The 144179-nt window shown below is 40.4% G+C and overlaps 4 protein-coding genes and 1 non-coding gene across 12 annotated transcripts in view; 4 read left to right on the top strand and 1 right to left on the bottom strand.

Annotated features, from left to right (window-relative positions):
• LHX8 (LIM homeobox 8) overlaps positions 1-7421 on the top strand; it is an 11021-nt gene extending 3600 nt beyond the window's left edge. The window contains exons 4-8 of the mRNA XM_053985136.1: positions 1181-1401; positions 2113-2216; positions 4745-4840; positions 5924-6107; positions 6838-7421. Of these exons, the coding sequence (XP_053841111.1) occupies positions 1181-1401; positions 2113-2216; positions 4745-4840; positions 5924-6107; positions 6838-6914 (682 nt within the window). The 3' untranslated portion in view covers positions 6915-7421. The remainder of the gene's footprint in view (positions 1-1180; positions 1402-2112; positions 2217-4744; positions 4841-5923; positions 6108-6837) is intronic.
• A 10393-nt stretch (positions 7422-17814) lies between these two features.
• Positions 17815-79444, bottom strand: SLC44A5 (solute carrier family 44 member 5). Of its 4 annotated transcripts, none has more exons than XM_053985012.1 (23): positions 79318-79444; positions 79020-79097; positions 51485-51533; positions 50003-50076; positions 48044-48128; positions 44053-44137; positions 41256-41384; positions 40415-40475; positions 38662-38785; positions 37692-37775; positions 35065-35177; positions 34508-34639; positions 31661-31760; positions 28766-28858; positions 27745-27832; positions 25838-26100; positions 24667-24761; positions 24187-24290; positions 22888-22961; positions 21464-21534; positions 20289-20377; positions 19588-19672; positions 17815-18011 (listed from the first exon to the last, which is right to left on the bottom strand). In XM_053985012.1, exons 2-23 carry the CDS (start codon positions 79036-79038, stop codon positions 17899-17901), a joined length of 2130 nt encoding a protein of 709 aa, XP_053840987.1. In that variant the 5' UTR covers positions 79039-79097; positions 79318-79444; the 3' UTR covers positions 17815-17898. The 4 variants fall into 4 exon arrangements, with proteins under 4 accessions (XP_053840987.1, XP_053840986.1, XP_053840985.1 ...); XM_053985011.1 differs by having other exon boundaries at positions 79326-79430; XM_053985010.1 differs by lacking the exon at positions 79318-79444 and having other exon boundaries at positions 79020-79307.
• A 7705-nt stretch (positions 79445-87149) lies between these two features.
• On the top strand, positions 87150-102260 carry ACADM (acyl-CoA dehydrogenase medium chain). Its single transcript, XM_053984581.1, has 12 exons — positions 87150-87439; positions 90683-90782; positions 91590-91687; positions 91809-91878; positions 93818-93918; positions 94005-94085; positions 94904-95034; positions 96100-96208; positions 97055-97195; positions 97273-97368; positions 98058-98306; positions 101960-102260. Exons 1-12 carry the CDS (start codon positions 87416-87418, stop codon positions 102029-102031), a joined length of 1272 nt encoding a protein of 423 aa, XP_053840556.1. The 5' UTR covers positions 87150-87415; the 3' UTR covers positions 102032-102260.
• A 2137-nt stretch (positions 102261-104397) lies between these two features.
• RABGGTB (Rab geranylgeranyltransferase subunit beta) lies at positions 104398-117317 on the top strand. 5 transcript variants are annotated; one of them, XM_053984582.1, is made up of 9 exons: positions 104398-104497; positions 104980-105087; positions 106088-106285; positions 108523-108628; positions 110045-110097; positions 110225-110335; positions 113366-113491; positions 114272-114421; positions 116322-117317. In XM_053984582.1, the coding sequence occupies exons 1-9, from the start codon at positions 104495-104497 to the stop codon at positions 116460-116462; spliced, it is 996 nt and encodes a 331-aa protein (XP_053840557.1). In that variant the 5' UTR covers positions 104398-104494; the 3' UTR covers positions 116463-117317. The 5 variants fall into 5 exon arrangements, with proteins under 5 accessions (XP_053840557.1, XP_053840559.1, XP_053840561.1 ...); XM_053984586.1 differs by lacking the exon at positions 104398-104497 and adding an exon at positions 104644-104734; XM_053984584.1 differs by lacking the exon at positions 104980-105087 and having other exon boundaries at positions 104409-104497.
• LOC128811864 (small nucleolar RNA SNORD45) lies at positions 105247-105329 on the top strand. The gene has a single exon (XR_008438509.1). It is a non-coding gene; the product is annotated as a small nucleolar RNA SNORD45 (small nucleolar RNA).
• Positions 117318-144179: the final 26862 nt, after the last annotated feature.

Genomic DNA, 144179 nt, shown 5'->3' on the forward strand with positions numbered 1-144179 from the left:
ATCACTTATTTGTGTATGCACCGAGGGGGGAAAAAATGTCAGAGTCCCTGCCACAGTGTGGTTGTAAAGAACCATCCTTGGATAATGCTGGCTGAGAATGTAATGCAAAATTGAGTTTATCTGTTTGGAGTAGTGCTTTACTGATGTGGGGCTTAAGGCATCACAAGGAGCTACATAATCAACCCAGAATAAATCCCATTATATTTAAAAGAAGCTTTCAGCAGTTATACCTTTCTGTGATCAGTTTGATTTAGAATGTGATTATTTCAAAATTATGGCTAATCTTGCAAGGGAGAATATTATTTGTGTTGGCAATGCAGTATTCAGGATGCAAAGTCCTTGATTCAGAAAGCAGTAAAAATTGCTGCTGTTAATTTTGATGCGATTGCTAGTACTTCTCTAGTTAGATTGCTAGACTAAACTGTTTCTGGGATTCTCATCTGTGCAGTGAATAGATTGCATACAGCTAGTCAAGTTTGACACAGAGTGGGAGGGGGCAAGCTGAATGCTGTAAACTTCTGAAAAAGCTAAATTTTGTGAGACTTGAAAAAAATTTTAGTCTGCAAAGACCTTTGGGACAAATTCTCATCTAAATAATCAACATACTTTCCTCTTCAAAGAGAAATTCTCTAGTGTAATAAGGCAGATTTTTTTTAGTGAATTGAGGAAATAACTATGAAGATGCAGGTTTTCCCCTGTCTGCTGAAGATGCCGAAAGATTAGTAAAGGGGTAATCTAGCTAAATATGTTAGTTCAGACTACCGCTAGAGTAATGTGAAATACATTTGAAAAATTGGAAGAATTTTCTACAGTCTGCTTTTTCCATCTTTCAGCTTTTGAAAAACAGGAAGAATTTTGAACAGTCTGCTGTTTCCATCTTTCAGCGTTTAAGAGTAATTATCTTTATCAAAGGAATGATGAGAAGCTATGAATTCATGTAGCAGTTAAAATGCTTCGGTTTTGCTCTTTGACTTCTGAAAATACCAACGTTTGTATTTCAGTATTGTCTTGCCTTAAGCTATCATATAGAAACTTGCTGATTTTCATTTTCTGCAATGCCAACACAGTCATGCCGTGGGCTTTAGCTGCGCTGCCACAACCCGGTCACCTCTAATCCTGCCGGAGCTTGGCTTTGCCCAAATTGGTGTCTAAGTTTCCCCAGTTGCCGTTCTCATTGCAGGCGCTACGGCACCCGCTGCTCCCGCTGCGGGCGGCACATCCACTCCACCGACTGGGTGCGGCGGGCCAAAGGGAACGTGTACCACCTGGCGTGCTTCGCGTGCTTCTCCTGCAAAAGACAGCTCTCGACTGGAGAGGAGTTCGCTTTGGTCGAGGAGAAAGTCCTTTGCAGAGTACATTACGACTGCATGTTGGACAATTTGAAAAGAGAAGTTGAAAATGGTAACATACTGCTTGTGTTAAGAACTATGTTTATGGTTCACATTTAATGAAATTGTTGGGATTGACTTCATTTTCCATACTCAGAGATAATTGACTGTTTTACTAAGACTGGAAGCACAGGTACTTGAATCAAAGTAATGGTAAATTATTTCATGTTCAGGGCATTTTATTTGTTTGTTTTGGTTTTGCTGTTTTGGTTTAGGTTGGTGGGGTTTTTTTGTTTTTTGGAGTTTTTTTGGGGGTTGTTTGTTTGGTTTTGGGTTTTTTGGTTTTTTTGTTTGTTTTTGTTTGTTTTGTTTTTTGGGTTTTTTGGTTTTTTTTTTGGTTTTTGGTTTTTTTTTTTTGGTTTTTGGTTTTTTTTTGGTTTTTGGTTTTTTTTTGGTTTTTTTTTTTTGGTTTTTTTTTTTTTTTGTTGTTGTTGTTGTTTTTTTAGTCTGTAGAACTTGTTTTGTACCCTAAGGAAAAAAAAATAACAGCATCTCCTCTTGATAAAATAACATCTTAGATTTATTTCTTCCCTCACTTGCAAGGGAGTTGTTTAGGGCATAATGTGTTATGATGCTAGATCAATTGAATGTTGAATAGATTATGTTTTTTTTAAGCTGAAATTCAGCTGGCCAACTGCTGCTGGTTATTGTTGGAGAGCAGTCTGACTTACAACATCATTGTGAATGTTTAGAAGGCATTGTTGTTTTCTTTTTAATGTTCCAGGTAATGGGATTAGTGTGGAAGGAGCATTACTAACAGAACAAGATGTTAATCATCCAAAACCAGCAAAAAGAGCTCGGACCAGCTTCACAGCAGATCAACTCCAGGTAGAGACAGTGCTAAAACCTTGTGTAGCTCAGGTTAATTCAGCGTATGGGTGCTGAACCAATATAAAGTTTTATTCATACAGGGGGAAAGAAAAGCTTGAATGCTTTAAACTATTTCATAAACTATCAAGACACAGCATGTTTGTGGAAGTTTAACATGAAATAGTACTCTTCAAGCTCTTTATTTCCCTGGGGGAAGGTCATAATTCTGAAGAGTGGAAACAAAAAAGGTGCTTCTATTTAATTGAGCAATTAAATCTAATTAATCAGCCATTTAAACCACTAAGCATAATGACAACAGATTATTTTTTTAGATTATATAATGTGAAAAGTACTAAAGATGGATACTGTATGTGATTTCAAGACATTAATAGGATTGAAGTGGGAATTGTTGTAGTGCCATTATCTCCCCTGCTTTCCAGGTTTCTTGTCTTTTTGTTGCCTTGACAAGAGTTAACTCCTATTGAGACAGTCCAGAGCTATTTCAAACTCTAGATAACCACTTAAATTAGCTTTCAAGGGAAAAACTCTAAGATAGCCCCACCCCAATGAAAGAGGGGATGGTGAGACAAGATTTAGCGGTTTTAACCTGTAGTGAGAAAGAAGCTGCGACTTTTTACCTAATCCTGGCTGTACATCCTTGCCTTCAGTTTAACAGGTCTGTTGAATTTCTGGTCACAATGTGAGTTGTTTTGTTGGCCTGTCCTCTTATAGTGAAAGCAGTTGAGAAACTCATCTTGAGATGTAATAACATGTGAGGTGTTAAAGTGGTGCTATAAAAATGGGCATGGAGCTGTTCAAAGCTTGGGTTCCTATTGTAGTCATGACTGGAGACAGGAAGTGGTGTTAATACAAAACAAGCACATAAGCAATAATCCAGCCAGGTGCACAGGGCAAGGGCTCTAGACACTGAGCTTGAACTTCAGCAAAAGGGAACTTTTTTCCCCGGCAGAAGCTGAAAGGGAGATAAGACCAGCCATTAGGATGGGAACTGTATTCAGGACTTCTTCCCAGCTGCAGTCATTGAAACGTCCATGTTCCCTTCTTTTCCTGTTTGAAATAGATTGTAACATTTTAAGATTGTAACATTTTAAAGTAGATTGTAACATACTTTAGCGGGTGTTTGAGGTGTTGTGGCATCCTGTTATTTAATGATACTTTCTATCTGCTTGCTGCACTTCTGTACCTATCCTTGGGGCTGCTGTAAGACTTTACTTCCAACAAGAGAAGCATTGGTGTAAGTGTGCTGTCAGAGTGGCAGCATGTAATTACCTCGCAAAGTACTTGTAGAAAAGAATGTTTCTTGATGGTTTTGTTCTTTAGCGCCTTCCAGGACCTAAAAGGGCTCCAAGAGAGCTGGAGAGGCAGTTTGGACAAGGGCCTGGAGTGAAAGGACAAGGGGGAATGACTTCCACTGCCAGAGGGCAGGGCTGGATGGGATACTGGGCAGGAATTGTTCCCTGGCAGGGTGGACAGGCCCTGGCACAGGGTGCCCAGAGCAGCTGTGGCTGCCCCTGGATCCCTGGCAGTGCCCAAGGCCAGGCTGGACACTGGGGCTGGGAGCAGCCTGGGACAGTGGGAGGTGTCCCTGCCCATGGCATAGGGTTGGAACAAGGTGAGCTCTTAAGGTTCTTTCCAACCCAAACCAGTCTGTGAGTCTACGAAAAATGACAAAAGTAAACTGTTTCTGAATGTGGAAAGAGGTAGTTTGAATCTTCAAAGATGAAGCAAGGCAAAGTTTGATGGGCCAAAAATCCAAAAACCAAAATAATGCTTTGAAATTGCTGAAGATACCCTGCAGAAATCCATTAAGCCCTACTTTCATAAACAGGGCAAATCCTTAAAACCTGTGAAAAGTCTTCAGGATGAAGGCCAAATTGACATTTACTTCCTCAAAAAAGGTGTAATTTATATCCTTAAGACAAGTGCTGACTTCAGTTTTCTGCGAAAAGATGAGTAACCAAACCACCAGAAAGGCCAGGTCAGCCACGGTGGAGCCTCTCTTTCTTGGTGAAAGGCAAAGGAAATACAGAGCATTCCTGCATCCTCCATGGAGATGACAAGATCAATTGCTCCATATAACATAGGATGCAGATAGTGATTGACAAGTTCAGAGTGGTGGATCATGGCTCATGCCTTTTTTATGCTGTGGTCTGCTGCTATAGGTGTTTGTTGAGCATATTTGAGTTGCTTTGCAGTGAATTTTCTCCTACAGTTCTTGTAATGCAATCTTGCAGAGGACTTCTACTGCCAAGCAGAACGGATTTCTCTAATTTCTGGTAACTGTCGCAGCTCACTCAAGCATAGCAAGGACTTGTACTTTGGCATTTTGTGGTTGGTTGGTTTCATTTTTGTTTGGTTGGTTTTGTTTTGTTTGTTTCAATGTGTTGGGTACTCTTTAGAGGCTAGTGACCACAAAAAAAAAAAAGTTTCCTGAAGACAGGCGAGTAGTAGTACCTTAGTCTGAGAAGACTGTCTAATGTGGCTTTCAACACAAATGCTCCTGAAATCTCATCTTGCCTTTTCAGGTTATGCAAGCACAGTTTGCTCAGGACAACAATCCAGATGCACAAACACTTCAGAAACTGGCAGAAAGAACAGGCTTGAGCAGGCGTGTTATACAGGTAACAGTGTGAAGTTCCTTGACTCACAGTCTGGTACTCATCCATTGGAAATGCTCAGCCACAATTTTCTTTGAGGTTATTCTAACACAGAAAAAGAACCTAATCTCTTTTAATTTCGGACAACATCCTTAGTCAGGAATAGGTCTAGAACAAGCATCGTAATGTGGAAAACTTGCTGTATTCCTCTTGCACTTTGTGTTGAGGGATTAAGTCTTCTAAGAAGAAACTTCTCAGCCTAAACAGTATAGAAATTGGCATTAAGTTATTCCAAATACCTATTTGACTGCAGTAGTCTGTTCTTAAGACCCGCACTCTTTTGGAAAGTGTCTGGTATGACATTAGAAGCAAGTGGATATCTGGTCATTTATTCTAGAGAGCAGAGTTAAAATATATACCCATGACAACCAAAACTGAAACACAAACTTGGAATCCTTGCTTGAAGATGTCTCTCAGCAAACATATGGATGCATTTTTATATGTAAATGTGATTTTAAAATATAATACAAATTATATATTTATATGTTAATATAAATAAAAATAAATTTTGACCTGCCTTGGCTCATTCTAGCCTGGAAGATTGACAGAGTGTTTCTATAGAAGTGAGGAATCTAGCTGCTGCAATCAATCCTTAAAAAAAAAAAAAAAAAAAAAAAAAAAAGAAAAAGGAATCTTGTGTTCTTTTCCATGTGAAAAGGCCAAGTGGGTATTGTATGTGAAAGATGCTTTGCTGTCAGTAGTTCCAGGCAGGGAGAAGACTCTGTCTGGGATGTGCTGGGTGGTGTGGCCCAAGTAGAGCAGGGCTGCAGGTGATGTTGCTTGGCCTGGGGGCACACTGGCCCTGGGAGGTCCCAGCCCCTCACTGTGCCAGTCCTTGTCCTTGCTGGGCTGCTGGGTACTGAAGACTCATTCCTGACTTGACCACACTTGTATGTTTAGAATGGGTATTTCTCCATTTGGACTGTCAGCATTGTATCAAAGGCCAAATTAACTATGCAAACTCAGCTTAAGATAAGCTCCAAGGTTGTTGTTGTGCTAGTATTGAATGCAATCTATCAATGTGATGTACATTTCCCTCTTTTTCAGGTATGGTTTCAGAATTGCAGAGCACGCCATAAGAAACATGTTAGTCCTAATCATTCATCTACTGCTCCTGTCACAGCAGTTCAGCCCTCCAGGTTGTCCCCACCCATGTTAGAAGAAATGGCATACTCTGCATATGTACCCCAGGATGGGACTATGCTCACTGCTCTGCACAGCTACATGGATGGTAGGTATAACAGCTTTTCTGTTTTTCTCCTCATAAAAACATTATCAACTATAGCAAGAACAGTTTACCAAGTTCTAATTAAAGAAAGCTAATGGATATACCAGTACTGTACTTGCTATCTGCACCTCATTAAGAAAGCAGTAGCCCTTCACTGCAGTAGCATGGCTGAAGATCTGAGTATGAAGACCACTATTTGTGCTTCTTCTAGACTATTAAAACAAGAATAAGAAATTAAATACTTATTTAAACATCTACTTCACATATTTTAATAATACTTACTTTTAATGAAAACTGTTTGCCACCTGCTCCCTGGCTTTTGTCTTATGGACTGTGAGTACGCTCAATCCAGCAAATTCTGAGAGCTTCAGCTTTCCTCTCAGTAAAGCACAACGGGAGGGAGGGGGAGAGCCTGGTGGTCAGAAGTGCTTCAGTCTTTGTTTGTCTTATAACCCAGCAAGTCAACAACTTTGGCTCCTATTTGTGATTAGGAGGGACTGTGAAGGTTTTGGGAGAACCATGCTGAGCCGCATTTGTGGCCTGAGCTTGTTTTCCTCCAGAGCAGTGGTATTAAGGGTGGCCTGTGGGTGGAGGAAGGTAGATGCTGGGTTAGAAAAAACACAACATGCTGCAGGGTCGGGACAGTGAACTGTTGTTACCCAGTGGATTTACTGACTTTTAATCTTTTGCTACTTTCAATGAAGTTGACTGGTAAATGTTTCTGTTTTTGTAGCTCATTCACCTACAGCTCTTGGACTTCAGCCTTTGCTACCCCATTCAATGACACAACTGCCACTAAGTCATACCTAATTCCTTTTCATCAGGGATCGAAACTATTAAAGATGTAACCTTAAGTCATAGTGTATTGAAAATATCATTGGAAAGATATTAATGTTAACTTTCTATTTAACACCCAGAGCATTTTCAAGAAAAATTTTTGCCCAGGTATGTACATCTATTTAGCCTGCAAGACACTTTTATGGATTCTGCATAAGTAACTATTACATTGTTTACAAGCCTTATTAAAACCTTTTTGTATTGTCTGGAAGTAGTCCGCTCTAGTTGTGTGTGTTAATTTATTTGTCATCAAAAGAGCACTTTGCCTAAAAGAAAGGACTGACAATTGTGCAAAATGTTTACAATTCTTTGTGAAATTGTAGTTTATCATTAGTTTGTATTTGTAAGTTATTGCTAAAAGTATTACCTGTATTTGAGTTGTATACAGCCTATATGTTAAAGCTTATTTCTGTGAGTTTACAAAAATAAATTTTGGTTGCAAATATTTTCAAAAATAACTGAATAAAGTTTCTGCTGTAGCATGCCAAGCAAAAATGTTGCTGTGTCTATGGCTGAACTGTGATCATTTGTCAAGTGCTAAAATTGAATCTTCAATTTTAAGAGAAGGTCCCTGGTATATTGAGGAACATTACACTGAAGTCCTTCAGGAGGGCTCATATCTATTTCCATTGATAGTAAAAATCATTTAATGGACTTATATGGGTCTTGAAACACTCCAAATATGTGCTATACAAGTGGGTACATGCAAAGCAATGCTTTTCTGAGGATGCACACCTGGCGGAGAGGGAAACTGGGGACGTGTAGGACAGATTTTAAACTGTGTGCTTTGGCAAGTGGAAGACCTGAAGTCACATGTGCTTTAACATTTTGAATCTTTCTTACTTCAGCTTTTGTTTTCTTCCATGTTTTTATCTTGTGATTTTGTTAAGCAGGGCAATAAATAAGAGGCAATACTTGAACAGGCTGCTTTTTAAAAGTAAAATCTAGTTTGGCATTTTAACTGACCAATATCAAACTGCATATGAACAATGACTGGAATTCAGTCAAATGCACTAAAGTCTACTGTGTTTAGAGCTGTTAATGTGCTAAGACTTACTAGTAGAGCATGTTTAGGTACACTAATTTGATGCACAAAGGTTACTACAAATTCAACAGGTTTTTATTTTCAAAGACTAGCTTCCTTTAATGACTTAAGACAGTTAGATTCCCCCTTGCTCACTTAAACTTTATTTGCATCAGAGGAAACCATACTTTGGAATGGTCTATGTGTCCATATCCCTTTTTTTCCCTCTCCTAACTATGCATTAGTGTCTAGTCTGTGAAATTCCTTAATGGTGCTGGTCAAACCATTTAAATTTGGAAAAGGTAGTGTTCTCTGTTGATGACTTTTGTGAGTAGAACTTTGATGGCAAGCTCTGAATTAATAAAGTTCTGTAAGTTACATGCTGGCACTGTTTTAAGTGCTGCTCATAGATGTCTGAGTTAATCTGAGTAGGCAAAGCATCTCCAGCGATTTAAGACTTTTATTAGCCTGCCTTTTAAAAATATTTTTTTCAAAAAACACTCAAGATGGAGGCTGTAGTGGAACTTGACTGACCTTACATTTTATTTGAGCATATATAACTTCTAAGTTGAATGCCCTGGGGAGAATACTGAATTCCAGATGCCATTTTCAGTACCTAAGCTAGCTCCATGTATCTGCATGCTACCAAAGTACATGTGTAGCAGTAGACAAACTACTTTTTGTTCATTTGTCTGATATGCTGAAGTTTTAGCAGTTAAATGCTAAATAATGTTAATTTAGATGTTAACATAAATTGGTAATTTGAAATGCAACTTGGGCTTTTGCACTGAACCCCTTTAAGGAAAAGTAACTATTCGGTCTTATTTGAAGACCTGAGTAGCTTCAGGTTGCCTGAAACAAAAGCAAGTTCAAGCTTATTTATGAAACACCTCTTTCTGTTCAGTTCCAAAGTCAGAACATGATTAAAATACATGGGGGAGCAGTTTTCCTGTTTCCCTATGAAAATGGGAAGCAGGAGCATTGATGTTTTGCTACTGTTGAGTGCATGAGCAGATATTTGCTTATTAAAAAACATGTGAGATATTTGTGGGTGGGGGTGGGAAAATGCAGACTGCATTGAAAACAGGAGACTGCAGCAGAGAATCTGGGCTTTGAGTCTTCCTTTGCCAGTGCCAGAGCTGTCAGCAGCTGGTGTTGGGCTGACGCAGTTTCTTTAAAACTCTGCCATACTGCAACAGAAACCAATCCCCTTTCTGAATGATGTAACAGCTGCCATCACAAACTGCACCAATGTTATTTCCCAAGTTAATCTCATGGAAGAAAGATGTCTCCTGCTCCAAGTCTCCCAAAACCAAAGGTTATTACTAAAATAGGGAAAACTTAGGACAAGTAACAGTATACTAGTATATTAAAAAATTACACATTTTCTTATTTTAAAATTAGGCCATTGCATGTTTAAGATAGCTACTCCATTAAAAAAAAATCACACAGGGAAGAGTTTGAATTTTGTTTAATATAAGTTAGCAGGTCATTCAAGTAAATTAATCATAAAAATATCATTTAAATACTATGTAAGCTGCAATACGCTGAACACAGGAATCAGTAACAGCCACTTTTTTTTTACTATTTTCAGAAACAATCAGCAGAAATACTAGCATTCCTGTAATATGGATACAGGCATTTAGCCAAAATATGATATTAAGATCAAAGAAGTGTATATCTATGTTATGCCTAGTTAAATGCATAAAAATGTTACCTTTCAACACGCACTTTGATCTTCAGTGTTTCTGCAGGAATTTGTACAGGTGACTGGGAGGGCTGGCATGCTCAGAAACACACTCCGCTGATACATTCAAATATGCCAGTGCAGGTTTATCATAACATCAGTTTAGAAAGAGTTGCCCCTGCAATACAAGAGCCACTAATATAAAACTCACAAAGACTTTAACAACATTTTTTTAAACTCTGGTGACCCAGAACCACTACAGCTGACTGTTATACTTTGATTTGTTAATCTATTTTGGGCCATTGTTAGTGTTCTCAAAAAAGCAGCCCACTTGGGACTTTAAACATACCAATGTCATGACTGTTCAAATTGTTAGTATTTCTGCAAGAAAGTGGAACTTTGTAAACTAAAACAAACAAACAAACAAACAATAAGTAAAATAAAAATTACAAAACCCTTATGACATTATCATGTGGAGCAAAATAAGTACAGACCCTTCTCCTGGGAGGACTGAGTCTTTTCCAAACTTAGCCTCTTTCATTAAAAGGCTAAAATTTAACTCTAAAATTAAAACAGATTGCCCAGAGAGCCCAGCCAAACCAACAGAAATGAGAACCTGGGACTTAATGAAATGAAAGTTGATTCACGACAGGAAATTGAGTTGGTCAGATGTGTTGAAAATGATGGCAACCAGAAACTACATTACGAAGCTTCATATAAAACAATCCTTCCCGTCTTTAAGCCATCTGCAGATGTGCGGATTTGCAAAGGAACATGCCAGGTTATTGCAGAAAATGCACCAAAAGCAACATTCATCTGCAAAGTCAAACCACAAAGATGGTACATATCAGACGCTGGCTGAGACAAAACCAGAAATATTTTCATCCCATATTTATGACCAGGGTTGACTGTAACAGGCCAGTTACATTCCCATTTCCTTCTTTAGCAGAAATTTCAGTCAGACCATACCACTGCTGCACTGTTACTGTGGCCCAGAGTAACTGCAGCACAATGACAACTCGTGCTGCTAGAGCAGAGTGAGGCAGCCTCTTTTCCCCTCTTCCTGAGCAGCTGGCATCAGAGCCAGAGAGGGCACCTCCATGAGCAAGATGCTCAGAACATAGGTGCTTCCCAAAAGAAGCCTACTGACTGAAAATGAGTAGCCATGCTGCATTCCATCAAGTGGTGACATGGGTCACTGGTCCACATTCCAGGGCTGCTGGGGAGACTTGCACCATATGACATTCCTCTTGGCTAACCAAAAAGAACAAACTGGGCAAAAGTAGGATCCCTAGAAAAGACTGGAGAGCAGACTGCTGGTGGATGAGAAAAAGCTCCAGGTAGGCTTTGAATTAATCTGGATGTGGATTAAAGTTTCTATGGCATGCGGCCAACATCAGATTTAAATGTAATGTGAATAGCAAGAAAACCCATAAAGAGATAAAAAAACCCATCAGTCTGAAAACAAATTTTAAAAGAGGCAAGAAAGCAATTTTGTTATTAAACCTGACATTTTCTGAAGGAAGACAACATAACAAATAGCTGCAGTGAGTTCCAACAGGCTGCATGTGTTTACAGGAGATACTGATGTTAGTTCAAAAAATAAAAACGTCCAGATTTTAATCAAGATAACAACATACATATGAGACACACAGTAAAGGTCCTCTACGCTCCAGAATCCCCTTAAAATAACTTCAATATTACAATCGTACCTTCCAGTGTCTGGGTACACTATGTTAGATTCTGCAAGGCTATACATGATCACTTGAACTCAATATTCTTTAACCTACACAATGCTTTACTGCCATTGTTACTTTCTAGCATGAAAAAAAATTGAGCTTTACATCAATGCTTTACAGAACAAAATGCATGTAGGTTTTGTTTGCCAAATTTGCATTGTATTAAATGTTAAAAAGAAAAAAAAACCCAAAACAAACAAAAGGGAAACGAAAGTAAATGTGCTTCCATGGAGATTTACCATAGAACAATAGTGTCTTTTACCTCTTCCAAGCAACTGTAATGTACCTCTTCCCATGTGGCATGGCCTCCGTCAGTCTAGCTGCTAACCTGGGCTAAGGGAACACCAATATTCCTCTAAAGATCACTTGTTCACCTTTCACTATCTAGTTTGGACTGAACTGGCCCACATCTAAACCTCCTAGGCTGTGTCATTCTCCTCTCCATCACAGAATATTCTGAGTTGGAAGGGATCTTCAAAGATCATCAAATCCAACTCTTAGGTGAAGAGCTCATACAGGGATCAAATCCACAACTTTGTCACAAGTTCCCTTTTCCAGCAGCTGCCTACCACCCCTTGTGGTACAGACTTGGGCTGAACAAGTACTGCTATTCATGGCCAGTGACTGGACAGCACAAACCAACCAGTGTCCCCACCAACTCTGATAGCATTGAACCCTTGTTAAAAAATAGCATCATACAATATAAGCCTCATACACACTCATTTTCCCTTAAATGAGATAGGCTGCAACTATGCGTGCACACAGTCTGTATGTGCATCTATTTGCTATTCAGCCACTGAATCCCAAATGTACAGCCATACCAGCTTTCTTTGCTAACTCAAAAACTTGCTTTGCTAATTCAAGTTCTCATTGCAGGGAATGCTGAATGCCAGAAGCAACTTCAGACAAGGCTCCCCACATATGGAATGACTTACAAGGCATACCTTAACCTTGAATCCAAATTCTTCCTTTTTCCCGACTCCAAATAATTGCTTCACTGCTATGTCTGCTGAAATCCATCCCCATCCCTGAAAAGCTTTTGCACAGGGTTTGGTGGTGGCCTTTTTCTTTTCCTGTCCTCCAGAAAAACATATGCAACAAGCCCTTGACCAGACTGGGAGCCATCTGCCACAGGTCATCTGCCTGTGATGCTCAGCCAACTCCTAGTGTACAATAAAGGTTTCTTCACTTGTCACAAAGACAGGGGGAAATACGACCCTGAGCCTCCTAAACTCCAAAAAAGATTTCTGCTGAGTTCTATGGTATCATTTCAGCCATTCACCTTGCTTCATATAAGATCTCAATTCAGCTAAAACCCAGTATGGTTTATTATTACACTGTTTAAAAAAAATTAAATTAAAAAATGTAACAATCAGTCCTCCATCCTTTATAAATAAACCCCAGAATTCCCCTCCAACTAGGAGCAGCGGCAGTGGCCCCTGCCGGGGCCTCCTCTGCTCCCGCATGCCCTCAGCACCAAACGCGCCCCGCACCCTGCGCCCCGCGGCACCAAACGCGCCCCGCGTCCCGCTCCGCCCCAGCGCAGCCGGAGCCGCCCCCGGCCCGCCCCGCACAGCCCCGCGTACAGCCCGGCGCGGTGCAGAAGCACTCCGGCTTGTATCGAAATCTTTATTAGAACAATCCCCAAGAACTGTAAAACGGTGAAGTAACAATAGAATTAAGCACTTCCGTTATCAAAGATGTTTAAACAACAGGATTCTATTTCTGCATAGCAGAAGCAACAGGATTTAGAGCTCAAATCATTGTGCTCGTGTTAATTCGGTTTTGACAAAACAATACAATCTTAAGAATCATATTAATGAAACCTACCTTTGATTTCTTAAACCTCAAAGAGCCATTTTTATGCCTTTAAAACTCATTATTTGGGACAAACGCATGTGGACATTTTGTAGCATAGAGTAACAGACAATTTTAATACTAATAGCACTAGTGTTACTTGAACATGAAGAAACACTCATTTTCTAATTGTTTACAGTGCAGTACAAATTACAAATTACCCCAAAAATCATTGCCTGTATCAAAAGTTTAAAAATTTAGAACAATTTATAAAACAGTTCCAGAATAGGAAATTATCAGTCTTGAAATGGAGAAGGAACTTTATGCTTATAAACACACAAATAGGTGTATTACAGTAATATATATGTAATTTTTAGGTTTATTCCTTCTGTTGTAAGTAGCAAGAGCCCAGTTCTACCCACAGTTACACAGGTACAATACACATGATCATTGTAAACAGAAAGCAGAATAGGCCCTACTCAGAAGTCCACTATACCACAAATTAAAGCTATTTTAAAAATCTACTGTATAAAAATGGAACAGTCTTGCATTATTTTCATTTATTTGCAACACTATTGTCACGTTTTCTTCCAGACCACACCATCAACTTTCATAAACTGTCAACAGCAGCAGGGTGCTGCATCACACAGTGCAAACACATCTGACATCCTTACTACAGTTGATTTTTTGTTAGTCAGTTTGAAATAAAGTGTTGGTTTTCCTCTCTAGCCTTTTCTGTTTTGTAGCCTACATGGTATAAATGAATTTCAAAATGTAAGTCAGGTAAAGCAACAGCCAGTAAGGCACTTTGTCTGCAAGGATACAGCTGTCCAGGCTGAGCAACTGGTCAAAGGGAGACATTCTGGGTTACTCAAAAACAGTCCGTTTATTCTTCATAACCACTTCTCTGACAGCCCATTTGTGGAAGAACACTTACTGACAATTGAAGAATCAGCCTGACATTGCATCCACCAAAATATTTTTCCCGTTCTACAGCAGAACATGCAACAGTAAAATATTTCATTAAATACTAACATTTAAAAGAATATTCAGCATCCTTGGATCACCCAAGAATCATCTGCTGAATACTGTTTGGATAAAAAAACCCTCATCAGAAGAAATGATTCAATCTTCTTGTTTGTGTTTTGTTTCCTTTTTTTTTTTTTTTTTGTTTGGTTTGGTTTGTTTTGATGGTTTTGTATGTAAGTGTGTGTGTGTGGTGGTTTTTTGTGGTTTTTTTTTTTTTTTTTTTTTTTTTTTTTTTTACAAAATTTGAAGGCTTGACATTAAAACTTTGGTATAAAACATGCAAATGAAAGCCATTCAGTAATATGCTTTAGGGAGATACAATGAATCCAAACCAAACTAAACAAACGTAATCACATGGATGTGATAGCAGGTATTTTCTACTGTCTTGGTTTCTACATTCTGCTTGTTTGTGATCTTGAGAATGTTTTTTTTTCTACTCATGTAAAAGGGCCTTTCTCCCTTTTAAAGAAAGCTTTTCCCAGGGAAAAGGTGCCTGGCATGACCCTGACTCACACCCCTGACCCTGGCAGGCCCTGGGCAGCTCAGAAGCCTGCTGGTTCTGGGCTCTCCCACACCCTGCCTCCATCAGCAGCGCCAGCACAGCCCCAGTGCCACTGGCGGCACTGTGGGCACTGCATCATCAGCCCCAGTGGGCTCAGCAGCAAAGCACGTGGCAAATTTCATCGTGTTCCACTCTCTAAAGTAAAAAAAGGAATTTTTAATTTTATACTAAAGCAAGCAACAAAGTAAAAGTCCAAATCCAGAAATGTCAATATTAGTACCTCCTCTGTGGTGCACATCTGCAGACTCTGGCCCACAGGATTAATTAGGAACCATTATAACAAGATAGTCTTGAAACATCTTAGGTGAACCTTTCCCAAGTAAATATTTGCATTAATTTTGACTAATTATTAGCAATTTATTTCTAAAAAGCCAATTTTAATACTTAATAACTACTACTTACTGAATTTATTGATTACAAAATCTACGTGGTATTGCTTTGTATTTTCACAGTTCTCATAATTACATTGTAAGAAAATGGCTTTTAAATTTTCTTCTCAGAAATGATGATCAGTTACATTCTGAATACTTCCACAAAATAGTGAGAGGAGCAAATTTATACATATATATAATTTTTACTGTATATAAATAATAATACAATTTAAAACTTTCACTTTTAGAAATTCCTTTAGTAAATGCATAGGTTTGTTACAAAAGTTTTCTAATCAAATAACTGTATATTATTTCTATTATGTTTTATTCTTAGTAAACTCTGTGGTTACATTCATATGATAAAAAAGCAAGCTATATTCAGAAATATGTTTTTTCAATTGAGCTCCCAGTAAGACACTCAAGTCCAGTAGAAATATAGATTACGTAATACAGTTTCTTCAGCTGAAAATTAATCAGTAGTACTAAAAGAAAAAAAAAAAAGCTTTAGAACATGGATTGTAGTAAGACCAACAGCTTCTTTAATCACAGAATGGTTACACATACCCCCAAAAGTTACTGACTTAATTCTCAAAAAATATTAGAATCGGGGGGGGGGGGGGTTGTGTAATCCATACCATGCACGTAATGAGAAAGGAATGATGATGATGATGATGATGATGATGAAGAAGAAGAAAAACTTCATCTCTCAGGAGTCCTTTTTCTCCCCAAAGGTGGGTTTCTTAGTCCTTTCTAAAAGTCAAGTTTCCTCTAGAGTATCTCAGGGGGGGTTACCAAAATCTAAAGGTGCCTATAATCAGTAGCTACATTTGAAATCATATGCCTTTATTTTACATTATTTGAGTCCTAAACTGAACCCCTCATTTTTGCTTCAGGGAAAAGGGCTCCAGCACACATTGGACCAAAGAGAAAGCTTACAGTGATACTCCCACCTGCACCTCAGGTCACTGAATTTCAAGATCTTACCATGCCCACGACTGCAAGGGTGTGGATGGTGGTCGCTTGTGCATCAACATGAGCCTAGACCCATGGCATGAAGGACAGAATTACTGCCTTTACAGTGATCACAGACATCACAAACCAGAGCCGTAAGTTAGAGAGCAAAATCCCATTGGGATGTAGATGTTCAGTAAACTTTCCCCAGAAACTTGACTTCAAATCATCTGGAAAATAATTTGCACTTCTTTTTGTGACACCAATGGACATCTAGGGTTAGAAAAGTATTTCCAGGTGCTAAACTCCTGTCATAGAACTGGTAAATGTATGGCACATGCCACTCCTGGAAAGTGCTGGAATGACTTCTTCAGTGCACTGGAATCCATGAAAACTAGGGGCAAGCCTCCGTATGGCTGGGTCCTTGGCTCCCCCAGGAGACTAATAAATTAAAGTCTTTTTAGCTCCATCTTGGCAGTAAAAGACTTGATAAACTCTCCAGTGTTAAGACTTATTCCATCAGCAGAGCTGTTACTTAATGGCAGTGACAGTTCCACTACTGGGAGGGTCATAAACCACACCAAATGTTAATGTGCTTTGTACTAACGACTGGGCAAATTTAATAATCAAAAAGAAAACTAAATCTTTCAGAGCATCTCTCAGTAGTTGAATAATTAATCCTGTACCATGAGAAGATTTGAGTTCAATGTCCTAGTACCTTACTGTGTGAGCCACTGGGAGCACGGAGACTTGGCAAAAGTGCAGCCCTGGCCCTCTGCACCTGCACAGTCATTCCAATGGCTTGGCAGGAGCCCTTCTAAGCTGGGAGGAGGCAATGGAACTCCTTGTGCACACACACAGAGCTTTCATTCAAGAAGACTTTCATTCAATGAAAAAAAGGACTGCATTTAGTTTCCCTTTCAGCGGAGCTCAACTTCCTCGTAATACAGAATGCAATCAGAGACTTGTCAGGGATAGGGGGATATTAACACGTGCATCTCTCTTAGACATCAGCTAAAAATTATACATTCACCATCTTGTACCAGATGAAACCTCATTTGTGTGAACCACAAATCACTTCAGCTGCAGTGGGACCATCTCTCAGTTATATAATCTTTTAAGCATAACTCCCAGAAAACTTCACTTTAAGCAGCATCAACTTAAGTATTTTCTGACTACCTTCTTTGGGATCTGCAGGGTACCATCATGTCTTAAAAGATGCAGTTGTGGATGTGATTAAAATATCACTACATTTTTCAGTGTAGGTAATCATTAATGCATGTATAATCACAGTTTAAATAGCTGTGAACCAGCTTGTACAAAAAAATACAATCATAGCACCATATTTACAAATTTAGTACCATCTCCTCATTTAACTAGAGTCTCAAACTATCTTTTTTATGGCTAATTAGGTTATACGTTAGTGCTTTCAAAAAATTGCCTGAATTTCTTTTACAAATATACACTTATAAGAAACATTACCAAAACTGCTGTCATCTAATGCAGCAACATGTATTACAAAAGTTATTAAAACATCATTATACACTTATAAAAGTTTCAAATTTACATTTTCCGTTTCATAGGCACTCTATAAACTAAAATGTGGCCTTGTTTTCACAGCAGTTTAAGCATTTAAACTAGTTAAATGTTACCAATGTTGCTCTTTTTTTTTATATAAGCAAAAGGAAAAAAGAACCACCCATTAACCAGAAGCATAATTTACAGTTTTTACTTTTGCCTGCTTTATACACGTTTTGCTTAAAAGTGACACTTTTTGATGTTGAGGTTTAGCGTTCATTATCCTGCTGCCTTCTTAGGGCTTAGTTTCTTCTTCCCTAGAATTCGGTGGAGGCTAGCTGACATGAAGTAGGGTTTTGCTGTAGATCCATCATTTCTTTCCAGGTCTTCACCTGAATTTATACAGCAAAACCAGTCAAAAAAGGAAACAGCAGTACAACCATACACAAGAAACACAAACAGAATTGAAAAAAGGAGAGATCAATAGACCCAACATTAAAAGAAACCAAATCAAGATAATTTAGCTTTATTATTAAGTTGATGAAAGACATTATAAAATTTCTATTTTCTTAGACCACAAGACGTTTTACATCATGCAGAGACACAAACATCTTGCCATTTTTTAATGATAGCTATATATCCCTTTTATTCTCCAGATCTTTTTTTGGCAGTATAGGCAGAAATTTTCAGAAACTCTCATTCCTTTACTAACCCTGGAATTTTGGAAATCTCTTGCTAGAAAATGTGTCACAAAGACAGCCATGGAGTTAAGCACTTTCTAAAACTGGACCATTTTTCACTGCCTAAGATAAAGTTCATTTGAAAACCTGTTGCCATGAATTAATAATATTCTATCTGATCTATTGTTCATTACTTCATGGAAGCATGGGAAGCAGAACAGAATATGAATTTAAAACAACAAGGCATACATTACTTTTTTCCCTACAGAAATGTAGGAGTTGAGTGTTATTAGTGCTGTGTCTGCCTGTGATCATGTTTGCTTAGAACCAAAGTCCACAAAATGAGATAAATAGGATGCAGCTCTCAACTAAATACCAATTTTGAGGTTTCTAACTGATCTTGTTCCTGTGATTCTTTGGCAACCCAGTTTTTCAGAATCCCTGCTAACCTTAGTTTCTGTGGAAGTGAGGTTAAAGTGAGTGTTTAAAGAATCGGTATTATCATGTTTACCTCACTTCAGTAATCCATAGTGCATATTTATGAAAGATCAAGCCTATGACTATTTCCCGTAGTATTATCAAATAATTTTCAAATTGCAAGAACAATCACTACCATGTAACTAACTTCTACTTGTGTCCTGCCACATGGCAACATACTTGGACCTACCAGAATGGCTTTCATTATAGAAAAATACAGCACATGGAAGGTACATGCTAAGGACATCTGCTTCTTATAATCATATCCTAATTCAAGAACAGATTTCTTTTGTGATTTTAGTATTCTCTGATTGGACAGCCTGAACAGTAGTCCCTTTGACAGGGCCTATGATTGTGTGCCATTGGCAGTCCAAGGGACAGTTAGCTTCAAGTGGTATTTCATAGAATCTTTGAGGTAATTCAGCATAATACTTTGTTCAGGGTTATTACACTGAAAACAAAGTACCACCTATATACCAAAGAATATATTTGTTACTGTCAAGATGCTTAAGCAAATCAATGCTGTACAGGGCTCTTCACAAAGCACCCAGAAGCAAACCTAATAAAATCTAAGGAACATCTGAAAAACAAAAGCCAGATATTTCCATAAACCATAAAGCTACCTTACACTTCTTAAAGTAATTAAATTTGAATACTAAAGCATGGAAGACTGTATCACAGAACCAATATGAAAAGAGGAAGCTGCTAATTTTTCATACAGTTTGCTAGTATGTCACCAGACTTCTGTAAGGAATAGATCAGGTGACTTTCTACTCCTCTTTCCATGACTTGCAGGTATTACTGTACTTACAAAAGCAGAGGAAAAGCGTGTCGACACACATTGCATAGACGCTGAAGAACCCGTGTGCAACTAGGTAGGAGCCAATGATGACCGTCTACAAAAAACAAACCACAAAAAAACCTCAAATTCCTTTCAGCATCACTGTGGTAGTATTAACACAGGTCAGAAGCCTAGTCTGAAGTCTGAATTTAGAAGAATTTAACGTCAGGTCTTTATTTCTACCGAAGGTTGCTACTGCTGTGGACGGGGATCACAAGTTCAAAACACTGCATCCTAACACGTAGTAGCTTCTAGTTTTCCAGCTGGAAATAGCTCCAAACTGGAGCTGTTATTTTAACCTCTGAGGAGAATATATGCCAAGAATATTCTGAACTCCCTCAAGAACCACTCAGCCTAGAGATGTTCTGAAGTTTAAGGGGGGGGCTACAGAAGGAGAGAGAGATGCATTGCAAGTCCCTTCCATTAGAAGCCATATTGTCATCAGTGTCTTGCTGTCTGGGAAGTCTAATTTTTCTGAAAATTCAGAGTCACTGCAGTGCCACTTCTGCCTGAAGGATCTCAAGGACTGGAGTGCAGCAGCTCAGTCCTCACTTGAGTGGATACTATGCCACTGAGATGCTGACCAAAGAAGCTGTCACCAGACCATGGCCTGAGTAGTCTGAGCACCTCGAACTGCCCCAGGCATTCAGGAAATTAAATGGTTGCCTTACCAACAATGGTACCCAGTAGTAATTTAGCATTGGCACTTCCTGTGCAAAGACTGGTATTCTCTGTGTGAAGAAAAAGAATGCAAGAACACCTGCAAGAAGTACATGCAATTAGTGATTCCCATGCTAGCTCTGATTTCCCAGGATCTAAAGAATGGATAAGACAGACAACAGATTTAAGGCTGGTTTCGATAAAAGTTTGTAAACAATACATTCTTCAATACTAATTATCTAACAGAAGAGATATGTAAATTATCAATTACCATAAAGATATTAATGGGCCCAGAAAGACTTTAATGAGTTGTTTTGTTTCACCTTTCTACTGAATTTAACAGCAAAATTAATAAATTATGTAATTCTACAGTGATGACAAAATACTTTATATCAGCTCTTGGTACTAGTTTTACTTTTGATTAAAATGTAATTAATTAGTTAACTTTGAAAGTATACAGAATGCAAAATATGGTTATTTGTAAAATATTATTTTGAAACTGCTGCAACAATTTGGAAAAAACCACAACAGAACACGGCCAACCTGAATTTCTGAAAGTGCTTCATTTAAAAAATAGAAAAACGCTTTTCTGTCACAGAAAACCATGAATAGTCTACTTGATAAATACTCTACTGAATAATCTACTTGATATCTACTGATAACAAAGAAAATCCTATAAGGATGCTAGAAATACCCTATTTCTTTTACTATAGCTTATAGATATAAGGGGCTCAAATACAGCAGAGCTTCAGGTCCATTCCTGCAGACCTGTACCGCCACATTTGTAGGCAATTGTCTGTTACCAGGTGAATCTCTTTTGCAATTTTGTTCAGTTCTTACAAAAGGAGAACTGACTGCGTCTGACTTATTGGACATGAATTTGGTTTGATTCAGCTGTGATGCTATGGCTGCAGAAGTCCTTGCACCAGCCACACATTCAAGAGCTGTAAAAGCAATTATGGAAAAGATATTGTCAAGACAAACCAGGTGCTGGGCAGGGGGGAGAAAGGAAAAAAAAAAAAAAGGTTTTAGATCAATCTAGCAAATCCTAGAAACACAGAAACAGATTTCCAAATAGTCAGACCAATGAGAACCTCCAGCTGCTAACAAAGCACAAATATGGCAGGTATGCTTGTGGGTACCAGAAAATAGAGCATATAATTTAGAAAACAACCAACCATCTTACCTACACCACCAGCAACAAGGATTTTCCCCAAAAATAGAAGGAAGTCTGTAACTTTGTCCAGAACTGCAACCCTGTTTAGCAAAGGACAAATGAGACATAATCATCACAAACCAGACATTTGTATTCTTTCTCCTTAAATCTGTGGATAATTGTAAAACATGACCAGAAGCTGTCTTCTGCTGTTTTTACAGGCTGACAACACAGCACCACAGACGAGCAGTGCTGAGATGAGTGTTGCTAGAGTGTAATCTCAGCAGGGAAAAAAGCACTGAGCCTTTGTTGGGCAAGGCCTTAATGTAGCAATGCTGCTACAGGACTGACATGAAGACTATTTATTCCTCAAGCTGGTTTTAAAAAAATTCAACCAGCCCAAAACTTCAAAATATTTTTATTTCAGCCTTACTTCTAGGGGCACAGATAAGCCAGGCCAGAACAGGAGAAGTACACATCAAAACAAAAAGCCGTATTTATGTAGATTGCTGGTAGGCCTCCTTTTCATTTGGTCCTATCTGGCTATTTTTCATGACTCTTTTCTATTGCACAGGCATTACTCAGTATGGACATCACTGTCCTCATATTAGTGCAGGGTAACACAGTGAAGATATTCCATCTCCCAACTCCAGTCCTTTCCTCTTCTTTCTTAAGCGTCATTTCCACTTTCCTCTTTCAGTCTTCGTCTCCATTTCCCTCCTCCTCCAGTCCTTCACTTAATGTTTTAAACCACCTAACCAGTTTTACTGAGTCTCTTGCTTGGTGATTGGATTGTGTCCTATTGCATCAATATGGTCTGCTCCTAAGTTATTCTCCCATTATGTTTTGATGTTACAGTAGCAAAGGAGGAGCCAGGAGCAATGAAGGAAAGTACTGATGAGAACAGGGAGTTTGGCGACATGCTTGGTAGTGGAGAAAAGGGCCAGGAAGTTTCCAAGCATCAGAGGACATCTGGTTATGTTAAAGACAATCTTTTTGAAAGTATTCCATCTTTTTTACTTCCACTCTCTGACACCTCATAAGATTTCTGAATGAATCTGAAGACTTAGGTTTTTCTGCTTTCCCTTTCTCAGACGAAGTGGACCAAAGCTCAAAAAACAAACATATGGCAGATGATGAGCACCCCATTCCCATGTATCTGCAGATCTCCTCTCAGGGGCTCCACTTGTTTCTTGAGGCATTATTACAATGTACTGAGTACTTAGGAATTTAAAGGACCAATCACAACAAAACCATGTGATTGCATCAACCCTGCACAGGTTACTATACTGGCCAGCCTGCTGTTACACAGAGTGTAAGAAATGAGGGCCACGTTTGAGGACAGAAGCAGCACTCAGTATTTGGAGAAGATATGGGAGAGGAAGGAATTGTGCCCACAGAGTGCAATAGTAAGAATTCCTGACATTTCCAAGGACTGGGAGATAGTCCCTTACCTCACCACATTCCGCATGAGCAAAAAGAATGCTTCCTTTGCCGAGGTGCAGAAGTTTTTACCATATATGGCAATCTGTAAAAATAATAGTGGCTGTTAAGTAATTTAAATAATTAGGATACCTTCTCATATGCCAGGATCTATCTGCATGTAATGCATAGTTCTCCCTGATATATGGCCTTGAAACTCAGATGAACATAAAATACTTTCCTCAGTCACGTCCTACTTCTCAATGTTTCCCATCAGCTGGGACATAATATTATCCATCTTTCCCCTTCAAATCACCTGGTGATGAGCATGCCACCACTTGTGATCTCACAGGTAGTAGACTAAGTACTTCATTTGCCAAGCAGAGCAAAAAAGGTACTTGTTGAGGGGTTCTTCTCCCTTTGCTAGTTACCTAAACTAGATTTATAGTCAGTGGAAAAGAATAGGCACTTGTAGAGCTGAAGTGAGCTGACCCCTGTGGTTACCTCCTTGGACGTAATGCTGTTTTCCCTGAAGAAGAAATCTGCATAAAGTAAAGCAGCTACAGTTATTCAGGAACAAAACTACTTCTTCCTGGAATACCAGGGTAAGATATACTAGAACAGCTCTCAGCTCAGACAGTTTATGAATGTAAAGAAGATTGTCAAAAACGCTTCCTCTGGCAAAAATTTGAAACATCAACTGCATCAACACAGGTTGTAATGGACCCACTACAGCCACCTCCTTTGAGACAAGAAGTGTGACTGTACCATTCAATCACTGAAATTGTTTCAAGCCAGAACAAGCTAGGCTGAAATCTGTGTATGTTAATTTATGTGAAGATTTCAAACTTCTCTTATCTGGAAGCTAAGAAGGTTTATTTGAGAGAAATATCACAACTTCTGCTAGTAGAATTTGTGCTTTTAACTTCCAGGTGGAAATACAATCATCACATGCCTTCTGACCTCCTTATTCAAATATTGCCTCCAAACAGAAATGTCATCAACATGCAATATGAAATAAGCTAATATTCCTGTTGAAATCAGGATATCAATTACTGACTTACAGGGGAAGTTAACCAGTTATTCCATCCCTTCCCACTTATTTTGGGGGTGAGTGTGTTGGACAAAGACAGGAAAAAAAAAGAGGTTGAAATTAGAAGGAAAAAAAAATCTTACTTTTTCATAGTAGAACCACATGCATGTACTGAAAACGCCCATAAATCACATAATTATCAGCAGATTCAAGTCCTGCTGGCTTCTGATGAACTAGTAGTGTCTACAATATTTTAATGTCCTAGATAGGGGAGACAACATGGAGATATGGCACATACCATGATGTAGGCATTTCTGTTTATAAATTTTAAGAATTTTTCCAAACACCAGAAACAGCACTTGAGGCAGCAGAGTAGGAATCTAGTGAAGGAGTTCTGAGTACCTGAAAAGAACAAGAGAGAGTACATCATACATAGAACTCACAAACAGTCTTCAGAATGTAGAAAGCTATTCAGAAGAAGACTTTAAATTGTGACATTATTTTTTTTATTTCTAGGTATGGACTCTTTCTCTCAACCAAATTTAACTCACTAGCTTTCAATTAGATCAGACTCATATCCCATCTGAACTTTGCAATAGGTTCCCAAGAACATAGACTCAGCTTGAGTAAATAAACACAAATTTACTGGCTTCAAAAGAAACTACAAGGGATAATGTGGAATTAGTCTCTTTTCCTTGCTAAAGAACAGCTTGGGAAAGTAAGGAAGTAATTTAGCAAGGAAGGTCTTAACAACTTAGGGCAAATTAATAAATCTCACCTTTTAGTTTGTGATCCAGGTACTCCAGTATTACTCTAATAAGCTGGACAATTGCAAGAATTAAGGCTCCAAATGCCAGCGAACCTGTATGGTATCTAAAAACAAAATATATGACTGTTACGTCACATGTGTGCCTATGTACATGGATATATGTATGCATATATGTATATATGTATACAAATAAAATCAGAAGGGAAGGAAGGTCCATTACTGGGAATTACATAAAACGAATGGACCTTCATCCCAGTCCACCATAGATGAACAGGATGGAGCCATTGGCGCTGTTGGTGTTTGTGAGTGCTGTGCCTGTCTCTTAATCTGTGTACACGTGTTCTGTACATGCATTTCATGTGTGTGTCTACTGGGAGTACCTGCTCAGCATTACAATTGGCTGGACCTAGGGGCAGGGAGCTGCAGCAGCCCTGGTGCTGTAGGGCTACAGGATACAGCCTTCCCCTAATAACTATATCTTCCCAGTTGTGCTGGTTGGATGGACTAGAGTTAGTTTTTTTCTTAGTAGCTTGTGCTATGCTATGTTTTGGATTTCTGACCAGGACAATTGTGATAACACACCCATGTTTTTTAGCCATTGTTGAGCAGCACTTGCACAGCACCAAGACCTGCTCTGCTTCTCACGCTGCCCCACTGATAAGCAGGTTGGGGGTGCATGAGGAGGTGGGAGGAAACATGGGCAGGACAACTGACGCCAAATGACCCCAGGTATACTTCACTCCATATTGTGCTGTGCTCGGCAGTAACAGCCAAGGTGGAAGGAGGGGTAAGAGGGGAGCATTTGGAGTTTGTCTTTCCAAGACACTGTTATACAGGAAGAAGCCCTGATATACTGGGGATGGCTGAACACGTGCCTGCCTGTGGGAAATGGGGAATTAATACCTTGCTTTGCTTTGCTTGTGCATGCAGCTTTCTTTTACCTATTAAACTGTCTTCATCTAAACCCATGTGCTTTTGCATTTTCACCCTTCAGATTCTCTCCTCCACCCCACTGTGGGGAAGCAAGCAGGCGGCTGTGGCGGGGACTTGACTGCCACCGAGATTAAACCATAATGCTGACTAATCATTTTCTTATGATATTCTAAGATTGGCTTCCCTAGATGGAAAAAGAGCACTTGTCAGATACATCACACGGCTCACATCCAGCTCGCAGTCTTACCGTATTGCTCGTCCAAATGAAGAGAAGAGCGGCCACAGTGGAATATCAGCTGGTTTTCGATAGGCCCAGTAATAAGAGGCAAAGGCACCAGCAAGGGTACACTGACCCAGTGCAATTGCAAAGTTCACCAGCCAGAGAAAGACAAAGGCATTGGCTAACTGGAAGATGAAGATGTACTTATGGTACAGGCTTTCTCCTCCATAAAAAGCAAAAGTACACTGAGCACCTGGGCACAATTTAGTCACATTGGTTGTGTTAAAAGTCTAAATAGAAAGAAAAATAAACAACACAATCATAAGCAATGAATTCTATATACATAGCCTCTGAAGTTTAGCAGGTTAATACTAATAACATAACTCTGCTTGATGTTCCATTACCTCATTCAAAACTGCAGCACTACGTAACCTGTTTTTATATTTAAGGATTCATATCAAGGATTTATGCAGTCTTCTGCAAAGACTTAACTTCAAACTAGTTTGACTTAACTTCAAACAGGGCTGTTCACCACCTCCCTGAAATTTGAATAAATGAAATTTGAATTTCAGGAATCTACTTTTAAGATATATAAATGCTTTGTTAAAGAAAATATGTTCAAATAAAACAAAAAAAAAAAAGAATTACTTGGAAACTAGAGGCCAAATCAGATGTTCAGGTAAATTGCCATGGTTGAAACAAAAAATGGAGCTATACAATTTAACAGAAACTGTGGATGTGGTCACAGCTTATGTATTTCAGACTATTAAAAAAGGGAGCAATCTTAACACTGAATTACTTTTCCCTATTTCTAGTATTCGCATCATGTATTTGCTTGGTTTGGACATGAAATGAAACCAGATCAGGTCTAATTCCTTTATTTTGTAGTGTTTAGACATCAGCAGGGTATGCATCAGCACTATAATACAATGAAATTTAATGCATCAGTCTCTGCTCATTGCCTCTTGTCCCACTGCTGTGCCCCCAGAGCAGAGCCTGGCTCATGCTCTGACGCTCCCTGCACACAGGGACAGCCAGGGCTGAGGGCCCCTCTCAGCTGGGGCTCCTCTTCAGGCTGAGCAGCCCCAGCTCCCTCAGCCCTTCCTGGACACCAAGATGCTCCAGGCCCTTGCTCAGCTCCAGGAGCTCGTGTCCCTGCTGTGCTGAGGATCCAGAGCTGGACACAGCACCAAGTGGTGCCTCCACGGCTGGGTGCAGGGGCAGGATCACCCCCTGACCTGCTGGGAATGCTCTTCCTGAAGCACCTCTTGCCCCCCAGGACAAACTGCTGGCTCAGGGACAGCTTGTTGCCCACCAGAATCCCCAGGTCCTTCTCCACAGAGCTGCCCTCCAGCAGGTCACCTGCAGCCTGTGTTGGTATAAAGGGTTATTCTTCCTCTGGTGCACAACATTTCATAAATATTTCTAGCTTTTTAAAAATCCTTAAATTCAAACCCACAGCCAAGTAAAACATTTTGACTGAAGGCAAAATTAAAAAAAAAGCAAGACAAATATTTTTGGAGCTTCATAAAGGTAATTACTGTGCCAGAAGAAACTAAGCTTCTTCTTCAAATCATGGCTAATCCCTGAGCAACTTTGAGGAGCAGCTTTCAAAGTTTACCACTACCTTTGGAAGACCAAAAAACAGACTCCTCACAAATTCAAGAACATCTTTCCTATAAAATTTTATTTTTGTCTCTTCCTTTCTCACCCTGTAAATTTGAATGCTAACATTTACAGGATAGTTTAGCAGAAAAACTAGTTTATATCTGTAAAATAAAAGGTGTTACATGAACATTAGGTAATATTTTCAGATTTAACATGGGGACTCATTACTTAAAATATGCACATTTTTTACTAGAAGTGCATATAATAGTGATTAAGAAATGCAGTTAGTATAGCTTTCAGGATAGGTAAATATTTGTTACACTTACCTCTGGGTCACAAGTCAGGTTTGCATACTTGCACAGTGTTTGATTAGCCATTACTTTATACACAGGTTCTCCTGATGTGGCCAGAAAACTGAATGAAATATTTTAAGGAGGAATCACAGAACTGTGGTTTCTGAGCAACTTAGGATTCTGCAGTGGGTAACCACTAGCTCTAAAGAACTTGTGTAGGTAACAGAAAAACTGCTCTTGCTCTGCAGAGATATAGCTGAAGGGTTGACAGACAAAACCAAGTACTCTCACTACTTAGAGAACTACTGCAAACTCATACCTGGAGCTGTAATAACCCCTGACCAGAATGGGCAGGGGGCGTGACATTGAAAAGCATCCCCATCTCTCCTCCATATCTATCTTTGACAAGGAAGATTATGCAATAGTTCTTGTATTTTGGCAAAAATAGATACAGAGCATAAGGATGAATTAACACTGCCCTGAAAGCAACAACTGACCCTCTTTGCATATGAAATAACAGCTGTCTTTTGATCAGCACTTTTCCCCTTTTTTAATCCTTACCAAACCTTTGCTGTTGAGGAACAAACAGTGATTGCTGATAGGCAATTCAGAAGAGATAGTGTGCTGTATATTCTCTCACTCCTTTCTCATATTTTTCTGAACAAAACACATACAGAACCCATTCCACCTCCAGTTAACTAAGAAACCATTAACACCAGGCCTATGGAGCACAGAGCACATTAAAGACCATATTCACTCTTTGCTGAGGGCCCTTTTCACCCCCTAGAGTCAACCTTATGCAGCACACAAGGCTTTGTATGATCCCCTTGCCTTGGCCTGAATTTTAGTCCAGATTTTTTTAAATTCTAATAAAATCACTGTCTGGTTTGTGCATCACATATAGATGTGCAGTGTGGAAGACCACATCAGAAGAATAAGTGCTAAGTGACCAAATAGCCCTCTTAATATTGGTTTAATTAATGTGAAATAGAAAACTATCTAGCCTTGCAGGCCAGAAGACTTGCTCCAGATAGGTACACAGACAGAAGGATACACAGCTGTCACAGCCCAGTAGGAAATACAAATTGCAATGAGTAAGAAGGTGATGATTGGGTAGAACAGTGTAGACATTATATAGCCGATTGCCCTATAAAAGAAACAAAATATATCAATAAGCTGTAACAATTCCAGAAACTAGCTTTTTATCAGTCCTCTTCTAGCAATTTTACTTTGACAACCTTGCTGACACTCACAGCATAACCTAGTACTGGGATCTCAGAATACTGCAGGAATTTTTTTCTTATGTTTTCAAACCTTGATTTTATAATTTCTACCACTCCACTTTTATCAATGGTACTAGAGTGAACTTTATCCATTTGCCATGTTCCAGCCTGTCTTCTACTTTCTCCTTCTTCATGACTGCTTCAGAGATCTATCTCTTTCCAGGCCATTAACTGATTTCCATTACATCTTCTTGCCGACTGCTGCAGACATTACCATTTACGTCCTTATCCCACTCTGCTCATCCTGTGTTCTTCCTTCACTCCTACAAACCTGAAACTACCTTATTCTATTTTGCATTTTACAACTCTGTTCCCAGCAACTTTCCTGCATTAAGTGCTAGCTATGTAGGGGCAGAGACAGTCAACTTGTCTTTGCAATGCCAGGACAGACTGACACCTTCCTGCCACTATGTGACTTTCCTTGCACGTGTTGTATGTAAGTGGTGCTCACCTATGACTAATGGAAGGCAAAACAAATAATTGCCTTTTCCTGTTGACAGCTTAGAGAGCTTCTTTTAATATCAAGGCATATGTAGACTGATATTCTTCTGCTAATTCCAGTGACTAGAATGTGACTAGTGGCAGGAACTTGAGCATGCTAGCTCCCACCCTGCCAGGGACTCATTCTGTGGAAGTGGGAGTTGATACCAACCCTCTTGGTAAACCTGGTGCTATCCCAGAAGTGAACATCTCCAGATGGGTATCTCACTGGATGTGAATTCAGCAAGCATGTGCTTTGTTCACTGAAACTTAAATCTTTATCACAAGCCTTTTTGTCTAGCACTATTTCCTACAGTATTTCTCCTATGATTTAGGGCACCTCTGATGCTATTTGTTTTATAGGATGCAGTTTCCAGACAGCAAAAGGAGAAAAATGTACTCAGTTTCTAAAGGTAAAGTACTAAATGCTGGGGAGAATGCAAGGAAACTGTCATGTGCAATCCAGAGGTTTTGAGCCAAACATCAATTTCTGTCTGAGCCCGGAGACAAAAAAGTCCATTGTGAGTCACACAGGAGGACACAGCCTTATAGTGTCTGAGAAATAATCACAACAAATTAGCTATGTTCAGCAGTTATTGGTAGGCCTCCCAGTTACCATTAAGACCATGCCCTATTATTCCAAAACACTGAATAACAACTGTTGTTTCTAATTATGTATTTCAAGTCAATTATTGGCACTATAACTGTAATATTTTTGAAAATGTAGCTAAAAGGTATTGAAAAAGATAATTTGATTTCCAATCATTAGCACCTTATTTTTTATCTTCCTAAATACATGACCTGGTCTGTTAGGTTTATAGAAATTACTACAGTGTTTCATCTCACCTATTATGCATGACAGCAAAAAGTGCACCTTCAAGTGACTTTTCCATGCTGCTGGAAAACTACAGAATGTTATTACTAATCAGCAAGAAGTTTATGAATTTTCTAAAATCCTTCCACCTGTCAAAGTTGTGAACAAAGGTTTTGAAGAATGTTAAAAGTGTTCCTGGATTTTAATGAATGGGAATTAAAGAGCATCATTTAGTGCTGCCTAAATTAATTGCTATGCTCTAATTACACAGTGGCATAAGACAGGAAACAGATACCTGGCTAAATGCAGAACTTCAGAATTTCTTAATCTCATGATACAAATCCCAAATTGTGATTCCTGGGAACCACAGTGGCAATAAAGATGGCAGGAAACCACAAGCAAGTGCATATAGATGAACTCAGAGCTAACACTATGTGCTCTGAGAACACAGGCTTGCTTTCAGGACCTATGAGACCATAGCCTATTTGCAATGAAACCCAAGGGCCTGACATTTTAAGTCCATTTAGCCTTTATAATATTCCCAATTTAAAAAATCCAAACTCCAAAACAAAACAAAAAACAAACAAACAAACAAACAAACAAAAAACCCCAACAACAGCAAAAAAAAACCAAACCAAAAAACCAAAAACAACAAAAAAAACCCCACAAAAACCCAAACAAAACCAAAAAAATACCACTAAGTGTTCGAAATGTGTAAAACTGGAAGCACTGTGAACAAAGCTTATGTAGACTCTCATATCCTGCTTTACTTTATTCTTTACTCAGAGCTAAAAAGACACATCTTAGACTGCACCCTCTTACAATGTCTGGTCACAGAAATCTCTTTTTCTCTCTGCAGATTTATGCCTGTCCACACAGAAGTTTGATTGGACCCAGCAGAATCTCCTAGTCTATCCTAAATAGAACCCATAGCCAAAACAACACCAATCCTCTACTACTAGTATATGACTCCAGGGACAATCCAATGACAGAGAAAAGTTGGCACTTACAGGTCCCAGGCTCCTATGAACACTAGACCACACTTAGGTTTTCTGCTGAGACACCTTCTTTGCACTAAAGGTATGTGGTAACATTAACAGTGTATGTATTCTTAAGGCAAGAAGCAGAAAGATAAGAAATACCTTACTTTAAAACAGAAAACTGTATTAAGCACAATCTCATCAAAAGGTAACTGATATTCCTTGAATGCATCCTATTAATTCCTTGTTGAACCTGTTTCGTTCAACAAATGCAATGTTGCATTTTAAACCCCAATTTTCTGCCCTTGGTAGTGCAAGATGGAGTTCAAGAAGAGTGTACTCTAGAGATCATTTAATAAAATTCAACATATATTAAAATCAGACAACCATACCTACTACCTTCCTTCAACAGTGCAATAGCAATCCGAATCCGATTTCTTAGGAAGATCAGCATCAGTATGATTATGACCTCAACACCACAAAGTATTATCACTGTAAATAAGCAAATAAAGAAATTAGATTTATCAAGAACCAAACCAATATGCTGCTTCTGTAATTTTTTCCTTGTAATTTGAACTAATGCTCATGAACTCTGTAAAATTCTCTGCTTGAGCAGTTCTTTCTCCAACTGCACCTGCCAAACTTCAATCCCATTTCATAGATTTTTAAGTCCCATTGAAAAATTCTATATGCAGCGAGTTAGTCAGAATGTGTATGACCCTGATATTTATATTTTTAACAGAAAAATGGAACATATAATTCTCAGAAAAAGGTAAAAATTTAATTCAGTGTGACTGCAGTATCTAGCCTTAGATACAGCTCATCCTTTACAAATTGTACTTTCTATAAACAAGAATTTTGCTCATAATACAAGCATTTGTTCATGCTATACTGTTGCTCATTTGTAGTACTTAGATAATAAAAAATAAGAGATTAAGAGTCAAGTTTTTCATGGAGAGTGCATTTTTCTGATCGACATTGTTCTAAAATGTTGATGTACTAAAATCAAAAGATTTGTTTGAGTATTAACCTGGCATGAGCTCCTTTTACCTCATTTGAGTTAAAAGGAAAAAAAAAAAAGAGAGACACTAAGCACCATCCTGGTCAAATTACTTTCCCCTTCCAGCTGTGTTGCTGGAATCATGCTCTGATATTAGAGAGCTGAGAGCTCTTAGTTATAAGCAATATTTGAATCATAACTCTGATTTCAGTAGAGTCTCCATCGGTCTGCTTTCTATTTGTGTTGGTTCAAAACCTACTTCTGCAGTAGAAAGTAAGAAAATTCTGGGAACTTCACCTAGAGAAGACCGAGTCTTTAATGCCTGAAGCACACATCCTCCAACTATGAGACATATCCATATATTTTTGGTGCTTCAGATCATTAGACAACACTTAAACCAGCCCAATAGGGGACAGGTTGTTGTACGCAGCAGGACCTGTGTCCTCCAGATGAAACCAAGAAATTCTGTGGAGGGACAGGAAGACAGAAGGGACAGTACCCTTAAGTATCTGATAACTTATATGAAGGTTTGCAAAGGAAGATGAGTTTTGGCTTTGGGTCCCACAGCTTAGACATAGTCTCAGAATGTCAGACCCAATAGTCACAGATGATGTTGAATTGCAATCCCAAATATTACCTCTGGCAACAGAACTGCAGGTGGCAAGTGACTGCTGTGGTGCTAAGAGCCACAGACCTTGTCCAGAACAAAGTTTTTGTTAAATACATTTCAATGCCATTCTTCCATGAATGAATATATAAACAGGTTTCTTTAAAGTTGGTCTCATTCCAATTTGACTCTGTTATATTAATGTACTTGTTCAAAACATTGTGAAAAAGGCAAGTGATGTAAGTACATGATGAGTTCTAGACTAGGACTCTGACTATGATGTCTTCAAGGATATGTAACTATTTACTTTGCTGGGTGATTTTGGAAAAGCAATTTAATTCCTGAGTACCACAATTTACTCTTGTGAAAGTGACATCAAACTCTAGGTAAACTATACACTGGCTGCTAAGAATCAGGCAGGGGAAGCGCCTGAAGAGTTACAGGAAAAAAACGCATAATGAAGTCCTAATATTCTCTAGGGATAGCACACTAAAAAGCTCTGATTCAACAATATATATAGAAGATGCCTCATAAGCTCAGTGATTCAACACAGAAGTAAATGAAGACATAAAGAAGAGATAGGAGATTTAAGCAGTAAGCTACTCTTCTATTAATTTAGCTACCAATAGGGAGAGGCAGTGTTTTTGGTTATGACCCATTCATCATCAGTTAAAAGTCTGTGTGTCTTCCAACAGGGCAGTAAGGAGTGCAAGTAATATTCGACAGTTGTTTCTTCTCTCTTCTGCTCCTCCTTTCTTGGGGGGGAACGTGTATGCTGCAGGTGGTCTTGTTCCAGTAGGATTTTGTTTAAAATGGTTCATTCCACAGTCTTAGATCATACTCCAAGAAAATTCAGTGACATAAGTGTAAACTGACAGGAGACCTCACTGTGGTCTAAAACATCCTCACAAGGGCAACTAGAAGGGCAGGTACCGATCCCTTCATTCTCATGACCAGTGACAGGACTTGAGGGAACAGCTGGAGCTGGGTTGGGGGATTTAGGTGGGAGATCAGGAAAAGGTTCTTCCCCAAGAGTCAGGCACTGAACAGGCTCCCCAGGGAATAGTCATGGCACCAAGGCTACCAGAGCTCAAGGAACATTTGGCCAATACTCTCAGGCAGAGGTGGGATTGATGGAGTGTCCTGTGCAGGGCCAGGAGCTGGACTTGATCATAGGTCTCTTCCAACTCAGCATATTTTATGATTCTAAGACACAAAGCAGTGTAGCTATTAATATGACTTATTAATCTCATTTCTGGGGCTCTCAAAGAGGGAGAAAAAATAATCTGAGAGACAAAAGTACCCTTCCTCATGCAACTTCATCATGATGAACTTAATTATTGCCTTCTGCTTTCCCCATGATGAAGACTGAACATACAGGAAGTAGAATGCTCATAACGAAAGATTTTTTCATTCTTATCACTAGTATGATTGCATTATCTCCCCTTACAAATATACTAGTCTCCTTAAAAAAAAGCATATTTTTACACAGTACAGAGAAAGGGAATTCTGCTTTCTTCTCTGAGCAACATGTGTAGAGGAGGAGATTTAACAAGGCAGAAAGTGTATTAAGACACTGACTGATTTTCCTGAATATCCATTAACAGATACCAAATGTAAAAGGGCACTTACTAAATGCTAACCATGTTTGCCTCAGTTGCAGGTACACTTTGAAGTCTGTCTGGAATCCAATATCATAAACAGTGAGGTCAGATCCAGGTATTCCTTTAAGATGATCATACTCCCAGTAACAATGCCAGATGCCTTTTAAAAAACAATCAATAAAATAGGAGTGTGTCTGAAGAGTGCAAAGACAAATTAAAAAAAAAATCTTACAAGCCAAATGTTTTGCTTTTGTATAAGCCTGTCAGGTAAGCAAAACCCAAAAATGCGTCACTGTGAGACTAGCCAATTATGATATTATATATATGGGAAAGAAATATCAGTACAAGCGATTACAGACTAAGCATACTGTGCATAGGTAATGCAGGTTACTACATCTGCTGTTAAGTATTAGCACAGCTGGATTCTTAACTGCATTTTGCTGCCATTTATGTCCTTCTCACTTAATTGTGTCTAAAACTAGGCATTAATTCACTCAATTGTACCATTTAATTGAAGTAACTACTGATTTTCCAGACTTAAGCAGTAAGAAAAAATAGTCTCAGAGGCTGGAAAATTACACCTACCATAACCTATAATTCCAATCACACCAAAGATGAAAATCCAGAAGAGAACACCAGCTGTGAACCTCAGTAACACAAGGAACAGCAGACTCAGCAACATTGCAATGAACAGTCCACTAGAAAATGAAGAAAGAGAAATACAGGGAAAATGAGTGTAAGAATCTATTCACTTTCTTACATTCCTGTTACTCCAAATAAGGGTCGCTTTATCTCATTATGAAATCTTCGTTATGAAATACACTCTCATGGCTGTTATCTGCCATTACAAACAAACAGCTTATATATGATGATCTCACAGGGCAGAGCCTGAAATGTTTATGTGTACTATGTTCTCAGGCTGGTTGAATGGGATTAATATAATGCCTTTTTTATCACGTACACCAGCTGATAAACTCACCACCTTTTTCAGGCCACAGTCTAATCTACGGTACAGAAAGTTAAACTGGAGGAATACCTATGTGTGGGGAAGTTGCTGGTTTATGTCCTCCATAGAAAATCCCTGCTTGCAAAGAAACAATGTTAGTAAACAACATTCTAGGAGCTTCCTAGGAAAAAAAAAAGAATTAAATTTAGGAGGAAAACCATCAGGAAGTTAGGAGGACATAATTTCTACTCATCACTGCTTCTACTAATCAGAAGAGGAAATGATCAGGGCACTATGATGCATAGAAAGAAACTGTTAAGAGCCTTTCTATGGAGTCCCTAGGAAAGACATCTACAGTGCCTTCTCTTCATCAAGACAATAATGTAATGTCATGTAATGTTTGTTTTCATTTCACTCCTAGAAAGCAAGTCAGAAAGGAAAAAAATATTGCAAAATGCTTTTTCACTCCGCAAGGCTTTCTAAACAATTATGAAGAAAGCAATATGAATATTAATCCCATCAAACAAATATCCACTTCAGGTACTTCAAAGAACATTTCATGTTTCATTATTTTTAGTAGGTGTTACATGCAAATTTTGTATTAGTACAGACTCAAAAAATTTAAACCCCCTTTTTGCCTGTGTTCAGTAACTTGCCTTCTGAATGTTTCCAGCGTATTTAGCCAATAACCAAAGCTAAATAATGGGGCAGCCTGATCATAACAAAATCACATCAGCTCATTTAGTTAAACCTTCGTAAGTTTGCCTTAAGTCCTACCTATTTAATGGCTTCCTAGCCTGATGTACTTTCCCTTTCTGAATGATTTACTGAAATTTGGAATGTATTCCTCAAGAAAAGTTGTAGTTTTGGAGCTCCATCTTGAAAGCAGTAAATTACCTTTATCTAAAGTTATCTTTAGTTATACATGAGTCCTAGTAACACCAAAACTGAGTACACAGTAGCAACTGTCTTCAACAGACTAGTTCCCTTATACTGAGGCTTGAAGCAGTAGTTCTTCTGGGGTATGCTAAAAAGACTACAGCAATTCCATATTTAAATTTTAATCCAGCCTCCCTTCAGTGTCAAGCCTTCACTGTCAAAAACTTCACCCAAACTCTGACACTTAAATATATTTGTCCAGAAATCATTTGATCTATGCTATCATTTGGTGAAAAGTGTGAAGACTTCCTTACAAAAAAATACCATAGCTGAAATGTGGAACCTTGCTTCAATAGTTAAAATTTCTGTTCTTTAGAACAGAATGGTCAGCTCTCTGTCCAGTGTGTTCAACAGTATCTTCTTTGAAAGAATCTGTACCACAAGCATGATTTCAATAAGAGATAGAGAGACCCAAGCTTGCTGAATATCTGTGAGTTTCCTGCTACTAAATATTTTGAGTATCAGACTACGAGAAAGCTGTCTTTCCACCAGTGACTGAACACCTTTAAAAGCTGACAACTTGTGTTTCTGAACTGACTAAATCTCCACATTATTATCTAAAGTATGTATTAAATGCCATGGATTTGCATTCAGGATTGACTAATGTATGCTTAATATGTGCATGTTAAAGGTTCTCACCTGGCGACGACTACTGTTCCTGTTTAAATAGATCAACACACTGGTCCATCAAAACCAATATTAATGGGCTAGGAATTCACAAATACTTACATATTTGCTTCAGCAAAGTAGCTACTTCTCTTGTTTCAGTGCTGCATTATAATTAATTGGTGATTAATTAATACTAATTGCAAGATCAAGTTAATACTGTTCAATAATTTTTGTTCTTGATGTTGCTTTACCCGCTGCACTGGATTAAAGAATTTATATTAAACTTAGGGATTATAATGGGTTTAACTGTATATTGCTTGTAGAAATTTAGAAACTATCTGTTTTATATATGTACTAGTGACACTTGGCAACTGCAACTGATTTAAAAGTCACTTAATTAAGATTTTTCAGTTTTGGAATTGCTACACACATGGGTGCTGCAACAGAACACTGCTCCTCCTGATTTTCTGACTGGCAGGACATTAAAAAGCTATTCCAGATCAACTGACACTCTATGTATGTATGCTGTACTATCTTTACCTCATCCACAGAACCATAACAACCTTATTATCATGTGTGATGAAAGGAAATTACAGTTCCTCCTGGAGTTTTAAAGTAGAATATGTACCAAATACATACACAATCTAATTTTTTTTTAATTTCCTGCACATTCCAAAATGAGTTTGGAAACACTAAAAGTACCAAAAAACCACCTTACATTAAAATCCAATACCAAGAAATGGCATAGTCTTCAAAAATTTTCATTCCAACTGATCTTGCATCCAGGACATTATTGATGCCACTAAGAAAAGAAAAATCAAAGAAACGGTTGCTTCAGGTAGAAAAAGAGAATTTATTTAAACAACAAATATGATCAGTGAAAGAATTTGAAATATCTTTGGCAATGATAAGAGTATACTACAATTTTTCAGCCCCAGTTCTGTCACCAAGTCAACATCAATCACAGTTACAGCAAAGAAAAAATCTGCATAAGAATGTCTCTGCAAGTCCTGAAAAAAAATTAATTAAAAGGCTTTATTGTCAGAATTGCTTATTATGTCACAAGACAAGTGTATACTATCAATATCTGCAATGTACCAAGGGACAAACAGTAGTGACTCTAGAACTGCTAATAGCATAGAACCAGAAAACAGGCCAGTGAAGCAACTTCGTGGAACTGTTTTTCTATCCTGCAGAATGCTTGCCCATATAATTGTTTCCTGAAGACTAGCCCAATACATTTTTACCAGGAGCACCTGCTCAGATGAGGTGAGATGCCCAAAGTACTAGGCCAGCCCATGGTAGTGGGAAGGTCATCACAGAACAGCATAGCCGAGGCCATTCCTGGCTGGCCAGAGTCCTGCAGCACGAGGATTGCAGTTTGAACCTCATGTAACTTTCCTCGCAAAACTTATTTTTGCTAAAAACAAGAATTATTTCAGCAAACTATTGAGACCATCAGACTTAAGCTTTTTGCACTTTTTGCTCCTTTCTGCACACCACAGTGTTGGATTTCTTTAATGGAACTTGGGAAGTGCTCAGTGCTCAGGCACAGAGAGACCATTTACTACCAAGTCTTGCTTAGGTACCCTCAGTCATTTGCTACAACAGATTCTGATTTTTTTCCATTACTAAATTATTGTGAAATCTCAGAATCCAACAAACACTGAAAAAAGGGTAAAACCTACTTTGCAGCTTCCCTGAGATCAGTTACATTTCTTGTTTTCCCTCTTCCATCTTTGAATGTAGTCTGATTTGCCACAGTCAATACACCATTCTTCGTAGAGAAGTCTGGGAAGCATCTCTTCAGAACTATTCAAAATATCAAAACAAAGCCTGCATATTACATTTCATGTCAAGCTCTGCTTTTATCATGTTTGTTTTGCAAGATATTTAAATAATTTCAGATTCACAGTCCACTGTATTTCAACTGATTATCTAGCAATATGTTGACTTTGACAAATCTTGGAAGAGCCATTGCATTCAAGATTATGATTTTTATGCTCTGAGGCTTTTTGTCTAAGCTCAGGCAGGGTGGGATCATAGATTTCAACTGGAGATTCTAGGTCCTACCAAATAACAACAGTACTATATGTAGGAGTTTAAGAATTTGTAATAAATGAGGAACTTACTCTCTGTCAGTATCTGGGCAGCTTATAAAAACTGCAGCTTCTCAAATATGCCGTTTTATGGTAATAATCAGACCAGCCCCCAGGGACAGATTCAACTTTACTGGTCATGAATCATATTAGCCCCAAAACAATATATAACAACAAGTGTCATTTTCCTTATATGTCAGATGAGCTCCAGTACCAGCCACTATCACTAGATATTCTTGGAGATTAAGCAATGGAAAAAAGACAGAAACAACTGGTTAGAGAGAGGGGAGAGGAGATTATAAAAAAGTGAGAAAAGGAGACGTCTGCATACTCATTTACTCTGCCCAGTTCTTTGCTGCAAAACATCCTTGGTTTCATTCCAAAGAGAAGAGCATGTGAGTCCTTCAGAGGTGTACTTCTCATAACCATTTAGTGTTTTCCTTACCAGACTCCAACAAATGCTGATGCAAGGGCTCAATATTCAGTCTGATGTATCTCCCCCAGCAATTACTCTGACTAAATGATTAAGCAACATATCTTAACATATCTTTTTCTCCCCCTGTAATCTTTGCCCGTTGATGTAGTCTAAAACAATATAAGAGCTTCATTGCAAATTATTTTATGTCTTTTGGGTCAGTACTTCAGTTTTCATATAAATTCAAATTATGTTTTAAAAATTTAATCCATATCTTCTCCTTTTAATGACCTGCTCCTGGTTTACATGATCCCTACTTTAAAGTATGGCAAAAATAAACAGCAATTTCTTATTCCGTAAGATTCTGGGTCAATCCTACACATAGCAGTTGAGATGAGCAGCTGAGATGAGCTCTGATGATCAGTTGGTTATCTACTCAGAAACACCTGATGACCATAGTTTTTGCCCCTGAATTCCTCCGTATGTCCTGCATAACCAGCATTGCACTGAAAAGAGAGGTGCATTGTAACTGGGCTGAAGTATCATTTGAACTTCAACACCTGGCCCTATGATCCTTCCAACATTAGTAGAATTTTCTTTATGCCAATGGCATCGTTCCCTCTTGTTTTGGAAGGCACAATTTCAGTTGAAGAGCTTTTGCTATCAGTGATGATTCAAGAGCAAGAAAGAGCTCAGCTTGACCTGATCACATGCTGAATATTCCTGGATGACTGTTAGAAAAAATATCAATAAATATTTGTATTTTTAAATTGAATTGATTTACACTTTAAAACTGAATGGATGTGAATGTCAGATAACAAACAGCTCCTAGTGATGATGCTGCAAAACACATTTTGGACTGGAGTTGTGCTTTAATATGAATGGTCACAATCTACTAAGATGTGTATAAGAAGTAGAACCACTCACAAGGCCTGCTTGGAATGATCATCGAAGGACAATCTTCATCACGTAGGACTTGAGCAACAGACTAAAAAGGGGAAAAATAGAAATGCTGAATAATGGTATAACAGTGTAACAAGTGTTGCTGTTTTTCACCCAGTCTGAGGGAATGCTCCAAACTGGGCTTTGTAGCCTCCTCCCCAGATTTCACTGGTGGAGCTGCAAGATACATGTATATCTAAGTGAGAATCCAAACTGTCATTGTGATTTGGAAAAAGACTATTCTTTTATTTTCTTGTGGCATAAAAGAAAAGACCTTTGGATCAGCATCTAAGCCAGAACTGACTGGACAATTGTTCCTTGCCTACCCTTCGCCTTTTCTCTTAAAGAAAAGTAAGAATTTAACCCAATCAATACAGCTGAGTTGCAAGATGTTTTAAAGATGGGAGAAGTAATGCAGTACATTTGAGTGCAAAATCAGTTACATGAAGGATAGATTAATTTTCTCAGCTAACTTTCCAAGTAGCTATAGATGACTTAGGAGCCTTAAGAATTGATTTGAGACACTCCACTCTACTGCTGTGCAGTACTTAAGTCCTAAAGGACACTGCTTGTCACAGTACTGCAACTATATGAGTAGCTGCAGGTAGTCTTTTAAGCTAACAGCAATCATTTGAAGAGTGGCGGTTTAGTGTGCATTCAAGACCTTCAGCCTGGATTAAACAACTTTCAAATCACATAAATGGGACATCTCCTTATATGCTGAAATCAGAATAATTAAAATCTTTGATGCAGCTCAGTAAAATCATGCATATTAAATACTGCTTGAAGAAAAAAAGTACTTTATCATCTACAGATACATACACACCTTGCGAGGATTGTTAAAACCAGGTTTGCAGAATTGTCTGAAGTAATTCCACTGATCTGGTCTATATCTGTAGGAAGCCTGAACATCAATGTAGGTTGCAAACCTGTCTGGGCACTTTGAGACACAAAGCTGCAAGAAAAGAAAAAAGTCAGTAAAGACACACTCTGGGTGGGGAAGAGTAAGGAAAGTCGGTGTAATGAAACAGCAATAAAAATGCCACTGCCTTCACTAATGTTTACTGCAGGATTCAGAAAAGATATGTTGTCCTTTTGTTTCCCTAAATGAATACTTCTAGAATTCTTTGATAGAAAACACTTTCAAAGTGTGCTTTCCTCATATCTGGCATATCAAGCCCCTCTCTGTATCTTCTTAGGTACTACACATTCTGATAGGCAAGAAGAGCTTTCAGTCTTTTGAAAAGAGTATTTTTTTGGGTGGCAAGAGAAAACCGCTCAGGTCCTCCTCTACATCTATCAGCAGCAGTATATATGAGCAAGGTAGTGTGACAGTTACTTCCACAGGATATATGCAATTTCTTTCTACTACCTGTATAAGGAGAACTTTATTTAAAGAAAGTTTCACTAAAATCCAAAGTCTCAGGTACTGTTGTTCCATCCTTCTACACAACCTCTTCAGTCGATTACATCTCTACAAATATTGTCAAGTTAGGTGTAAATCACTCAAAAGTGACTTTTAACTGTAGACTAAGAATAGAGTTACAAATCCAGGGGATGCCTATGTCAAGAATGATGCCCACATGACTCAAGGTACAGCCGTTATAAGCTGGATTTATATGAGAAATCGGGTGAGGACTAGGGTTTATTGAAAGCATCCATTGAGAAGTTGTGATTTAGATTTAAGATACGGGGAAGTGGCTGCCCCATAAACAGACTCTGAAGGTTCTGCTGGTCCCTGGAATCACTAAGGACAGACATTCTGACTCCTCAGCGTTAAGACAGTGAGGTAGTTTGAATTCCATCTTTATAGCAAGTTCAGCCTTTTCTAGAAGGCAGTTTGTTTGCAAAGCTGTGCTATCTAAACACCCTTTGCAAAGCTCTGCTGTCCAAGTACCAGAGAAACATCATGCACAAAAACTGTCTTTCATGTCAAGGGCATTCCATCATAAATAATGCAATGAAAAGAGTTTTGGGAAGAGGCCTTGTACTAATCCTTAGAACGCAGCAGATACTGCAATAGGGTCTTTCTATATGAGTATTTCAGTCCTACAGACTACTCACAGGCGAAGGAAGGGAAGGGAAAAAGGAAGGAAGTTGCGGAAGGAAGGAAGGAAGTTGCAGAAGGAAGGAAGTGGCGGAATGAAGTTGCAGAAGGAAGGAAGTAAGTGGCGGAAGGGAGAAAAGGAGAAAGGGAGAAAGAGAGAGAGAGAAGAAAGAAAAGAAAGAAAAGAAAGAAAAGAAAGAAAAGAAAGAAAAGAAAGAAAAGAAAGAAAAGAAAGAAAAGAAAGAAAAGAAAGAAAGAAAGAAAGAAAGAAAGAAAGAAAGAAAGAAAGAAAGAAAGAAAGAAAGAAAGAAAGAAAGAAAGAAAAGTTTTGTCCTTGCTGGGGCAACAGGGGACTAACAGGTACACACTTTATTATAAACTGTTTGCTTTCTATGAAACAGGCAGTGAAATGTGCTGTCTATGGATCCAATGGACTGTAATAACAGCTTTCAAATCCTGTCTTAGTCAAGAACTGAAGCTCTGCTCATGTTAGTTCTTGGGGGTTCTTTCTCCTGCCATTTATATGTACAGGTCAGGAATGAAGGACCCTGTTTGCAGTTCAAAAGAGGAATGATAAAAAAAAAAACTTTCTTCTCATTTTTCAAAAAGACCAGTAATTTAATCATCCGCAGTAACAAACAGCATTCAAAAAACAGCATTCTTAGTTTTGGAGTTGTTGCATATTTGAAAATGAAATAACTACTCTGCTCCCAAAAACTTTCCTTCAACAACTATTTCACCCTATTTGATTCATGGCCATTGCCAACTTGACCACAGCACCAGTCAAATCCCACACAATGACTTCATATTTCGGAACAGACTGAACTGTTCTAGCAAAAGAGTCTAAAGACTGCAGGGTAACAGAGTCAATGTCTGCCTGTGGACAGATGGGGATTCCTGAAGCAAATCTGCAGCTGATGGAGCAAGTTTTCATTCTGACAGCAATTAGTCAATGTTAAGAGGGTTCTTGCTCTTTCTTGTTGGAGATTTCCATGATTTATGCTCAGGAAAATTGTCTTGTAAGAAAGATCAGGAGGTTAATCTTAACCCAAACAAATGCAGTGACTGGGTTTATTTCACAACTTCCTGAGGAGCCACAGCACAACAAACGGAGTAAAAATTGTGACATAAGGCAAGAACAAGCTTTCAAAATCTTTGGTTTTCAAAGAGCCATAGGCTCTAATCACACCCAGATACTCCTGTCACTGGCAATATGCACATTTTCTTGAACATGTCCAGCTTTGAAAACTTTAGGTCTAAATCAATATTTTCTACATGCACTGAATACTACTGGATAGCTGCCTGTGATGAATTCATAAATAAAAAATTGTTGTATTCAAGTCAGTGGACTTTTTTTGTCTACTCTTATCCAAAATATACAATCTCGTCCATTTCCATTTCATTTTTTCCAACTGTCATACACTACAGAGAGTGTGCTTGCTACAAGTCATTTATAGAACAACCATGTTGTATTTTAAAGTGAATGAATAATAATTTCTAAATCCAAACATGTATCATTTTTAATCATCATGACTAAGATGCAGGGAAAATATTTTATCTCTACATTTTCACTCACCTGTGTTGTAGGGCACTGTAGGTTTATTAACACTACGGGGCTGGCACATTTCAGAATATTGAAGTAAAACAAAATGGTCTTGTTCCTGTGGAAATGGATATAAGATAACTATCATCATAAATATAGGTGCTTATACATTCTACCATTCCAAAATTTGTAGCACACATTGATATTTAAATTATTACTATTATTACTATTACTGTGAACATCCATACTGCAAACACAAGACAAAAAAATATCCCAAACAGACCTTGAATGTTCCACATCAAGACATCTATGAAACCAGAAGTATTTTCTCTAAAGAATGATAATTTTGACAAGCTTTTCTCTGCAGCATGATTTTAAGCTGAAACAATCCATGTAGCTGTAGTCCTGCCTCGAGAGGGTGAGGTTTGTAAAATAACCCTGCAAAAATATCATAGTCTCTGTGCCACCAACATCCTGTGTATGAAGTGCATGCAAACTCACCACCAGCAAATGCTTCACTGTAAAAGCTGCCTAGTTTTTGTTGATCAGAAGGTGGCACCAAAATCAATCTGAAGCTTTTTATGGTTGGAAACCAAAAGCAGTTGTCCAGAAAACAGAATATAATAGCATTTACTAATAACACTGACAAGATTCCCCTTGATATAAATAAGGGTCAGTCTGTCCATCCCATATATTTGACATTTACTGGAATTTGGAGCTTTCTGGCAGCTGTCACTTAAGTCTGGATTTGTTGGAAACTTAGGACCCCAAGGTCTCTTGATTTTAAGACTTGGATTTTGAAGACAGCAACACGTGCTATTAGTTTTCACTATGTCAGAAAACTATCAGATAGCTCTAGTGAAGAGAATACGGCAGTAGACCTGCCCTTTTTAAACAAGACTTCAAAGCCAGCTAGTCAGGGTTATGCCGTGTCCCTGCATATGCACCCCAAGAAATGGTGCATATGCCCCACTGTGGACTATGGGGCTACCAAGGGCTACCAAGTTGATCAGAGAGATGGAGCACCTCTCCCATGAGGAATGGCTGAGAGAATTGGGATTGTTCAGTCTGGAGAAGAGAAGACTTCAGGGGTGTCCTAACTGTGGCTTTCCCTGAAGGGAGCCTACAAAATCTTTAACCTGAAGGGAGTCTACAAAAAATATAGAGTTGCTAATTACAAGGGCCTTGAGAGATAGGACAACAGGGAATGCTTCCCACTGACAGAGAGTAGGTTCATATGGAATATTGGAAAGAAATTCTTGGCTGTGAGGGTGGTGAGGCCCTGCACAAGTTGCCCAGAGCAGCTATGGCTGCTCCATCCCTGGAAGTCTTCAAGGTCAGGCTGAACAGGGCAACCTGGTCTAGTGGAAGGTGTCCCTGGCCATGGATTGAGGGTTGGAATGAGATGAGCTTTAAAGTCCCTTCCAACTCAGGTTATTCCATGCTTCTGTGATGTGCAAGAGACTCCACAAAGCAGTATTTGAGCCCCCACGGACCTTCACCATGGCAATGCAGCACAGTGGGATCTCTGTCTTGTGAGCAGGATGGCAGTATTAACATTGAAGGGTGCTTGGGCTAACAAGGCTGCCCCTCTTCTATCTGTCCTGCTTCTACATCTCATTGTATCCCCCAGTCTGGAACATATCCTCTGTTCTCCCACCAGCATGTGACTCCCACCAATTGCTGAATAGGGCTATGCCATCAAGGCCATTATATAGCACCACTGCACATTCAAACTCCATTTAAGACTGGGATTAACTCAACTGTCTAACATTTTTTACAAGGTTAACTTTTTTTTCATTGAGGTATATTCTACTACGCACTGTTTAAGAAAAGATGCATCCTGGCAAAACTAATTCACCACCATTAGTTACTCTTTCTTTAAATTAGTAGAATACCATTTTGGACTGAAATGTCATCATTCTTCAACAGTTTCTTGATGGTATTTATGATCTGTGAGCTGCTCAAAACCACTAATGAATTCATTTTTTATTCTTAGCCCACTTCCTGGTATTGACAACAGAAAAGAAATTTTAAATATATACGTAACACATGAAAACACCCACTGAGAATTAGGTCTGTATTCTGTATAATGAAACTGTGTTGTATTCCATTAGTACATTATGCTCTGTAGAATGCAAAACAAATTCAGAGATTACACATCAACTAATGGACAGATTAAAAAAAGACATTAAGAGGTATAACAGAGACTTTCATGATGATACAAAAAGAATTTATTTGACTGCACGGCATTCATTGGAGTTCAAATGGGTTTTTGCACAAGCTGTGAGTGTTGGCTTTGTTTCTAACATGCCTTTTCTACTCCTCAGTGAGATTGCTGAAAATACTTGTTACAAGGACAAGATTCAAAACATGAAGACTGTGATTACTTTCCAAGAAAAATGTCTCAGACTAAACCCTTGGGGACTTCAGAACACCACAGCTCTGGGTTAGTCTTTCACACTGCTTACTTTCAGAGAATCTGAAAAACAATGGTATTGACAACTGCCTCACAAGCACATCCTCAGCCCCACTCCAGGGACTAGAGGGACTCTTTCAGAGGGGTATCCTGGCCTTCTGCCATAAACACTCTTGCTTTTCTAGTACGTTGTATTATGTGTCTTCTGATTTATATTTTTATAAGAATCTCCTCAATGTACCAAATAAATGCCAAAATGCAGTCTCAGCAGCTGTATTATTTTCCAGCAATCCTATATTGGGAGGGTCATTTGTAAATACAAACTGAAAGCCACAGTTTAAGAAATAACTAAAGGAAAGACTCAAGTAAGAAAAATAAAATGGAATAGGAGTGAATGGTAAGAATCAGAGAGAAACATGTGACTCCACATCATACAGGATACTGAAGCTGTGTGTCTGAGACTCCCATAGTCATTTGTCCACTACTTCCTACTGGCAACAGAGGGGGCAAGGACAAATTGACAGCGAGGCGGGGAGCAGAGAAGTGGTGCAGTGAGGGAAACGCACACATCACTACAACTTTCTCCTCCTTGTTTTTCCTCTTCAGGAAGTTTGACTCTCCAACAATTGCTGTGAAGAATAGTCTGAGGGAGGAACAGGTTTTCTTTCACTAGCCTGTTTCCCCTGTAAAAAAAAACTTGGGAGGATATATAGCCCTAGCTCTACTTCTGTTCCAGTCTCTTATTTCCTGCTCCTCCCCTTCTGAACTGCCCTTTGGACAGTGGCTTCCTCATTTTTTTTTCCACAGAAAACTAAATGGAGAAAAAAAGAAACAGCAAAGAGTTGTTATCAAACACTATCATAGCATCCACATTCTTGACAGTGACAAAGGCATAAAGCATGCCTAAAACTTACCTTTCGAAAGGAAGACGGTGAGTGAAAAAGAAAACATAGATGCGACATCTTTCTTCCCTGAGCGACTATTTTCATGTGTAAGTACTCTGTTGGTATCAACTAACTAATTTAACTCTTACAATTCAAAATCTAAAATGACTGAAAACCAGAGACAAGTAAATAGAGCCATTTGGCTCTATTTACCTCCTTTTTATGCAAAGAGGATGTGGTTACAACTGCCAGTCTCCCGGACTACTCACTCTCCTCTCTTCTGGCACAGGAAAAAAAACCAAGAGCCTTTCACTACAGACTTTTCTGTTATTTGGTGCATGTTGAGAAAAACTATAGACCAGGCTACAATGCCTTAAGACTTCTCTTATCCCAAGGTGGATGAAGAATTACTCAACAGGTTATGAATTACCCAAACTTTGGCAGCTAGAAGATGTGCCAGCTAGTCACTCTCTATGCAACTGCTGACACAATCTTTAAGTTATATTGATACCTTACGAAAAATATTCTCTAAATGACACAAACAAGTGCATTACAGTAATAATTCGGATCTAGATTTGAACTGGGGAACTAATACATTTCTGAACTTTATTTGGAATAAATACAGTAAGAGTGTTACCGTCTCTTAGACAGAGATTTGAAACCTCAAGTCTTATTCACAGTGCATGAGTAAAAAAGGTACGTGAATGGATTTAGTACTCACTCATTGAGGGTATCTCTCTGACCACAGAACTGCCCATAGCTGTCAGTTGGATAAATCACTTTCCTGGGGTCCCCGTGCACCCAAGCTGCAAAATACACAATACTACTTAAGATATTAGTCAAGTGTTCACAGTTAACGATTAAAATCAGCTAGCATGAAAATGTATAACTTCTAAAGTACCATTTTATACTTTGTAGATCAACACTGAAGAGTACTGATTAGTAGATTTCCTAATGAAATACTAAATTGCAAAGCACAGTTAGTTGTACTAAGATATGGATTAAACTGTAAGAAAGCAATCCAATGCTCCAAGTCCCTTCCAGCCCGACCTTGAACACTTCCAGGGATGGGGCAGCCACAGCTTCTCTGGGCAACCAGGGCCAGGGCCTCACCACCCTCACAGGAAAAAATTTCTTCCTTATCTCTAACCTATCTCTGCCCTCTGTCAGTTTAGAAGCCATTTCCCCATGTCCCGTCACTCCTGTCCTTGTGCAAAGTCCCTCTCCATCTCTCTTGGAGACCATTTAGGCACTGGAAGGAGCTCTAAAGTCTCTCGGAGCCTTCCCTTCTCCACACTGAGCAACCCCAACTTGTCAGCCTGCCTCCATAGCAGAGGTGCTCCAGTCTTCAGAGCACTTCTCTGTTGCATCCCAGGTTTGGGTTCAGGCAGAGCCGCACTTCTCTGGACTCGCTCCAAAATGTCAATGTCCTTCCTGTGCTGGGGGCCACAGAGCTGGATGCAGGAGTGCAGATGGGGTCTGACAAGTGCAGAGCAGAGCGGCAGAATCCCCTCCTTTGACCTGCTGACCACACTTCTTTCAACACAGCCCAGGATACATTTGGCTTTCTGGGCTGCAAGTGTACATGGCTGGCTCATGCCCAAACCTCATCAATCCATGTTGCCAATTCCTTCTCCTCAGGGCTGCTCTCAACTCAAATTGTTTTTCTCTAACTTCTGCTGCCTGAAATTTTCCATCACATTTACTTTATGATCACGAACTTATCAAACTGTGCCATTTTTTTGAACACACTTAATTCTGAGGGTTTTTTTTAATCAGTAAACACATGGCTTTGAACTTCTCCCTAATTACCTGCAGAAAAGCAGCTCTTCAGAGAAAGACCTTGGGGCCCTGGGGGACAACAAGCTTTCCCTGAGCCAGCAGTTTATCCTCAGGGCCAAGAGGCCGATGGGATCCTGGGGTGATTCAGGAAGAGCATTTCCAGCAGGTCAGGGAGGGATCCTGCCCCTCTTCTTAGTCCTGTGAGGCACCTCTGGAGTGCTGTGTCCCACTCTGGGCTCACCAGGACAAGAGGAACATGGAGCTCTTGGAGCAGGGTCAGCGGAGGCTGTGGAGCTGATCAAGGACCTGGAGCATCTCTGTGCCCAGGAAAGGCTGAGGGAACTGAGGATGTTCAGCCTGGAGAGGAGCTCCAGCTGAGAGGGGTCCTCAGCCCTGTCTGTCAGCATCTGTCTGTCAGGGAGGGGGCAGAGCATGAACCAGGCTCTGCTCCAGAGCCCAGCAATGGCATCAGAGCAATGGGCAGGGACTGAGCCCAGGAAGTTCCACCTGAACACGAGGAAGAATTTCTTCCCTGTGCAGTGATTGTGCACCTGAACAGATTGCCCAGACAGGGTGTGGAGTCTCCTTCACAGGGGATATTCCAGAACCATCTGGACACAATCCTGTGCCATATGATCTGAGATGACCCTTCTGAGCAAGGATGTTGGACCAGATGACCCACTGCGGTCACTTCCAGCCTTACCCAGTCTGTGATTCTGTGAATTACAACAGATACCGAATGTTAATTAATTATTTGCTTCTATGAAAGGCATTACTTACTGATTGGAAAGCTTTGCACTAATATGAGCAAAAAGGACATTTCAGTCTAAAATTCTAACATTCACAAAGCTGCTTCCCCTCTATATGAAAAGGCATTACTATACCTCTATTTACTTACCCACAACTCCTAATGCAATGTAACCCAGAATGACAACTATGAAGATCACACAGCAAATAATGTCTGTGCAGTGCCTAGGGGCAAGAAGAAACACTTTTTAAAAATAAGGTGTTTAATATGACCCTTCAAAACCACTGATTGTCATATGGTATTTTAACATCTAAGTAAGATATCTGCACCAGCACTTTGCAGAAGTTTTAGTCACAAACTCATGTTTGAGGTGTACAGTCCTGTTTTTGCAGCAAGACCAGCAAATAAATGTGTATGCTTTTTTCACTGTAGACAATGGAACATATTGAGGAACAGATTTAAATATTGTTGAAACAAGTAATACCTTACAACACTGAACCCATGAGATCGTTTATCATACAAGCGATCATATAAGTGGCAAGACATACTACAGGACATCTGCCTCAGAATTCATTTTTAGCATCTGCCATTCTTTTGTTTTCCAATCTATGTTTCCTCTTACAGAGAAACATTTTTAACATAAAAGAGATAAAGGGAGCAGATTTTTTAAAGAGCTGGAGAACTTGAAGTGTGTTTCCAAGTGTGGACACTTTTATAGAGGAGAACAGCTTTATCATCTCACTGAAATAAACTTTTGGTGAGGCCAAGGTGGTACAGGATCCAGGGTCAATATGACAGTAACCTAAGATAGGACAACTACTCAAAATGCTAAAACAATTTTCCCAGCCTCCACTCAGAAGCAGTTCTGACACCATTCAAGCTTGGCTTGATACACTGGCAATATCATAAAGATACTTCACAAATTAGGATGAACTCCCTAAACAAGTATTTCTATTTATTTCTAAAATTATTAGCTTTCAGAACGGAAGAACCACATCTTGCATAGACAAGGATGTGTGTGTGTTCAAATGATGTAGTATGACAAGTCTGCAGTGTTCTTCTCTGTCATAAATTTTCTCCTGAGAAAGGTAAAACTGAAATAACTCATGATTCTCTAATTTGTTCTTCTCAGTAAGAGCAGCAAATGCTGGTTTAGAACTTAGCTCTCTACATCTGGAAAAACACTAAAAAATTGCCCATTATTAAAAGTTGGACTTGATGATCTTGGAGGTATTTTTCAACCTTAATGATTCTATGATTTCCTTAGATGCTTTCTGAGCAATTTCACTCTGCTTGTAAACTAATGAACCTTCTAAGTGGTAACATGTTTTCATCTGCATTTCATAAAACTAAGTGAAGTCAAGCCAGATTGTTCTGGTAGGAGGCTCTGTCACAAAGAGGTGTATCAGAATCACTACACGTTAGACGGCGAACACTAGCCACTGCAAGGCACACACAATTGGCATTCAAACTAAAAGGACTTAAGAGAACACAGCTTAATGCTCCCTAGTAATCATCTATCCTCAAGGGTAGTAAAGACAGTGGTCTGGTTTTAGAAGACTTGCAGAATCAAATTTACAAGTTTTGCTAACAAAAGAATTTTTAAGACTTTAACAGAGTTAGGATATTTACCTGTTATGAATAGGTCCTCTGAACTTCGGGTCAAACTTCCTTGGTTCACCTGCATTTAAAATAAAACAGTATAAAAGCATGCCCTTATTTAAAATAAAACCTGTCCAGAGGGGGGTGTTAACACCAACCTTTGAAAAGCATCTTCCATGTATTAATATTTAATCAGTTTTGTTAAAATCATTTCATATGGGCAATACCAGTAATTCACCAATAAAATTACCTAGGTTTTGTATATAAGAGATTAAAGCTTTTTCCCTTCTAACTTAAAAATATTGAGGGCCTCACATTTACAATGCAATAAATTAACTTTAATGTACATCCTATGACTACGTCTATGCACAGGTTTATGATGTATTTGAGAGACAAGGATTATGCCTCCCAGTCACAGGCTAAGTGTGTCTGACAGCGAGTAAATGAATCAACCTTTCTGCAGTTACAGGTTATGCACTTCTGATTTTTCTTCCGAATCACAGACTGCTAAAGGGTTACAAGGGACCTTAAATATAATCTAGTCCCAACACCTCCTGCCATGTGCAGAGACACCTGACACCTCCTCCCAGACCAGGCTGCTCAGAGCCCCATCCAACCTGCCCTTGAACACTGCAAGGGTTGGGGCATCCACAGCCTCCATGGGCAATCTGTTTTTCATGTGGCTATCCTGGTTAGCGCAGTTCCAACTGATTTACTCTACACATAAAAAAACCGATATTAAAAACCTAACAAATACTAACCCACCAACCTGTGCTTCTAGTGGACCTGAATAAGAGAAATTAAAGTATGCTCTCACTTGGTAAAGAGTAATAAAAAAATATGGTCCAATTAAAATTTTTAAGTTTCTGTTACTGTATGAAGAGAAACAAGCAGCTTTTCATTCAGCAGACCAGAATTTGGATTTTTCCTTTTGAAGTTAGCTATTCAGCTTTAGGGGACTTTTTCTTTACAAAATTCAGTGATTATGAAGATTTACTGAACAAAACTCTGTGCAATGAAAAATTACTCCTTCATTCAAATGCCAAAGCTACAATACAAATTACTCCTTCAGAGTGCTTTTCCACTGCTTTCTTAAGGATCTCCTCCTATGAATATCCCTAGTATTACATGGTACTACCAGCCAAAATTTCCTCCCCTGGGAGGCCCAAAGAAAAATACTTATTTTTGTAAATTAGAGAACAATTCAGCAACTTCTCAGAAGCAGATTTTGCTTATTAACTACATGCCAGACTTTGTTCTTGGTTTGTATCAGAAAAACCTTATCAAAATACACATACACACACCAGTACAATAAACACAGCAGTTAATAAAATCCTATTTGCCCTTCATCTGAGGTATTCAGATCCACCTTAGCAAGCTCCAACAAAATTATCTTAATACAGAAAAGACCAAAAAATTAAAACTTTAGAGAAGAGATGTATGACAGCAATGCTGGCAAGTGGAAGAAACTATACTCTGATACATGGTCAGGAAAGCAAATGTACCATACACAATACCTAATGTTGGGCCAACACCTGTACATTGAATGAACCTTTTTGAACAGAAATTTCTACTACAAAGTAATTTTTCACCAGAGCAAAACCATATGTAACATCACACCCTATAGAGAAGTTCTAGCCTTAAGGCACACTGAAGTTGAACTTCTGTTCTTTGCTCATACAGGACCTGTTGAGCACATGAGGACAGCCACACCAGATCACACAAAAAAATCCACCGAACCCACACCCCGAATCTTATAAGGCGCCATATGTGAGGAGGAATGCCACACCAAGCCAAACACTGTAGTATTTCCCCAACACTGATGTTACAGACACTTGCAACTGCATTTTTCTTAACTAGAAGTACTGACTTTGCATTTAATAGCTGTGAGTGAACTTCTTTTTCATTCATTGAAAAATTGAGATTCAAGGAATCTCTATTTACCTTACATATACTTTAACAATTTGCAATGCTCTACATCACAGAGTATTACAAGTTAATCACAAACATTGAAGTGCTACCTCCTTTTATCTATTTTAAGCTTGCAATCAATCAGTTTATTACTATACTGTGTAACATGGCAGCATGTTATGCTAACAAAAATGTTACAAATTATTATACTCAAATGTACTAGTCTGCTCAAATGTTTCTTGTACATAAGCTTATATTCCTTTTCTTACCCTTTACAGTGCTACTACAGATCACTAGAAAAGGAGGGACCAGAATGGCACAGGATATTCACCACGTATATTGGACATGATTTATATAATCCTATAATGACTCTTTCTATCTGACTTCAGTCCATTCCTAACAATTCTAACAGTCTACTTGCTTTTATGGGCAAACATTTTTACTGAGTCACCCATTAAGGTACCAAGTTCTCACTCTTGAATTTTAGTAGTTAGCTCAATCCCACTACTGGAGGAGTCTATTCTCCAAAGCTATTCAATGTTCGCCTTAAAAATTAGAGCAATCAAGTAGAATGAACACTTTGAAACTGTGCAGGCGACAAGTATTAAAATACTTCTGGAGATAGAAGTATTTATCAAAAAGGATTTTGATAAACAACACTTCAAAGTGATTTTTGTAAAGTAACAAAAGTTGTAAAGACAAACTCTATTCAGGAATCCATACAGAACAACTGATTTCAAAAACACTGTTGAGAAGAATCCTAAAGGATTACAGCACACTACAAAGAGAGAATGAATCAGTCAAGCAATGTCTCCAAAAAAAGCACCACTCTTTCAAGACGTACGAGCATGATTGAAAAAGTCACTGTTCCTTGTGCTTGGGAACACGTGAGGCCTCAAATGAATAACTATTTTTAGATCATGGCACTAGAATTTCAGAAGATACAAATAAACTGGAGAGAGTAGAGGGACTTATTAAAAAGAAGATACTAGGAGGTTTACAGAAAGCAATAAATGAATGCAACTTCAATGCCTGTGATTAAGCAAAGGAGCACAAAATAACAGTCTTCAATCACCATACAAAATTTACAACAATCAGTAGTTCTGTTTCCTCTACCAGTTAGATAAACTAACCTCATTTGCAGCAAGGATGGTTTAGAGTAGGCATTAGGAAATCTTTCACGACACAATTATATACTGAAACACACACTGGAATTTTCATCACAGTTTTTAAGAAAGGTTTATACAAATATCATTTGGGAAGAGAACAGGAATACGTAACATCTCAGCACACAGACAGCCAAATGGATCTAATAAATAAGAGGATAAAAACAAAGCACTACAGAAAGGGAGCTCTAATTCAAATGGAGACTCTCATCTCCAACAAGCCAGAAGACAGATGCTGTGAAATAGAAGTAACTGCCACTAACAGCTGTAAAATTATTGCAGTACTGCAAACTCCTTCCAAGAACATGGCTCAAACTACCTCCTCTGACACTGAGCTCTTGGTATAAATTCATTACAGAATATGGTAAGAAACAGTAACAACATTTGAAGTTCAAAATACACTAGAATTCACTGTCAGTAGTAGTCTGGATCCCTGGAACACTCATTACAGCTGATCACAACTCGTTAAAGCTGATCAGTTTCATGGAACAACAGAAAAAAAATGCCATTTGTTTAATCTAATTTTTCTAACTTACTTCTAAACTAAATTCAAATTCTCTACTTTATTACTACTATTCTTTAAAAATTCAGAAGATTTTTTGGGGGATGAGGTGGGAATTATTTATGTTTCTAGTATCTACATTGCTCCTGGTAAAAGCAAACCACTTCCCCAGCTATAAAAGTCCAAATATATTTAGAAAGCAAATTCCAAGCTTTAGGAGTTTGGTAGGCATAAGGAAGAAAGCAGTGGTGAGGGGGGACTTACACCTTTCGCTAAGATTAAAAACTGGTATTATATTTGTTCTTTGCAGATGAGACAGATCTATTTTACAGGCTGCCTTATAATACAAAACTTACCAGAAAAACTCACAAGGTATTTACAAATTCTGACTCCAAACAGCATATGAAGTTAATTGTTACACTTTATCACTGTAATAATTTTAAAAAGCAACTCTAAATTACTTACCTAAATTAAAAATCGACAATATACACATATAAAACTTACCTTTGATGTGCAATTTAAATATAGTAGCAAATGACATGCAGGAAAAAATCAGAATATTGCTAATAATTGAAGAAGTTACAGGAAACCATTTGAGTCTGCATTCAAGCTCATTTAAGTCAATTGAAATAACACAGTTGAAATACGTGAGATTTAGATCAGGTGTTTTGAATTGTTCTAAGAAAGCAAGTAAATTACCATGTTTTCCATAGTAGTTTTCTTCATCTTTATCCATGTTACTATACTGGATCAGTTGAGTAAGCTGTTTGTGCAAGATACCAACTGTGTACTTCTGTGTTGCTAGCTAGCACACTTTCCCCAGCAAGCAAAGATACACAAAAATACTATTTACTATTTAAATAAATTTTAAAAATAAAGCTGATTGTCAAGGACTTCTCCAACCAGAACAGAAATTCACAAAGTAGGCAGTCCTTTCTCTGAATAGAAAGTTATCACTCAGTGCCTTGTCCACCTACCCAAGCCAGTCTGTACAAAGAGGAATGACTCTTATCAGCTTGTATTAACCTACACTGCACATGCAGAAAAGGAAACAGCTGCACCTGAATACCATTAGTAAAATAAGCATATGGAAGTCAATATAACCGAAAAAAAATCCTGATGATTTGCTAACTGAAAATAAGGTAAAACACTCTTGGCTACATTTCTGTAGCTTGTACTACTGTGACAGTAAATAGTCTTTACATGCAACAGATGGCCACATCTTTCCTCCTCTATACATATGACTAGCACCCCAAAGTTCAAGTCATGTAAGTCTAAAATGTAAACTGTTTGCTGTATACTGCATTTCCAATCTTGTCAAGTGGAAATCTATCTGTAGAAGTAGTCATCATTTACTAAATTATTTCTTACTAGAATGTACTTTTTGTATTTCTGTACAGCACAAAACTGCAGAACAGAAGAGGTAACACTAGAAGGTCTCAGCATTTTTACATTGATACTGCAATGTTTTTATAGTGAAACGAAGTACAAAGCATTACACTCAGTATGTGAATCTGAAAGCCTGAGGCAATCTGTCCTTTGAAGCCACAAAGGAACAGAATCTACAAGTGGTGATCCTGACCAGAATGAAATTTCCATTCTCTGTGGAATATGATTAAAACACCAATTGTAGAAATTTGCAATGGGAAATGTGTACACTTGTATATGCACTCCTACGATAATGTACAAGACACAGCTGAACTACAGGCTGGAACGACAAAAACAACACTTTTAAGTCAGCCCTGTCACTGCATAGTACACAATGACAAATAAGAATAATCTCATATGACATTTAACCAATGATGCCCGTGATATGAAGCCAAAGCCCATTTTGTTATTACAGAACTTAGCAGCAATGTTCTAATGTATACCAAAATAGATATTTAGTATAACTAGCATCAGGCAACCAAAGTAAAAGTAACACATTGAAGATGTAGACTGATCTGCAAAATATTAACTGTTGACTGAACCCTGGTACTTAACTACCTCCCAAGACCTCCTGTCAATCTTAGGCACATAGGAAAAAAAAAGAAATGCAGTGAGGCAAATGACTGATTTTACTGTGCTCCCATTCAACTTTGCACCTCTGTGAAAGGCTGCTTCACTAAATCTCAATATCGTAAAGGAACAAAAGGCACTGAACAGAGTGCTAAGCAAAAATGCACACTAACTAATATGCATTTGGTCAGCAATATATTACTCAACTCCAATAAAAGGCTACTTCTGGTTTGATAACTATTCGTTTCTTCAGGTTTCTTCCCTGGTGTTTGGTCAACAATTACACATGCCAGTGACTAGAATAGGTACAGCTTTTTAAGATAATAATGTCTTTATTAGCAAGCCGTTGGATCTGCATGTGTAGGCGCTGCTCCCCTCTACTGGAGCACATCAGTCAGTTCAAGTAATTCAAAATATTGCTAGAAAAGGCCTCAGCAACAGTAAGGCCTCCGTGTACTCAAGCTGCTAATTGAACGCTCAAAGATGCAAGTGCACAAGACAACAAATTAGGCTGCTAACAAATGCACGGGATGTAGTAGAATTGAAAGAGGTTCATCCCAATTATGTTTCTCTAAAAAAATCACATTAAGATTTTGATGCTTCTCCCATCGGTTCTCAGTAGGATTATAAAAAAATCCCAACACAAGTTCCTGCAAAACTGACCTATCCCTTTCAAGAAGCAGAAACTTCTTGAACGTATATAAAAGCCTAGAATTTTCAAGGTTTACAGTCTCAATTTTGCAAAGAATCCAAATTAATATTTGAAATGTACTGCTGTTTAGTGGTAGTCAATTTAATTATACTTAGAAGATTTTTTAAGGCAAACTTAAGGTACATTTTAAGCTGCATGCAATATTCCTTATGCAGACATAGCCTAATAATCCTAGTAATGTAAAATAATACATTATTACTGTAAGACACACATGTGTTGAAGCAGTCTAATAAGTCACAAGGTTGACATTAATACAAAAACAACTCTTTCAGTAAATCTTGTACCTGGTTTACTGGCATACTGGGGCTTTTTTCCTCTTTGAAAGATTCAGGTATAACATTTCTTATAATATTATGTGTTGCATATAGGTAAAACCTTATAAAATAAGGGCCTTGTTACCCTTGTAAAATCATGGCTCAGGCCTGCTACTTCAGCTAAGAAAAAAAGGACTATGGGAAAGTGACTCAGCTGAATTGGAGGTAGAAAAACAAGTTCTACAACCATTATGTGTTCACGTCATGGTTAATAGTGATTGGTTGGATTATGTTTGTTATGTTTTAAAACCATGTAACTGATAATGGGCTAAGTGCTTAAAAAGGCCTGTTTTTTGCAATAAAGCGACTCTCCTTTGCACCTGCCTGGAGACTCTGCATTGCTTTGCTTCATACAATCATGCACACATAAATTGCAACTATCATAAAAACACACATATGATCCCTCTCCTGTGTATTAAATCATACTAAATAGTAGCTGCCTTTGAAATATCTTTTAGGTGCCAGTATAAGTTTCTGGAGTGCCATTATACTACTGATACTGACTCATGACTTGCAAAAAATGGAAGGGTGAGGAGGGAAAAGGAGTGGTAGATGAGATAAACAAGTCACCTCATCACTTATGTGTCCTTTTCTTTACAAAGCTGCAAAGACAGAGATCTCAACATGCAATTCAGTTTCCACCTACACTTAGTCCAAATTTCAAAAGTGACTGTCGCTGACTTACAGGGAAGCTGAGGGCATTCAGCACTGCTCACAAACTAAGTGCCACTGCTGCAAGTCTTACCAAAGGACAGAATAAAGGAATAGGGGGTAAAAAACACAACACAGTGAAAGGCAAGGGTTTAAGGTTTCAAGCAGACCAAACTACTATGTACTATTTAGTTTTACCCATCATTCAGACTCCTTTGTTTCCAAGAAGTCCAGCGCATGTGCACAACATAAAGAGAATTGTCCAGGAATCCTGAGGTCAGTGACAGTTCAGTGGAGGAGGCTGACCATTTTTCTACTGTGGTTAAAAAACAAAGCACTAAATCAAACTCTAAGAATAAAATTATTATCATTGCAGTCTCCTAATTAGCCATGTAGCTGAAAAAGTATGATGTATTCCATGTCATAGCCACACAACAAAGTGAATGACAACACATCATACTCCCAGATGACTATCTGTCCAAAGATTGTGCAATACTTTTTCCTTATGGTGACTGTACAATTAATATGCTGTCCATGTTCACTGAACATTAGGAAAAAACATCACCAGCATGATATAATCTCATGCCGAAGGTCCACATCTAACATTCTCCTAATATTAGTGACAGCACAGGCTATTAGGCTGGTATTGAAATATACCAGTTGTCAAACAATTACGCTCAGAAAGGGAACTGAAAATGTATGCAGTTAATGTATTACAAGCAAATTATTAATGAACTGCAATTCTGCCGTGCGATCAAAAACACCAATAGCTAGTGGAAGTCTTACAGTTTTCTGAACAACAAACAAAATATTCCCAGCAGTTTGGGTCACATATTATGGTGGGTCACATATTATGGGTCACTTCATTATGGTCGCCATTTCAATGTGCTTATCAGCTGTTCCCCCAGTTTCTTCTTTGGAGCTGAAATTGTTCTTTTTTTCCCCAGCTTCCATTTCTTATTCTTGTTCTGGGGCTAATGCAGCAACAAGTTTCATGGAATATCCAAGCAAAGACACAGCTACCAAGATACTTCTGAAATGGTATGACATGTGGGAAGAGTAGTTCTCTGCAAACTCAACTATTCTGCAAGACTTTTTTTTTTCTAAGTGAGGTTGGGCCCAGGAGACTGGATGAACTCTAGAACAAAGCAAGTTCTGTCTGTTAGTTATGTTTGATGTAACTGTTTTGTTAAATATTTCCTTTTCCCCACGCTTTGATGAATTAATCCAGCTAGAAAGGACTCTTGGTCTTGGAACACACTCTCATGCTTTAGAAAAAATAGCACCTAAAATACAGTCTTGACGATGCTTTACCCAGAAAAAGGAGTGTTTTGAAATAATCAGATGCTTCCTACCAAGGATCAGAAAATGCCAGTTTTCTGTTTCTAGTCTGCTTTACTCCAGCTGATCTAGAATGACAGATGACAGCTAACAATATTTTCTCCTAGCAGAGTCTCTAACCCCAAATGCTTTATACCACCACACATCATTGCAACCTTTTCTAGTTATTCTTATGCAATAAAATGCTGCATGCAGATACCATACCAAGATCTTTTCTATAAATCATTGAAATAGCACTGTTATAATCTCAGAGGGAGGGTGTTAACTCCAGCATCTACCATTTATAATCACAACACAGCACTGTTGCTACTAGGAAAAGAAGTGCAACTATACACATTTTTTTACATATAAAAATGCCAGGTGGATGAAACAAGAGCTGGATTATTCTGGACTTTGTGTACACCATCTATCTGCCACTATTTTATTTGTACAAATGCATTCAATTACTTTGGAAGCAAGAGAACAGTCAGACTCACAACCTTATGAATAAACTAGTGTCTAATTCACAAAAGCCACGTTGAAACTGCAGTAATCAGAGCCTTGACCGCAATGCATAATTTTGAAGATGTCTTTCTCTGTATACCAGGCCTTTTCTAATAGCTGTGTATTTAACCAAGAACAGTCAATGGTTGCCTGTTGCCTGTATTTGTTTAATGAGCTTTTATTCGTTTTCTTTATTGTTTTTATTTGTTTAATAAACCTAAAAAAAATTTTTTTTGAAAGCTAGATATCAAAATCCTAATATAACGTTAGTAAAATGTCCAATATAAAATGAACATAGCTATCACGTCTCAAATTGTTCCATAATTCCAAAATTTTCCAGTCCGTATTACTGACACAATTCTCAGAATGCTAAGATAAGGTTCTATCCCCTCCTCCCTGCACAGCCTTTTTAAACATTTAAAAATGCAGCTTGTGTCTTGAAGACAATGAATTGTCAGGTGTCCAAATTTTGAAGACAATTACCTTTGTTTTATCTCCCCTTATGGTTCTTCATGTCTTGGGGACTCTCTGCCAGTGTGCACTACCCTGTTACTGATGTAGTACGGATGTATGACACTTCCACTTCAGCAGGAAGTGCCTGCTGAGCACATTCAGAAACTGGCAAATTCACTTTTACAATTAGGACTTTTAAGAAGAACTGTATTCCTGTAGGTAAACATAGGAATTTGAACATAATTTTTACACAATTACAGAATGTACTGAGTTGGAAGGGACCCTCAAAGATCGTCGAGTCCAACACCCCGTCCTACATAGCACCATCCTCAAGAGCCACAACATGTGCCCGAGAGTATTGTCCAAATGTCTCTTGAACTCTGTCAGGCTTGGTGCTGTGAACCTTTTCCTAATACCCACCCTAAATCTCCCCTAACATGACTTCAGGCCATTCCGTCAGGTCCTGTCACCGGGCACCAGAGAGAAGAGATCAGTGTCTGTCCCTCCTCTTCCCCACATGAAGAAGTTGTAGATTGCAATGAAATCTCCCCTCACTCTCCTCTTCTTCCGGCTGAACAGACCAAGTGACCTCAGTGGCCCTTCATACGGCTTCCCCTCAAGGCCCTTCACCATCTCTGATGCCCTTCTTTGGATGATCTCTAAGAGCTTAATATCTTTCTCATATTGTGGTGACCAAAACACACAATACTCAAGGTGAAGCCGACCGGGTGCAGAGCAGAGTGGTACAATCCCTTCCCTTGCTCAGCTGGGGATGCTGGGCCTGATGTGCCCCAGGCACAGTCGGAGCCCTGGCCCCAGGGCACTGCTGGCTCATACTCCAGCTTTCTGTCAACCACAATCCCAGGATGCTCTCCACAGCACTGCTTTCCAGCATCTCATTCCCCAGTCTGTCTCTACATCCATTCCCCAGTCTGTCTCTACATCCAGGGCTGCCCATTCCAGGTGCAGAATCTGGCACTTGCCCTTGTCAAAATTCATATGGCTGGTGATTGCCCAGTCCTCTAGCTTGTCTTCTGGTTTTTCATTAAACAACAAAAAAAACCCATCTCTACTATTACAAAATTAAATTAGTCTGATACCAAAATTAAATGGAAAGTGTAAAATAAACAAGATAACCTTTTGCTCCAGAACAAGTTATGATATATTGTTAAGGGTAAAGCAGACTATCAATAGCCTTTCACAATTCATTTTTGGGGCTGACAGAATTTATACCACTAAACCTTTAGCACGAGGTTCAAATTCCACAAAAATTTTACATCCTGTGGACTCTGACCTTTGACAATTATTATAATTTTCTGTAAGATGGACTCTTAGTCCTACATAATTAATTACTACAAAATGCAGACAATTCATAGATTTGTCACTATTTTCCATTAAGAACTAAAAACATATAAGAATTTTAAATTGTCTTTTATTTCCTATTGATTTGTATACTAAGAAGTATTTACTAGAAAAAAACTATTACAACCTATTTAGAACCTTCCATTTAAAACTTAAATTTAAAACTTCTTTTAGATGCAAATAGAATACTGGAAGTGGCATTACTTTTTCCTTATACTGAAGTAGAAGTATTTGAGTAAGAGCTTTGTAGCATAGGTCAGTTCAAAACCAGAAAAATTAAATGAGAGTATTCTGTAAAAGAAGTATATACATCAAGTTCTGCTTTTAAAAATAACATTAAGAAGTTACAGTATTTTTAAAAAACATTGTAAGCCAGATATCCTGATTCGCTCAAGACAAACTACTGTCTCTCACACTTTGTTTTTCAATAGAATATAAAAATATTCAGTCCCAGTCTTTTATTCTGAGAGAAAAGGGGCCACAAATTTATGGTCTTACAAAGTAGCACGAAGTCTCTGGTAAAACTGTCTCTACAATTAAATACACAGCTTTCAGAAACTCTTAGTCCTATGGTCTATGAGAATCTGGCATGGGAACTGCACCCAGCTATGATGGATGATTACTAGAGAAGACAGAAAACCATTCAGAAAATATCCCTATATAGCTTGGAGAATTAGTAAAATTTTAATCAGTTTCTTTAACAAGTCCCTGGATGCCATTATTGTATGACAAGCTGCTGCAACACGTCTTCTGTGGGTGTCGCCACCATTCTCCTCGCATTCCATATCTGAAATAAAACCATTCTTTTGCTTAGAGAGATTGAAAAACTGGAAGCAGAGCAAGACATTTTCTGCCCTAGTTCAGCTCTACGCCTCAGGCATCCCCTTTTGGTGCACATCTGAGTGAGAAAGTGCTAATACCAAGCCCTGTGAGCTCTCTGTTTTACCCCAGGCCGGGGCTCACACGGCCACGGGACGTCCCCCGTTAGCCGTCCCTGGAGAGGCTCCAGTGCAGCGCCGAGCAGGCCTCAGTCAGGGCCGATCCTCAGCCGCAGCTCGGCCGTGCCCTCGCCAGGCACGGCCCAGGCCGCTTCGCGCTCCTGCCCGAGGCCACGGAGCCGCCCGGCCCTCTTCAGCCCACGCGGCCCCGACTGCTCGACTGCTCTGCCCGCAGCACCGGCCCGGCCTCAGCTCTGCCCGCAGCACCGACCCGGCCTCAGCTCTGCCCGCAGCACCGACCCGGCCTCAGCCCTGCCCGCAGCACCGGCCCGGCCTCAGCTCTGCCCGCAGCACCGACCCGGCCTCAGCCCTGCCCGCAGCACCGACCCGGCCTCAGCTCTGCCCGCAGCACCGACCCGGCCTCAGCTCTGCCCCGGGCTCGCTCGGGCGTTGCTGAGCACCGTACAACTGGCCCTGCCCGCCAGCCCGATCCCGGCACTGGTCTGGTGGCCCAGCTCCCAAGGCAAACCTTGATCTGGCAGCAGGATGGTTACATATAGAGTGACTAATTAATTTTTGTTAAAGAACAATGAAGCAGCAGTTCAAGCATATTTAACATCAGTAAAACATTTTCCCGCGAAAGAATATTCGCCACAACAGCTGAAGGATTGTTTCACCCAAACATTCCTGAATACCAATAGATGATGCCTGCAGAGCAGTGTCTGGTAAATTACACTACATAAAGCTGGACAATTTAACATATGACATGTTGATAGTTCAAGGCATTTCCAAAGCTAGAAAATATCTTATTTTGCCTTTACAAAGGGCATTCTTTGAAACAAGCACCCACTGTTGCCCTGATTTTTAAAAGTGTTAAGTTTGCTTTTATAGTTCTTTTGAAAGTTTTAAAGTTCTCATAAAACTTCTTTAACCTTCTGATAATGTTTACATATTTCTACTAGATTTCTCTATTTACACTGTTCATGTGAATAATGATTGTTTTGCATTCTTCTTTGTAGGAGGAGAAAATTAATAGACTGTTAGTTTGACCAGTGTAGTTGGAGAGGTGGCAATTTCATCCTCCAATCCACTGTCACTTTTAGAATTCTATATATTGTGAAATCAGAAATAAAATTCACTCTTTTTCTCTCTTGAACTCACCAAGCTTCTGTGTACTCATTTCGTGTCCAATAGCAACACACCCACAATTTCACTGAAAGTCCTACTGCCCAAATGTGTGACCAACTTTTGCACTTGGTTACTAGTATTCAGTATGATACTAGAATATAGAAATAAAACCATTGAGATGGGGATTTAGTGAGTCATGACTATTGCTGTTTTAACAGAGGTTAAAATTTATGTTTATTTAACATTGTACATAAAATGCATTATTATGAATGCCTGTCTTTCTGTACAGTCTCTGTACAGCATACTGTCTGGTATAATGAACAAAGCACCAGCTCTCCCTGGCTCTTTCTGAACCATTACATATGCAGTGACAATTAAGAGTTTGTAAGGCTATGTTAATTAGATGCAATATTTTAACAGGCAGGCACATTTTCATTTATTTTGCCTTCATTTCTGAGACTTCTGCCACTTACTGTAGGATGTGCTCTGTAGTCTTAGCAGTGTTAACAATGGCTCTGTGTCTGGAACAGTAAATATATTCTCTAAATTATAATACAGGCAGATGCAATTTAATAATATATTTCAGCAAATACAGTTGCTTAGTAAGGGTCAGAAGTCACCCTTTTTTCCAAGTTCTTTCACCTATTAATAAAAACAGACTTCTACTGTATTCTTTATTTTGTCTTCATAAAAGAAAATACTCGGGAATCAAAAGCGTGACTTTACACAAAGCCTACTGTGTTCTTAAATAAAAGAAGAGGACTGTGACTACTGATGTTTTCTGTTTCTATAGGCTTCTAAAGGAACAACGTATTATGCTAAGTTGGTTTGCATCCTTTGAGCCAGGTTCGATTCCTAGGACTGTTATCAAATAAATAATCCACTATTAGTTACAGGTTTTTATTCCTCAAAGGAACTTGTTGGCATTTCCAACATACACAATTAATGAGAGATTGTTACACAATAATGCAGAAAACAATGTCTCCATATATTTCATTATGAGGTGTTACAACAAAGAAATTATTATTTGAATGGTGATCTGAAAACTGTTTGAATAATTTTGGATGGACTAAGTCTGGAAAATTTCACATTAGCTAGATATCTGTAAAAACTGATACACAGTGATTCCTAAACCTGTACACAAACTGACTTGCAATGCTACTGTACCAAGCACTGTGCATTATGAGAAAAGTCTTTCTAGGAAACAACCCATTTCTTGCAGAAGCAGGTGTCAAGTTAGTGTCTAAAGTACAGAACTTGCTCAGGAGCAATCAAATAAAGGGACTGCTGCATACTAAATCTGCTTTCTATACCTGAATAAAAGCACTAATTAAATATCTCAGTGAGCAGTAGCATTTGTCTAGTCTCCTCTGAAATGGTGTCATTTACACTGCACCATCGCCCATTAAAACAAAATCAGCTCTTCATGTCCCCTAAAACATTTTGCCAGTCAAGAATCAATCTGTTTGGAAGCCTGTCACAGAAAATAACCGTGAACAGTGAAATCAACATTCCAACAGTATTGTAAATTATAAGGTAACCAGAAACTAATTTGAAAAAAAGAGAGATGTTTTGTAGAATCAACCCTGTGTTGTAATAAAAGGAAATGTCAAAAAAAAAGACTGTTTATGTTACAAGAAGAAAAATACTCATTTTGATATACATTCCTTTCCTGCATATAATTCAGCATTATGAATTTGAAAGTTGAGATTCTAAATCTTGCAAGTCTTTTTTCACTTGCTCAGTTAAAGACAGGTATCTGTATGGGTTCCACAGGAAAGAGCCCAGGTTAAGTCTTTCCTGTAAGTTGAATGAGACTTGAACTAGTCTGAAATAATAGTTCAGAAACTCCATCTTTCTCTACTGCTTCTAAATTGTATCTTCTCATTTGTTTTTTTTATAAGACAGATGGAGTTCTTAAAGAGCAACCTAAATTTGTGTGGCAATTACTACAGAATTCCAAGAAAAGCTGCAAACATATGCATTAAAAATAGCAAGAAATTTTGAATTTCTCTCATGCTTTAAGCAGCAGACCCCATGCTAGAGAAACTGATGTCAAAGGTAAGTATCAGAAGTTTTTTGACTGCCCTTTTACTATATTCTGGAAGGTTTTCTCTACTCTAGTAACCCAGGTTGGACTCGCCTAAGGTGAAGAGAGTGACCTATAAACTGAAATAGGGGCATAAAAAAAAAGGAAAAGAAGCAGACGTATGGTATTCTATTACAAGCAAACCACGTGGACAGTAATTTAAAAGTTGAGATCACTGTCAGTAAGCCAAGAGGAAAACAGGACTGGTTGAGAGACACACTTGCCTGGTGGGAGAAGCTTGGCTTCCAATCTCAGAGTACTGATTTTATGTTAAAGAGCTCTCAGAAAACAAAACAAACAAATAAAAAAAACAAAACAAAACAAAACAACAAAACCGACAAAAACCCAAACAAACAAAAAAACCAACAATCAGGTAAGCAAGGGAAACAGGAGCAAGATGATGCAGAAGAGTAAACTGAAGAACAATCTGTAGCATAAGTGCAGGAGAGTTTATAAGACTGATCAGGTATCCAGGAATAGCAGCAAATTATCCATATGTCCTTCACTGAAGACAAGCCCACCACAAGTTGTATTTAGTAGGCAATCTAAAAGCATGAAGTTAAAATTGGACTTTGGTTATCCAGACAGCTGCAAAATTGAATAAACTATTCAAAAAAATCAAATTCTGAATCAAAATTTTGACTCTAAAGCACAGCAATTTTGTAATTAAGAAGCGTGAACTGAAAGAAGTTCAAATCCTAGCATGTTTTCAAGATACAATTCATATTATAACTTACAAAGAGTTGTTTCTTGAATCTTAACCATCAGCAATAATTTCTTTTAATGCACCTAAACATTTTCTAGTTAACAGTACACGCCCATCCATTGAATCCATTAAAGTCAAACTATAACTGTAGTAAACTGTGCATAAATGAGAATTTGATAGTCACAATAAGTTATTACTTACTGATTTTGATTTCTGGATAATACATTAATGAAATTATTCCTGAATGCTAACAACAAAGACAGAACCCTAAAGATAATGAGCGTGTACTGGTAAAATGCAGAATGAGATGACAGTACATATATATCCTGAATGCTTTAGGAAATGCAATAAGGAACCTGACCGAAAGAAAATTACCTGAAACACAACCATGTATTTTCCTATTATTAATAGACAAAATGAAGGTTAACAAATGGTTTTCTTCTTGGAGTACCTTTTGTGAGAGATCTCAATCACTAAATCTAATCGAAACTTCTATAAACACTGAAAGCATTAATATAGATTAAATGGGACAAGTTGGGAATACTAGGACACAGAAGACTGACTTTCTAGTCTCACATGCCAGAAGGTTGTTCCAAATTGCTATTCTATTCTAGGGATGGAAGCCAATGCTTTTCAATCCCAGGCTTTTTTTGACATACCAATAATTATTCTCAGTCTCTCTTCCTGCTTCACTACAGGCTAGGAAAAGAAGTAAAAAAATGCTTGACTTGTGGATTACTGTCCTAAAAATCTGAAAATTAAATCAGTTTGCCAGTGACTCTATAGTCTTGCAAAGCACTTTTAACTATGTGTTTGCTGATTATTTTATGCCAAGACATGGTCCCTGTTTCCCTCACTGTGATTTGGATACCTGCCCTGCTAAGGCCTACTTTGTTAAGTAACTTGTGCTGGAACACTGAAGCAGCTATGTGTCTTCACAGAACATATAAAAGCCATCATTCAGACTTAAAAAAAAAAAGATGGCAGTGGCCACTCTTCAAATACTTCCCACCCACTTGAGAATTCAAACAAAAAAACTGTCCCACAGCGCACATTCCATCCTACTGGTATTTCCAGAATAGAAGTGTTTCAATGGTTTGGCACAGTGCATCACCAGGAATAGCATTCAAGCCAACCAGAGCTTGCATTAGGTATTTAGACCTATTATTTCTGGGATACTCTGACATTTTGTCACAGTATCAATACAATTACATTTTCAATTGCTTTGAATGCTATTGGGAAATGGTCCTGAAGCATGAACAACTTCTCACACATTCTGCAAGTCTCCCATCTTGAGCAACACACAAGTATTAAAACCTAACAAACAAGAGGCTTCCTTTACCAAATAAAGGTAAGGCATTTCCTCATCTTTTTCTAATGTGATAGTACATGGCAGCATTCTTCTTCCCTCAGTACTTCCCAAGGAAGATTTTCTCATGGCCAAAATATTTCTTTTATTATAGATTCAGCACATTAACTCAGCAGAAGATTTGGAAAAGATTTGCAAACAAGTTTCAGCTGTATAGAAAATCTGCTGCAAAGTACTTTCTACCTAGTTCTATGAAAGCTGCAAAACAAATGAACAAAATCACCTCCAACAACTTCTTGATCAATGTTTATCACTACTGAGGTGGTGCCAAAGAAAATGGCAGGTTTCCTTCAGGGGTCCGTCATGCATTACAGAGGATTCACAGCTGCAAGTCAAGTACAAACTCCTCCTGAGAGAAATCTTGTGTTCTAAATAAGATTCTGTTTTGGCAATCTGCAATTACCTTTAAAAAAAAAAAGTTCTAGTGGTGAAATACACTGCAAATATAACACAGAAAAAAACTTCAGATTCCTTGGTTTTTGCTCATATTTCTTTTGATGTAGAACTGAAACCAACAGAGTGAGAATAGGAGGGAAAAATCATAAAATTTTTCTAAAACAGAAGACAACAATGAAGAATCATGTGATAAACTAAAACTGTATTTTGTAACAAGAAGACAGATTGATAGAACAGAGAGAAAGACAGACAATAATGAAAGACAAAGCAGATACTCCAGATGCCAGATGCATAGATGATGTCAAAATTGATGCCTGTAATGACAACAGCTATAGTGCAAGAACTTGACATCTATACTAATAATTTGCATAAACTTTCTTTACCCTTGGATGGATGCAACCTCACAATTATTTAGAAGCATCTGCATTAGTAACATTAGCAGCATTTGGTTGAGGGATTGTGTCAAATGGTCAGGAGGAAGCTGTGAGTAACCTCTATGTAACTTACCACAGCTTTTGTAGTGCAGCCAAAGCAGCAGAGAAAGACAACAGAATATGTAGCTGTCATCAAACATAAACATAGCCCACAAAAATATAAGCACATAATTTAATCTTCTAATAAAATATTTAGCTTTCATCTATCTTTGAAAAAGAAAAGGTAAGGACATGGGTGAAAAGTAAACCAATCCCAGCTTATTCCATTTACTTCCCTGTAAGTGGAAATCATGTACAAGACCACAGCAAGGGAAAGCAAACACATGTGGCTTTGCCCTTTATTACACTAATCATGACTGGTATCAAAGTTAAAATGCCCTAACATTATCAGGAAAACATGTTTTAAGATAGTGCCCAGCTATCCCAAGGGTTTGCAAGTGCTCATCAGGTCTGCGTGAGATGATGAGCAGACAGGCCAAGACAGTGAAAGCTTGTTTGAAAGGTCAAAAAAAGCACAGCTACACAGACTACAGTCCTACCCTTCCACATGTGCTCCAGAAAGGCTCTTGGGGTCACACAGTGAGAACAGAAGCAACTTCCTTTTTCAGTTTCATTCTGAGGCTTCAGTTTCATATGCAGGCTACAAGCAGAACGTTACCCATAAACAAGAGAATCTTTCCAAACGCAGAGCAGCAGTCTGTATTAAGGACCACTGTCATTCAGTTGCCTTTGTTTGGTTGGGCAACTACAACTTATTATTTTAAAGGCGAAATCAATACAGGCAAATTCAATACTTTAAAGCAAATTGATTGCAGGGTGCCTTTTAAAGATAATCTTTGGTACAGACATAAAACTATGATACTTTGCCTTAAAGTATAACAGAAAATTGTTAGAGACAACACACAGCGCCAGCCTATTAGGACTACTCAAATCTAACTAACTTTAATTCCCATGTTGAGTGCAATATTATCATTAACTGGTCCACTAACTGATCTGACCCAACAGCTTAAAACAAGTCAAAAAACAGGTGACCCAAAATACATTAATTGACCATTCACATCCCCCAGGAGTCACTCTATGGGGAAAAAAATAAACACTTCCCCACACTGTTCCTTTACCATGCCATTCTTTCTTACTGTATTTTTCTTATACTTTTGAGGGAGACAGAACATAAATAAACAACATGTGTAGGTTTTCTCATATATCTTATTTTGGCAGTGGTTACAGTGTACATAACAGGGAAGAGTCTTGGAAAAAAGCTTTTGGCAGTTGAGGGATTTATTTTTTTCTGCTTGCAGAGCCACATTTCCAGGTGTACTACACAACTTCATTGACTGTCACTGGCTCAGAATTCTAGTGCACTTGTTTATTTGTTTTCCATCTCCACTTACAGATTCACTTGATTTGGGGTTACTTTCACTTTGTTAAGAAACTTTCACTGATCTCTCTTCCTATTCTGCTTGTCAGCATCCCAAACCACTCATTCACTAGCTACAGATTTTTGATTCCCTCAGTTGAAAGGAAAACCTTTCATTATAAAAGGATTGGAAGAAAGAGCCAAGTTTTCAGTAGCTGAGCTCTCTTTATTATCCTCTCTACAATTCCAAAATAAGCTTCCAGACAGCAGCCAAGATGGTTGTTTTCCCTCAGACTGGAGACCAAATGTTGGCTAACCTTAAGCTTGTGGACTGGTGTTACATGGCTCTTGCCACAACACTTAAGTCATTTGTGAAAAGCCTATCAGCATAAGTTAGAAAGGATCTGCTCTGCATGAACTGCATAACTAGAAATACTATATAATGTAACATTATGTTACTTGCTTTCCAAATGAAATTATGTATTCCTAGTTATAATAATTCTGTTAGCAATATATGTGTACATATTATATACATATTTACTTAAATACACACACATATATATGTATGTGTGAAAGAACTGTATTATCTCACAAATCCTACACAAACCTTTAAATTACTTATGGGGGTAAATATTATAAGAGTTCAAGAGTACTGGTCATAGGGCACATCACTTCCCTGTTTATAGCAGTTGCTTACATGCTAGCACAGATATTGCATTGTACTGAAACCAACAAAAAGGCACATTCACAGATACAGCTTATTGCCTTTTGTCTGACAGAATAAAGCAACACAGCATAGGAATTATTTATCATTCTGCCGGGGGGCGGGTGGAATCTAAAAATAAATACTGAATTTTGCTACTCTTAGCTAGTTTTTAGCAACCTGATCATATCCAAGAAATTATGACTCTTATAGAAAAATATAAATGATGAAAAACCAGTTAATTTTAATGTAATATCCACTACAAATAATCTTATATAATAAATACCAGAGTTATTACTCAGCATATGCATTTATTTCAAAGTACACTGATTATAAAGGACACTTATTCAGCTACCAAATTTCACAGCACATCAGCTTGTACCAGTCTAGGTGATCTGCATGCAATACTCACTTTCTTCTATATATAATCAGCTGTGCAGAAGAGATAATTATGTGGTATCCCAGCCCACTCATGTTAGAGCTCCTCTTTCTGGTGAAACACACTCCTAAAGTACAAATGGGTTCCCACTCTTACCACATCAGAAGTACAAACTAAACCATATATTCTAACAGATATCTACTGGTTTAAAGGAGGTACAAGCATGGGACTTCCTGCTGAAGAAGTAACCCACCAAACATCTTTTGGGAACCTTAATCAGTGGACCTCTGTAGGAGGAGGGTCGCTTTAGGCAAAACTTCCTTTTCTTGGCAGATGTCAGAGGTCAATCAAAGGCATCATTCCAGGTTTTAGTAAAACAGAAGACCTTTGACCTCAAAGTGACTGCTTAACAGAGTACCTTCAAAGAGTACAGTCACTTGTGCAGTTCTCTTCAGCACAATCTAGGAGGGAAAGGATGATTTCATTTATGTAGAATGAAGCTGGAAAAACGCAAATATCCCTTAGTAAGAAGGAAGAGTCAGATATATCCCATCTCTGCCCGTGAAGTTGCCCATAATTTATACGGGCTTGTGGACAGCACTGAATTTCTACATCAGCAGTAGACTCTGTGGGGTTATCCCACAAGCCAGAGAGATTCCCTCCTGGCTACTTTTATTTCTGGGTGCTTATAGCATCCCAGCTGCTGCAAAGTGCCACAGCAGATTAATGTGATAAAAACTCTTGATGCTTCATGTGGATTGCAGCTCTATTATTTGGAATGGCAGGTATGAAGCTATTTATATCTATACCTGGAGTGAAGTGAATTACAGAGACTGGAATTCCAGTATCATAAAAGCTTGGTACCAACAAATTTAGACTGACAATATGAAAAGGAAAAAAAAAAAAAAAGCAGAAGCATTCATATAAAGTTTAGGTTGCACAGGTCTTTTGTCCAAAATTATACTCAGTCACTGTTGGGATCTGTTGCCTACATCCACTTAACTCTAACAGTCACCAGGCATTTATTTCCTGTCATTCTAGCAAAAATAAAACACAGGTTTATTATAATTTTTTTTTTTCCCCACAGTTACTTATTAGACTTGTCACCACTTTCCCACACCATCTTCATGGACTTTGAGTTCTGTGTATCACACCACCTCCCAAGTAAGTGCTCACAGAAAATAAAGTTGAAAAGAACTTTGAAAGGTTCTTCTGTTAGTCTTCTTCCAGGATTTCTTGGGTACTTCTTCACTGTTTCCTTAACCTCTGACTGAAACACCTTCTTCAAAGTCCCAGATGATTCAGTACACATTCCACATATGGAAATCTAAACATCCAGGTTCACTTATATGTTGTACAGCACACAGCCATCACATTTTCCTTACCTTCACTGTAACAAAGTAAGGTTGTTAACAAATTTGGGTATTTATCTTCCCTGTATTAAACAAATCAGAGTATTATTTCATAAAACACACCTTGTTCCTAACCTAACAGGAAAGCTCTTATGTTTATGTGCTTTAATAGTCCTAAGTTAACGTAATTTACACTATTCTGCTAGATGCCTCTGTATTATTTTATTAGATTATTATACAATAATATTATGTCAGACTCCCTGACATAATATCCAGATGCTAAGGAATCACATTAGCAGATTTTGTAAAGCTGACTGCCTCTGAGCCAGATACTAGCAACAGGAAACGCAACTAAATACAGTTAAGCAGCTGTGAACGTGACGTGCCTTTACACTTCAGGAGTGAATGCAGAGCAAACAGATTTTCTCATATCCAAGTGAAGATCAGTTACCGAATTTACTAAATCACCTCCACATTTCTATGTTTAACTGCAATGGCATTTTTTCTTCTCTCCAGATGATTATGGCCAATTTATTTTATTTTTGCTTATTACATAACAGTAACAACTAATTAACCTGTGCAGAATGAGATATTTATGACTCGAATATAAGGATACAGTGTAGAGAAATACAGGCCTAGTAGAACAGGAGAGACTTTGAGAAGCAGAGATGCAAGATTGGATGATAATACACTATACAGGCTTGGGATGGTAGTAGAGAGAATTTCCCCTCAACTATGTATTAGCATCCTGCTTTTTAAAAGATATAACCAAGTTTAATTAGTCAACAAGAAGTCTAGCTTATTAGACTCTTTCTAGATAATGTCCAGTGACAGTTATACATAACCCACTCAATATTGTATAACTATGTGTAACAGTTCCAATAATCTCCTTACTTAGAGGTGTTCTGATTGTACTGTCCTTGTTCATGGCTGAGCCAATACCTTACTACCAAGAATGGCTCTGCTTAAGTCAATAAACTAAAAGATGTACAACACTCAAGTGCTAAAGGATAACAAATGCAGAACCTGGATACTTTCAGATACTCTGTAATCTTAACTGGACTTGAAAATGCAGTAATTAATTTGGCTCAAGAAATAGAAAAAAGTGCTAGACCACTAGGTGAGGAAAAATTGTATTACCTAAATCCTACCAGTTTTATTGCCTATTCACTTACTGACCAGACCATATCTGGTATGGAGTACTTTTCATATTTTCACAGAATCACAAAATGCTTTGGGTTGGAAGGGACCTTAAAGCTCATCTCATTCCAGCCCTGTGCCATGGGAATGGACACCTTCCACTCGACCAGGTTACTCAGAGTCCCCTTGAACCTGGCCTTAGACATTTCTGGGGATGGCGCAGGCACAGCTTCTCTGGGCAACCTGTTTCAGCACCTAATCACCCTTGGGATAAAAAATTTCTTCCTTACGTCCAACCAAAATCCTCTTTCAGTTAAAAACCATTGCCTCTTGTCCTGTCAATAGAAATCTTGGGGGGAAAAAAAAGGAAAAAAAAAAAAGAGAGGTTAAAAATATATATAATAAAATCTTTCTCCATCTTTCTCACAGATCCCCTTTATATATATCAAAAAGCTGAACAATCTCAACTCTTTCAGCCTTTCCTCATAGAGAGGTGCTCCAGCCTGTTAACCATCTTTGAGGCCCTCCTATGGACCTGCTCCAAGATCCCTGCCTTGCTTGTGTTGGGAATGCTGGAGACAGATGCAGTACCTTCAGGTGGGATCTCACCAGAATGGAGTAGAGGGGCAGAATTACCTCCCTCAACCTGGTGTACCTTTTTTCATGCAGCCCAGGACACAATTGGCTTTCTGGGTTGCAGATGCACATTGTCAATCCACAGCCAAGTTTTCATCCACCAGTATCCCAAGTCCTTCTCCTGCAGCATTGCTCTCAAACCATTTATGCCCCAGCTTGTGCTGATAATGGAGATCACCTGACCCAGGTGTAGGACCTTCCACTTGGCCTTGCTTGGCTTCAAGCAGCTTGTGGATCTTCAAGCCTGTCATGCCCCCTCCCCATGATGGCATCCCTTCCTTTTAGTGTAGCAAATGAACCACTCACCTTGGTGTCATCTGCAGCTGTGCAGACCTGACCAAAATAAACTTGACCTCGTTTATTTTGGTGATGTACATAATGAATAGCACTGGTTTCAGCACGAACACCACTCATTACTGGTTCTCACTTGGATACTGAACTATTGACTGTAACTCTTGGGACAAGGATGTTGTGGAGGACACTACCACAGAACCAGACAAAAAAGCAGCATGGAAGCAGCATGCTGAGAGAGAAAGTTTTCAGTCAAAAAGACCTGTCTGCAGTAAAAAACAACAGGGAACATATTATGAAGTGTTTAAAACTCTTAAAATTCTGCCCAGCCTCCCAAGTTTATTCCACAGTGAATCATTTTATGTAAAACTAGGATGCTGGCAAAATCAGGTATGTCTGAAGCTCTGTTAACTAGGCTCAGCAGATCTACTCAAAGAGTAAATGATTTATCCCACCTAAAACATGCACAGCAAAGCCTAGATGAAGTGGACCAAACTTACACCAGAGAAGAAAGGTATAAGCCATCTGAATCTGCACTTCACTACTTCCCACACTTCTGAGTATATTAAAATATTAATAAAGTGTTAAAACTAGTTTCATTTTTTATATGAACCTACCCCACTGGTATGAAATTTGAACCTCAGAAGGCAAAATGAATTACATTCAAGGATTTACCAGCAGTAACTAGGGAAGCTGTATCTGCAGTAGCATCACAGCCAATAGCTTCCACATAGTACAGCACTGCTGTGGCTAAATAGCCTATTCTCCTCAGTTTGAGGATGCCCTTCCTGCATGCTACACATACACAACTGGAGAAAATTAAGAATGGTAAATGCAGGCCAAGTGACAAGAATGATATCTTGATAGTGTCACAGTTCCTCAAAAGCTGTCCCAAGTGAAACAGAACTTCCCCAGCTTGGAAACATAAAAAATAGAATTCTTCTTAGGAGAAATCTAACATGATCACTTCACAGCAGTAACTAGGAAATCACAATTATAAACTCATGTTTTGTTTGCATCCATTACTTGCAAAAAAAATAATGGGTAAGTAGTTCTTCCTAGAGAAGATCTAAAAACATAGATATAAAAAAGCTAGATGAATTTGAGTTGGAAATAATAAATTGGGCCTTCTCAATGTTTCTTAAAATAGTGATAAATTTTTTTGTTAAAGATGTCATCATCTCCTTTGGCCTTCAGTGTCCATTTGTAAGGTAAAACTGAACTGCAGTTCACTGCTACAGGAAATTGTTTATAGGACAATCATTCATTCTACAATGAAGTAAAAAATAATTTCAACAGTCACATGACAGCATTTAATATTGCAGTCACATGAAAGAAAAGTACTGCTTCCCTTAAAAAATAAAACTCCACTCCTAAACCATGCACTTGACTAATCTCTTCTAAAGAATCAGACTAATGACACAAGTTAAAAAGCTTTGAGAAGTATTTCCCTTTGTAATTTATAAATGCTGTGAGGAATCCTTGAGATTCCAAGGAAAGAAGTTTAGGACATCTATTCCTCTGAAAAATATACCTGCAGGCTAATAAATAACTAGCTGCAGACAAGACAATAAAGTCAAGAGAATAACTATTACAGCAACCTAATTTAAAAGGAAAACTATATTATATATGCTCAATTTGAAAATGCTGCACTTTCTGTTTTATAAATCCTTAACATTATGACTCAAACAAGGGAAAGAATGATGCTTCCCAACACAAGAGTAGATTTCTGCTAATGTAGTAACACAATAAACATTTCCACTATTAATATCCATACATGTAAATGAACTAAAATGAAGTAAACACACTAATGAAACAGTTCAAATAGCAAAAATTTTACAATTCTTCAGAATGCTGCCTTCTTCCCTAAAGGTGAATAAAAAGATTCACCCTTTTTTACCCATGTAACATGCTTTGAAAATGAAGTTTAAAAGATTACTGTATTATGACAGTAAAACACTAGGTATCACTCAACATGACTTTACTAGAGAGTTCTTGCTTACAAATGGCAAATGAGGAAGCATACATAGCACTTACTGAACTCTATTCAAACCTATTTTTCCCTTCCTGAATACTGTGTTCCCACTCTTCTTCCAGAATAATACTTCCACTCTTTCTGCCATTAGTGCTGAGTATCTATGATCCTAGGCCTACACTCTCTCTGCAGTAATCTGCAAAACCATTTGAATTCCACAGAAGTAGAAAAAGGTTCTCTCAGAAGTTAAATTATTTCAGACTCACCAATTTTTATTTCACCTTAGCTTGTGGCTTGTCTTCCCACCCTAAAGGTTTATTTTTTTCCCCCCTTTACCCCTTTCGAAAGAAGCCAAGCCATGGATTTTCATTTAGTCAGATCAAGGTTCAGACCATGGCAGTGAATTAAAAACCAGATTTTTCCAAGGTGTAAACATGTCACACAGCATGCCTGTGGTATCGAGGCAAAGGCTGCTTTACCAAGCCACGTTTACGTTTTTGCATAACTCGGCTCATTGCTGGAGGCCTTCGGGGCTCCTGGAGCAGCAGACCAGTCCTAAGGGGGTTTGCTCATTCTGCACATTTGTTTCGCCACGGAAATATCGCGCACACTGGAAGAGGAAATCAGCTTTGTAGCAACACCTTCAAACAGGCTAAGCAGCTTTGCAAACCCCGTGTCCCCCATCGCAAATACATCGCCTTCCAAGGAGCAATTAAAGCAGAGCCTAAACACCCAGATGAAGTTCTACCCCGGTGACCTTCCCGCGGCGCCGGTTAGCAGGACCAGCGGGAAGCTCCCGGGGCACGCACCGCGACCACCGGCAGCCCGCAGGTACCATCGGCAGCCCGCAGGTACCACCGCTCGCCGGGCTCCGCCCCCGCACACCGCTCCGGGCACCCCACGGCCCCCGGCCCCGCACAGCGCTTCAGGCATCCCACAGTCGGGTCGGCCCGGCCCGGCCCGGCCCGGCGTGCGCACCTGCCGCCCGGCCCCTCTCTGCTCCAGAGAGCGGACAAAGCGGCCACAACGCACCTGCTCCCGCGGCGAGGGCGGCGGCGGAAGCTCCAGGTCTGCCCGCCCCCATCTCTGCGCCCACCGCTCTTTCCCTGAACCGATCGCCCTGCTTTGCTCCAGGCCGAGCCAGGTGCTCCGGCGTCCAGGGGTCTACCTCCGACACGGGGGACCCCGCGGCCACCGCGCCCCCACATTCGCCAAGGGAAACAAACTCCGTCTGCCTCTGGCCGCCGCTGTCCGGCCGGGCGGATCCGCGCTGTAAACAGGCCGGAGGGCAGTACAGGCGCCAGCCGCCCCCGCCCCAGCACCGGCGCTCGCCCCGCCGTGCCCCGCGCTCACCGTAGAGATGTGCGGAGGCTTCGCCCTTCCTCGCCATCGTCTCCCGGTGCCCTCCGCGCCGGCACTGCCGGGGCACAGCCAGGGGCCCGGCGCCTCCCCCTGCCGCTCAGCGCGTTCTTTGTTGCCGTGAAGGCATGAGAGGCGGCGGCGGCCGGGCAGTCTCCCGCTCCGCTCTGCCGCGGCCGCCAGCAGCACCGCCCGCACCCCACGCCCACCCTCCCGTCCCGCCGGCTCCGCGGCGACGCCTGCGCCGACCCGCGGGGGCGGTGCCGGTGCCCGGGTCGCGAGGAGGGGGGTGCGGGCGGAGCGGCCGTGCCGAGGGCCGGCGAGAGGTGCCGGGACGGGTCGCGTGTCGCCAACTTCGCTTGGGCCCGGCGGCAACTTCGGCATCCGGGGAAAGCGGGGCCGGACCCGGCGGGGCCGTACCTGGCAGGGTGGTTTCCATCCTCCCGCACCAACCGCCGCTGGCCGCCGCCGGGTGCGCTGCCTGTCCGTGTCTGTGCCCTGCGCAGAGCCCGGAGGTGTTGCCGCTGGTGGGAAGCGGCCGGCCGGCCCTGGAGCCGTTCGCAGCTGCCCGGGCCCCGCCGGGAAGCACCTCCCTTGGCGGAGCTGTCCGTGCCGCCCGTGCTGAGCGGCGGGCCGGCCGGGCCGCCCTCGGGCAGCGGTCTCGTGCCCAGCAGACGGCACGGGCTCCCGCGGCTGGAGGAGGACGAAGCCTTCTTACGTGCTCACCGACAGCCGTCCCTCTGTCCCCAACGGGGAAAGTGTGTTGGTCCTGGGTTGGGGCATTTTCATGATGCAGTCAAAAAACACCCTCAGAAATACGCATTTCTGGTTATAAACTTTCCTTCAGTTGACATCCTCCTCCATGCGTTTTATCTGAATGGGACAAAGGCCACTTACGAGCTATTAGTCTGATCGCTGAGATTCTTTTACAGTCGTGACAGCACAAATCATCACAATAGCAAAAGACCACTATACATAGATGTCACAATGCTATTAGTCTGTTGTCACTAAGTCCAAGACACAGAGTATTTTATAAGAGAAAACATTTTGAAATTACAGAAGTGCACCTATCAGCCATTACTTATATTTTCAGACGTGAGCTTTGGAGGAAAAGTTACTTTCCAAGGCTTGCAAATAAAGGTACCCTTTCAAAAATTGGCTTAAGACCTCAAAAGCACATGGTTCATTTATTTATGAGTAAATTAATGTCCATAGATCATGGAAGTTGTTGCTCTGCTTGCATGGAAATGTAAACCAATCATCTGTGCATTAGTGAGGTTACGTGCCTCTTACGTACATGATCTGTGCATCATCAGGTCTTGTAGAGGTAGCTGCCTCGGCTAGTTTCAAGAAAACTAAATCAGGCATATTTATGACCTTATGAAACCCCCTAGAGGTCTCAATTCAAGTCAGCTGCTCCAATAATTACTGAATTTCACATATGTAGTTTTGTCTGCTAGTAGTGGAAATACTGGGGGGAGTCATTCCTCCTCCCCTCCCCCTCCCCAACATATTAAATTGTTAGAATTTATACTTTTAAATATTATATTTTCAAATGAGTACTTGCTTCCTTCAGTCATCCCATTTTATCAGAGTATTACCTGGGCAGAGGTTTATGATTCTGTGCACTGCTCGTTGTCTACAAATTTAATGAGAGTTCCTTCTTAACCTTGTCTCCCTATCCTCTAGGCCACTTACCTAGCCTAGCTATCCAAGATGCCTGTCTGTGTTCCAGGAAATGGACCCGAAGTAAATACCTGATGTGGAAAAGGGTTGACGTACTTTGCTATCTAAGAAGAAATTCTTATTTCATCTCAGTGATGTTGACTAGGAAAACAACTCAGACAATCTCACCTGCAGAAGATCTGCTTGTGTCAAAGACTGAGTCAAACATGAGAAAAGCAGCTAGGACTGCTTTGTAAGAAGGAAGGAAGTGTATTAATGTCTTCTGGCTCATTCTGATAAGGCATGGCAACCTAAAGGTAGCAGGGCATGACCGGATTTGATAGTCAGAGCCTAAGTAGCAGGCTTGAGGAAGCTTCAGTTATTATTCTACAGCTCAGTGTTCTTCTGTTCCCCTTGTGCAGATGAATGTATCTATATCTATAGCTGTATTGGTTTGGCATGGCCTCATGGATGCCTGGCATTGGGCCAGTGTCAAACCACAACAATAGCCTGCCTTCAAGAATGAATATTGGAATCTCAACAATAAAAAACATAGGTAATACAGGTAGTATAGCCTGTTCTACAAATAAATATGTAAGATATATATGTATCACGTATTATATATTGCATATATATATATATAAAATATATACCATCTAGAGCATATATATATAATTCAGAGCAAAATATATATAGTACAGAGCATATACAATGTCTATATTGTGTTTATACTATACAGTTTATATAGTATTTATATCCTCCAGGAGAAGTAACTTTTTACTTGGTTCTGACTACCAGAACCAAGGAACAACTTAAAACTACACTAAATAAAGAGAAAACTTGCTAAAAAGAATGATAACATGACAAAATGATAGAATAGTGCTAAAAACTACAAGACAGCTATTCAGATAGATAGAAGGCTATGTAAGGAGACCACTTTGAGACAGAGCAGATCATCTTTGTATATTCATGTTTCTCTGAAGGGCCTGAGATATGGCAGAAGGAAGTCACCAGGACTAGATGGAATGAAAAGGGCAGTAGCTACTAACAAGGAGGACTATTCCTATATTCCTATAACCTATCAAAATAGGGAACAATTGCGTTCAACTGAATAAATTATAAAGGATCACAAAATTTGGCACATTAAGTGTGAAAGAACAGTAAGGCAGGCCATAAAAGAGTTTGACCATTAATTTGCAAAAAAGTATGGATGCCAAAAAGAATTTTTTGTCTAAAGGCCAAGAGGAGGAAGGGAATATGCAGAGTTAATAGCATATTTTCCCTAAGTCTTCTATGCACATATAGACTTGAAGGTGTTAAGCATTTTCACAATTTTTGAAAATAATTTAGATGAAAATCCATAAAACTGCTGACCTTCCCTCTGAATGTTGCAAATACTGAAAACTACAATAATGGAGACAGATTTGGAATATGTGATATACTGGAAAGTATAATTTTTGTAAAGAGAAGTCAAGGCTCAGAGAACTACTGAAGACTTCCCAAGGAGCCAGAAGACATGAAAATGAGGGCATACAGCTAATTTTCAAGTTATTTGGATTTCTGAAAACATTCCACAAGGCTCCTCACGAAAAACATTTTAAATAAAATAAGCCACCATAGAGGGAACAGTTCTTTTATGGCTAAAAATTGTTAAAGGGTGCTAGAATGCATTTGTTAAAGGGTGTTAGCTGCATTTCTTGCAGCTCCGGGACCCTTCCTGTCCTTCCCCGCCATTGGAGCCCATGCTGGTGCCTGGGGACACAGGGTCCCTGCCAGGCAGAGTGACGTGGCTGCTACTGCCTTCCTGTTTGTGGTGCACAGTCTTCAACAGCACCTACATGCAGGACTCACCCTCAGCTCCAGCACAGAGCACAGGCAACCGTGTCCTCTCCTCCTCTTGGGCTGGCAGAGACAAAAGGTCACTAGTGCAGGCACACACAAGACTCCCTGGATGCCCAAGCACATGCCCAAGCAGATTCACCCGGTACCCCTGGCCAGATCCCAGCCTCCTTACCTGCCTATTTCCAGGTTGGTCCAGCTTGATGCTTGCTGCAAACATATTGCACTCACATATCCCACAGACACTCCACACTCACAGGTTGCCATGGATGACAGGATGGATCCCTGCCTGTCCGATGACCCGATGTCTCCTACCCATTGGCAAGTCCAGCTTGAAGTTTGCCAGGAAATGAGAAATGCATACCCACTATGGGGAAGATAGTGGCATCCTCAGCATCCAGCATCATGCACACAAGCTGTGACATGTGGTCACGCTCCAGCTACTGGTGCTGGACCCCTCACTGACCTCACCCACAGCAGTCTCTCCCAGTAGAAGATTTTCAGGACATGCACTCACTGTACCCACCTCAGCAGCTGGCAGCTAAGACCTCCAACCGCTCCAGCAGCAGATACTGAGACCTCCCTAACACCAGCAACACCAGTGGGCATCTTACATTCCCAAATCTAACCTTGGTACCAAATCTACTCACAGAGGTGCCTCAGTAGTTGCCACTTCATCCTTATAACACACATACACATGGGAGAGAGAGACTGGGCTCAGTCAGACAAGTGTACCTACTGCCCTTTTTAACATTGACTGGTCCATTTTTAATGGTCCATTCTTTATTTTCTCCTCTGTTCCTCCAGATGCCCTTCCCCTGCACATTCCTTCTTTAGTCTGAATAGCTCCACAGATCCATTTCCAACATTATGGACCCTCACATTTGCATCTTATCAGGTGCAAAGTCCCAGTTTGCCTGCAGGTTATTGAGAGGCAGTTTGTTTCTTGTGTTTGTCACTGTTATCTTTGACTGTCAAGTATGTGTCTCCATATTTTGTTTATGGCTTTCCACCTTTTCTTGTTATCTCACTTGACAAGACCTTTGATCAGATAATCGTACTGAAATAAACATTCCTCATCAGTTAGTATGGCTGTCTGATTTGTGTATCATCTCTGACTCCCTTACCATTTGTCAGTCAGGTCTCTGTCTTTCATGTTCTTGTTTATGGCTTCCTCCATTTCTGCACTGAAAAGGTTAATGACCAGATATCCTTAAAGAAGCACACATTTTCCTTCCACATAACCTTATGAAAAATATTTTATTTTTAAAATCTGAAGACTAATCAAAAATTTTTTTAATTGGTGGGGCCACCCATAGACTCTCAAAGGCTTGCATATTGGGACTCTTGTTCCAGATATTCATCAAAGATTTTAAAAAGGAGAGGAATACTGAAGTGGGAAAATTTGATGCCAATAGTTATGGGGCTGAAAGAATTTCAGATAAGCTCAGAACAAATAAAACGTAAAACGGCACAGACAAGGGGTGCAGAGAAGTAAGTACATATCAACTCATCTATGAGTTGACCATTACAGCCCACATCCTGTTGATAGCCAGATAGATAATATATGAAAATTTTCACTTTGGTGTTCAGAGGAATTAAAAAAAAAAAAAAAAAAAAGGGTAACAGAAAATCATACAAAAAGACCACAGAAGTTATACTGTTATCTTTTTGCAAGAACATGAGCAACTTCAGAATTCTGATTCTTTGACACAAAGCTAAGACATTGCAGAAAGTACTCAAAGATGATTATTCAGCTCAGAAAAGAAATTGCTCTGTGGATATCAACACATTTTTTAATCAAATCTTAGACTCAAAGAGGATGACTACCTCAAAGATGTTATGTTTGAATGTGCCTGTTTGAATTCAAGTAGTAGGGACCACAAATGAATTTATCAGATGTCTGATTAAGAAGAAGCAACCTGAAGTGGTTCTTCATACTGTAGAAACTAAGCTGTGGTTCCCAACACATTCAAAAAGCAAACAGTCAAGTTAATGGAAGACACATCTATGAAGCATTATTAGACACAAAGGCATCACCTCCAGCTCAGGAAACATATAAACTGAAAAAAATTTGGACAGTAGAAAAAATTTATTTTAAAAATTTATAAAAATAATCACTACATTATTGGTAAATGACCTGGAACCATTTCTTGACCATTCTTCATTGCACTACCATAAAGTGGATGCTATGCCAAATGGATATTTAGTCTGACCTAGTACAAGTCTTGTTACTTCCATGGCAAAATGAGCTTCAGCTATGCATGTTGTAAAGGGCCTCATTATTTATCACATGAATGTTAGATGAAAATCTCAATCACCACCTTCTTGTGCTCGTATTCTCAATCCCAGTATTCTTCTTCCAGAAACTCCAACCCAAGATGTCTCCCCTGTACTTTTGCACTGCATGTGCCTCAATAGGGCTATTATCTCAGCTAGTGTTTCTAAACTCTACCTTATACAATTCAACAACAAGCCACAGCTATAATCATTATTGAATTCTGTCTTTATTACGCAGGCATAAGTTCTGTCAGCTGTTATAGAAACTGAACTCCTGTGATTTAAGGCATGTTTTGCTTCGTGTTTTGTCATTTGCTGCACTTACTAAAAATAAGTATACATGTCTTACTATAAAATTAGTGTCTACATTGTATCAATACACATTTACATGGTTAGGTTCTTGTATACTATTAAATGTTAGCATTGGTATGGTCTTGCAGACACACAAATGGAGTTTTACAATATAAATGGACACCCACCATAGTGTCACGGTGGTGCTTATGTGGTACCTCACCTTTAGTCAGCTTGGGCTGGCAGTTGTAACTTCATTGTTCTGGGCTCTAAGTTTCAAGTGTTAAATTCATTTGAGAGAGGTATGTTCACTACAACTGGACTTTTATTAATATCTGATTCTACAAGCAGAAATGTACCAAACAATATATCTTGAGGATTTTTAGGCTACTAAAGTGCCAGCTGCAGCATGTTTAGTGCAAAAATGTCCTAGATGCTTCCTTTACACATGGCTAGGCCTACCTCTCTTTCTTAATGATCAACCTGTTTTTGTATTTCATGCAAGCAAAAGCCATGCTTGTCTAACTAAGCACTTGTTCCTTAAAGCAGTTAATCCTGAAAAAGTCTCACCATACTTTAAAAAAAATTAGGACAGGAGATTTTTACACTGAGGTGTGGTTCAAAAATTATCTTCTCAGGTGTCTACTGACTTTCTGTTTCTTCAGAAAGTCAATAGAGAGCAAAATTATTACAGGATGCCACTGATTGTTTTTTATTTTTTCTCAAGCTCTGTACATCTGTCCCTTTTCTTTCCTTACAGTTCATGTTTGATAGTCACATAAATGTAACCCAGTGTGGTTTGACAACATTAAGGAAAAAATATTTGGTGTGTTTGTATACAGTAGTTAAATAAAAAACTTTCAAGACTTAGAGCAGCTATGGCTTTGTGATTAAATAAGACTGAAAATTTGACATTAAGTACTGTTTGTGATATCCAGGAATTAAACAATCTAAAAGTATACTTGAAAATATTTTAATTCAAGAATCACATTATCTTGATTTTAGATAATTTAGAGTTTTCCATAGAGATGCTTTCCTTTTATTTTTTTTTCCAAATAAATTTATTGTTTTAAAAACCATGAAAAAGCTGGGAAAAAAAAACCTAACCACCCACCCTGGGCCACCCAACTAAATCCCAAGACAAACTAAATAAATCACAAGAGCTTGCAACAGAAATTTAGAAAAAAAATGTTGGGTTTAAGATGTTTTAAGTTACTATTGTATCAGGAATCAAAGAAAAGCAAAACAGGTCATAATTCTACTAAGAAGAAGCTGCCATACTTGTTGCATTGCACTACATCAAAAATTATTCTGCTTTAGAGATCATGAATTCAGGACCTACACACTAAATTTTACTGTTTGTTTAGTGCAGTAACTTCAGTAACTCTTAATACATAAATCACTGCAGAAAATTTCATTTGCTTTCCATTTCTAAAACAAAAGTTAATTAACAAATGGTAAAATCCTGTTTGTTGTTAACAATTTAAAAAACTCCAAACCTGTAAAACACTTTAAATGGAACACAAAATGCAGACTTTGAGTGCTGGTATTTTAAAGCCCCACTGCAGCTTTACATTCCAATGGTATGCTGTACTTGAAACAGGAACATACAGAATCTTCAAAAATACTTAAGCAACACAGAGTTATAAATTATGCTTATGTCTTTTACTCCATTGCTCTTAAAGCACGGGGGGAAAAAAATCTCCTGATACCAGAGTGAAAAAGCAGCAGCCTATGCACTGAATCAAAGCAGCCCACATGCCTCCCTTACGTAATCACCTGCAACCACGACAGTATGAACTCTATAAAACATTACAATCATCTCCTTTCAGACAGTTGATAAATATGTCTGTAAATAACTTTTATATGGCTAGTTTTCTATCAAACTGTTTCTTTGGTATTAACTACAAAATCAATACTCTCAACTGTCAGAAACAAAACAAGCAACTAAGAGCCAAACATAAAAAGGTAATAATGACGCAAAAATATTTGTTGTGTACTACTTTGTATTATTATACAAAATAAAATGTTACTCAAAATCCAGCTTCCAGAAAAATACTTTATTTTGTTAATTCTATTGAAATTTCACAATAAGGAGTTAACAGAAAAATCAATAGCTGCCATTTTTCTTGAAAGCCTTGTTTTAATAAACCCCTAAATAACACTGCTGTGAAACAGTACTATTCAAAAGCATATATTTTACACACCAAAGATAATTTCCAAACTCATTGCTTATCCTTTAAAATACAACCGGAATTAAGAGCATTTATAAGCACATTTATGTAACTATCAACACAGTTACAACTCCCGTGCGCCAGGCCCAGTCACTCTCCAGTTCCTGGCACACCTCCAAAACATGAGTTTATGATTCCCTGAGGGGAAAATTACAGTAAAACTGCTTACACTTTTCAGAAAAGGCTTTTCTGCTAACAGGTGAATGATGTAGGTGACTGGAACCAGCCTAGGACGCTCAGCAAACAGGCAGCAAACTGGCCCAGCCTGGGCCACGGACGCTGCCCGTGTTCGGGCAGTACGAACCGCCGGGCCGCTGACAGGGCGCGGCGCTCCTCCACGAGCGAGCGGCGGAACAGGAACTCGCGGGAGGCTCTCCCCGCAGGAGCGGAGTAAGGCGGCGCGGGCGGTCGAGTGCAGAGCTTCCCCGGCCGCCCCGCGTGGCGCCGCCCCGGCCGCCGAGCACCGCCCCGGGGAAGCTGCTGCAGCTGCCGCGCTCTCTCGCCGAGATGGCTGCGCTGAGGGCGACGCGGGTGAGCGGCCGGGGCGGGTGACCGCTGGGGGGACACAAGACCCAGGGAGAGGCACGGGACGGTGTGGGACGGACCGGACCAAAGCAGAGCGGAACCAACCGAGGCGCTGCCGGTGCTGGCGGCCGGGGGAGCCCGGGCGGCGGGGAAGGGCGGCGGGATCGCAGAGGGCGAAGAGCGGAAGAGGCAGGGGCAGCCCGCGTTCCGCCCGCCGTGACCGTCGGGACAGCTGCAGGCGTAGGGGCTGCCCCACTGGGTAGAGCCGGCGGGGCTGGAATCCACCCGCTTTGCTACTCTTCCTGCCTCGCAGTGTTACCCGAGTTTATGGCCGTAATCCTCACGGTTCGAATGGCTATTGCCATTTGATGTTCTTCAGTGGAGATACTGCACAGCCCTGGGGTTCCTCATGTGGCAAAGGCCGCGTCGTGCCAAGTGTGTCTGACACCTCTCCATTTAGAGGTGGAGACTGCTTCAAAACACCGGGCTTAGCGTTCAGGGTATTTTATCCAATGCATTTCCTTTAGCATACGTAGCTGTGATATCTATTAACTACCTATGTTAATTAAAAAAAAAATAGTGTGAAATATAATACTTGGTTTTCTAAAGTACAAACTTCATACTGTATTGAACCACCAATAACCTCACAGCTTCAAACTAGAAAACAAAAACTATTCAAAACACATTTAGCATGACACATGCCTTTTTCTGGATTCCTCATTTCCAGAGGCATTAATGAGTCTGAATTACTTGAAAGGCCCATCACAGCCTCCTAGCAGCAGCGTTAGTTTGCCCCAAAGTGATGCAGCTTGGCCACAGGTCCTAAGTGTTGCTGTAAGAGTGAGGGAAGTCAGTGAGGGAAGCAGTCTCCATCTGAAGTTGGTATCTTATGGATCAAAAGCAATGCTTTAGGCAAAGGAAGTCCATAGAGAGGAAATTATTATTTCAAGTTCAGCCTCCTGACATGTTACCCCAGCAACAAACTGCTCTTGATAATTCTTTTCCATTTTGCCCTGGGATACGTGAGGCAGAATCAAGGTTAGTGACCCTTAGCTTGTTGTTGTCCCACCGTTTTCTGTGATGTGCATCTTTTTGAACAGGTTCTATAGTTCTTTTGCCATAACGTAATAAAGAGATTGCATCACTTTTTTGAATAGCCTTGTCATACCCTTTTCCTCACAGCACATTCTTCCAGTGTTAGTCTTGCTACACTGATGGTCGTATTTGTATTTGTAATAGAGTTTATACAGTAGTGCAAGGAAATGCAGTAGGAGTTGTATCTGAACATCACTAGCAGTAGTTTGTCACTGAATCCAACTGTTCCTCAAAGTCAAGCAACGGGAAAGTTGACAAGTAGGCAGATAGTCATCCAAATTCTTACGTGTAGCAAACCCTCATCCTTTGTCATCTGATCAGTCATGCAGCTTCCAGGTATGAGTCCCATCTGTCCACAGTTGTTTGAGGGGGTATTGTTGAGTTTTTCCAGAGTAATCTTCAGTATTACCTTGCATACTAGACAATAGACATAATTTCACTAGTTTAAATTTTACAGCTTCTTTCATATAGGGTATCACATATAGCATTAGTTTGAATCCAGTACTTTTCCAAGTGTAGGCAAAACCTTTTGGTGGCAAAGCTATGCATTAGTCTATCAAGGGCTGCTCCTTAAAAAAAGAAAAGAAAAAAAATTCAATAATCTGACTTTTTTTCAATTTCATCTTGTCTTTTTCCCAGATAAAATACGGTGTAAATAATTCTGAAGAATCAAGGTCTATCTAAATTTTTGTGGTATTGTTTTGGCTTTTAATATGAGAGGTAGCAGTAACCTTAGCAAGGTACTCTTTTGCAATGTCTATTGTTTCTAAAAACTTGAAATTAATAATATATTACCTACAGCAAAATGCAATCCTGAACTATTAATAAATTGACATCACCAGCACATAGTCATAGTCATAGTCATAGTCATAGTCATAGTCATAGTCTCTCCCTCTTCTCTGCCCAGCAATGGTCCTTCTGCATTTCTTCACCTTTGAACTTTATAGATGTTTTCAGTATCCTCTGGAAATACTTTTTTCACTGTGTCGATACCTATTATTGGCAGTATTCATCATGCTTCTTGTGCTCTGTTATAACCATCTATCAAATAGCATTATTATTAAGAGCACAGTTTATCTACCATAACTTTTTTGAAGGTACTTGTTGCCTCCCCGGCTGTGTGACTTTCTGTAATGTCCTTGTCATCTAGAGGTCCCAGTAACATTTTTGTGATATTTTTTGCATTACTAACAATAATTAAGTTTTTTCTAATGCTAGGAAGTAAGTGACTGTTCTGATCACGATTTAAAAAAAAAAAAAAAAAAAAAAAAAAAAAGAAGTCTGCATTTTCACAGACGTGAAAAGTGTTCAGGCAAATTTGTTTTTGCAATATTGATTGCGTATGCTAAAGGTCATCCTAAAAAATTATCCAATTTCATATTTTTCACTAATTTCCAAACATTTCAGAGATTCATAGCTCTTGAAGAGAATAAACCATCCTCTTAAAAACAAATTCAGACATGTTTTTGCACAGTATTAAGACATTCTGAAAATACCTGTAGCAACAATATTTGGGGCTCTAAACTCAAAAAAGCGGAGAAAGTATTTACAATGAAAAAGAATAAATTTGTGGTAACTATTAGGAGGAAAAATAAACTTCAGATAGTCTGCTGTCTCTCCTAATGTCAGTGGCAGCACCTTATTAAAAGAAAGCAGAGATTAATGTCTAGGACATTATCAAAATATTCTGATATATTGGCTAATTGGTAGGTTGTTATTAAAATCTTGCTAAATCTGCATGTAGGTAAGTAATAGGATATTCACTAGAGGGCCAGAAAATGAAGTTGGATGAGTGTGTGTATAAATGAAAGAAATATATATTGCTGTGTCTCTATGACTATAAATTTTAATTCTGCTTAATAATTTTTAAATACTCAGTTGCACAATACTTAAAAGAGCATACAGCAGTTCACTCGCCCTTGGTCCTGTTAAAGCCTGAGACTCCTGGTAGAGGTGTCAGTTCATGTAACTGCTGCTTGCCACAGGAGGAAAACACAACGTAGCCAGTATTTCTTTTATCACTGTAGTAATTGTATTATACTTATGTGTCACGGTTTCTAGAGAGGAAGTCTAAAGTTGTGCTGCAGATAGGTTAGTAGCTTTAGGAGGCTTGAGCTGTAAAGATCTTATACCTCATGTTCTTTTCCTCTTTAGCAAATGCTTCAAACCATCACAGGGCATGGATGGAGGTCCTATTCTAGTAAACCTGCACAAAACTTACATGTAGGCAAACCTGGAGCTGGCTTTAGCTTTGGTAAGTAGTACAGTTTTTGAAAGAAATGTAACAATAACGGGCAAATTGCAGAATTAAAAAGAAATAATATCCTATACTGTAGTTCACCATGATTTTAAAATGAAGGTGTTTGTTCTAAATATATTTCTAGTAAAAAAATAATTTGAAAAATAAAGTAGCTTTATCCTCAACTGAGGCAAGGCAGATATGTGTGTAGTGTTCTTAAGATTTTCTTCTTTTTTTAACTCATGTCTATGATAAGTTTTTTTTTTATTGCCAAAGTGTCTTAGCTTTGAATACTTACCTCATATTGCTGTTTTCAATGTTACAGTACCTAAATGTAGTTCATAGTTGAACTTGGTTGTCAAGAAATGTAAAAAAAGAAATTTATCTTCATCTTGGCATATTATATATAATATATACGTACAAGCAAATTTAGAGGATCAGAGCTAGATGTTTGAAGTTGAAGAGTCAGGATCTTTGGGTAACCTCTGTCTTGTTATGCTTTTAATTAGCACAGCATTCTTCTTATTTCTTTTGGTAATACATTTTATGTTACACAGTCCTCTCTGCTTCATTTTCAGTATTTTGTGGATAATTTCATCAGACATAAGTAAGTGCATGTAGGGGTTGATGAGAGAACAATGGAGGTTTTCTCCAGGAGGAAGAGGAAGCTGAACTTTTTTGCTTCCTGGAGAGCCCCAAATAGTGGTGGTTTGGGTTGTCCTGGAAGGATGCTCGTCTTCTTTTTTATCGTAGTCGTGACAATTGGCAAAATAAAAGACAGCAGAGGATTTATGATCTTGTTCTCTTCCTTTTTTAAAATAGAACTTACTGATGAACAGAAAGAGTTTCAAGCTACTGCTCGTAAATTTGCTGTGGAGGAAATTATTCCTGTTGCTGCACAATATGACAAAACTGGAGAGGTAAATTCTATCACAGTGTAAGGGAAAAATTGGGAAGAAACAGACTTTTATCTTAACCTGCATAAAATTTAAAGTTTTGGTTGTGATGAATCAGAAGGTGATTTTTCCATGTCTGTTTCAGTATCCTGTTCCACTTATAAAGCGAGCTTGGGAGCTTGGTCTTATGAATTCACACATACCGGAAAGCTGTGGTAAGTAAACATTCTTTTTAATCTGTAAAATGAAACAATGAAAAGACATTAGATGAGATTCTTATGTGTAATTATGCATTCTGTACTGTCGCATAAATAGTCGGTACTTGAATAATCTAAATTTAATCAGTAGGCAGGTTGACACATGCAAGTGTGGTACTAGGTGTGGGTGTAATCAGGAGACAAATTAGGCAGATTATGGTTTAGTAATTTATGACCAGGTTTTTCTACTGTGATTACAGCTGCTTAATGTTCCCCTGGTGCAGTGTCAGGTGATTAGGCAGAGAAATTAGAAGGTCATGTTTTGTTCTAGTCTCTGACACAGGCTGGAGCAATTTAAGAGTTCATCCCAGAAGGACAGTTTTTCAGTTTAGATAAAGTGCAGTACAGCAGAGTCCTGACTCCTAAGATGTATGAGTGATACAGACAAACATGATATGCTAGAGAAGGGTTTTAGTGAAAGGAACTCATGCCTCATAAAATCATTGAAGTTCTCTGAAGTAGCTAATAAATGTGCGAACAGGGAATAGAGAATGCCTGAACTTCCAAAATAAGTTTTAAAAATCATCAGGTTTCATACTGGCAAAATTAGCAGCACAGCCTTGCTAGGTCTTGTGCTATTTGGGATGTCTATAAATAAACTGAGAAGGGTGTCAATACAAAGGTGATAGAGTTTGCTGATAATACTAAGTTATTCAGCATAGAAAAGATGATCTGGTTCAGAGAGCTGCAGGAAAAGGTCACAGAAGAAAGTGAGAGTTAAAATGGCAATGTGATTCCAAAAAGAAAAAGTGATGCACATGTGAAGGGAAAGAATCAATCTGAACTTCACAGAGGAAAGCTATGCTGTGCACTAGATAGTGCCTCTCAGAAAAGACATCTTTGGATCCTGTGAACACGAGCATAATGCTCAGAAGTGGTCAAAACTGTAAAAGCTAAGGTCAAGAGGGACTCTTACGGGAATGAATGAAAAAGCAGAAGGCATAATTATGCTGCCTCCTGAATCCAAATTGCACTTGCCTCTTTAACTCATTATATAGTCAGATGCTTCCATCTCAAGAGAGTATTGGGGAAATGGAGAACATTTCTAAACGGATGACAAAGAATATAGAAGTTTTATCTTCTGTGTGAGATGTAAATTCTATAGGAGAAATGACTAAAATGTCAGTGTCATGGGAGAGTGTGAAAAGGGATTGATGGTTCACTGTCCCTTTCAATATAATTAGAAGGCATCAAATTATGTCAGCAGATGCTAGATTCAAAACAAGTGAAAGGAGATGGTTCTGCATGCCGTGTGGAGTTAATTTGCAACTTATTGCCCCTGTAGGATATAGGTGCTAAAATTTGACATAGGTTCAAAAAGACACTGGATAAATTCATGTAACAGATGTTACATGATGTTTGGCATAACAAAGATACCAAAGAGAATTATTTCTTTGACCGAGGAAGTCACCTTAAAGTTCAGGAAAATATTTTTGAGGTAGTGGTTATTGTACTTGTATGTAGTGTTGACCAGTTTCCCATAGTGTTGGCTTCTGTCAGACACAGATTACTGCGTTGGTTGTCTACTAATACGGACACTTTTTTGTTCCCAAATGCTTTTGGCTCAGGGGCCCTTTCTCTGCTTCCTAGGAACTCTTAATTCTTCAATGTACAGTAGTAAAAAAATGTGAGTGGTATGTTCTATGCCACTTTGTGCAAGTTCTCCTACATTAATCAAACAATAACTCTGGACACATGATAAGTAATTTTCAAATCACCTGTTACTCTTCTGATGAAGATTTATTTTAAAAGCTTGCATGAGAATGCCTAACCAAACACAGTACACAATCAAATGTATGTGGAATAATAAATTTTTGTTAATTATGTTACGTAAATCTTTAATATTAATACATTATAATTTAAATCCCCTTGAGTAACTTAAATACTTCAACCGTAGGTGGCCTTGGCCTCGGCAGTTTTGAAGCGTGCCTTATTACAGAAGAGTTAGCTTATGGATGTACAGGGGTTCAAACCGCCATTGAAGCAAACTCTCTAGGGGTGAGTTCTGTCTTTTCTTAAATCCCTTAAACTATAATCTCTGCCCTTGAAAGAGCCGGATTAATGGTCTAAATATTTTTTTTCAGCAAATGCCAGTTATCATTGCAGGAAATGAGCATCAGCAGAAAAAATACTTAGGAAGAATGACAGAAGAACCAATGATGTGTGTAAGTATAACTGCTATACTGCAGAATGTTTCTAAACCACATTAATTGTATTACTCCTTTTTTTATTTTTCCTCCTTTTTTTGTGTGTTTTTTTTTCCCCTGAACACTTACATGTACTCACAACTTAGCCCTGTTTGATTTATATGTAAACAGTGACATTTACTGAAAGTTAGTGAATACCTAATGAGATACAGCCAGTAAGTAAACAGAAGATATTATTCCCATCCTAAGTCACTTACCAAAAATTAATAGTTTTTATTTCCCTTTTGAGAAGGGTTGTAGATGTTTAAGAAAAATACAAGGTTTATGTAAGGAGACCCTCAACTTGGATGGGAATGACAGTCTATATTTGTGATCTCAAATATTACATAAACAGTACTTGTTACACAGAAAGAAGTAAGGATTTGTGTGCAATGTATGTAAATTTACAACTAAGCCTCCTAAACTGAAGGACTCAGTGCTCCTATTTTCAGACTTTAAAGATCCTCAGCTTTCACATCAGAATTTTTGAATCCTGAGGAAGTAGTAACTTAAGGGTTACAGAATGTTTCTGTTTGATAAAAAGCCAATTTAATATATTACTATGGATTTATAAATAAAATTAACCCTTACTTGACCAGCTGTTTGCAGGGGGGAGGGGGCTGTGTGTAGGGTTGTTTTGGGGTTTTATTGGGGAGTTTTGTTTATTTGGTGTTTGGATATTACTATGCAGTTGACTTAAACCTTCAACAACTAGTTTGATGCACATAATCTGCATTAATTTGTAGTTGATTAAAGATAGAACTTCTTTTATTTTTTTGCATTTTAATTTCTTTTAGGCTTACTGTGTAACAGAGCCTGGAGCGGGCTCTGATGTGGCTGGTATAAAAACAAAGGCTGAGAAGAAAGGAGATGAATATGTTATTAATGGTCAGAAGATGTGGATCACAAATGGGGGGAAAGCAAACTGGTATGTTAACTGGTGTCATAGTTCTCTGCTGTTCTGTAGCGGTTTTACCCCAACCCTCCAACCTCAGTTAAATTCTTTAAAGACCTATCTTTCAGACACAAAGCTGAACGTTCTCTGTGTTTCAGCAGACTACATTTTAATCTCTGCCCAGTTTATGAGGATAGCTGTCAGGATAGCGTATACAAATGCAGTCTTGAGTGCTATGCAAAGCTTGAAAAGAAAAATGAGTGATGACATTATGATTCCACAGTCAATAATACCCTCTTGAATCTTTCGGCTATCAAAATTAAATGTGATTCTACTAGAAACACCTCTTACTCCTAGTGAAGCTAGAAATACTGTTAGATTGTAGTGTTACTTTTTATTTTCTGAAAAGAAGACATTTTCCATCTGTCAAAGATTGCAGATATTGTCTGGAGTGTGCTTTTATAATGTAAACCTCTTAAAGCGTGTCTTACATCACACTGATTCACAACACAGAAATTTCCCTGAATTCAAGTGGAAGAAACATTCTATGCTTACCCAAAAACTGAATTTTCTAGTTATTTTCTTGTTGCAGGCAGACCTACCAAAGACAAACTGTAAGATTTCTTTGGCCTTACTGAATACCATAGAAGTGATTTAGAGCTGTTTTCTTTTTAAGATAAATACTTATTTACAACTTACACTTAGAAAAATAAAATCAAGATCTTTGAAATCAGGTTATAATTTTTGCATCCAAGAAAGTATGTTCTAAGCATTAACTTTTATGTACATGCTATGAATAGGTTTCTTTTGTACTATTTAGGAAGCTGTTAACATCATAAAGACTTAGAATACATGGAAAAGGCAGGGTATATTTGCATGTTGATCTGAGTATCTTTATGAAATCTTGAATCTTTGAAACTTCTACTCTCTTGCTCCCTCTCATTTTATTTTCAGGATGGGCAAGAAAGAAAGGTTGTTAACTCAGAGACAGAATTTATTATATGGTAGAAATGCACACAAAAATGTTTAAAGTGCTAGATAAATATATCTTGTTAACTGTGAAGATAAACTGCATCCATCTGCTTTGTTTTACACTAGGTATTTTTTGCTAGCACGTACGAATCCAGATCCAAAAGCTCCTGCAAGCAAAGCCTTTACTGGATTCATTGTGGAAGCAGATAGCCCAGGGATCCAAATTGGAAGAAAGGTGAAGACTGTATTTCTTGTTTGACAAGCCAGGAATTGTTGTTCAGTTCTAAATCAATAATCAAACAAATGTATCACTAAAGAAAAAAGACTTACACAACTGAACAGTTTCATATGCTTATGTACAACCACCTTTTCATTTTCACAACACAGAGGAACAATTCATAAAACATAATTTTAAAGCTGTTAATTCAGAAAAGGAATTATTCAGAATGGTCTAAAGTAAGACGACTACTTTGAACATCTGCAGAGAGTCTTTGAGAAAGACTGTATTGGCAGGTGCAAATAAATGAGAAGTAGTATGCCTTGAAAAAGTAAGAAGCAAGATGAACAATTTTGACAAATTATACACATAGCGAGTTTTCATTTTAGCAAGTGCTGGTCAGAGAAAAGGCCTTAGAGATACTGATGCTAGTCCTCTCTTTACAAAAAAGTACTATTTTTAATAGTAGGTAAACTGAATGTTGAACATTAGGCAAGAAATCCAAAAACTTGAAGTGCTCATTTATTTATTTATTCACTTGTAGTATACCTGTACTTCCTGAATATTAGATTCTTTTCTTTTTCCACTTGCATCTCAAAGATAGTTGAACTAGAAGAACACAAGAAGACTGATTACAGTGACAGAACTCATTTCATATAAGGAGAAAGTAAGCTGCCCAGCTTAGACAAGTTAAGGGCATGCTGGTCTGCAAATACAAAACTAGTATTTGTCTTGCATGTGGTAATTTTTAGATTAGGTGTTTTGGGTAAGAAAAACTATGCTTTGAGTCAACAAAAGAATGAAAACATAATGTACCTTTGAATAATCCAAATTAGTAGCACATCTGTAAATTTCCCACTTCAGGAAATGAATATGGGTCAACGCTGCTCAGATACAAGAGGCATTGTCTTTGAAGATGTGAGAGTCCCAAAAGAAAATGTATTGATAGCTGAAGGAGCTGGCTTTAAAATCGCAATGGGAGCTTTTGATAAGACCAGACCACCCGTAAGTATCAGAAAAAAATAGATTATAAAATATAGCAGCAATTTCTGATTTTTTATTCTGGCCTGTATTAAATTTAGGTAGCAGCTGGTGCTGTTGGATTAGCAAAAAGAGCCCTTGATGAAGCTACTAGATACGCTTTGGAGAGAAAAACCTTTGGGAAACCAATTGTTGAAGTAAGTGTGGGGGCAAACAATATAATAAAAGCTTATGTTTTCACACCAGATGTACTGCTACTGATTTTTCAAGGTTATTCCTTGATAATTATATTTTCTTAGTTTTTATATTGTACCTCTGCCTTTTTGTGGTTTCCAAGTATATAGGTTGCACCATAAGTAAACTTAGCTATGTGGTAACTTCAAGAATTTTTGGTAATTTATCAATGATAGTAGGAAAAGCAGAAAGAAAACTTTGCCCCAAAGCTCAGAACTTACATACCAACTGGGCATATTTAAGTTCTTCAGTGCTAATAAAGAGGGATTTTCAGGAAAGAAGAAAACATCTGAGCTTTGTGAAACAAGATAAATAGTATTAACATCAATAGAATACATTGCTATCATGCTGCTTACCAGTTTTGAAAAAATATGAATAAACAACAAGATAAATACCAATAAAGAGGAAAGAACAACTTCAACTTTTGTTTCATGAGTATTTAATCCCTATGACTAAATGGATTTGGAAATCGAAAACTTAAAGAGTATGAATCAACATGCATATATGAGAGCATGATACATGTTCTGCATAACTTCTCTTGTACAACTTACTGAGTTTTTTGAAAAAAATCAATGTATTAAAGAGATTTTATCTTTCTTGCATGTCGTAGAATTTTAAGCATGCAATATTAACCTAGTTTATTTCATCATAGCACCAAGCAGTGTCTTTCTTGCTTGCTGAAATGGCAATGAAAGTTGAACTCGCTAGGATGGCTTACCAGAGAGCTGCGTGGGAAGTTGATGCCGGTCGCAGGAATACCTACTATGCTTCCATTGCGAAGGCATTTGCTGGTGACATTGCAAACCAAGTAGCTGCAGATGCAGTACAGATTTTTGGAGGAAATGGATTTAATACTGAATATCCTGTAGAAAAACTAATGAGAGATGCTAAAATCTACCAGGTAAGTAAAAGAGAATGTGCTAATGCATAGATTTTATATAGAATAAAGTAATGGCTACATACTTCAAATCATGATGTAATTATGTGATATTAAAAAATGTGATATTAAAAAAAAAATTTAGAATGAAAGCAGTAATCCTTCCGTTTAAAGAAACAGTGATTCATACCAGGAAATTCCTTCAAATCAGGAAATTTCTTCTATAATAAAATCATTGCACTTGACGAAAACTGAAACCACATAAGAGAAATAAATTATATTGTATGGGTTTTGGGTTTTTTTCCCTCTAATGTGGTAACTTGTTGCCATTCTTGGATTCTCAATTTTGAAGTCTCTGAACTCTTGGGAAAAAAATCTTGATCAAAATACCAATGCTTGCTTTGGTATTCTGTAAGTAGAGGTGGTTTACATATCATACCGTTCTTGAAAATCTTCAGAGATGCGAAACTTTTGACCATCTGTCTGTATCCTGGGTTGATGTCTGCTTATGGTTCAGCTGTCTTCTTAGCCTGAACACTAAAGCAGTTTCTTACCCCAACGACTTATGAGGGAAGAGGTGTTTTTTGTTTGGTTGGGGTTTTTGGTTTACTTTTGCATTAAACTTTCTGTTTGAAACTTTGGTATTATAAGCTGCGTAGACTGCTGTGGCTGATGTATCAACAGTATTGAGTATCGTGGTGTTGTAGTTTAAACCCAGCTGGCAACTAAGTTGCCAGACAAGGGAGCTGCTCACTGCCTTCTCCTCCCTGCTCCTGAGGGATGGTGGAGAGAATTGGGGAAAAAAAGTAAATCTCATGCATTGAGAATAATTGAAATAAATTTAATAAGTTTAATAATTGAAATAAAGTAAATTATAATAATAAAAGAGAGAGGCAGATAGGAATAGAACCCAGGAAGAACAAGTGATGCACAATAAAGTTGTTCACCACCTGGTGACCAGTGCCCACCCCATCCACCCACAGCAATCAGCACCCTCCTGGTGACCTCTCCCTAAGTTTATATACTGGGCGTGACTCTCTATGGCATGATATGCTCCTTTGGCCATTCCAGGTTAGCACTCCTGGCCATGCTCCCTTCCAGCTTTTTGTGCACCTCCTCACTGGCAGATCACAGGAAACTGAAAGTCCTGGATTTGCAGTAAGCACTACAGAGCAAGAACTGAAACATGAACGTGTTATCAACACTGTTCTCACAAAACACAGCACTGGACCAGCTACTAGAAAACTATTAACCCTATCCTAGCTTGCACCATGACATGTAAAATGTGTTGTCTCTACGAAGTGTGACACAATGTAGAGTGATTATCCATTTTTTTAACAAGACCCTTTTGTACTCATGTTTAGCCCATAGTTCACTGTAATCCCCAGGTTTTTTTTTTACTGCAGTGTTACTGCCAAGAAATTATTCCATGTCATGTTGTAATTAGTATATTGGCATATACTATGCTGCAGTTCTTCATTCAGAAAGAATATTTTACTTGCATTCAGGAAAACCAGTAATCTTTATTGACATCTAACACTAATAGTGACTAGATAAAACATACCAAAGTAGATGGTATCAAGAAATGCACACAGACCCTGACCTCTAATGATTGTTAGCTGTAACAGCTGTCAATCCAAGATTCTAGGCAGTTAATATTTTGTCTTACAGCTGACTTCAAAATGCAAACTATTATTGCCACTAGCCAAGAATTTATTTTTCTTTAAGGAAATTTATTAAGAATTTATTTTTATTTAAGGAAAGACAACTGCTATGCTGGAATCTAAAGGTCCCTATAACTAACTTCACTTCTGTGAGTGAGGAAAGGAATGACTAATTGAAATTTATGACTGGGATTTTTTTCCTGATTTTTTAGAGAATGATGGTGTGAGGGTTGAAACTCAGATTGATTGAGATTGATTTAACAAAATCCCAGTATAACTTAGTTTTTTCATTACAGTGATCCAAATGCATGGCTAAGTAGGCTTGTTTTTCTAATTAATCAGATTTAGTATTAAATTTTTTATGACTGTCAGTTCCATTTCATCCCCAAAAGAATTCAGGAAAGGTTTTGTCTTGCAATTATTTTGTCCATGTCTATTGATTGTATCTTACACTTCACTGTGCTTTGCTGTATTATTGCTCAATTCCAGATGGTATGTACTTTTGCCCATATGTTGCATGCAGAAAAACTTGATTTTTCAAATTATCTTTCATATGTTTGATCTTTTTTGTTATTACACAATCCTTTTATTGTGTTTACTGATAACATTTTTACATGTCCTTACTGTGCCCTAGTTTTGTCCGGCTACAAATCCTGGCTACTTTTGTAGAAACTCTTAGGTTTGGAAACTCTTAGATTTGGAAAACTTCCTTTCTTTAATTGTCAGAGAGTCTTGAAACTATTTCCATCAGCTTACAAACCAAAACCTTTCCTGTAATTACTTAGTAAGATTGTGAGTTGTGATGTCTTTACACTTGATTTCCATGGCTGTGTTCATCAGCAAGTGCAAATTTTAGTGCAATAGGAGCAGTTTGGTAGATTGCAGGAACAGCTGCCGAGACCCTGACAGCTACGCTCTAAGCAGTTTGAGCAGTCTGAGTTCATAGCAAGCCTGTTTGTTCCCTTGGAATTTATGTCCCTGATAGGCATCCAACTGTTAGGGTCCAGGTGCAGGCTTGTACCATTATGATTGTCCTAGGGATTGGTGAATGCTTAGTATAGAGAGAAAGCAGAGCTTCCATTTCAGTTGGTTTCAGAAGGCACCTAGTACTCACAAAACGCAGTCTTCTCTGTGGACTGGATCAACATGGGGTAAGCAGCAGCAGCAGAGAATTCACCTTGGGAATCAACAGCTTGTTCTGAACCAGAACACTAACGTGAACACAGGTTATATATATATATTCTTGTTTTTAAAATGCTCTTTAAGGTTCCTGGAAAGATTATTCCTATAAGTGAATTTGCATGATTTTCAGCAATTTGCCAAACCAAGTTCTGGCAGAAGTGTGAGCTGAAACATTAAAACCTCTCGACTGTGTTGCCTCAGCCGTTGCATTACATTGCAGTATGCCTGTGGAGCATACGTCCTCCTTTGGCATTAGAACTTTATAGGTGCTTTTTTGTCTATTTTTGACTTTGCTGCCAGCAAAAAAAACAGAACAGAGGGATGATGCAGGCTGTTTCTTGAAGAAAATTCAAGAATAAAGAAAACCACAAACAAAACTGTGCAGGAGAGAGTACTAGTTAACAAGAAGCAATGGAAATAAATGGATCAAAGACAACATATGGTATGACCTTGAAAGGCTAATTAAAGAAAACACTTAAGGACAAGTCATCTCTTCCCTTCTACCTGTGATTTCAGATCCTGCTTTAAAAAATCTAAATAATGTATTTTCTTCCTCAAATAAGAGGGATGTTGTCACCTGTTTTCATGAGAGCCCTACTGACTTTAGATAGGAGCACCTGAGAGAACAAGACTTTCTCAGTATCTTCTATGAGTTACATTTAATTTATCCCACTGTAATTACTCCAGCACACTGGAATTTTCTCTGGTTTTTTCTGTCTTCCTGCGCATCCTAATCCACACTGGATTAGTGCCATGGAGGTTTACAAATATATACCTGTTAAAACCTTTTTAAAAATCACCCAGTAACATTATTGCAATTCTCCTTTTCAGATTTATGAGGGAACTGCTCAGATTCAAAGGATGATCATAGCTCGTGAACATGTTGGCAAATTTAAGGCTTAAAGAAATATATAAAGTGTGTCTGGCACTGCTGTAGTGTTCTGTGTTCTTATGGAAGAAGATTTTAGTGTGTTTCTCAATAGAATTAAAAAGGGATGAAAAAAAAATCCTTCAAAATATTTTTATTCCGTTCATTATTAAGCACTGATTCTCTTCTCAGTATAAAATAAGATAATCAGAGTGTAATTTTTGACAGTCAATGCTGCATTTCAATAAAATATTTTTAAGAGAAGTGTGGTTGGTTTGTATTAATTTTGCTTGTCATATCACTTACACTGGACAACTAACCCAAAATACAATTTCTGAAGTAGGTTAATAGCTGTATTTCAGTTTCCCTATGCTCTTGCCCCAAGCAGCTGAACAGCCATTCCAGCTGAGCAGCAGGAAGGCCTGCATTGCTATTGTCTACGTGCATCTGTGCTGGGGATTTATATACTAGTCAGCAGTATCAGTATCAGCTTGAGAGAGTCTGGCCTTTACACTCTGAAGCATGTACATATTAAATGAGGATGAATCACTTCAAGTGAGAATGACTTAACAATGACTTACAATGTGTTTTTTATTTAAAATCCAGTATATTTAAACACAGAATCAGAGAGTATGCCAAGTTGGGAGGGACCCACAAGGACCATCAAGTTCAATTCCTGGCCCTGCACAAAAATCCCACTCTATGCCCAAGAGCATGGTCCAAATGCTGCTTGAGCTCTGGCAGCCTTGGATCTCATGACCTGGCGAGCTTGTTCAGTGCCTGACCATCCTCTGGGGGAAAAACCTTGCTGTAATACCAAACCTAAACCTCCTGACTCAGCTCCAGCCATTCCTTCAGGTTCTGTCACTGAGCACCAGAGAGATGAAATCAGTGTCTGTCCCTCTTCCCCTCACAAGGAAGTTGTAGACTGTGATTAGTCTCCCCTCTGACTTGTTCAGGTTGAACAGACCAAGTGACCTCTGCCACTCCTCATGATTCCCCACAAGGCCCTTCACCATCTTCACTGCCATCCTTTGGATGCTCTCTAATAGCTTAATGTCTTTCTTGTATATATAAACCTATTATTCCTTTCCATCAATGTATACTTAACTATGCTTGCAGCAAAAACAGCCAAGAAGAAGGAATTAGGATTTTTTTTTTTTTTTTAACCTTGGATAGACCTTTCTTGGCAATGCTGGCAGAATGGACATTCCCTGGAGTTCTTAGACAAATTACTGGATATGTGAGGCTGTACTGCATCCAGTTCTAGGCTCCCCTGTTTAAGAAAAATGGGGACTTAAAGGAGGGAGTCTAGCACATGGCCACAAAAATATTAAGGGCCTGAAGCATCTGTCATGTGAGAAGAGGCTAACTTTTTAGCCTGAACAAGAGAAAACTCAGATAATTTTATCTATGTGCATTAATACCTGATGGGATGTAATAAAGAGGGAGCCAGCCTCATAGTACCCATTGACAAGACAAGAGGCAATGGGGACAAATTAAAATACATGACATTCCACTGGAACAGAATTTATTTTTTTTTACTGTGAGGGATGTTCTATGCTGGCAGAGGTGGTGGAGTCTCCATTTGACTCTCAAAACTCAACAGGTAGTGGTCTTGAACAACCTGCTCTAGCTAAACCTACTTGGTGTAGGTGGGTTGTGCTCCATGATTTCAAGAGGTATCTTCAAATCTCAATAATTCTATTAAGTAATTTCCAATTTCACTCCAAAATGTCCTTGCCTCTGTCTGGTCTCTTTCATGTCTCATCTGAATTTACTGGATGGTACTACTGCTGTCATCAGGTATAAACTCTGCCTGCAATCCTTACTCGGGTAAGCTACCTGGAAAATCAGTTCTTTAAAGAAAGCATTTAGTCTCTATAAATTACTGACTTTCCTCCAGAAGAGTCATAATGCAACATCTTTGGTAAGTATTTGCCGTATGTAAGAAACAGACCTTATTTTTGACTGTCCCATGCAACACAGCATAATACTTAGTACTACTTCTTTGATGTTCCTGCCTGGTATAGTTTAGGGGGAACATGTGCCAGCATCAAGAGTTGGTAATCATGAACAGAATCACCCAAGACAATTTTAATGAAGAAGCAAGAGAGACGGTTTTGAGCAAAAGGACAGTTCTCTTTACCCATTTTACCTGCGACTAAATTCTTGTATTTGCTTTTTCATAGAGCTGAGGAAGGAACCGAAGTTATTTCCAAACGCTGTCCTGTTTGCTGTGATGCAAGAAAGTTCACAGCTGGAGTTAGTGTACTTTAAATGTACTACCTGTTTCAGAGCACACTTTATCTGCGGCAAGTCAGAAGGCCACAGCCGCTCCCCACGCCGAGGGGCACAGCGCAGGCCCGTGCGCGCAGCGCCGCTCTGCGCAGCCACCGGCGGGCGGGGCCCGAGCGAGGCCGGGCGGGTACAGCGAGGCACCGCCGGCCACCGCCTTCCGCTTGGCCCCTTCGCGTCTTCCTGTGCGTGCGGAGGACATGGTGGGTGGAGGGCTCCGTGCTGCGGCTCGTCTCGCCTGCGGGAACTTGTTTTCTAGCGCGCGGCTGTACCTGCCTTGGAGGGACGCGGGTCGCGCTGGGTCCGCTCGGGGGCCGGGGCGGCGCTCGCCTCTCCGGCGGCCCCGGCAGCGCGCGGGCTGGGCCGGGCCTCGCGGAGCCGTGGGGACGCCGGGCGGCACGGCCGGGCTCGGGGAAGGGCTCCGCCGTCCGGCACTTCAGGTTATTCTTGGCGAGTTGGTGTTATTTCTTAGCTTTATTGCAAGGTTTGGTTCGTAGCCTTTCCTGGGGAAGGGTTTAGCCAGGCTGAACAGTGATGGCGTGAGATGCGCGACCTGACGTAGGCTCAGAATAGCTAGAGAGATGTTTTTTCCCAGAGTCACAGTCACCGGTGTTGGCTACTTTATACCAAGTTGCTAAAACGTTTTGACCTGACATTGCAACTGACTTGTTGGTGCTTTTTACAGGGGACACCGCAAAAGGATGTTATAATAAAACCCGATGCCCCAAGCACATTACTTTCAGAAAAACATGCAGACTATATAGCTTCATATGGAACAAAGAAAGATGATTATGTACGTATCAGTTTGTTACAGTACAGCTGTGGTTTTGTTAACAGTAATAACCTTTATTTATTGGCTCAGATTTAAGGGTTAGATGCAAGTTAACAAGCTAATTGTTTTTCACCCTGCAATCCAAAGTATAAAATAAAGGTGCCCTTGTTAATGTCTCTAGGTCTGTGATGAGTTTTGGCATGTATTATCTGACTATAATTTTGAAGATTATCATTTTAGCTCTATAATTACTCTGAGACCTGAGAAACAAGCTACTAGCTTCTTCATCCACTAGAATGCACAAGTAGAGTTGCATTTGCATGTTACTCTTTTGGTGGGACAACTTACAGCAGTTTTACAGTCATAAGTGGTTGGATGTAGTCCACACCAATGGGATTCCACTTCCAGCAGGTAAAAATTGTCAATAACTGCTTATGTGAAGAAAAGTTGTGGTTACCTTTACTGTTCAGAAAAGCATGCCAAGCACTGTTACTTTCAATTGTAGTGCATGTAAAAAATAATGTTTATGTATTGCAGGTGATGTAATCAATGTAAGAGAATTCAATAAAAAATTTCACTCCCTAGTGCGACTTAAAATTATGAGAGTTTTGGCCCTGGGAAATAGACTTGTTATTTTTTGAGACTAGTTGGGGTGGCAATTTGAGGGCTTCTTTGAATGTCAGGATAGTAAGTGATCTGAAGTGAATTGGTGCACAACTACTTGTTTGTGGCTAAGTTGACATTGAACTTGACGGTTTGAACTAGAAAAATACAGGGAGGAAGGGAGTGTAGTACGTGTTGGTATCTACATGTGCATTTCCCCATATCTATGAGTATGTGTATACACATGTACATGATGTACAGAGTATCTCTGAGTGGCTGGTGTGTAGTTACTAAATGGTTGGAAAATGATTGACTAACTAGAAGCTAAGATATTTGTGAAAGTTAACTAACATATTTTCATTGTGCTATATTGATGGTGTGCTTCTCTGATCAAGAACTAAAACAATGCACTGTTTAGGAATACTGCATGTCGGAATATTTGAGGATGAGTGGTGTGTATTGGGGACTGACAGCAATGGATCTCATGGGGCAGCTGCACCGAATGAACAAAGAAGAAATTCTATCATTCATCAAATCATGTCAACATGAGTGTGGTGGAATAAGTGCCAGCATAGGTCATGATCCTCATCTTCTGTATACCCTCAGTGCTGTCCAGGTAAAAGTGGAAGGGTAATTTTAGAAGAAAGTGTTTGTGATTAAGTTTTTATGATTGCAGATTTATGAACCAGTTACTGTTGGAAGCCCATGACAAAAATTATTTCAGTATCTTAATTAAAAGAAAAAATCTAATGGACAAAACTGTAGGATTCAGCTGTATCACTTTCTAAAAATTGTCATATTTGGGAATGTTTTACTTTTAATGGTCAATTAATGGTTACTGCATTGTTGCCAGTTTTGTAAGTTATCTTGGAATACTCTTTAGCTACAAGTTTTACCGGAGCATTTTATAGATAATTTTTGATTTCATAAATTCTTCTTAGTGCACATTGAGGTGACAGATACGTATCACCAGAACAAGAGCAAAAAATTTTTTTTTTATATGAGTTTTTTGGGGGTGTATAATTTAAAAACTGTATTAGTCTGTTGAGCATTTAATTTGTTTGGTGCATATGCTCCCCCGATAAGAAGTAATTCTCAATCTTATTTTTTCACTGCAGCTATCTCCATTATAGACTTATTTTCTCACTATTGCTCATGCCTTTATTTTGTTATGTTTTTTTGTTCTGCTGATATAAACCATTGTGTGAAAAAGTACCAAAAAGGCCCAAACACTTCTGAACAATTAGCTTGATTGCTTGCAGTGTGCGTCTCTCATTCAATCTTATGGATGAAGTATTTTAATGACATTACAAAAAATAATACAGCATTCTTTTCTAGGCAGAAACTATGCTGGATTTAAGATAATGGGTTTGAACCCCTTAGATAGGACAGGATGCTCTAAGGTTGATTGTTATTGCCACTTTAGCACTAGAATTACTCTGAATACTGTGAGAACCAGGACACTGAAGTTTTTCCAGGCTGTGATGTCTGAACTTTTCCGAACTGTCCAATCCAGCTCCTTTCACAAATTCCAGTTCAGTATAAGGGGGGTATAATTTGAGGTTGTTACCTTACAAATTAGATATGTTAGTTCTTAAATATATACTTGATATTACTAGGAGATATTTTCATTTTAACTAAATTGAGCTGTAGCTGTCCAAACTGAAAAAGTGTTCAGAAATGCCGATGTAAAATTTTTGTGGTAGACTTAACCAGCATATCTTAATGAGTATGCGTGGTCTTAGTGAACAAACACTGTTTAGTCCTGTCTACATATCTGGGATGTTTAGAGGGTCATGTCATATGTTCTTGTCATTACAGTTAATAGTAATTTGTTCAGATTTGCATTTAGGGTGCATGTTGTGATTATATATTTTCTGTTGGAGTTGTATGTTCTTTTTTTTTTTTTTTTTTAATTTTCCATAAGACTTATATTTTATTTGACTTCAATTTTATTTAACAATTGAAAGATTCCAGTTAGCTAGATTTAAAGTCAATAGTGTGCAGTGTTTTTCAGGATTGTTACTGTAACATTGCTTAGTTTCAGCTGGGGTTTTTTTCCATTTTGTGATATATAATAAATTCTTACTTACTCTCTTACTGATTATGCAAGGTGTGAGTAAAAACATTAAGTCAGATAGGGCTCCGAAACAGTATTGTTGTTTTCACATGACATTGTGTCATACAAATTTGCTGGTTTAAATCAGCGGTGGTTTGGAAAATTGTATTCCCTACCTTTATTTTTCTTCCAGAATATATTCACTGCACAGCTGGTATATAATCATATTGTTCATACTTTTTCTTAAATTATTGCATTTTTGGTTCTATTAGTTATATTTAAAATTTTAATGTAAACAAAAATCTAATAATTTGAAATGAGTAATTGTTGACAAGTTTGCACTGTAAGTGGAGTTAGTAACCAGCAGCTTAGCATACATATATCCAAGTAGTTGCAGTGCAAAACTACAAATTGGTACATCTAAGGTGTCATTGTCCCATTACAATATTAACCATAATCAAATCTCTGTTCTACATATTGCTAACATAAAATAAATAAACCTGGTTATGCTTTTGAAAGAAGACCTCAACACTGGAAAGTAACAAAGCATGAAACAGTTCCATTTGAATTGTTTGTATCTCCCTTTGAGAATGTCCTAAAGGTTTTAGACAAAAATAATCTACAGTGCAGAGATTAACTACTAAAGTGAAAAAAACCCTTTATTTTAATAAGCCTTACCAAATAGCATTCAGAATTAATTAAGTCTTTTATAAATCCATTATTTCTTTTTGTTAAGAAATTTTCAAAATTTTTGTTCCACTTTGATTGTTACTGTGTCCTTTTTCCCCCCCCAGATTCTTACCTTATATGATAGTCTCCATGTAGTTGATGTAAATAAAATTGTTGAATATATACAGAGCTTGCAGAAAGAAGATGGATCATTTGCTGGAGACGAATGGGGTAATTTTTAGATCTCTTAAATATAGTGTCTAGGTTGACTTGTGTAAGTCCGTAAACTTAAGTTCCCTTGGATGTTTTTTTTTGCATATGTATTATATGTGAACACTTTTATTTTCTGAGTCATGAAAAAGAAGGGTTTGTGAAGGACAGAATTAATTTCATTCCTTTCATAAATATTCTCAACTTCAGTTCCATTCTTGTATTAAGAATAAAGTGTCTTGAAGAAAACTTTTGGGCATTTTTAACTTAACAGTACTTTGAAATACTAGAGACACTGTTTCATAAGGAGCATTTTATACTTGCTATTTGATAGTAGTTAGTAATGACCTATATCCATGTCAAATGTGAAAGGATTTTTCATAATGTGGGAGTGAGAAAGACTGGGTTTGTACTCATGAACTTCTCTTAATACTGATTTTGTTTCTGCATATAAATTCTTTATGAACAAACACAGGATTTTTAAGCTGTGGCATAAATATTTAGTCACTCTAAAAGTATTTATCACCATGGGAGACCTAAATTTTAAGAAAATCTATTGCATATCACTCTTGTTCAGGTAAAATTCAGCAACTGAGATCTTAGCAGTGTATGTATGCTACTGTAAAGGTAGATGATGTGCTGTGTGCTAAATTGGTTCATAGTTTGCTGCGCCCTTTTTCTTGAAGTATTCCGAGAGGTGCAGCTGAGGGAGTGTGATCCCTGATGTAGGTCAGAGCAGCAGATGTTTGCTTTATGTGTTTCAGCTTGTGAATTTCTTATGAACAGAAGTCTTGCAAAAGTTCTACCAAGAAACAGAATGTTTGGAGCTCAGTTATATTTTAAATTGTGACTTCAAGTATTAATTGCCTGGAGTTGGTGCTACAAGAGTTATATTGGACTTGACAAGCAATTAATCTGTTATAGTTGTAGGGGCTTTGGTTTTTCTTCCAGGTACAAATATGCCAGAGAAGCCTTGTAACTTTAATTAGATTTGCCCTAAAACAAGAAATGGCTTCTACTTCTGGCTGGATTTAAGGCAGAGCAAGAGTTGTCTGATTATTTTTGCATTATTTCCATTGCTCTGCAATTATCTGTAGAGCACTACAGATAAACTCTAAAATTAAACAGTTGTTTGTGAACTACCACTATCTGAATTGATTTGGATATATAGCTGTCCAGCTCTAAATGAGTTGTCGACTTTTATGAATAGTAAAACATACAGATGACTTAAATGATAACGTATATTTTCTAAATTACTGGGGAAATAATTGGTAAGCTGGAAAATTAAATTGTTTGGGAGGATTTTTTTTAGCTGATTTTTGGTTTTTGATGCAGAACCTAGGATTTTAACATTTTATTCCATATTTTCAGTAATGATTTAAATGTATGTTTGTTGAAAAAATAATCTGCTTTCATTCTTTGTCCCCCACATTATAGGAGAAATCGATACAAGGTTCTCTTTCTGTGCTGCAGCAACTCTTGCACTTCTGGTAAGTCCTAAACCATCACTTGCACAAGCAGAGAATCGATTGGTACTGCTCTTTGGTACTGCTGAAGTTTCTGCAGAAGATCAGCTTGGTAGAGTATCAAGTGCATTAGTTATCTTCTGACTTGCAGGGAAAGCTGGATGCCATTGATGTGGAAAAAGCAGTAGAATTCGTTTTGTCCTGTATGAACTTTGATGGAGGATTTGGTTGTAGACCAGGTTCTGAATCACATGCAGGACAGGTGAGTTTCTCTTAATATGGAAATACTTTAAATTAGCAAGCATCACATACTGCCTATAAATGTTTCTTTACAACATGTATCAGTGATGACAATGGATGTACCTCTTGTTTCCCAAATGCCTGATTCTAGTACCTTAGTTAAAATAAATGAACAGATGCATAACCTAATCTGGGAAGGCGAGTCGAGACTTGAAAGTTTAGGTGGGAAAAAAGCTTTTAGGGCTGTATTTGAGTCTTCACATAGTGATTTTGTAATTGCTAGCATGAGGATTTTTAGAGAATTTGAAATGGATATCAATGGAGACGGTGAACAAGATTTATCACTGTTTCTGAAACAGGTCATAATGAGACGTAAAGGTCAATTGTATAGTCTGAGATTTATCAGCCAATAAACCCAAATAAAAACAAGATATGAATCCTGTCAAGAATTACTTAATTTTTTGAGGAAAGTCAGTTTTTAGATGGCATACCTAAGCTAGTAATGGGAATATTTATCAGCTAGAATCACTAGTCTTACACACTGTTATTGGTGACAGTGAATTCTGAGAAAAGCTCAGTAAAACGTACTTGAGAAGAAAATGCAGTAGTATAATTAGAAAAAACTAGGAGATCTCCTGAGTAATGTAATCTAAATAACTTCTTTCATCAGAAAATTTACATAACGGAAATAATTTTAAATTTAAATTTACCTTTCCTATTTTTTTTTTCTTTTCATGGAAAAGTTTAGTGCACTTAACCTGAATGTGTGAAAAAAATCAACTTTTAATGCTGTTGCAGTTACCTGTTTATTTTGCATAATTATGGTGAGTAATGCCATAGCTAGGATTCACCTCATCACATGAAAATATTAGAGGCATTTTGTTGACAAGTGTTGGGTTTCCTGCCCCTTCTTTGTTTAAAATCAAGAAAAAATGTTAAATCTGTTACATGTACTTACCTTATAGTTTTAATGTACAGTAGCATTGCCCATATAGTCTAAGTGGCTGGACCATGTTATAGTGTTCAAGGAAGTTAGTTCAATAGCTGAACCCACTCTGTTTGCAGCTGGCATTTCCTGTGAGGATTCAATCTGTTGTGCTTACTCACATACTCCTTAAAAAGCTCTCTCTTTCACCTCCATGGAAGTTCAGTAGTTGTCTGGGATTGTTGGCAAACCTGACGTCCTTTTATGACTGGGTGACCTGCCTAATAGATGAGAGAAAGGCAGTGGATATGTCTACCCAGACTTGAGTAAAGCTTTTGGCGTGCTTTCCCACAGAATTCTCCTGGAGAGGCTGCAGCCCATATCTTGGACAGGTGCAGTCTTGGCTGCATGGCTGGACCCAGAGAGTAGTGGGGAATGATGTTAAATCCAGTTGGTGAAGGGTCAGAAGTGGGATTCTCCAGGGCTCAGTTTTGGGGTCAGTCCTATTTGATATCCTCATCGGTGGTCTGGACAAAGGAATCAAGTGCATGCTCAGTAAGGTCACAGGAAGGACCAGTTTGTGTGGAAGTTTTGATTCATGGGCAGAAGGCTCTGCCAAGGCTAGATCCATGGGCCAAGACCAGCTGTGTGACGTCCAACAAGGCCAAGTGCCGGGTCCTGCACTTGTGTCACAACAACCCTGTGGAATGCTCCAGGTTTGGGAAGAGTGGGTGGAAAGCTGCCCAGCAGGAAAGGACCTAGATGACAGGAGCTGAATATCAGCCCAGGTGTGCACAGGTGGGCAAGAAGGCCATTGGCACCAGCCACGGGGTGGTCACTGGACCAGGGCAGTTGCTGTCCCTTGGGCTGGCGCTGCTGGGGCACCTCCAGTCCTGAGGGCAGTTTTGGGCCCATCACTTCCATAAGGACATTATGGTGCTGGAGTATGTCTAGAGGAGGGTGATAGAGGTGGGGAAGGGTGTGGAACATAAGGCCTGTGAGGAGCAGCTGAGGGTACTGGAGTGTTTAGTCCTGACAAAAGAAGGTTCAGGAGAGACCGCCTGAAAGGAGGTTGTGGCAAGGTGGAGGTCGGTCTCTTCTCCCAGTCAGTTAGTAACAGGACAAGTGAAAATGACCTCAAGTTGCACTGCAGGAGATTCAGGTTGCATATTTGGAAGAATTTCTTCACTGAAGGAGTGGTTAAGCACTGGAACAGACTCCCTAGGAAAGTGGTGGAGTCTCCATCTCTGGAAGTGTTCAAAAAACGTGTAGATGTGGCACTTCCTGATATAGTGTAGTGTTATTTGGTGGTATTCAGTTAAAGGTTGGACTTGATGATTTTAGAGGCCTTTTCCAGCCTTAATGATTCTATGATTCTTGGCTTTTTGTGCTTCACTGCTTTCTTAGTGATCGCATGAAATGTGACCAAAGTATGCTGTTGCACCATAAATGTTATCTCCCCGGCAAAAACTATTAATTTTAAAATTAACATTCAAAGGGGATTAAATTAAAATTAATAAAATTATTGTATTAATTAATTAATTAAGGGGATTAATAATATTAAAAGGGGTTTAATCAATGCAGATATATTACATGGCACTTTGAAAGTAAGCGTGACATGACCAAACACATAGGGAATTGCCAAGATAGTTAATGATCCAAGTTAGCCTGTTTCTGTTAGGGAATTAATTTTTTGTTTACTGTTTGCAAGTGTTAGGATAAAAGGCGGGTACAGGAACAAACCATAGACTGGATGCAAAATTTTTATAAAGGCCATATCCAGCCTGCAGAAGTCAGTTTGACTACTCTGGCTTGAGAGTCTGTGTTTTTAAAATAAAATTGTATGGCTCTCTCAGATCTCCTGGGATCACTTTCCAAACCTTGCAGTAGTGTCTTATATTAGTGAAATATTACCAATTGTGCTACTGGAACTTTTTAACAAAAAGAACTATAACAATAACATGGTTTTATGAAGGAAAAGTCTTTGAAACTAAAAGTTGAAATGTGTGTGAGCTTATTTTGTATTGTTTACATGACTGTATTTCTGCTTTGAGTTCTTCCTGCATTTAGTCTGCTAAACTATATTTAGTTATTAAATACACAAAAAATTTATGTCTGTAATTTTAGATCTATTGTTGCACAGGATTTCTGGCTATAACAGACCAGTTGCATCAAGTAAATGTTGACTTGCTGGGTTGGTGGCTTTGTGAACGTCAGTTACCTTCTGGGGGTCTCAACGGACGACCAGAGAAGGTATCGTGTGGCTTCTTTTCTTTGTTCAAATCTCAACAGAGATTCTGAAGCTGAACTACTGAAAAATGTCATGACTTCTATAAAACATATAGTAAACTTTTCAAAGAAGTCAGGCCTTATCCTGATTCTTTTGTTACTAACACCTGTCATGCAGTCCTTACCTATGCTTCGTTTGAGTCCTCAGTATAGCAAAGTATACATACTGAAGGATGTCTTGCTGACCACTTGAACCATTATCCTGTTAAACTGGGTCTTTAGTATTTTCTTACTTGGGGAATGATCTTTTCTATAGGATTTGTATAAAAATTACTGTTCTACTGGATGTAAATCCCGAGTGTCATAGTGTTCCACATCACACTAGAGATTTGTGTAACCTAGAAAAATCTCTGGCAAATAGATAATCAACCAACAGATTCCCCTGCTTCCCCCCTTGCCCCCAAAATACAAATAGTTGATATGAACAACTTTGTATTTCCTCTTGAAAGAAGTGCTGTGGTTTTTCAGCCTCTCTCACAGAAGGTGAAGTCTTTAAAAATCACATCCTTGTGGTCTTGTTTCTTGAAGAAGTTTGAAAAAGATACTTTCCCTTCCTGAAAACAGAAGTCCTCTGAAAAGAGATGCTATCAAGAATTTTTTTTACTCCAAAGACACTCTTTAAGTGTTGTGTCTCCACAAGAGTATTATGATAGCGCACCTGATAACGTGCAGAATTACCAGTAAAACTTGCAACATTATGTTTAAAACCCGAGCAAATATTTAATCTGCCTCTCTGCTTGCCAGTTACCTGATGTATGTTATTCGTGGTGGGTGCTAGCTTCTTTGAAGATGATTGGTAGGATACAGTGGATTGACAGAGAGAAACTGCGCTGCTTTATTTTGGCATGCCAGGATGAGGAGACTGGAGGATTTGCTGACAGACCGGGAGATATGGTAAGTGATATTTTTTCTAAATAAAATACACATGAGAATTTTAACTGGAGATTTCAACTTTTGTGTGAGTGTAACTCAACTCATGGTCCAGGTGGGTTTTGCAGAGGCTGCAGTTTACTCTGAAGGAAGAACAGGGTAGAATTGCCATTGAAGGCGTACTTGGGGAGCGCATTCCTTACAACGCACATGTATCCCCCAGTGAAGTCAGTTGCCATTCCTTACAAAATCTGGTTTGGTTCCCCATAACACTCGCAATGCAAACCATTTCTCACAAGACTGGCCGCACAAGACCATTTGGAAGATCTGTGTAAAAACACTCTGTTTCGTGGTGGGTTTTCCGGTGCGTGTATGGGTTCTTTGGGTTTATTATTTTGTTTTGTGAAATGATCTGCAAGCTAAAGTCTGGTGTAGGTTAAATGGTCTTCAACTCTCTTGTTGTTTTGTCTGATCTAATTAAATTATGAGTTTTTATTAAGAATCCCTATACACTAACTTTCATTCTTTGCTAGCCCAGCCACTGAATAAATCTTGTAGCTGACATTTGTCTAGCTGAGGGAGGAAGAAGCTTTTGAGATAACATTGTCAAGAGGCTGGTGCTATGGATTTTGCTTGTTGAGAGAGCAGTTACGATTTAGCTGGTCTGTTCTCTTTGGTTTCAAGTGGGAGTAATTGATACTGTCCTAGTGAAATGGCAGATAAAGTTTTTATCTTTCAAGAGTGCTGGACAGATAAAATAAAAAGTATTGTGAGACTTCATTCCTGTTAACACTTGGCTTATTTGTTAATGGTCTGTAAAGGTATTAGCTGTTTTTATTGCAGCTGCCCATGTCTGCTCCCTTCTCTGCAAATGCATTAAAAAATAAAGTAACTTTCTATTTTTTTTGCAAGCAGTTAGTTTATTCCCAGTTGGGGGAGAAATCTCCGATCTGTCATTTGGAAAGTGTTTTTGTGTTCTTAAAATAGGAAGAGTTCTGTATTTCTAAGGAGCTTATAGGAAGACCTTTTCCCTTTTCAGAATTCTTGAAGAAAAGCCCAGAACTTGAAGTCTAAATGTTTTTCTAGCTTTGAGTAATTAAATATTTGTATCTTCTTGGAAGAGCAGCTCTGAAGAGCCTTTTCTCTATATCTAAGGAGAGCACCTTTGGGACAGCTTTTCTATGTTACATTAGCAGTTATTTAATATTATTTTTAGTTGTCTTTGATTGCTGAAGTGTAGAAAATTCTACTCCTGAGGAAATGTTGACTTCCAGGTTCTTGCTTTATTCCTGCAGAAACTCAGTCCTAACAGACCTTGTTGTTTTAGGGTATTTTGTGTTTGGGTTGTTTTTTCATTTGTTGTTTTTGTAGGGGGAGAGGGGGGTGATGGTCGTGTGGTTTTAGGAGTAGAGGTTTCGGGGGTTTTTGTTTTTATTTATAGTTCTGGGATGTTTTCTGGCATAATAGGTTGCTGCTTCTCTCTCAAGGTTTTACAGCACATTTCTGTATTTGGAAATCAATAAAGAGCATTATGATGTTTCTGAAGAGCAAATGGGGAAGTGGTACCTGTAGATGATCCAGTTTACTTTTAAAATCTTAATTATCTTTGCTTCTACCACCCTGTGATATTGCATGCTAATAAAGAAATGTGAGTGCTTTCTAACTCAGAGTTGAAAATCGTCTTAGCAGCAGATAATTGACAAGCATGCCTGAGTAAATCATAGTATTGTAAATGCCTGCTATGGAAATTTCTTGCCTGTCAACACATGTTAACACAAATGAAAGTTTATTCAGTTGTATTGTCTTCCCCAGAGAAGCCATGGAGATTTTCATTTCTCTTGCTGGCAAATGAAAATTTCATTCCATAAAAGTGAAAAACCAATTGACTTTCGGAAACAGACACAAGCTTTCTTTTTTCTTCCAGGTGGATCCATTTCATACCTTATTTGGTATTGCTGGACTATCTTTATTAGGAGAAGAACAAATTAAGGCCGTCAATCCTGTCTTTTGTATGCCAGAAGATGTCCTTCAGAGAATAAACGTACAGCCTGAGCTTGTAAGCTAAGCCTCGTAAGAGACAAAAGCTTTGTATGACCAGTTGCTTTGGTTTTACTGATTTATAATATCATCTGTGAAACTGTCAGCATATTCTTCTTTCAGATGTGTTTACATTATGGAAGTAAAGCAGTAGCTTTGCTGTGGACTTTGTCACTTCATAAATTGTTTCAGAACAGGCTGATTCTCATAATCTGAGTGTAACATGTTATTTGGTTGTATTCTAAGATGTGTAGAAACATTTAAATTCTGTATCTAAATCTATGGGCCTTGGCTTGGTTTTTTTTTTTTTTTAATGTAAGATTCAAATCAGAGCTTGACGGTGTGAATGCTTAACTTTTCTATTCCTGTAATATCAACCATGCTAGTACTGGTCTTCATACAGGCCTCTTTTGATGGTGGATCATGCAAAGCACTTAAAAAAAAAATAAACCCAAACCAAACAAACCAATAAAATCCTATCTAAGCCATGCACTTAATACCACACAGGTATTTAATTATTCCTGTTCACATTTGCCATCACTTTTCTATACTGAGAAACAGCTGCTTCTTCTCACAATAATTGATACCAGTAATACCATAATTATGGTTCTTTTAAATATACAGATGTCTTCATGTATTGATGAGTCCCTTAGACAAAATTCTACTGATACTTGAGATACAGCATACCTTGAGTATGTATAGTGAAACTTGCTAACATTAAACGTTCTAGAGAAGGTCTCTGTTGGATGGCGACTTGTGATTGAACATAGAGTTGATTCTAAATCTGTTGCTGGGTTGAAATCCTGCTTTTGTAGCTTTTAAGACACTAATTGTCAACACTTGATTTTGCTGTAATTGAAAATAAAACTAGCTGTGGAAAATACTTACTCTCTGAAGGGTAAAATCGTCTTTGTCTTCATAGAAGTGCTAAAATTGCCTCTTAATTTACATTCCACACATCCTAGCTGAGACTGAATGATATTCCACTTGTAATGTACAGTAAAAGGTAATTGGGAAGGGGAGGAAGTCTTTAATAATCTCTGTACTTACATTTAAGTAAGGCCTAAAGTTGTTTAACCTGTACTTCACTCAGCAGAGATAGCCACCCAAGATTTGGCCTGCACATTTTTCATACTAGCAGAACTATATATTGATGTGTAGTCATTTAAAATAAAAACCCAAACTCACTGAGTAGAATATATTGGCTTAGGCTACAATATTGGGAATTAATTTGATAATAGTAAAGACAATTCTACCCATGACCTGTTTTTGAACCAACTTCAGTCACAGTAACAAAAATGCCTTTTAGCACTTTTTAGCACTTCAGAAGCAAAGGCTTTATCTTGAGTGCAGCAAATCAGCCCAAAGTCCAGTTTGGCTGGAGAGAGTGCCTTAGTCATGGCAGTCAAGTGAATGGTTGAGTTTTTTCTGTTCTTAAGGGTGTGTTATTATATTATTCTTGTAGTTCTGCAGTAAAAGAGTGCCTCAAGCAGGAGAGGGCTATAAAGCTATACATTTCGTAACACCTCAAAGGATCAAGAACCAGCCTTAAAATGGTATATTCCGTCTCCCAAGTTTCATATCCCCCCTCACACCTCCACCACCATCCTGAAAAGTGTAGTCTCTTCCTGCTTCTGGCAACTCTGAAATCCCACATCACTGTTGCACCACAACTACAGACGTTGAATCAACTCTTACCAAAATGTTGATCCTTAAATTATCAGAAATCTGACAGGCTACGCTCTGTCTGGAGTAGCCTTGCCAGCATCTCCTGATTCCAAATTCCAGGTCAAGAAAGGCCTCTTTCATCATCCCAAGTCACAGAAGGGAGGTGATGGAGGACAGCACAGTAGGCAGCCTGCCCTCCGTCTGGGTATGAGGAAGGCAGGGCTGGGAACTGTCAGCAACATCCCACCAGGTCTGGCTCATGGTGCCACCCTGAGGGTTTCCCCTACCTTTGCGCAGCCCCAGCTGCTGCAGCTCGCTTAACAGAGACTCGCTGTCTATACTGTGCTTGGCTGCACTGGAGAGGATGAAGCCGAGGACAGCAATGGTTGCCTTCACATCCCGTGACTGCAGATGGGAGGGAGGGTGAGCTCTGTCACCTTGGGAAGGCATCCGCAGACTCACTGCTGCCCATCTCTGGAGCACGGCTCCATCGGGGGATCACGGTAAGGACAGCAGTGCTCACCTAACTTTGCACCTGAGGTCAACTTCAGGATCTTGTCATACTGTGGGAGAGCAGAGCTTCACAGTAAACACCAGCTAACACGCTCACTACCAGTGTTAACACTAACAATTTTTACCTAAATATTAATACTAATAACACTTACTATGCATATTATTACTACTAGTAGAGGCCAGTAGCATTCTTAGCTGAGGCTTGCATGAAGAACACAAAATTAATTAATATTGCTGATTATGCTATTGTAGTGTTGAAATACTTGGCCTTCACTGCGATAGCCCCACACTTACTTCAATGGCCTCCCCCAGTAGGCCCCACAGCACCTGGATGCAGATCAGCTTCAGCTTCACTGATGTGATAAACAGAGTTCACTCTTCAGAATGTTTTAAAGTTTAATAAAAGATAAAAGGACAAAATAATCCAGAACTGGGGTGCTTTTGGCACATGGCCAAAGAGCACAGAGGTAGCTTAAAATCATGTTCACTATATACGGTTACATTGCTGGGGTTACATGCATATTTATTAGCTTATGCATTATTCAGATATTCCTTTGAGTTTTTGATCTTCCAGGAAATCTCTGTTTGGTTTTAACTTCTGACTTGTCTGCAGAACATTCTGTAAATTAGGTCTACATATTTTATTTCCTCCTGTAGTTTTATCCTGTTGTTTCACACTCCCTGATAGTGCCGATAGAGTCAATAAATCCTTCCTGCATGCTTATGGTCTGTTTTTGTCACTGTTATCTTATCACTTGGAAAGGCCACTCCACAGATATAATAAACAGAGTAATTGCTCCCAAGCCCTGCCAATCCCGGCCCGCCTTTCTCCGCCCTGTCCAATCACAGCTGTCCTTTTAATCCGGGCGTGGTTCCTCCCAGTTCAGCCCGCTCAGTCGCGGCCCAGCTCCTCAGGCTGGCCCCACTCCCCCGAGCGTCTGAGGCACCGCTCCCGCCGCCGCCGCTTTGGGAGCCGGCGGAGCCCTATCCCTGCTGCCGCAGCCTCGGCAAGCGCCGTTGGAGCCAGGAAGGGCGGGCGGGAGCTTCCCGTTCAGGTCCCGGCCGGGATTTCTCCCAGGGAAACAGACTGACGGCGGGGACCGGGCGGACCCGGCCCCTGCAATGGCGGCGGCGGCAGCGGGGTTTGAGGGGACCGCGGGGTGGTCGCGGAGCCGAGCGCAGCGGGAATGGGCGGACTCGGATTGGTGGGGCCGGCGCTGCCTCGGGTTGTGATTGGCTGGCTGGCCCGCCCCTGGGGCATAAATAGCGTGCGTCGGAGGGGTGCTGGCGTCAGTTCGGCGGCGGGGCTGGAAGCGGTGGGAGTTGCGGATGCGTGTTCCGAGGAGCGCCGCTGCGCCACGACGGGGCCCCCGCGGCGGCCGATCTGAGGAGCGCCGGTGAGCTCGGACGCGAGTGCCGCGTCTGTGTGCGCCAATGTCTGGGGGCCGGCGGTGTCCAGTTCTTTCCACCGCGGCCTGCCCGGCTCGGGCGGCCAGAGGCTGGTGCGGGGCCTGGAGTGGCGCAGGGGGGAGCGGCTGCTGTTACTGGGGAGTAGCCCTTTCGCGGTTTGTGGATTCAAAGTAGCGTTCAGATCACCGGGAATAAAGCTGGCTGTTTGCAGTTTTTATTATTTTATTTTGCTTTTCTTTATAATAATAATAATTTTTTTTTCCTTACTGCATTATTTCATTGTTTTGCTCGTTTTATTAAATATATTTTGTTTGTTTTTATTTTCTTTATCTGATACGAGTTCAGTAGGGGTTGTGGGGCTGGGGTTGAATAACCGGTTGTGAGGTCACTGGAGAGCCAAAGTCCAGGGTGTGGAATAAGGACTTTTGAGTCAGGCCCAAAACAACATGGAGCACTGGAAATGCTGGGGCTGGAGCTGGATAAATGCTATGGGAGAAGGGCATGGAGCTGCAGTGCAGGGCCTACAGGAACTCCTGCCCCTAGGTACCAAGCAGAGGCTGAGGGTGTGGGTGCTCGGAGGGTTCCAGGGCCCATGCACCAGCCCAAGGGAATCTTTTGGGATGTGGGAGCAGGGGCCTGGTGGCTATTCCCAGCCCCTGGGGCTGCCTGGGGAGATGGGGCCTTTGGGCAGGTGCTGGGCTGAGACCCAGGGGAAAGGGAAAGGTAGAGGTTTGGCTTCAGGCCTCAACTGTCCCCAAAGTTGGGATCCCATTAGGGTGGCTGGGACAGCTCCAAGAGACATTGAAATGATGACAGTAACTGATTTCTGCCCTTATCAACAGCTCCAAGCTGCAGTGAGAAGCAGGAGCAGCTTTTAGCCGCAGGCAGTAGGAACATGAGGAGCTGGAGCTGAGGCAGCAGAGCTGGAGGAGACAGAAATGTGGTAGGGTTTGGGGTAAAAGCACTGTGGAGCTGGGACAGGGAATATGTACCTGGGATGTGAACTACATGGCTGGAGCTGAAATTGTACTAAGGGCTACTATAGGACGGATTGTCAGGTTGGGGCTGGAATCTGGCCTCAAGAGCTGAGCTGAAACCAAGATCATGACCTGAGAACCAAAAGCAGCAATATGTAGCACTGCTGGGAAGATATAGAGCAAGAAGTGAAATGGAAGAGCTGGCACTGAAATAAAGCTTGTGGGTCAAGAGCTGAAATCACTGGGGCTGGGAAAGGGGATTTGTAGGGCTGGAGCTGTAATCACTGCAGGGCTGGGAAAGGGACTGCACAGGGCATAGGAACCAAAGGGCTGACACGGAGACTGTGGGGTTGGTGCGCTGAAATCACTGTAGGCCTGTTACATCGATGCTGGGGCTGACTATTGGGACTGAAACTAGAACAGGATGTGTAGTGTGGAAATCCGGTCTCTATCAGTGCACCTGAAAAAGCCGGCGATGCAGTGATATTGCTGGGGTCTGTGATGGCACCTCTAGGGCTGGAGCCAAAATCCCTGTGGGGCTGGGAAATGGACTGTGGGGCTGGGATCGTGAGTGAAAATGGAAAAGAAACAATATTGCTGAGAACGGGGCTGTGGGCATCGAGGTCAAATGATGCAGAGTCTGGCATAGTGATTGGGCATAGTTGGGCGGGAGCTGAAATCACTGCGGGGCTGGGATATTGATGGTGGGATGGTCTTAGGGGCCCTCGGGTGGGAGCTGAACTGCTGCAGAGCCGGAGGCAAGACCAATATCCTGCCCTTTGAAGCTGGAGAAGCGTGCAGCTGGAGCTGGAAGAACAGAGGTGGCAGTGAAATAAAGCTTGAGAGTCAAGAGCTGGAATCACTGGGGCTGGGAAAGGGGATCTGTAGGGCTGGAGCTGTAATCTCTGCTGGGCTGGGAAAGGGACTGCACAGGGCATTGGAACCAAAGGGCTGACCTGGAGACTGTGGCTTTCATGCGGCGAAATCACTGTAGGCTTGTGACATTGATGTTGGGGCTGGCTGTTGTTACTAAAAATGGGACTTGATGAGGAGAGCAAAAAGGAGGTTCTAACATTGTGCCTGAAAACCCCACCGATGCCAGGATATTGCTGGGGTCCCTGATGGCCACTGTAGGGCTGGAGTCAAAATGACAATAGGGCTGGGAAATGGACTGTGGGGCTGGGATTGTGAGTGAAAATGGAATAGAAACTGCAGAGCTGAGAAGGGGGCTGTAGGCATTGAGGTGAAATGATGCAGAAGGTGGCATAGTGACTGGGGACTGTAGGGTGGGAGCTGAAATCACTGCGGGGCTGGGGTATTGATGGTGGGATGGTCTTAGGGACCGCCGGGCGGGAGCTGAACTGCTGCAGAGCTGGAGGCAAGACCAAGATCCTGCCCTTTGAAGCTGGAGAAGCATGCAGCTGGAGCTGGAAGAAGAGAGCTGGCAGAGAAATAAAGCTTGTGGGTCAAGAGCTGATATCACTGGGGCTGGGAAAGGGGATTTGTAGGGCTGGAGCTGTAATCTCTGCTGGGCTGGGAAAGGGAATGCACAGGGCATAGGAACCAAAGGGCTGACCTGGAGACTGTGGGGTTCATGTGCAAGGTGAAGAAACTGTTATGTCTCTTAGCCAAAATATTGGGTACCTCAGGGCATTAATTTCAGGAAGTAACACTTTAACATTTTTCTGTGTTTTGCCCTCATGACCGTGAACCCTGAAATCCTCTTGAGCTGTTCTCACCTAAAACTATCTTGTTTGTTTTACAAAATCAGTATTTTATTTCTTTATGCCAGCTCAGGGAGGCGATTTTATTCAACATCTCTCAGTGGGACTTTGAAGCTCCAATTTCACTTTTCTTACACAGTTTGAGAGACAATATTACTTATGTAATTTTTATTATGGGCATTTTTTTCTTTTTGAAGAACCAGAAAGACTCTTTGTGCATGTGTGTGCCCTTAATATTCATCCTCTCTCTAATACAGGACAGGAAGAAAAGTCTGCAGAACTTCCTGCCAATGGGGTGTAACTGCAAAGAACCAGGAGACAGAGATTTAGTCATGATGATTTACTGTATCTTGGAGAATCTGGTTGATTTCATTATACCAAAACCAGTATGAATAGAACACTGGACTCAGGAATCAGGACGGTCTTCTTGGGCTTAAAAAGCTTTAATGGCACTTCAAGACATGTATATCTGTCTGGGTTTATTTTTATTACCTTTCTTATTAATTTTTAAAAAATAAGCCCTGATCCATCGCTGCAACTGCTGTGATGTGCGACAAAAACCCATCTTCCCTCCGCTTGCAGCAGGTGAGAGATGGAACTAAACCCCAAAGGATTTTCTGCTCAGTGATTATACATGAGTTTTATTGGGAATTCTCTGTGAAATCTGATACATTGTTTTTGAATGTGGCCATGAGGGTAGTTGAGCGTTCCAGTTCAGATCTGCAAACATGCAGTGCCAGAGCAAGAACCTTTGAAATGTAAACCAGGATTTATTCAATTGAATCATGACTGTGTGCTGCGCCCAGGAGCTCCTCCTGGGCAGGTCCCAGGGTGCGTCTCGGTGGTCCACCCCCTCCCCTCACTCCTGTGGGGACAGAGACTCTCCTGGCTGGCTCTTGCCCCAAATGATTTGTGGAAAAAAAAGTCCACAACTTGTAAAAGTTGTAAAGCCGATACGATTTATTTCAGTGCTGGATGCATGTGGGATAGCTTCCCCAAAGGACACACACACCCCCAAAAATTCTGTGAAAAACGCCAATCACTTGGTTTTTAAAATTTTTAAAGTTTAATAATAATAAAATGGTTATAAAAATAGTAATACAATTAAGAGTAATAAAAATTTCGAGTTAGGACAATTACAGGACAATAAAAAGCAAAGAATTACGGACGTCCGGATGCTTTCGGGCACTTAAGCCACGACAAGCCTGCCTTGTGAACAAAGGAATAACCTTAAAAGCAATAGCCTGTTACATATTCATACATCCATACATGATGCATAAATTCCTTGCAAATTAAGAGCTTTTCTGGTTTTTGTCAGCTTCTTCTCCTTAATCCTGGTGGTTCCGTAAAGACGGAGAGAAGGTGGAAGAATGTTTGTCTTTTCCGATAAGGAGGCCGTAACTCTTTATGGGCCCCATCCCTGCCATCTCTGTGAAAAGAATTTCTTGATTATCTCATCTCTTTCTTGAGCTAGTTAAAAAGTATCTTACATAGCATAGTTTCTATTTTAACATTGTGTTATAACCTAAAAATACATTTAACACACTACTTGAGAGAATTAATACAGCATAATTTTCCAACATTACACATATAATATTCATTGTAACATTTGCGAAAAGCCAATCATAAAATATGCATTTTTCACAATCCCTCCTTTTATTCTTTATAAATCATTTGGCTTGAGCAATATTTCCACTTGCATTCTTTGGACTCTGTTCGTAATTAAATAAAACATGGGATTAAACAAGGAAGAAACATCAAAACAGTTGTAACACGTAAAAGGAAGAATCCTAATTTCTTCCACCATCCTATTCTCGATACATTACCACACCAGTTAGTTGTTAACATTGTTTTCCCATTTTTGGACTGATACCTGGGTTATAATTTTGTTTTTCTGATATCTTTTTTTTTTTTTTCCAGGATGACCTCCCCATTGTCATCTATTTTCTACAATCTGATATATTAAACTTTCCACAAATACCCACTTCTTTAGCCAATAAATAGTCTAAAGCCAACCTATTCTATACACTACAGTTTTTGTTTGGCTTTGCTGACTCGATATTAATTCTAATGCCTGAGCAGCTTTGTTTGTTATCATCTTTATAACTGCTTGGAGTCCTATAATACAATTCAGTATATAATTTGGGGTCAATACAAAGCAAGATTGCTGTGCTGGTTTCACCTTTTTGTTTAATAATTGCCTTTTTTCCAAATCTTGGACTGTATCTCTGAGCTCAAATGTAAAACAAATCCATCTCTCTCCTTTCGGACATTCAATGCCCCATCTATTACCACTTTTTCCTAAGTTCTTTGTAATCCATTTTGCCTGTAGGTACTTAATTTGGATGGGTTATAACAGTGGCTGTTGACATAGGTGTGTGTAACAAAAAAGGAACTTTGGTTTCTTCCCATGTAATACTTTCTGTAGCGTTTGTGACACGATCTTGCCGGTATCTCGAAAGGTAAAAGACAACAAATGAGAGATAGAAACAGGAATAACAGAGGTCTGGTATGGCTTATACCCCCACCTCCCCTGCCTATGGAGTTGCTTCCCATAGCAGGTATGTGTGATCTTCTCGGTGGTGAGTACAGTGGTCAATCAAGGCTTGCCCTCTGTTTCCCTTGTCACTCTTTTTTACTAATTTTTTTTTTTTTTTGGCAAGTCATTTTTGACACTCCTTAACTGTGGTTTCCCACTGTTCCTCAGGTATCTCTCAGTCAACAGGCACTAATAATTTCCATCCACAAAACAAAGTTATTACTTCAATTGTTTTGAGTTCTATCTGTATAGGGGATATATTCAGTACTCAATACCTCTTGCAATGAGAACATAGATTTTGTGAGCTCCAAATCATAATTTGAACATTTACTTATAACCCAGTTAGCGTGTCCAGTATTGGGATGAATCAAATAAAGTATACAGTATAGTACTAATGGTAATTTCCCTTCTTCCCTGTACAAGTCCCAGGCTAAGGCCAGAATATAAGAACTCTTTGATTAAAATAGTCCTGATCCTCCTGTTTGAAGTGGCACTGTTCCTCTCCCAAGGAGGTGTCGGAGGCATCTCAGGGCTTATTCACGCAGTTGTTAAAACCAATGATGTAAGCTTTGCCTTATTTCTCAGTTAGGTGTTATTCTTTGTACCTTCCTTGGATCATTTGGGTCTTCCCAAACCGTTACCACCCAGTCCCAGTTGAAAGTCAATTTGGTATCACCCGGTTTAGATGTGATAGTCCATTCCTCCAATTTCTTCACAAGTCCTTTGATTTTGCTGGCATGAATTCACCCTCTTCCTGTGGTTCAGATTGCTGCTTTAGTGGTACCTGGAAAGGACTTCTTAATAACACAGTGATAAAAGAAAGACAATACTGCGTTAACTTTGCCATTAGTTTTCTTCAAAACTTTCTGGGTCTAACTAAACCCTTTTTCTACAGCTGCCTCTTCTTTTTGTATCCAGCTGTGTTAATAGCTGCAGAGGCCAATTCTTCTTCCTGTGAGCTATAATTAGTTAAATAAAAACACCAGGCCAATTTTATCGTGAGATGTATCACATCTCTTGCTTTTTACTTTTTGGGTGACATTTAACTGTTTTAGCCTTACAGACCCATTCTGCAGAATAAAAGCCTCATCTTCTTAACAAAAAAAAAAAAAAAAAAAAAAAAAAAAAAAAAAAAAAAAAAACCACAAAAAAAAAAACCACAAAAAAACAGAAAGAAAAAATCTTGACAAAAAACCTACTTTGTGAGGTTTTGGAGTGCCAGCTATTTTTGCTTTAATCCTTATCTCTTCTTTTTCACAGCTTTGCATTTAACTCTGTTCTTGGCCTCTCCCCCTACCCTGTTGTCACTCTACCTAGTGGGGGAGAACTTACAGACAGCCATGGGCCTGGTGATTTTGGGGGCTTATTTCACTATCCCCTTTGCTCTCTCTTCCTCTCCCTTTCTCTCTCTTCACATTTCAACATCTACATTCCAACATCAGTCTACATTCTAACATCTTGGAGAGGTGAGTCTGCAAATCACCCCTTCCCCCTTTTTCAACTTCTTTACCAATTAAATTACTTTTATTATGTGCGTGCAATTCACAGCACCCTTCACTAAGGCTACTAGCTAGTCACAGCTGACATAGTGCCAAAACTAAAGACTTGCTTTGCTGTCACAATTTTTTCCATTCACAAGCTTGGAAAGGTTGCAGGAACAAAGTAAACAACAACTTAGTTCTAAAGTGACCCTGCCTGCACCAAAAAAATTTAAGGCAATGCTAGTTAGTACAATGCAATTTGCAACTAAGCCAAGGTTTGATTTGGGAAGGGCATCTGAGGACATAGAGCATGAGTTTTACAATTCTATAATTTGAAGAGGGAATGGACAAAATATGAATACAGTGGTTGGGACAGCAAATAAGGGATTTGTCTCTGCAATATTTTCTCTTTGACTGCTAGGAAGAGGCACTCTTGAATAACTCATTTAAGAAATAAAACTACAGCAAGCAGAGACCCCCCCCCTCTTTTTCATGTGTATGTGTCACACATCCACAGTGATGCTGAAAGTAACAAATTAGCAGCTTACATTAGAAGATACTGAAAACTTTTATTCATCTAGCCTTGTGGGTTCCTTTTTTTTTTTTTTTTTTTTTTTAATGTACCCACCTCCAATTCTGGGTCAAAAAATTAGCCCTATTTTTTTTTTTTTCAGAAGTGCTATGCATGTACAACTCTAGCTGTTGTTCTAGGTGCACTGCAAGTAGTCAGCGCTTCCAGAAGCACTAACAAACAAACAAAACAAAAGTAAGAAAGCAAAAAACACCTTTGGGTACATGAAAAAGGACTGGTTGGAAGGAAAAATGTTTCTCATTGACCTACTAATCAGCTAGTGTTACCTTTAGTTTAACTTTACACACTGAGAACCACTTGATTGAATAGCCTTGCCTCAACTCAAAATAAATTAAAACCAGGTTTTGCTATGCCACAGCTGTAAACTTGTTTTTCAGTCCTAGAGTACGGCAAGTTACGTATTTGAAGATGAAAAATCACAATGCAAATTGGAATAAATAGTTTAAACTACTTGTACACAGCAAAGGGAAAAGAATTAGCTGAATCAACAGCTCAGTGAAGACATCTGCTCCGTATGAAGCATCCTCCCCTCTTTCCTTCCCCAGCCCAAACTTCCTTGTTAATTTTTCTTTATCCTCTTGGCCTAATTTTAAAACTCTAGCTGTCATCTTCCCATCTTCTGGGATAACCCCTATTCCTAATTTCACTTGTAAATCTCGTCCTAATAAGTTGCTACCCTCCCCTGGGACTAATAAGAGATCCCTTATTTAAAATTTAGTTTCTCCCTCAATTGCCACATTTTTAATGACAGGAACTGTGAAACTCTCTTCTTTTGCTCCTGTTACTTTACAGTATTTTTGCTCACACTATAACTTTTTAGAATATTTAACAGACAGGTTCTTTCTGCCCCTGTATCTACCACAAATTCCAGTTCTTCTTCTTGGGGACCCACTTTTAAAGTCATCACAGGCTCCAGATGGTATTTGTCCCCTAAAAAATAGAGCCTCTGACATCCCTATTCTTCCTCTGTGCTCATCTCTTTGAAAATTTTCAAATCTTTTACCCTCTTTGGACAATCTTTCCTATAATGTCCTTCACTCTTACAATAAAAGCAGACACTCCTGGAATGCTCCTGAGACTTGGTTTGTATTGGGTGTTTATTCCTTCCTGTTCTCCTATCTCTACAACCGCCATATCTAGGAGTAGTGCCTGTGTGGTTTTTATTTTTTTTTTATTTTTTTTTTTTTTTTAAATTTTTTTTTGGTAATTGTTTTCTCACATGGTGACTGTCACAATCCTTGCTTTTAGTTTGGCGTTGGCTACAGACTTTCTGAGCCTCCTTTAATAAACCATCTAATGATTTATCATGCCAATCTTCAAGTTTTTCCAATTTTTCCTAATATCTGGCCAAGGACCAGTAATAAAGTTAATCCTTAACAAAGCTTTTCACACATCAGTCTCAGGATCTACTCTGGAACGTTGCCTTATATTTCTCCCACGTCTGTCCAACCATTCAGTTGGAGCCTCCTCTTTCCCCTGCTGTGCCTCAAAAGCCCCTTCAGCATTTTGCCCTCGAGATGCTGCCCACCCCCGCCCCCACATTCTCTTGATCATTAAATTCCTGACCCCGCTCAAGAGGCGCTTCCTCTAGAGAGAGTTTCCCTGAACAGCTGGAGTTGTGGTTATCGAGGGAACGGGACGCAGGGCAGGAGGGGGGTTTCGGGGAAGGATCCGCGCCGAGGCTTAGTCCTCTAAAGCGCAGGCGGGGCCCGCGGCCGGAACCGCCAAAGGGGGATCTTCTGGTGGTGACTGAGCCGCACACGGCCGATAGCGGCTGATTCGGTAGCTCCTGGCAGAGACAATGCAGGCTGTGCGGCCCCGGCAGCAGCGGCGGCGCCCAGCGCAGCCGGCACGGGCAGGGCAGCCGGGGATGGGACCGACGTGACTCCCCTGGCGCGGTCGATGGAGGACGACCTTAGAAGGACGGCGACACCAGACCACGCGGCAGGACAGACCCCGGCACGGCCGGCGGAGCGGTCGCGGGCCAGGCGGCCAGGACCGGGGCAAATTCACCGGCGGGGCCGGAGCCGGGATGGGGGCGGCGACCGGCGGTGCAGCCCCGAGCGGCGAGATCGGGGCCGGGACGGGTACCGGGACCGGCGGAGCAGCCGTGGGTGGTACGGGGGGGCCGAGTGGGAATGGAGGAGACAACGCTTGCAAAGGATCCCACTCTTTTTCTTTCCTCCCTTCCTCCTGTTCCCAGCCCTTTTTCTTCCCCCCCGCCCCCTTTTTCCTCTCTTGTGTTGTCTCTGATGGTGGTTTCTGATACTTTAAAGATTTTTATTCTCCCAAAATCTCCCGTCCAGCATATGGCATATTCTTTCTTCTGGATTGAACGGTTCTTTTCAATTTATAAACAAATTTTAGAGCCCAACAAATCTAAACTTCTACTTGGATACTTTGAAATGATTGGAGAGCTAACTCACGACCTCCTGATGTTTTTTTTCTCATCACCTTTTTATTTATCCTTTGGCAAGTTATATAACTTTCAGTCACTTGCCTTGCTACTCCAAAAAAATCCCAATGCATCCATAGCTGCTTCCTTGTGTGTTATATATTCCAGTGTTCTTTTTAGAGCATATAATTCACAAGTTTAATTTTACCAGTTTAAGGTTAATTTTCCTTTTTCAATGGTTTGCATGTGTTTCCTCATCAACTACTGCATATTCTATATCTCTCTTGGTACAGGGATTTGTATCTCTGTTAGCTAACATAACCCCCGCCAAGGGCTACCTTGAGGTATCTCGGCTGGTACCCTTGTACTCCCTTTTTTTTTTTTTTTTTTTTTTTTTTTTTTTTTTTTTTTACTGGTTTTCTTTCCCATTTTTCAAGATCTTGTCTTTCTCTCATGCCTCTATTTCCCACTTTGTCTTAACAACCTGAATATCACCTTCTTTCAACTACCCACGCAAAAATCCTTTCTCTCACAATACCATTCGACACAATATAACTCCCTCCAAGGAAATAAAGTAAAGCTCAAAATAAACAATCTACATTACATGTCTTCCACTCATTTCCATTTACTCACCTTTATTTTCCACTCACTTTCGCACACACATTCACACCCTCAGGCCTGCTCATTCACACTTCTACATTTCCCTTTATTGCACAGAGGAAGGAAACGTTAGCAAACCTCTTAGAGTTACACAAAGGGATTTCTGTTACCAGGGAATCGCGGATCGTGTAAGCCCCACCCTGACCCCTTCCACCTCCCCGAGGTTTGGCTATCCCTCTTCCCTAGAGATAGCCTCAGAGTCAGGGGTTCGGACCTCCTTACCTTGCCCGATCTGGACTCCCCACCCCCCCTCCCCCGGGAGAATGGGTTATACGACTACTTTACGCAGCCGCGGTGCTAAAAGGTCCTACGATACTGAGCCATCCTTGCTTTGGGGGCAGCCTCTCTGGGCTTCAGTACCGCTAGGCCTCTGGGAAGTGCCCTGAGTTTGGTTGCCTCTGGTACCAATTCACCTTTGAGGCTGGCTGCATGCGACTTACACTTGGTGCGAGTCACAGCTTCCCCCTCCCGCCCGGGGGAACAAGGCTAGGTTTGCGGGTTTTGCCTCAGCTCTCACCCGCGGGGACTTGTTGGTGCGGGACCCACCCTCGCGTACACAACAAGACAACAAGGTACCTTTCTCTGGCCAATCCCAGAGCTCTTGGATAGCCCTCAATCCAGCTGTGTTTTCCAACCCCAGATCCCCTTGGACATTATCCATCAGTCCAGCTGTGTTGTCCAACCCCAGATCCTCTTGGGCATATCCTCACTCTGGCGACCCTGGGTGCTCTTGGAATGTTAATTCCCTCAACCCAGCAGGTTTGAATCAACCCTGGATGCTCTTGGAATATTAATCCGTCAACCCAGCAGGTTTAATCCTGGATGGTTTTGGGCATTCTTATCTTAATTCTTATCTCAATCCAGCAGAATTTTTAGGGGCCCCTTCCACACATTTTACCTTTTATTTTTTCCCAATAGATTATGCCAAGAAAACCCTCTTTTTACCTTTTATTTTTTTTTTTTTTCCAATTAATTACCTTTTATCCCCCCCCCCCCCAAGGGGTCCCACTCTTTCCCTGAGACCCAGTCCCGGTTTCCCCGGGGGGGGGAGGGGGTGGAATTCTCTCACTCTTTTTATCACTCGCGTCGTCTCTTTACTGGCCGCTTTTCTCGCGAAAAAGACGGAAACGCAGCATGGGAGACTGCCGCTCTCGCTTAGCAGGTCTGGGGTAACCAGCCCGCCTCTCATTCACACACATTCATCGCCCCTTATCCGCCCCGTCCCAACAAATACTTACCTATCCTTTGTCCTTGGGTCTTTGTTCTTCGTGTACACTTTAGTCTTAGGGGCTAATTACCGCGGTTACAAAACTCATCACCCCAGTTTCCTTACATGAGTTTGCCAAAGGTGTTTGGCACTCCCGGGTCACTCAGAGTTCTCCTTGGCTGCAGGTTTGGTCTTTGAGTTATGGGGTGCTTCCTATTAACCCTTACCTCTTCACCTCAGCCCCCTACTACTGCTGTGTCCCCCCTCTCCACTCCTAGTCCCCTCTATTTTCCAGCCCGCCCATGCTCCATCCCTCACTCCACCCTTCACCCCTCCCCACCAGCTCCCTGCTCCATCCATTACTCCACCCACTGTTACTCCCCTGCAGCAGCTGGTGGGAGCTGAACACTTGGAGGACAGTGCAGCTCTCGCAGCAAGACAACACCCAAATAAAACAGGCAGGGACAACGTCTGCGGGCTGCAGGGTGTCACAAGGGGCGGCAGGCTGAGGGGAGGGGGCTGGAGGGTAACAAAGAGGACGGGGGCTGCTGAGAAGCAGAAGGGGGCTTTAGGAGCAACTGAGAGGCTCCAGGGTGTCACGGAGATCCTGAGAGGCTACTCTAGGGAACCTGAGGGTGACAAGAAGAGGCTGAGGGGGACCGGGTGCCTTGAGGGGCAAAATGGGGGCTGCTTGAGGGTGACAGGTGAACCAGCCTTCACACCACCCCTAACCTCACCCTAAAAACAACCTCTAACCAGGTGGAGAGTGCACGGTGGAGTTTAGAGGGCCAAGGGACAATGTTGGAGGGCTTGGGGTGACACACAGACATTGCAGACTGAGGGGCAAAGCGGGGGGCTTGACAGGTGGAGAGCCCACACTGAGTGTTAAGGGTACAAAGGACAGGATACAGGGTACCAGGTAGGGTTAGGCTACAGGTGCACCAGCCCTCACCCCAACTGTCAAACAGGACTCCTAGGACACCGGTTTTCCCCAGCTGCAGCACAAGGCAGCAACCCTAATGCTGCAACAGCCCCAGAACTCTCCCAGCAGCTGCAGGCAGTGACCCTAATAAAAAGGTACCAATGATGTTTGTGGGATAGAGAGTGACAGGTAGGGGTTGGGGGGCTGAGTAGTTTTCTAGGGTTTTTTTTCAGGGCTTTAAAAGGAGTTTTTTGCAGGAGTTCCTTAGGAATTCCCTGGGAATGTTTTGGATACTTTTAGGGCTTTTTGAAGACTTTTAAAATATATTGTTAGGGTATTTTTAAGGGCTTTCTTAGTACTTAATGGAATTTTTAGGGGATTTTTGGGTGTTCTTGGGGCTTTTTTAGGACTATTGAGGGTATGTTGAGGACTTTTTTAGGGCTAGGGTATTTTTAGGAGTTTTGAGGGAATTTTTAGGTTTTTTTAGGGTTTTATCAGGGCATTTTAAGGATTTTGAGGTATTTTTAGAGCTCTTTTAGGACTATTTAAGGTATATTTAGGGATTTTTAAAGGTTCTTTGGGGGTTTTTAGGGGTGTTTTAGGGTTTTTTTTAAAGTAGATTATTTTTAGTGTATTTTAAGGGTATTCTGAGGCTATTTTTGGATTTTTGTGGGGGTTGGTTTGGGGACATTTTGAAGATTAGGAGTTCTTTAGGGAACTTTTAGGGTTTTTTAGGGTCTTTTCATGGCACGACACATGGAGGCTGAGGGGCAGCTTGAGGGGCACTGTGGGGGCTTCAGGGTGACAGAGGCTGGGAGCTGAGGGAGGAACAGGGACAGGGGACAGTGGGTGACAGAGAGATGCTGAGGGGGGCAGGGGCAGCTGGAGCGTGACACAGAAGCTGGGAGCTGAGGGGCAAAGGAGAGGGATTAAGGGTGACACACAGGAGCTGAGGGGCAGCTGAGAGGGGGCTTGAGGGGCAAAGGGGGGGCTCAAGGGTGACACACAGAGCCTGAGGGCTGGGGGGCAGAGGGAGGGGTTGAGGGGTAAAGGGAGAGGGCTTGAGGGCTGGACAGTCCAGTGGAGATCAGGGCTACAGGGTACAGCTTAGGAGGCAAGTTAGGGTACAGGAGCACCACCTCTCCCCCCAGCCCTAACCTCAGCCTAAGCAGCCCCCCTAACAACAGCCTTTTCCCTTTTCAGCCCTAACAACAGCAGCACAACACAGAAACCCTAACAGCGAGACCCCACCAGAACCCTCCGGGTGGGACAAGACAGCAACCCTCCCAGCAGGACAATGACAGAACCCTCAGGGGGCAACAAGACCCACTGCAAAAAGGTAGGGATGACATCTGCAGGGTAGAGAGCAAGAGGTAGAGTTCGGAGCATGTTTTTTTGAGGCTTTTTCCAGGACTTTTAAAGATACTTAGGGGATTTTTGAAGGCTTTTTAGGACTTTTCTGGGATTTTTAGGGTATTGTTGGGGCTTTTTCAAAGGTATTTTAGGATTCTTTAGTATATTTTGAAGATTATCGTCAGGGTCAGAGGAAACACCTTCTGAAAAGGTAAAGTTTTAGGACTGCAGTGGAATGCTTTAGAAAGAGGCCAGTGGTGGCACAGTGGTTTGGGTCCCACGCTGCAGGTCTGAAGGTTGTAAGTTTTAGACCCAGCTAAGTTGTTGTGGTTAGGGTTAGATGCTCTCAGCTTTGGTCTGGGAGAAATTCTGCACAGAAAAACTCACCCCCCGAGTTGCCTGATGCCAGTTTGCAGGAGGTGCTTGGCACTGCCAGGACAGCCTGAGTTCTCAGTGGGGGTAGCTTTGCTCCAGGAGAAATCCTGCGCTGTTCTGAACTGGAGGAGGCAGAAGGTCACTCGGGGCCATAGGCCCCTGGACACGAATGCTGGCCTTTTCCCCTGTAAAACCAAACTCACCCCCGCTGTGTGTCGATGTCTGTTCACAGGAGGTGTGTGGCACTCCAAAGGCAGCTACGGTCTGTGAGAAATTGCTGTCTGCAATTTTGGAGGCAGAATCCCAGTTTTAGCCATGGGTACACAGAGATGAAAGACTGTTAACTTCCTTGGAGAGACCAAGGAAATCACCTTTTTTTTTTTTTAAATTTAAATTACCAAGGAAATTTCCTTTTCCAAGGAAAGACCAAGGTGCCAGACGCACCCCATTATTTAAGGGGCAGTTGAAGGGCTGTGTAGGGTAGGGAACTCCCCACAGGATCTTTCTTTGCCTCACCCCCCACTCCAAGATGTAGCAGCGTCCCATGTGACCAGCTGCTTTCAGAGAGTTATCCGGGCACACCTGCACAGGGAGCTGCTAGTCCAGAGGGCCTAACAGGGCTATTCCAAGTGTCCCTCCAGGAACTATGGTTGGAACATCCAGCAGGGACTGGGGAGCAGCCAGACCCACCTGACCATGGAGCATCACTATGAGAAAATGCTGAGGGAAGAGCCCTCTTGCCAAGGGGCAGCACTTGAGCAGGCCAGGCAGCATGTGGGGTTCCAGGGGAGAGCTTTCAACTTTCCCCTTTTATTGTGTCAGTCCCTCCCTAGAGCCCCCCGACCTTCCACAGCACTCCCAGCAAAAAGAGGGGTTATTAGGAGAAAAAGGGTTTAAAATGAGGGAAAAGCCTTCCTTTTCCGTTATTTTTGGCGTTCAGATTGTGAGGGAATCCGCTTCTCCTGCAATTTTAATGGTCTCAATTGAAAAAATCCCTGCCTTTTCTATGCCATTAGGGGTGTTAATTGACAGGGAATCCCCATTTTCTGTTATTTTCCAGTTTAAATAGAAGGGGGAAACCTTGACAATGTTGGGGTTTTTTTTGTTTTTTTTTTTTTTTTGTGTGTGTTTGAATTAAGGGCAACTGTCCCCTTTTTGTTGTCCTAAGGCTTAAATTGAGGGGGAAGCCCAGCTGTCCCCCCTTCTTAAGGGTTTGGATTGAGGGAAAAATCCCTCTTTTTTCATCACTGGAGAGATTTAAAGCGAGGAAAACCCCTCTTTCCCCAGTATTTTAGGGGATTAAATTAAGCTATTTATTTGCCATTGTATCAGTTTCACTGGAGGTAACTGCCCCATTTCCTCATTTTAAGGGGTTCACTTGAATGAAGCTCTCCCTTTTTCAGCATTTTAAGGTTTTAAAACTACATTTCAGGATACTTCTATCTGTGCCCTAGGACTAAATATCTCAGAAAAGGGCAAGCCCGGTCTGCACTTAACCCTAAAGCTGCCCAGGAGCCTATTATTTTTCTTATTTTTAATTATAATGTAGATAGTCCTAATTAGAGGTCCCAAGGAGACTTAGACTATTCGTATCATTAGTATTCTTCTCCACCCTACTTAGTCACATGTGGAATGCTACTTAGTAGTCACTAAGGAATAATTATGTACATTAACAGCAAATTACCCAACTTATTCAGCTATGCTACCTAAACACAAAATTTTATTTCTTACCAGTTTTCTGCCCTTTTGCTCCAAGTAGTTGTAGCAAAAAAGAAAGTGCTGTGATTTCCCTGAAGAGTTTTCTCCTATATCAAGCCCTTTACTGCCCTTGAATTCAAATCAGAGGAGCCAAACAGCTGCTGCTGCTCTGAGGGCTTTTATACCTGGTGGGATTTGCCCCTCCCCTTTCCTGGGCATTGTGGGAACAAGAGGCAGGCCCAATCAGGGGTATATTAACCCCAGCCTTTACCAGGGGGCTTCATTCCCTCTCTGGAATCTGCTGGGGTAAGAGCTCTCCTCTCCTTTTAGTGAAGAGCCTCTTTCAGTTTATCTAGCTTGTTTTCAGCAGGTGCTTTTGGGCATCTAAAGCAGCAGAGGCTTTGAAGATACTATGAAGAAAAGAACATTGAACACAGGGAGTATTTAAGTTCATGATTTTGGGTTGTGGATTCAGGGGTGGTAAGGTGCTTTTGTAATTTCTGGTTTTGTTCTTGGTTTTTTTTTTTTTTTTTTTTTTTTTTTTTTTTTTTTTTTTTTTTTATGAGGAGCGCAATTCCTGTAATTCCTGGTTGTGTCAAGTACAACACTTTTTCAGCAGATTCATCATGTCACAAAAGGGATCTGCCCTGTGTCTAAGATGATGTTTGAGACTGAGGCTTCAGATGAGTTCAGGATTGTGGCTAGGAGAGGGAGGGTCAGCAGGGTACCTGGTTAGGGGTTATCGTCAGGGGGTTTTGAAGGCAGCAGGGTGAGAAACAGCATCTATTTGAGGGTCCCCCAAGGCTTTTCACAAGCATAGCAGAGGCATTCACGTGTCGTACAGCACACAAGCTCATCCGCTGCACTCGCAGAAATGCCATGTAACTTTGCCTCTCTCTAACCCAGGTGCCGCTCATAATAACAGCTATAGCCTTGGACTCGGGATGAAGCTGGAGACTTGAGGACCCAGGCACACTCGGGAGAGGATAAGTAGCCAACTTGCTGGGATTTGGCCCACATAACACTAAACTCATACATTGATTTTGCTGTTCTTTATTGTAGCTGACTAAGAGGCTAACAGGCGATCACAGGGCCTTCCGAGGCAGACTCATTTCAGGTCCAACGTGGATTCACATCACCGGTCGTGCAAAAGACAAGTCAGGGGCCACGGCCTGGAGATGGGATAATAGGAAATTAATGGGTTGGAAATTCCTGGGACAGATTTAAAAATTAGCAGAGGGTAAAGGGATGTCCTTTAAGGGGCCCCTTAGGAGAGCTAAAGGGAGAGTCTCTACTTTTGACTGCAGCTATAGGGTGTGCAGTGCAGAACAGTTCCAGTCCGTGTTGTGTCGTCCCGTGTACCGTGTTATCCGGTGTGTGTTTGGGGTCCCTTGGATCAGATATCTCTGCCTTTTCCCCTCGAGGGCCTTACCGCAAGCATCAGCCATCACCTCTACGTTCTTGAACGCTCGCGCTTCTCAGCACGACGCCGATATCATTCGTTCTTTTACCGGCGGGCTCGGCCGCGTCTCTCAGTCGCATCTCCGAAGCATCGAGTCGGACGTCTTTTGAGGCCTCATTCCCGGCCGTATCACCATCCATCCTTTCCAGCCACGAGCTGTAACATCCTGGGGCTTACAAGATTGTATGGATATGAAAAGCATTCTAGACATAGCATTGTCGCACAGCCATCTTGATCATCGTGACCAACAGTTCTTTGAACAGGTCGCTCTGTTCCAGTCTTTTCCAGGAGCTCTTCTGCTCCTTAGAGCCTCTTCCATCTGCCGCTGCCAAAGCATCGGTCATGTCTTTCGGCATCCTCTCGGTCCTTGCCATTATTTTTCTTGCCAGGAACTTTATCATCCTCGTGTCGCACTGTGTGTTTAGCAGTCTTGTTTGTGTTTAGTGTCCCCTTGTTTGTCCTGTCCTGTGTCACGGGTGTCTGCACATATTTGTCCCGGAGCTGTTCTGCCCTGCTGCATAGCCTAGTGCAGTAGGACAAGTGCCAGGGACTTGAAATTTGTAATGCACAGTGTAGTTTGACTCTAGATGGTATATCTAGATTGACACAGGTGTTTGGAGCTGTTAAGTTATCCTGCAGCACTTTGACTTTTGTCCGAACATTCTTTCAGATGCAGATGGATTAAATTGGTGGCAGAGCGCCCCATCGCAGGTCAGGGGGTTCCCCCGAGCAGGTCAGTCACTGTTTGTCTCTGCAGTGGACGTGTAGATGGTGACTATGTTACAGCACAGTTCTGTTTTTATTTTTAGGAAGCCAAGCTGTGTATCAGCAGCCAAGGTGAGGTGGGCAAGGTGAGCAGTTAGCAGCGACAGAAGCAGCCGTTCCTGCTCAGGTCTCAATTTCCAGTGCAACTCTAAGCCTCCATTTGTGTTTGTGTGCTTTAGGGAATCCACTCAGACTATGCGTAGCCCCTGTCACCAACCGGCTGATGGACCGGGTTTCCTGCACTTGTGAGTTCTCTGGAAGTGTTACAGGACTCTGTGATGAAGCCTTCAAATTTTGTATTTCAAGGTCCCATCTGGGTAGCCAGCAGGAATGGCCAAGGGGTTGCGGTGAGTCAGGGCGGTAGGGAGGAGGAGCGAGGGTCCACTCAGGTTTCATCAATGCCCAGTCACCTTGTCTCCACTTAACCTAGGTGTACCCTGCGATGACAGCCTCTGCCTCCGAGCCCGCCCGAAGTCTCTGGCCCGTGCATTCTTAGGAGACGGTGAGTAGCAGAATTGTTAGGTTTTGGCCGATGTGCCGTTAAGATTGTGCGCTGATGTTTGGTTTTCTTTCTCTTGGTAGACCAAGAGATAACAGCCCGGTGACAGCTGGAACTTCCCAGGCAGGCAGGCGGCCTTCTTCTGCACCCGACAAGGATTTGCCTCCCCGGATGTGTGCGAGATAAGTCGAGGGCTAAGACTCGTGGCGGGGATGAAAGCGGGGTGCCGGGCAGGACTTCCCAGAAGGAGTTTTTTGAGTCGGTGTCCAAGAAGTGTTCTCCTAGGCCACCTAAAGGGAAAGTGTCTCTTTTGCTCACGGTGCTGAGATGCACAGGGCAGAGCAGTTCCGGTGTGTGTCATGTCACTTGTCTCTTGTGCATTCTGTGTTGTTTGGGTCTCTCCTGTCACATGTCTTTTTTTACCTTAGGCCTTTGAGGGGCCTATCAGTGACCCTGGTCTCATTCTTGGCATCTGTCATCTCTGCGTTCCTTGGCCTGGCACCAGTGCCATAGGACTTTTGACTCGGAAGTCTGGACAGGTATCAGAATTGCATCTCTCTTTAGAAGCATCCAGTCAGATGTCTTTTTCTGAGCGGTATCGACAGATGCTCACTGCAGTGACACATTATAGTGGATTAGGACTTTTGAGAATGCCAAGCTAGGTAGATCATTCTTACCGTAGGCATTTCAGGCATCCATTTGTGCAGTTCTTGGAAAACATCATTCTCTTAGCATCTTCTTCCTCCAGAGTTATCTGAAACTCATCTGCTCGCCCTCGGTCTCACCTAGGTCATCTCGTTCCGCAGTCTCTCGGTCCTCGCCGGCATTCTTTTCGCCAAGAAATTTCTCTCCCTGTCGCGTCCCCTCGTTTGTCGTGTCCTGTCCTGTGTCACGGGTGTCTGCACATATTTGTCCCGGAGCTGTTCTGCCCTGCTGCGTAGCCTAGTGCAGTAGGACAAGTGCCTGGGACTTGAAATTTGTAATGCACAGTGTAGTTTGACTCTAGATGGTATATCTAGATTGACACAGGTGTTTGGAGCTGTTAAGTTATCCTGCAGCACTTTGACTTTTGTCCGAACATTCTTTCAGATGCAGATGGATTAAATTGGTGGCAGAGCGCTCCATCGCAGGTCAGGGGGTTCCCCCGAGCAGGTCAGTCACTGTTTGTCTCTGCAGTGGACGTGTAGATGGTGACTATGTTACAGCACAGTTCTGTTTTTATTTTTAGGAAGCCAAGCTGTGTATCAGCAGCCAAGGTGAGGTGGGCAAGGTGAGCAGTTAGCAGCGACAGAAGCAGCCGTTCCTGCTCAGGTCTCAATTTCCAGTGCAACTCTAAGCCTCCATTTGTGTTTGTGTGCTTTAGGGCATCCACTCAGACTATGCGTAGCCCCTGTCACCAACCGGCTGATGGACCGGGTTTCCTGCACTTGTGAGTTCTCTGGAAGTGTTACAGGACTCTGTGATGAAGCCTTCAAATTTTGTATTTCAAGGTCCCATCTGGGTAGCCAGCAGGAATGGCCAAGGGGTTGCGGTGAGTCAGGGCGGTAGGGAGGAGGAGCGAGGGTCCACTCAGGTTTCAGCAATGCCCAGTCACCTTGTCTCCACTTAACCTAGGTGTACCCTGCGATGACAGCCTCTGCCTCCGAGCCCGCCCGAAGTCTCTGGCCCGTGCATTCTTAGGAGACGGTGAGTAGCAGAATTGTTAGGTTTTGGCCGATGTGCTGTTAAGATTGTGCGCTGATGTTTGGTTTTCTTTCTCTTGGTAGACCAAGAGATAACAGCCCGGTGACAGCTGGAACTTCCCAGGCAGGCAGGCGGCCTTCTTCTGCACCCGACAAGGATTTGCCTCCCCGGATGTGTGCGAGATAAGTCGAGGGCTAAGACTCGTGGCGGGGATGAAAGCGGGGTGCCGGGCAGGACTTCCCAGAAGGAGTTTTTTGAGTCGGTGTCCAAGAAGTGTTCTCCTAGGCCACCTAAAGGGAAAGTGTCTATTTTGCTCACGGTGCTGAGATGCACAGGGCAGAGCAGTTCCGGTGTGTGTCATGTCACTTGTCTCTTGTGCATTCTGTGTTGTTTGGGTCTCTCCTGTCACATGTCTTTTTTTTACCTTAGGCCTTTGAGGGGCCTATCAGTGACCCTGGTCTCATTCTTGGCATCTGTCATCTCTGCGTTCCTTGGCCTGGCACCAGTGCCATAGGACTTTTGACTCGGAAGTCTGGACAGGTATCAGAATTGCATCTCTCTTTAGAAGCATCCAGTCAGATGTCTTTTTCTGAGCGGTATCGACAGATGCTCACTGCAGTGACACATTATAGTGGATTAGGACTTTTGAGAATGCCAAGCTAGGTAGATCATTCTTACCGTAGGCATTTCAGGCATCCGTTTGTGCAGTTCTTGGAAAACATCATTCTCTTAGCATCTTCTTCCTCCAGAGTTATCTGAAACTCATCTGCTCGCCCTCGGTCTCACCTAGGTCATCTCGTTCCGCAGTCTCTCGGTCCTCGCCGGCATTCTTTTCGCCAAGAAATTTCTCTCCCTGTCGCGTCCCCTCGTTTGTCGTGTCCTGTCCTGTGTCACGGGTGTCTGCACATATTTGTCCCGGAGCTGTTCTGCCCTGCTGCGTAGCCTGGTGTAATAGCACAAGTCCCGGGGACCTGCAATTTGCAATGGGGGATATAGTTGCACTCTTGATGGTGTTCCTAGATTCACACAAGATGTTTGGAGCTGTTAAGTTATCCTGCAGCCGTTTGAGGTTTGTCCTCGCTTTCTTTCAGATGCAGACATTTAAAATCTGTGGCAGAGCTCCGCCTCCTGGGTCAGTGGGTTTCCCCTGAGACATTCAGTTGCTGTTTGTATTTGCAGGGGAAGCATAAATGGTGACTATGTTACAGCAGTGTTCTTTGCCTTTATTTTTAGGAAGTCAGGGCAGGTAGCAGCAGTCAAGGCCAAGTATGCAAGGTGAGCAGTAGATAGAAGCAGTTGTTCTTGCTCAGGTTTAAGTTTTTGGTGCAACTCTAAGCCTCCATTCGTGTTTGTGTGCTTTAGGGAATCCACTCAGACTATGCGTAGCCCCTGTCACCAACCGGCTGATGGACCGGGTTTCCTGCACTTGTGAGTTCTCTGGAAGTGTTACAGGACTCTGTGATGAAGCCTTCAAATTTTGTATTTCAAGGTCCCATCTGGGTAGCCAGCAGGAATGGCCAAGGGGTTGCGGTGAGTCAGGGCGGTAGGGAGGAGGAGCGAGGGTCCACTCAGGTTTCATCAATGCCCAGTCACCTTGTCTCCACTTAACCTAGGTGTACCCTGCGATGACAGCCTCTGCCTCCGAGCCCGCCCGAAGTCTCTGGCCCGTGCATTCTTAGGAGACGGTGAGTAGCAGAATTGTTAGGTTTTGGCCGATGTGCTGTTAAGATTGTGCACTGATGTTTGGTTTTCTTTCTCTTGGTAGACCAAGAGATAACAGCCCGGTGACAGCTGGAACTTCCCAGGCAGGCAGGCGGCCTTCTTCTGCACCCGACAAGGATTTGCCTCCCCGGATGTGTGCAAGATAAGTCGAGGGCTACGACCTTGAGAGGGGATGAAAGCGAGGTGCTGGGAGGGCTTTTTGAATCAGATTTGATGGCAGGGATGTGCAAGAAGTATCCACTTAGGCCACCTAAAGGGAAAGGGTTTCTTTTGATCACAGTGCTGAGGTGCACAGGGCAGAGCAGTCCTGGTGTGTGTCATGTCACTTGTCTATTGTGCATTCTGTGTGTTTGGGTATTTCGTGTCACATTGCTTTTTTACCTTAGCCCTTTGAGGGCCCTATCGGAAACCCCAGCCTCATTTTTGGCATCTGTGATCTCCGCATTCCTTGCACGGGCACCAGTGCAATAGGAGTCTTGATTCTGGAGGTCAGACAGGCATCTGAATTGCATCTCTCTTTAGAAGCATCCGGTCAGATGTCTTTTAAGGTCTTGCTCTGAGCTGTGTCGACAGCCACACACCGCAATGGTCCATTATAGCCGATTAGGACCGATAAGAATGCAAAGCTAGCTAGAGCCTTCGGACCGTAAGATTGTTGGACATTCATCTCTGCGGTTCTCTTAAGAAATCATTCTGTTAGCATCTTGTTCCTGCAGGGTTCTCTGAGCCTCATCGGCTCCGAGCCGTCCGTCTCACCTAGGTCATCTCGTTCCGCATTCTCCCGGCGCTCGCCGGCATTCTTCTCACCGAGAGCTCTCTCTCCCTGTCGCGTCCCCTCGTTTGTCGTGTCCTGTCCCGTGTCACGGGTGTCCGCACGTATTTGTCCCAGAGCTGCTCTGCCCTGCTGCATAGCCTGTAACAGGACAAGTCCCAGGAGTTGAAATTTCTGATGCAGGGTGTAGTTGGGCTCTAGATTGTATTCATAGATTGACATGTTTGGTGCTGTTAAGTTATCCTGCAGCCATTTGACATTACTCCTACCTTTCTTTCAGATGCAGGCAGATTAAATCTGTGGCAGAGCCCCCAGTCCCAGGTCAAGGGGTTTTCGCTGAGAAGGTCAGTCACTGTTTGTGTTTGCAGGGGAAGCGTAAATGGTGACTATGTTACAGCACTGTTCTTTGTCTTTATTATTAGGAAGTCCAGGCAGATAGCTGCAGCCAAGGCCAAGTGTGCCAGGTGAGCAGTGGACAGAAGCAGTTGTTCTCGCTCGGGTCTCAATTTCTGGTGTACCTCTAACCATCCGTTCTCATTTGCGTGCTTTAGGCCATCCACTCGGCGTACGCTAAGCCCCTGTCATCGGGTGCCGGACGGACCGGGTTTCCTGCACTCGTGAGCCCTCCGGAAGTATTACGGGACCCCGTGATGAAGCCCACATATCTTGTATTTCAAGGTCCCGTCTGGGTAGCTTGCGGGAACGGCCGAGGAGCTGCGGTGAGTCGGGGAGGTAGGGAGGAGGAGCGGGGGTCCACTCCAGTTTCAGCCGTGCCCAGTCACCTTGTCTCCACTTAACCTAGGCGTACCTCGTGACGGCAGCGTCGGCCTCGGAGCACGGCCGAAGCGTGCGGCCCGAGCGCCAGGGCCCTCTTAGGAGAAGGTGAGTAGCAGAATTGTCAGGTTTTGGCCCACGTGCCGTTAAGATTGTTCACTGATGTTTCCTTTTCTTTGTCTTGGCAGACGAAGAGATAAGAGCCTGGTGACAGCTGGAACTTCCCAGACGGGGAGGTGGCCTTCTTTTGCACTCGACAGGGATTTGCACGCCCAGAAGTGTGCAAGATAAGTCGAGGGCTATGACCCACTGAGGGGAGGGAAGCGGGATGCTGGCTTGGGACTGCCCGGAAGGGATTTTTGAGTCTGCTTTGGAGATGGGGATGTCTAAGAAGTGTCTCATTAGGCCACCTAAAGGGAAAGCGTCTCTTTTGATCTCAGCGCTGAGGTGCGCAGGGCAGAGCAGTTCCGGTGTGGGTCGTGTCACTTGTCTCTCGTGCATTCTGTGTTGTTTGGGTCTGTCACGTCACTTGTCTTTTTTTACCTTAGCTGTCT

The sequence above is a fragment of the Vidua macroura genome, chromosome 9, assembly GCF_024509145.1.
Source record: "Vidua macroura isolate BioBank_ID:100142 chromosome 9, ASM2450914v1, whole genome shotgun sequence".
In the NCBI taxonomy this organism is placed as follows: Eukaryota; Metazoa; Chordata; class Aves; order Passeriformes; family Viduidae; genus Vidua; species Vidua macroura.

Bases quoted from the DNA above. Each gene is read 5' to 3' on its own strand.
- SLC44A5 (XM_053985009.1), bottom strand. From the start codon at position 78,630: ATGGCGAGGAAGGGCGAAGCCTCCGCACATCTCTACG. The intron at 27,833-28,765 runs GTATCCTTCTGT...TATTTCATTCAG, and splicing joins TACTGGGCTGTGACAGCTGT to TTTTCTGGCCACATCAGGAG. The intron at 20,378-21,463 runs GTAAGATGGTTG...TACTTCTTGCAG, and splicing joins CCTTGTTGCTGGTGGTGTAG to GTGTTCTTGCATTCTTTTTC.
- ACADM (XM_053984581.1), top strand. From the start codon at position 87,416: ATGGCTGCGCTGAGGGCGACGCGG. The intron at 95,035-96,099 runs GTATGTTAACTG...GTTTTACACTAG, and splicing joins AATGGGGGGAAAGCAAACTG to GTATTTTTTGCTAGCACGTA. The intron at 97,196-97,272 runs GTAAGTATCAGA...TATTAAATTTAG, and splicing joins TTGATAAGACCAGACCACCC to GTAGCAGCTGGTGCTGTTGG.
- RABGGTB (XM_053984582.1), top strand. The intron at 105,088-106,087 runs GTACGTATCAGT...TGCACTGTTTAG, and splicing joins GAACAAAGAAAGATGATTAT to GAATACTGCATGTCGGAATA. The intron at 113,492-114,271 runs GTATCGTGTGGC...TCTGCTTGCCAG, and splicing joins TCAACGGACGACCAGAGAAG to TTACCTGATGTATGTTATTC.